The 121,896-nt window shown below is 41.3% G+C and overlaps 4 protein-coding genes and 1 long non-coding RNA gene across 12 annotated transcripts in view; 1 reads left to right on the top strand and 4 right to left on the bottom strand.

The window, feature by feature from the left end:
- LOC120743363 overlaps positions 1-8,787 on the bottom strand; it is an 11,786-nt gene extending 2,999 nt beyond the window's left edge. Inside the window, exon 1 of one of the 2 annotated variants that reach the window (XM_040046994.1) lies at positions 8,679-8,787. In XM_040046994.1, the coding sequence (XP_039902928.1) occupies positions 8,679-8,786 (108 nt within the window). In that variant the 5' untranslated portion in view covers position 8,787. The other variant, XM_040046995.1, reaches the window with a different exon arrangement.
- A 13,851-nt stretch (positions 8,788-22,638) lies between these two features.
- Positions 22,639-28,953, bottom strand: LOC120743374 (olfactomedin-like). Its single transcript, XM_040047003.1, has 5 exons — positions 28,786-28,953; positions 28,516-28,674; positions 26,994-27,206; positions 25,209-25,341; positions 22,639-23,524 (listed from the first exon to the last, which is right to left on the bottom strand). Exons 1-5 carry the CDS (start codon positions 28,819-28,821, stop codon positions 22,677-22,679), a joined length of 1,389 nt encoding a protein of 462 aa, XP_039902937.1. The 5' UTR covers positions 28,822-28,953; the 3' UTR covers positions 22,639-22,676.
- Positions 28,954-48,472: 19,519 nt separating this feature from the next.
- On the top strand, positions 48,473-55,058 carry LOC120743375 (olfactomedin-4-like). The gene is made up of 7 exons (XM_040047004.1): positions 48,473-48,584; positions 48,677-48,799; positions 48,872-49,090; positions 49,710-49,863; positions 50,265-50,492; positions 54,151-54,319; positions 54,577-55,058. The coding sequence occupies exons 1-7, from the start codon at positions 48,531-48,533 to the stop codon at positions 55,028-55,030; spliced, it is 1,401 nt and encodes a 466-aa protein (XP_039902938.1). The 5' UTR covers positions 48,473-48,530; the 3' UTR covers positions 55,031-55,058.
- Positions 55,059-57,491: 2,433 nt separating this feature from the next.
- On the bottom strand, positions 57,492-120,869 carry ndrg4 (NDRG family member 4). 7 transcript variants are annotated; one of them, XM_040046910.1, is made up of 19 exons: positions 120,720-120,869; positions 116,886-116,959; positions 90,896-90,986; positions 88,406-88,564; positions 82,945-82,983; positions 74,007-74,112; positions 71,294-71,414; positions 70,592-70,654; positions 70,094-70,154; positions 69,916-70,002; positions 69,752-69,808; positions 69,084-69,187; positions 68,898-68,954; positions 68,473-68,524; positions 63,342-63,389; positions 62,683-62,718; positions 62,485-62,536; positions 62,262-62,300; positions 57,492-60,926 (listed from the first exon to the last, which is right to left on the bottom strand). In XM_040046910.1, the coding sequence occupies exons 2-19, from the start codon at positions 116,957-116,959 to the stop codon at positions 60,772-60,774; spliced, it is 1,401 nt and encodes a 466-aa protein (XP_039902844.1). In that variant the 5' UTR covers positions 120,720-120,869; the 3' UTR covers positions 57,492-60,771. The 7 variants fall into 7 exon arrangements, with proteins under 7 accessions (XP_039902844.1, XP_039902846.1, XP_039902847.1 ...); XM_040046912.1 differs by lacking the exon at positions 116,886-116,959; XM_040046913.1 differs by lacking the exon at positions 88,406-88,564.
- LOC120743313 lies at positions 91,311-96,532 on the bottom strand. Its single transcript, XR_005698152.1, has 2 exons — positions 95,608-96,532; positions 91,311-95,535 (listed from the first exon to the last, which is right to left on the bottom strand). It is a non-coding gene; the product is annotated as an uncharacterized LOC120743313 (long non-coding RNA).
- Positions 120,870-121,896: the final 1,027 nt, after the last annotated feature.

Below are 121,896 nucleotides of genomic sequence, written 5' to 3' on the forward strand. Positions count from 1 at the left end.
ATTACCTTCTGGCTCTTGGTCCAGAGTTTGAAGTCATCTGGTACATCAGAACCAAGATATGGATCATGGGGCTTGAGGCCTGTGTTACGTTTAGCTCTGGTGTTGCTGTTCACTGACATCTTAAAGGTGTGGTCAGATACCAGAACAGGGGCACAGAGTCCGGTGCTGTTTGGTGGCAGCATGAAATAGACTTTCAGGCCACACGCCCAAGCTGCGCCCTGTACCCAGTATGTACCTGTTGATGAGCCGATGCCATCCCAATCTGGTGCCGCCAGGATCATGGAGCAGTTTCGGTTTTGTCCTAATTTCTTCAGACCCTGGGGCGTACCTGTTTGTCCGGTTGCTCCTGTGAAGTTAAAGCACACTGGGTGTTGTATGTCAGGTGGCAAAACAACTGAGAATGATTTCAGTTTTCTATGGCTGACGTTTATATGCACCCAGTAGGCTTCATTGCAGGTGTAGTTTATATTTGGGTACTGGTGGGTGCAGTTTGTTATGTTGTAGATTAGAGACTTTACACTCTGTGGGACTATATATTGTATAGTGTTGTGGCATGTGTTGCTGTTTTGGTCCTTTATGGATCCACCTATCACCATCACAGGTTTTCCTGGTGTTGAGCAGGTCCCGGTAATGGCTTTGTCATATATGCAGAGTGCTTCAGCCTTGGTTGGGGGTTTTCCATACACTGTGGCATGGAGTGCTGTCGTGGGCATATGTGAGCAGACATAGCAGTTTGCGGCATTGTCTTCTCTGTGCACTCTGTCATGGACATACCGGTACCATGCATTGTTCAGCCACGGGTGGTTGTGTTCTTTGTCTATCTCCTTCAGGTGCGAGTTGTCGTGGGTCCACCTCTTAGGTCGGAGAATAATTGGTACTGTCTTGTGGGTTCCACTGGGCATCAACCAAAAGAGTGCCGTCATCAGGAGGATAGCCATTAGACAGAATATGTAGCACATGAGTAGTTTTCGTTTGATGTCACAAGCGCCCAAGCACAACAGCTTTGGGGCTGGAACTGGTGCTAGCATTGATTCTGAAGCTGGTTCTTCTTCTGGATTTATCAGGTTGTTTTCCTCAGTCATCTTGTTGAGATTTTATTCAGGCGTCCCTGGTGTTATTATTGGTTCTGCTCTTCGGTGGGATAGGTCAGTCTGATCTTCAGGGCGACCAGGCACACCCGAGCTCCCACGTGAGTAGCACTGCCGAGGAAGCACAGGGCGGGAAACCCGTTCAGCCCTGTCCTCCAGCAGGGGTTCACGTAAGAGTCAGGGGAACCGGCGTCTTATTGTGGTGCAAACACTTTCTTCACGTGGGATTGATGAATCCACGAAACTCGTTCGGCTATCTTACACGCTGTGGGTGTGGTAAGTAGCACCTGGAAGGGACCTTCCCACTTTGGAGCACTCCAGTTTTTCCGCTGGAGGACTTTAATCAGAATCCAATCACCGGGGTTCAACCTGCAAGAAACTGAAGAAAAGTCACTCGGCAGTTGATTGCTTAATCTCACTTCTTTATTCTCAAATAGTTTTGTCATCCATTCTGCCATTGTTGTTTCTGCAATAGATTTATTAATTGGCTCACTCATTATGGGGAGTGGAAAATGTCTGCCATGTACGATTTCAAATGGCGTTAGACCACCTGTTCCTTGAGTTATTCTCATCCATAATTTAACCAAGCTTAGACATTCAGGCCAAGGTTTTTTAGTCTCTTCCATACATTTCCTCAACCTTTGTTTAATTGTGCCGTTAGTTCTCTCGACTAATCCTGCACTTTGTGGATGATAAGAACAGTGATGTTTTATGCTGAAGCCTAAAGCTTCAGAAACTTTACTTATTACTTCATTTACAAAATGTGTGCCATTGTCTGATCTTATCAGAGATGGAATACCGTACGTTGGAATAAAATGATTACATAGACATTTTGCTACTGATATTGCATCTGCTTTTTTCACTGGGTATATTTCTGGCCACTTGGAAAATACATCAATTATCACAAGTGCATATTTGGAGGATTGTGATTCATTTAATTCTATGAAATCCATATGGACAGTGTGAAATGGATGCGGTGGTATAGGGAAATGCCCTCGCTTTGGACGTAGATTTCCCTGTGCGTTGTGTCTTTGGCAAATTATACATGTTCTGATAAACTCTTGTGCTGAACTTTCAAAATTTTTTGTATAGAATTGTTTATTAAGAATATTAGTCATCCCTCCTGTTGACACATGAGTTTTCCCATGTGTCACTAAAGCAGCAGTTCTATGCAAAGATTTTGGAAGCACTGGTTTGCCATTACACATCATGAGGTTGTCTTTTAATTCTGCTCCATCTTTCACCCAAGATTTTTGTTCACTCAGCGATGCTGTTTTCTGTGCATCTGCTAGTATTTCTAAAGGTATTAGATCTATGGTTTCTGTTGTTAAAACATCAATTTGTTTTTCTGCAGCTGCTTTTGCTGCTTTGTCAGCAAAGTTATTTCCTCTCGTAATTTCTGTGTCATCCTTTTGATGAGCTGCACATTTGCATAGTGCTAATTCTTTTGGCAACGTTATTACTTCTAATAGCTTTTTTAGAAGGTTTGCATGTTGAACTGTGTTGCCTGAGGAAGTTGTCATTCCTCTGTTATGCCATATTTTAGCGAAATGATGAACTGCTGAATAGACATATTGACTGTCTGTGTAAACATTAACACTTTGACCCTTATACAAAGTACATGCTCTGATGACTGCGGTTAGTTCTGCGCTTTGAGCAGAGTTTGAGGAGCTGAGAGCTTTTGCTTCTATCACTTTATCAACAGTTGTGACCGCATAACCCACACAATTTCTACCGTGAATGTCTTTTGACGCTGAGCCGTCCACAAAAACATTACTGAAACTGCTCTGGGGGGAGCTGTATATATCAGTGCGAGGTTTTGTATCTTCCTCTAATTTTTGAATGCAACAGTGTTGTTCTCCGTCCAGAGAAGTCGGCAAAAGTGTACTTGGGTTTAGCTGGCCACACTTCTCTATTTTTATGTGTGATTGTGTAAGTAGAATCCCCACATAAGAAAGTTGTCTTGCATGCGTGAGGAAAGAGAGGTTCGCTTGGAGCAAAATAGAGGTCACTGCATGTGGGACTTTGATGATCAATTTATGTCCTAGAACAATGTCTGCACATTTTTTAACTGCCTCTGCTGCTGCTGCGCATGCCTGAACACAGGTAGGTAATCCAGCAGCTACAGAGTCAAGTTTGCATGAGTAGAAAGCTAATGGACGTTGTTTTTCTCCAAAAGCTTGAGTTAAGACTGCTTTCATATACCCTCCTGCACCATCAACATGGAGAACGAAAGGTTTTCCATAGTCTGGTAATGCTAAGACGGTACATGTCTGCAGTGCTATTTTCAAATCAACGAAAGCTTTTTCTGCTTCTGGAGTCCATTGTACTTTGTCTTTTAATGCTAGATCTTTACCATAAATGAGGTTCTGTAGTGGTTGAGCTAGTAATGCGTATTCTGGAATCCAGCATCTACAGAAATTGCACAGTCCTAAAAAACTCATCATTTGTTGTTTAGTTACTGGTTTTGGGGCATTTTGGACTGCTATCTTTCTGCTCTCTAACAGCTGCCTGCCTTGTCCTGTCAATTTGTGGCCAAGGTATGTTACTTCCTGGCTCCACAATTGCAGTTTATGCTGTGACACTTTATGGCCTTGCTCTGCGAGATGTTGCAAAACTGTTAATGTGTTTTCTTTGCACTCATCTTTTGTATGGCCTGTGATCAATATATCATCTACATACAACAAGAACTGCCCTGGGGCAGGGAGCGTACAAGATGACATTGATTTTCTCAAAGCCTCTGCATACAGAGTTGGGCTATTCTGGAATCCCTGAGGCAACCTTGTATAAGTATACTTTTGATTGTCAAAGGTGAATCCGAATAACTTCTGTGAGTCAGGGTGCAGAGGTACGGAGAAGAAGGCATTGGACAAGTCTATTACAGAGAACCACCGTTCTTTTGGTGTTACTTGATTTAGAATTGTGTGTGGATTTGCAACCACTGGAGGTATTTGCTCTGTTACCTCATTTATTGCTCTTAGATCATGAACTAAGCGATATTTTCCTGTATTAGCCTTTTTTACTGGAAAAATTGGTGTATTACACGTGGCTTCATTAGTTTTCACGAGAATACCTGCTTTTTGCATCTCTGCTATGACTGGTCTGATACCTTCTTTTGCCTCTGCACTCAAGGGATATTGTGGTTTTACAGGCCTATATGAGGTTGTAGTTTTCACCACTACTGGATCTGCTCCTTTTATTAGGCCTACATCCGTGGGTCCTTGAGACCATAATGTTTGTGGCAGCTTCTCTAGTTCTGGATGTGCTTCAATTGTTAATACTTGTCATTCATCTTGCTCTGTTGTGGCTAAATGTGTGGCTGGTGTGGCTGTCACCGGCCAACACAGCGTTAGCCTCATGCACCCAGTTCTACGGCCTTTTTGCCAGCCCTCACACTCTATTTTGTCATATCTGTCCATTTCTACATTTCTCAGCACTGTGCCTAACTCAGACCAAGGCGTTTGGTCGTTGCGTGCAACAGATACATGAGGGTTGCACATCTTATTTAAGCGCTGCACTGCATCTGTCTGTAACACTGAGCATACTGCATTACCACTCTGTGTCACATACAGGTGTTGTAGGACTAGTTTTTGCGGTCCTAGTCTGTGCACTTGTTGATCATAAATTTTGTCTGGACCTGGGACATATTTATACCACAGGGTGTTGTGATATTTTGCTGGGTCCTGTCTATGTGAGTGCTCAGGTAAGTACATATTAGCTTTGGCCTCTAATGGTTCAAGTTTTGGTAAATCTAAGGTCCAGTAATAATTTGGCTCACCTAAACCTTCACAAACAAAAATGTCTTCAGTTTGGCTCTGACTTTCAGAGAGTAGGAGTCTGGCTTTCATGCCACTTTCTTCAGGAAAAACTCCTATTTTTAATTTTGTTAAAGCATCTCTTCCTAACAAATTTAGTGGACAAGATGGATCATAGATGCACTGATTTTTGCAGGCACGGCCACTATCTCTATGTGACATAAAAAGGGGGTCGGTTAGATGCTGTTTTGTCACATGTCCTGAGGCTGATTTCACGATTAAGGTATCTTTTGAAAAGGTTAAATTTGGGACTTCTACTGTTAGGACAGTTTTACAAGCACCTGTGTCGCAAAGGAATTTTATTGGGACCCCGTTAACGTGCACTATAACGGTGGGCTTTGCTTCTGATCCTAGCAGCAGTTGTTCAATGTTGTAAACTTCCCCTTCACTTGTTTCACTTCCCTTTTCTTGTGCTAGTCATTCATCACGGCGTCTGCGCCTGTCATCTCCACCTTCCTGTTCTTGGCTTACATTTCTACAGTTTCGAGCAAAGTGCCCGATTTTACCACAGTTATAACATCTCATATCTCTTCTATCTCTTCTTTGTCCTGCTTTTTGCTTTCCCCTACTTTGCTTAAAACCTGCTGTGTGTTGCTGTCCTGAGAAGGCTATAAAGCCTGTCTCTGGATCAATCATGAAAACTCCTTCTGTTTTTTCTTTTTGTTTTTGAATTTTGACTGCATGCTCAGCATATTGTAGGGCCTCAGGCAAGGTTCCTGTATTTTGAGTGACCCAGTGTTTGTCTACATGTGCTTTTATCTTGGGCAGTAGACCATTTAGGAAGGCATTTTTAATTGTTGTTGAAAAGCAGACAGTGGATCGGCATCATAATTTAGCCCTGAGTTTTGTCTGAAAACTGGGCGTAGGCGATCCAAATAGTCTGATGCTGTCTCTCCTTCCTTTTGTTTGCACTCTCCTATCTTTCCATAATCTGGCCTTGGGGCTAAAATAACTTCTATTCTGCCATACAAGTCATTAAGCTCCTGTATTAATTGGGGAGTGTCTGGCCCCAACACGTCACCGTTTAGATCATTTCCTGTAAATTGACCTCTAGCTCTAGGAAGACTTAAACCTAATAAATCTTGAAAAACTTGATGCATCTCATGACCATTTAAACCCCACCCCTGACGGATCAATTCCACTGCATCTCGCCACGGCCGGAAGCCTTCTTTAAGGGGTGGCACATCTTTTAGTACATTCTCTCTGTCTTTATGAGACCAGGGTCGGAATGCATAAATTAAAGGCTCACCGTCTACTGGTATGACTCCTTGGGCGTCTGGGGGACCAGTGGGTTGACCGTACCTGGGGTTAGATAAGGCTACCATTGGAAACTGACCTACAATTTCTGTTTTTTTGGAATGACCATGCTTAGTCATAAGATCAAGTTGTTGTCTGGCCTCCGTATAGGGATTTGAAACAAAAGGTTTGTGAGGAGAGCTTACAGGAAGTGCTGACGTAGGGTTAGGTGCAGCTGCTGCAGGCTGTGCAGGCTGAGGAGCATAAGGAGGGGGGTACGGTTTTTCTTCTCCTGCAGTTTTCTGTTTATCTTTAGTTTCCTGCTTTTGGGCACGTTTAGCAATGCGTTTATCGTTTTCTACCATCCACGCCTTGAAAAGGTGCCATTCTGCTAAGCGTTTTGCTTTTTTCTTTTGGCTCTTTTCCTCAAATAGTTCTTTTTGTAAAGCAGCCTTTAAAGCAGTTATTGATTCTTGATTGCATTTGCCTTGCCAGGCTGGGCAATAAATTTTATGTGGATTTCTCCACCTATTTGCACTGACTCTTCCTGCATTTGGACAGTTTTTTTCCAACCATCCTTCATCTGCTGTTAATTTTACTTTAGTTTTAGAGTTACCCATTTTGAACTAATTACGTCAAAACTGTGACACCTTCTTTGGCATGAAAAAGTGAGAATGGGTTTTCAATAACAGCCTTCTACTCTCTCACTAATTGAGAGAGCGGTTATTGATTTTACGTGATGAAGCACAACCCTTTTTTCCACCTTTACCAATACGTGAGTGTACACAGGAAAACAGTTTGAGAAGTGGTTCAACCGCGTATTGGGTCGTAAAAACAACTCACTCCTCTATTTCAACACAAACAAAGCGCGTTTCTATGATTTTTATTGAGATTTTCCGTAGGCCTATTTATTTGTGTAACACCTTCACCTTCAGCCACTCTTCTTGAGTGACCGGAAACCTGTTCCGTTGCAGCCACTCCCAGAGCGACCGGAACTTTTAATAGCGATTTTTCTAGAATTTCGCTCTTGCCTGTCGTCTTCCTAGTCCCGCATGGACACTGAGATCTGTCGGCGTACCTAGGTTTACACACTACTTAAAGGAAAATCTCAATATCAACGTATTTTAGCGCTTGGTGGAATGCAGTGTTTCATATTCACCTCTACTGTGTCGCTGCGTTTTTGGATCCGGTGCTCATCGGGTCCTGGAGCCGTGAAGGCCGAACGCTGACCGGAGATCGAATTCACGTGTCCGGGTTTTTCGTTTTACTGCAGCTTTCTTCCAGCGCAGGCGTCACGACGTCAGGATCCGATGGAGACCATCTGTGGGAAAACTGGACGTTAAAAATAACAGTCAGTTCTCCGGCTCGAAGGACCAATTAAATGTCAGGGGTTGACATTTGTAAAAGCACAGTAAGAGAGAAAATGAGACACTGGCAGACCGACTCAGAGTTTCAAAGACGTGCGCACGGGTGAGAGTCTCTGAGCAGACTAACACCCCGAGCATCGTTTACTCGCTTTATTTATAAGGCAAAATGGGTTACATAGTACTTCCTCTTTCAACTGAAGAGGGGAGAGCTCAGGCATTGTCTTAGCTATCTAACTTCTGCACACAAACTGAAAAACAACGACACAGCAGTATTCATGCTTATCTGACATCGCAGACACTGAAGTAAAGAATGCATGTATATCCTGTCTTTTTCAAACATCTCACACACTTAAGCAAGGAATACATTGTGTTCTTTTCAACAGTAAGCTTTACCGTGTGAAAATATATAAACACTTGATTATAAGGCATGCTTGTTTCTACTTGATTATACTTTAATGATTTAACTAAAATAAAAATTCTCTTAACAGTATCTTACCCAAGGATATTTGGCATGCACACTGGAGGAGCTTGGGACCAAACCGCCAAGCTTCTGATTAGTAGCTGACCTGCTCTACCACCTGAGCTACAGCCACCTCAAAACATCTGTCTAAACCAAATCAGACACAAAATGAGGCAACTAAACACTAATGTTTTTTTGGTTTTTTTTTTTCCCATTTTGATCAAAATTAACCATACGATTTTATCAATTACTTATTAATGTACGACTGATGCTTATATAATTTGTATAAAATATGAAAACGTCTTAGCACTTTTGCCTACCATATGTATAGATATCTTTGCTCATAAAATTGCCAGATTATGGGCATAAAAAGTTCTTAAGCACAGATCTAACCCACCTTGGAGATGGCCACCATGATGTGTCTCATTTTTCTGCCAGCCACCCCACCTTTGCCTCGAAAGAGCTCCATCATGCGTGGAGTGTACAAGTCTAGCTCATAAAAGAATCTAGATAGCAGCGGTACTGTCGATATGCGCAGGAATTAATTGTCAATCTGAAAAACATGAACAATGCACTTATAATATGCACCAGAGGAAGGACATACCAGGAATTATTAGCTGTTTTATCACTATGTTATGTCAATATTAGTGAAGCAAGAAATAACTGGTCAACCATAAACACACTCTAAAAGTTAGACATATAGGACATGCACCTCTTTCTCGGTGAACAGAGCTGGCCATCTGCTTTTAAAATCTGCAATGAAGGGCTGTCCTTGAATAACTTCTTGCCTTCTGTACGAAAAAGTCTTCTGCATTTTCATTGTCACTATGTTGTCATTGTTTCTCTTCTGAACCTCTGAAAGCAGTGCAATTCTCTCTTTTTCCAGGCTGTCAGTGGTTTCTCCTTTTGGATACTGCGGACAGTAATTGACTTCTGCTCTTCTAGGCTTTTTCACATTCAATGCTGCCTTACTTTTGTCTTGGGCCTTGTTCTTTAGTGAATTTACCAACACCTCAGCACAGCCCAGGCCTCTCAGTTTGGTCCGGACATTGGCCATTTTATACTTGAGGCTAATTTTCCAACCATAACAGCCATTAAAGGATCCCTGCTCCTTCAGACAAGGATGCTGTTTGACAAGGGCTTCTGCAACTTCATTCAGGTCATTGTCAGTTGGATAGACTTTAAATTTTATTATTTCTTCAGCCAGCCTTTCTAAAAGGTGGGATTTCAGTTTTGGTGAGGGGGTCAAATGAGTTCCACCAGCAATGAACTCAGCATTGGCCTTTTCAAGTTGCAGTTCAGCCTCATAGCTGAAACGAGGGACTGTGAAGACACTTGGCCACACTGACAGTCTTGTAGACGGTGATGAACCTGACGATGAAACGGGCCTTGTATTGTCTGTGTCTGAAGAGCTTGAAAAGGAATGTGTTGGACTTCGCACTGGTTGACATGTCACTCCATCTTCTGTAAAACTTTGCAACTGCACACTATCCTAGTATACAACCTTTAAAGTTGCTTTATCATTAATTTCAGAGATCGCAGTCAGATTTACAAAATCATTTCCGAAATCAGGATCTTGATATTGAAGACGAAAATCCTGTTGCACTCCAAAATTTGTCTTTATTTCCTGACACAATTCCTCAATGGAGTCTGATATCCCAGCTGGTAAAATTAGTTTCCTGGCATCATCTTCTCCGAGAATGATCCTCAGTCTTATGGGCTGGGCCATCATGTTGACCTGGACAAATATCAAATATTTAAAAAATAAATAAAGATGTACTCATTGACTATTGTGCGAGTGTGTGTAACAAATTCTAATGTCAACGATAATTTGATGATGTCACCTTGGCCTCGAGGAATTTTTTTACTGGAGAAGTGAATAGTGCATTTTCCAGATTTGTCTTGAATTCTTCTAATTAATGACAATTCTTGCATAAGATGCTTAAAAGAAATCTACTCTCAATAAATTAAGTAGCAATTGGTCTGCAAAGTATGATGTATTATTTACTGTGCCAGGTGATATAGGGGGAAAATACTTACAAACATCACTCCTGTTTACCCTGCAATTTAGTGTTTCTCTTCAGAGTAACCAGACGCAGGCCTCCTACTGAATAGGCAGCTAACGGGTAGTCATCGAGTAGTTCCCCATGCTCAATCAGAGACACTTCTGTCGCATGTGACATGTCAAGCTCAAAAGCTCTGAAGTGCTCTCGATACCAAGCAGAGAACTTTTTTACAAAAAAGTATATTCTGCCACATCGAAAGGAGCCAGCTGAGGTGGTTCGGGCATCTGACAAGGATGCCTCCTGGGCACCTCCTGGGTGAGGTGTTCCAGGCATGTCCCACCGGGAGGAGGCCCCGGGGCAGACCCAGGACACGCTGGAGAGATTATATCTCTCGGCTGGCCTGGGAACGCCTTGGTATTCCCCCGGATAAGCTGGAGGAGGTGGCTGGGGAGAGGGAGGTCTGGGCCTCTTTGCTTAGGCTGCTGCCCCCGCGACCCGGCCCCGGACAAAGCGGATGAAGATGGATGGATGGATGGTATATTCTGCCATGCAAAATAAAAATCTGCAGAATTTCTGCAAACTCTGGCAAACCAAATATTTGCCCATGAACAACTATCATTCCTGTGCTGTAGTTCATGCCATTGTATGACACGCTTTTTGTAATATGGACATCAGTTTCATCTGGTAATCTTTGCTTTATAGCTACTGCGATATCACTTTTCAGAACATCAATTGGTACTGATGAGCCAACATTTACCATTAAAGGTGTCTTATGGTCAGAAGAGTGCAAGTCAGAGGCAATCACGAGCTGATGTTTTTTGGCAAGTGTAACAGGTATGTTCTTAAAACAGTTTGTATGGCGAGCAATTTGTTTAAAAAAACTATGTTTCGCCTCAAATCTCATTGTCCATTTGTGGACAAGAGGCCCAAAATGCCGAATCAGAGCAGGGTAGTGCTCCAAATAATGATGTTTAGGGAGAAGACTGTTGTTTGGAAAAAGTTCTTGGTATCTCTGGCGATGTTCACTGATTTTACACTCAAGGTATGAAATCGACTCATCAGACTGGACAGGGGCTACAACAAGCTCCACAATGTCCTTCAGATCCAAAACAATATGCCATGCAGGTTCATCCTCTGGAACAAGTGGACCAATAATTAGAGGCAACAAACGAAGTAGAGACCAATTTTCATGTGCATTTCCACCAATATTTTTTTTTAATGAGAAAGTCTGGGGAATTGCATGAGGCCGGTTGGTTTTATCTGCCCATTTATACTCAAAATTTTGGATCAAGTTGTTAAGTTTTTCTAAGGTGAAATACTTTTTAGAGATTAAAAAAGAAAAACAATGCGCAAGCTCCACTGGTATTATGCCCTCTAGCAGATCATGTGCTACATCTGGAGGGTAGCCTGCAGTGACATGAAAATGGCTCAGATTCTTACTCAAAATACAATCTCGCTTAACTCCACAACAAGCACTTGCTGTTTCTTGTGCATGCTTCAAATGGAATTCATGAAGTTCCGGTGTTCTACGCTCAAAATCACCAGCAGTCACTGACTTTATTTCAGATTTTTTAGCTGTACAGAATCTGCATATGTATTCAGCAGAAAAACTTTCCACAAAACCTGCTAGCCCATGGGCTCCTAGGTTGTCAGCTATGACGCAGCTCACAGTTCCTTTAATACACTCGTTCAACTGACTGATAAACACACCATGTTGCTCCAAAGTTACCAGATCTCTCAAAAGTGGATCAAAGACTTTTTCAAACCCAAATGTCCTCAAATCTTCACTCTTGCAAAGGATTGCCAAATAAATGGATGAAAGGGCTGAATGAGAACCAGGTGGTAAATTGCCCAAGACCCAATATACACCACAAAGCTTGTGCTTTTTCCGTGAGGTCCCAAGAGGATTACAAACCTCAAAATCATCAATATAAAGGTTAATAGAAATTCTCAACTTCTCACCATCTAGAAAGCTATTTCTTTTATAATGCTCCCCATCTCGAAAAGATCTGTAAACCCTCTGATCACCATTCAGATTCTCTCTATTTTCTTGAGCTATTTGTTCTTCAATCACTCTATCCAGCAATTTATTGTGACTCAATATTTCCTGCAATAACTGTAATAAAGGGATGTACTGAAATGACTTCCTTTGGTCTATCGATAAAAAATACTCAACAGGCTCTACAACCCTAAAATTTTGTATGTAGTATAGTTTTCTTTTATAAGGAGTGGCAAGAGGGCCACACTTTCCCAATATTTTAGCCACAGGGTTAGAAACACATACAGAATTTGCAAGCTCTTCAATAACAGCCTGACTAATATGGAGGTTATAGCTCTTAAAAATTTCTGTAATTGTACGTTTTGTCAGAGGTACACTAGCTGAACTCAACAGAAAAACTAACTCCTCTAAGAACTCATCTAATCCTTTTGCTGGAACATGAAATATGTGTTCCAATTTCAACAATATTACTGCTAATTTCCGTTCAATTAGTTCGGGCTGATTTTCAACAGCACTATTATCACATTCTGTCACTGACTCCTTTCAAATTCACCATAGGATACATCTTCAGAACAGCTAGCCCTTACGTTATCAGAGGACTCTATCACTTGAACTGGGTCCACACGTGTAACTACACTGGCTTTAAAATCTTTAAGTGTGTGTGGATGATGCTTCCTCTTTTTGTGTGTATAAAATGTATTGTAAATATTTGTCTTGAAAGGGCAACCAAGAAACACACAACTAACTGTCTCGTTACTTCGCAGATGTGTTCCAATATGGACAAAAAAATCTCTCTCAGAGAAGATGTCACTGCAGTCACATAACTCACATTTAAAAGTTACTGAACTTGAAGCTGTCTGTGTAAACTGAGATGAATGAGCTTTATAGACATGAGTGTTCAGTCCACTCCAAGTCTTAAATGTGCACGGACAATTAACATATATGCACAGATAATGTTGACCTATTCCGTAATGATGATGTAGTTTATAATGTTGAAGTAATTTGTACCTGCTGCTCTCTCTGGTAACACAATGCTTGCACTGCCACATACACGTCACTGATAAAAAATGAAATATGCATTAGAAAACATTAAGGAGATTAAACTTCTGCATCATCCAAAAAAAACCCAAAAAAACATAATAATAATAATAATAATAATAATAATAAGGCAAACATGAACTTACCATGTATTGTTGAGGAGGTGCATAAGAATCTCAGAGCATGGGAATGTGGCTTTATTTTGTGATGTATTTCTGGGGAGAGAAATTAATTAAAACAAAGTTATTACTCTGACAAATTTGTGTTAATATCTACATACTGTGAAATGTGAAGACTGTTATGGTGCGTACACACCGAACGCGATAGACGCGACCAGAGCTTCAGGTTTACATGTAAAGTCAATGGAGGAGCACGATGAAGCGCGACTGGGGGTCCAGCTAAACTTCGGAAGCAGATTTGCATTGAGAAAACGCTTTTCTGCCTACTTCACACGACTGACGCCTTTGAAGCGCGAAGTAAAATACGCACTGCAGTTTGTGTGGTGCATTTTGTGCATTCGCGTTTATCACGTCTACTGCTCGAGCTGGTAAAATCTGCGGGACAGCAGCTCCTCAAACTCGGCAAGGGACACAAGGTGGTACAGCTGAAAGTGGCCGTCATCCAGATGGAGCTTCTGGAGCAAGTGGTGAAACTCACCAAACTGCTCACGCTTGTGGAAGACCTGATGGACCCAGGTACGGTGAGGACGTCCTTTAGGCACTGCTCTGCTCTCCACAGCAAATAGAGAAGGGAGACTCTTTCTTCAAACGCTAGATTGACAGCTGCCATTTTAATAACAAAACGTCTGGCACTACTTCCTCCCAGATCTCTTCTTCATACGCGTGAAAATTGCATATAAACCTCGACCAGTTCATGCTGGACGCGCTTCGAGGTGCAAATGTGCACGCGATCAGCTAGGGGCGTCTATCGCGTTCGGTGTGAACGCACCGTTAATCAGCCTTAATGCAGAGCACCAGAGAAACTATAACCCAAACAATTATCCACCTAAATCATTCTGAATTCAAAATCTAAGTGAATATATTACAAAAGAAGAAAATGCACATGCAATTATTGTGACAGATTTTATCTTACTCCTTGTTATTAACTCCCCTAAACGCTGGTTTAGTTGAATTAAACCTTTCATCAATCCAGTTAATGCGGTTGCCGCGACTAAACTCCACTGACAAAAACAGGAATTTTAGATAGAGCATCATAAAACACTCATAAAATCACCCAAACCATGTCGGTCAGTCTTACCACTACTACCAACAATCACCAACTCCGGTTAAGCAGAAAGTAACCCTTCATTCATGGAGCTATATGCGAAGACATTACGGCTCTATGCGGCTTTCCCGCTCTTCAAAGTTAGCTAACTCCAGAGAAGAAAAACAGTCCTACCAACGCAGATAACCATGAAACAAACCTCATTCAAAGTCGACAGAAACAAAAACAAAAAAACGAACTTACCAAAATAACCTCATCAGTTTTTGCTCTGTTGCAACAATTAGCGACTCCGGTTAAGTTTTTAAAAAAAACATTAAATTCACTGACTTACATTTGAAAAATGTTTGGGTCTACAACCTCCCTGCTATATATATAAATCTCCACACTACACAGGTAAAAAATTTTAACTAATAGTATTTATCTCTCACTCCACTAACCTAAATAAATATATCAAGAAATATTACTTACCTCACTATCAGGTATGCCAAAGAAGTAACTCCACGTGCGCTCGTTAACTTCTCAACGGACCTTTCCGCATCCAGTGGGCGTGGAGCATGCGCAATACATGACGCTATCAGAGCCGTTGGTTTGATGGACCTCATTCTCATTGGATTGCCATGAACGAATTTAACTCATCAAAGTTTTCTTTGATTTATATTCAACAAAAAAGAATGAATCATTTAATGAGCATAAAAATGATTTCTTCATGTGATGTAAACATATTACTACTTTGTTAATCAAACACATGCCCTAGTTGATTTTTTTGAGTGTGTGACATATGATCCTGAAGGTAAGCGCGTCATTGACAAAAGTAAAACAGTATGTCCGATCTGCCATGCAATGCTCAATTACATTGGTGGGAACTAGTGCATTCAAATTCTGGTCTGTTCATTCAAATTCCGTTGTTTTCATTCTAATTCTGTTGTTTTCATTCTAATTATACTCTTTTTATTCAAATTCTATTGTTTGTTTTAGAATTCTGTTGCTTTCATTCAAACTCTGTTCTATACATTCTAATTCCATTGTTTTCATTCAAATTCCGTTGTTTTCGTTCAAATTCCGTTGTTTTCGTTCAAATTCTTTGGTTTTTGATCAAATTCTGTTCTGTTCATCCAAATTCTGTTGTTTTCTTTCAAATTCCTTTGTTTGTTCTCAAATTCTATAGTGTTCATTGAAATTCCGTTGTTTTCATTCAAATACTTTTGTTTTCATTCTAATTCTACTCTTTTTATTCTAATTCTATTGTTTGTTTTAGAATTCTGTTGTTTTCATTCAAACTCTGTTCTGTACATTCTAATTCCGTTCATTTCATTGAGATTCTGTTGTTTTCATTCAAATGCTGTTCTTTTCATTCTAATTTTGTTGTTTTCATTCAAATTCTCTTGTTTGTTTTAATAGCAGCTTGCTAGCAAACTAACTGACAATTACACGTCTTCAAAAAAAAGAAGAAGAAGAAATTCAGCAGCATGGGATATTTTTGGCAAATATGATGTTTTTTGGGGTGCTGAATCCAAAAATGATCTCCATTCCCCTTAATCATTGACATTTTTTAACAGCGTTGAAAAATATCAATATTTTATTACAATTAACTATCCATAATTTTTCTTATAATTGAACATAGGAACAAAAAACTATTCCGTCATGATATATTTATATCCCCTCCCCCTCAATTTCTGGCATTTTCTATCTGTATTTCTCTTCAGTCTCGCTCTTAGAAATATAAAATTAACGTAAGAAATAATTATCGGATCTGGTTTTCAGTTTATAGGGGAAAATGTACGCTTAATTACAGTAAAAACATGATTTTTGCAAGAAAACCTGATGTTTTCAGTGAGTAACAATCTGTAAGAAGCAGTTAAAAATCATATGCAGGTTTTTGGTTGCAGACCTGTGTGAGTTCCAGCCTTTTAACAAGACAGCTTAGTGGAATGCATTTTAATTCTTCACAAACTTTATTAAAGATAACAAGCGGCCAAACTGTGGTTTGTACCGTTGTTATTTAGGGTGACTTTTTAAACTTTTTCCCTTATTTTTAAGTGTCGGTTTGAGTATAGATTTTGTTTAAAAGCCACTTTTATCCTGAGCGCATTCACCTTTCATTACAACGCCCATCTATAACATCTATCAAGTTAGTGTTTTAAAATATGTCAACGAAACGAGTGAAGTGTGACGTGTGCTTTTTGTGCAGTGTATACAATCCAAAATGCTTGAAATCATTGTCCTCCTTTATCCATCAAATATAAACGTTCCCACGTGTTTACGCCAATGTGCCGTTTTATGTGGCATTGCCTTATCTGAGCCAATTAAAATTCCAACCACCTGTCAGCCTGTTGCATGAGCTTTCTAAGGAGTGATGACTCGATAGCCTCGTTTGTCTTATTCCTCACGTTTGTTGTCGATGATTTTCACCGTCAAACATAACTGGACAGAAGGCCTGGTGTTCTGCTGCTTCAGAAACTATTTTTTCTGTGGAACATCAAGGCTGTCATGTAGTATTAATTTGGCTATTCAAAGCAAATAATGTACATGCTTATACAAAATATAAGCCTTTGTATAGTGTGTTATAATTGTGCCTTCCAACAATTGAAAGTGTGTTTATGTGTTGTCTCTTTGGCTGCTATGTTTTAGTGTTATAATAAGACTCACCTTGGAGGAAACAATAACATGTTGTCCTAATATTGTTTTATGTACAGAGAGTAATTAATAAATGTATGTTGAAAAAAGGAAATGATGTCACTCTAACAGTGTAGCCATCAGAAGGCATATAAGCTTTCCTATATAAAACACTTTTTAAAAAAAAGAAGCCTAATACTACTATATTTAAAACGGGTGAAACGTTGTGATGCTCCATGTTTTTTTTAATGTTATTTTTTTTATGTAACTTTAAATTTGATAGAGTTGTAGGTCACAATTTGTACAGCAGGTTCACCAGCATGAGCGCTCACTGCTAAGACACCTGTAGATTTATTGAGGTGAGCTTTTTCCAAATAATTGAAAAGATAAAGGAGGTGGAAATGGTGGAAAGCACAGTGTAGTCCAGTTATATGTTAGACATGAGTAATGGGCTGAATTAAATGGACTGCTTTTCCTGCTTGGTGAAGACTAAGAAAAATGTTGGTGCACTTTTACTGTATCACCTCCAAGTCATTATTGACTGTAACTGGATTATTTAAATGTAACTGAGAAGTAACTTTGACTTTTGTCTTTGGTATTAGGTGAAGGAAGCCACGGCAGCAAGCCAGGTATGTGCTTCCATCCATTCGCTTCCGCTTATCCTTTTCAGGGTCGCGGGGGGCGCTGGAGCCTATCCCAGCTGTCATAGGGTGAGAGGCGGGGTACACCCTGGACAGGTCGCCAGTCTGTCGCAGGGCTAACACACAGGGACTGACAACCTTTTCTTTTTTTAAACATGGCTATGTCACCATAGTAACAGATGACAAACACATCATCTGGTTGGATGGATGTTAGATTCAGAGTTTCTGTTTAAAATAGACTGGAAGCCCCCGTTTTCACTGATTCTTTTATTTACAGCATATTTTAAGTGTGATATAGATTCTCTGCTGTGGGAATACGTTTTAGATACGCCACCTTTTAAGCATCACCTTTCTAAACTCGAGCATTGCAGTGGATTCTTCTGTTTCAGTAGAGCTAGCAAACAATGACAAAGCACTTAGAGACTAAAAGTGAAAGTTGACAGTCTTTACTTGGTTTTTAACATAAACTCATTGCTGCAGCCAGGGTTCCAAAGTGATCCCTCTTGGACTTCCTTTTGGTTTTAGTTATTCTTTCTATTCCTAGTTAGCTAACATAAACTAATGTAGGCAGAACTGTTATCAGCAACCAACCAACCAACCCAGTGACCTCATAGTCTGAAGTCAGCTAAGATAGAAATACACATGCTGTAAAAACTGTAACTTTAAACACTTGTTTTTTATATCGAGCAGTGTTCAATCAGTGATTTTTTTTTCCTTCTTCTTTTTTTTTTTTTTTTTTTTTTTAGAGTAGGCCTCCATAGTGTCAACTAGCCTTAATGTATGTAGTGTTTCAGGTCAGCTTTAACCTTGAACATTGGATATGTATCCAGAAATGTTAACATCTAGAAATGTTATTTCTATCTCAAACAGTATTTGTGTGTCTTCATAGCAGCCTTCTTATACAATAGGTTTGGTTCCATGCAATAAAGTTGTGTCAGCATATGGCAGTAACCCCTGTCTCATTTTAGTTCATTATACTTTTACAGCCTCAGGTCTATAAAAGAAGGGATGCTGTGTAGAATGTAAATCAAAACGGAATTCAATGTTTTTCAAATCTCATAAACCCACATTTTATTAACAGTAAGACATGTAAAACATTTCAATTGCTTAAACTGAGAAATTTTTCCATTTTAAGAAAATTATTGGATCATTTTGAATGTGATGGCAGTACCATGTCTCAGAAAAGTTAGGACAGGGCCTTGTTTCCCACTGTTTATTTATGTCTTTATATGCTGATAGTCAGGTTTATCCTGCTAAACCATTCCAGCCAAATTTCCAGAGAAAACACTATATCAGAGAATTCTACCAGCTGATACAAGCCACGGAAAAACATTTAAAGGACAGACCCTTGGTCATAACACGTGACGACTTTGGTAATGGCTACACTTTATTCTGTTTCAGTCTGGAAGCTGACAAAGGACATTCAGGGAATGTGTCATTAATTAAAACTGGGAACACTACCCCGTACAATGAACCTCTTGTGCTATTCTGTATTTGATTCAGTCATTGAAATATCTAACATGAGACAGGTGCTCTTGGACTATTGAGACAAAAACAGTCATGAACACTATAGAACTATCAGCCGTGATCGGCAGGATTATCAATAAAAACACAAATTTCCTAGGCGTGTTAGCCTACGATCAGCTACCCACTGGACTGCTTCAAAGACTCGCAGCTATGACTATTGTAAACACCCAACCTTCTACAGTGTGAGACAGTGCCATCTTAGGGAGAAATCAACACACATGGGTGTATGTCCTTTGTTGCTGAGATTTATTGATAAAAACAGTACAAAAAAAACCAACCATTTGTACACATATTTACAAATGGCCTGCTGAGTGGTGCATGGAGCATGTTCATTGGTTCATGGACCTCCCTGAACTAATGGCATTTATTGAAATTGTCATCTTGCGGGGGGTTAACAGGGTTCCATCTCTAAATGACTGCTGGTCAGCAAACCTGGGAAACCCACAGATAATTGGAACTATGGCACGAAACCGCTTCTAAGACATCACGCTAAAGCGTAGGTGTTGCATGGTTTTTTGTACTGGTTTTATCGATAAATTTCAGCAACAAAGGACATACACCCATGTGTGTTGATTTCTCCCTAAGATGGCAAACTGAAACACTCCAAGTTGGTGACTTTTGGAGATTTATTTCCCTGGATGATTGAGAATGCATCAAGATGAAACACAAAAGGAAGTGCACAGCTTTTAGCAGCTCCCCCACCCCCTCAATCACACACCCCCACTCCCCTCCCTCCAGAATTCCCAGGTAACAACCTAATATACATATGAATGACTAGCCAATTTAGCTTCCACTTGGCTGAAGCTAAAGCTTAGCTAAAAGCCTACCAGCCAAATGGCTGCTCTCCGGGTTTTATAGGTAGAAAAGCCAAATGGCTGCTCTCTGGGAGTTTAAGTTTAATGGTTGTTCCAAGTTTGCAGCTGCCTAGCTGGATGATGTGGTGATTTACAGTGAATCTTTAGAGGAACACCTGCAGCATCTAAAGGTTGCGATGGCAAAGATCCAGAAGGCTGGTTTGACTCTGAATGTGAGCAAGTGTGCCTGGGCACATGAAAAAGTGAAGTATCTAGGATAGGATCTGGTGTTGGCCAGAGGGGCCGATGGTGCGATATGGCAGCCTCGCTTCTGTCAGTCTGCCCCAGGGCAGCTGTGGCTACAACCGTAGCTTGCCTCTACCAGTGTGTGAATGTGAGAGTGAATGAATAGTGGCATTGTAAAGCGCTTTGGGTGCCTTGAAAAGTGCTATATAAATCCAATCCATTATTATTATTATTATTATTATTATTATTATTATTATTATTACAACTACATCGTTGGCAATGGACAAATAAAGCCACGAGTTGAAAAAGTAAAGGCTATACAAACAATCCCCAGACCCAAAACCAAGAAACAAGTCAGGTCATTTCTGGGCTTGGTTGGTATCGGAGGTTTATTCCCCATTTCTCAACCTTGGCAGCCCCTCTTACGGATCTAACAAGAAAAAACATTTCTAAAGTGATGCAGGGCTTCCAAAATTTCGAAATCCGTGGTAGCCCTTTGGGCAGGCACTCTTCAGTTTTTGGTAGCCCAAAATAAATTTAAGTAGCCCGGATTAAAAAAAAAAAAAAAAAAAAAAAGGACAATTTTTTGATTAATGTTTTGTTTATAGTATTATACATTAAAGTATAATATTGTAAAGGAAACAAAACACCAATCAAAAAATAGTTAAAACACAAATTACAAAAAATCCTGAATTTGAAATTGCCACTGAAATCACAGGTAAGAGGAACCAAGATCTACGACATTTGCTTTTTGAAGTTTGCAAAGACTGCTAAATTTTGCCAATGGTAGTTCACTCTTTGCGACATAGTACGCTGTTCTAAACAGCTTTTTCAGGACTTCTGGTTGTGCTTGGTTTATTTTTAGTATGTTTTTTTGAAATTGGCGTTTGTTCTGGGAAAGATACTGAGGACTGAGCAATAATACATTTCTTGCATTTCTCATGGGTTCTGATGGGGACTTTCTTAAAATTGCTGGTCCCAGTAACAAAGGCGCTTGTCGACTCAGAAACCGAGGGAAACTCACAACACACCCGGCAGAACATTGTTATTTAGCTTGTCATATTCCAGCCACAGAAATTCTTTTGTCCATGAATCCAGAAAAACTGTGCTTTCTTTTTGCCTCATAGTCTGAACCTTTGCATTTTGTGGTAGGCTTTTCTTTGGCTATCCCTTCTTCACCCTGACCAGTCTTATTTGGCTCTGCAGAACTAAAATACCTACATAAATCCATCTGCTTTTACACACGTACTTACATAACGGTCAGCGATTCTCTGCGCAGTTAACCTCTATGACATGCTTAAGCTTGCTGCGGGAGATTTCACTTGTCATGTTTGAATAGTAAGCCAACGATTGATAAGACAATGCCAGAGGAATTGGTGCTCAATTAATCTGTCACTCACCAATTAGTACTGCTGCTCTCTATACACAGTTTGCGCGATCGCAAAGTGAAAGTGAAAGCAAAAAACAAGCGCAAATTCAAACGTGATTTCAAATGTCACATATTGACAGTGGCTCACCGATGCCAATGATATAATTAGCCAGCTACATTTGTGAAAGAATGCAAAAGCATTGACATATATTTTTCCTTCCTATGATAGCCCGACGGGCAGGGCTGAGATGGATTTTTGTAGCCCAACATCCCAGGCTACAGATTTTGCGAGCCCTGAGATGTGGAATGATGACTGTGAACATGCCTTCCAATCTTTAAAGAGACAGATTTCTGAAGCACATTTTTTGCAAAGCCCTGATTTTTCCAAGCCATTTGTTGCACAAGTAGATGCTTCAAATTTTGGACTTGGAGCAGTACTGGCTCAGGGAGTAGCTGGTGAAGAAAAACCTGTGCTTTTCATAAGTAAAAAGCTGTTTGACAGGGAGAAAACATACTCCCTGTCAAACAAAAAAAGAAGGAATTAAGTTGAAATATTATCTAATTGGAAGAGAATTTGTTCCTCAGACAGATTACAGACCGCTGGTATGGATGCACTCCAAGCAACATCAAAATGTGAGGATACTGCGCTGGTGCCTAGCCCTCCAGCCATACCAGTTCACCATCCAGCATTGTCCGGGTAGTGAGTAATGTTGGGAAGCACTAATGTAACAAAGTGTTCCGCAGGTTACCTCCGTAGCGGCCATCTTGTGTTCCCAGTAAAGAGGAGGCCTGCCTCAATTGCAGCTCATTTATAGGCCAGTCTGAATTGAGAAGGCGTGGTCTTTAGAGTACTTAAAGTGGGCAGGAAATGGATTGGGGGCCATTTTGAGAAGTTGCTGTCTGTATGTGCATGATATTGGCAAGAGACAATAAAGTAGTTACTTCAGTTAAGATAGAGTGAAGTCTGATTTTTCCCTCACCACACGTCTCTGCGTAACACAATATATATGGGATTGTGTGTCACAAATAACAACAAAAACATTTTTTGTGTGAAATAAGGCCAGCAAAAGATCAATCTAATGTTTTTGTTACCAAAGACTTTATTGTGATTTCAGCTGATGTTTCCATTCAGTGTTACTAAAGTACATCATGTTAGAAAAAGAATCTTAATAGTCTATATGATATAATTTGCATCATAAATCATTGCTTTTTTTCTTGCTGTATCATATTTCAATAACTGTTTGATCAGAAGATCAGAAGTAGGCCTGGTAGGCCAGCAAGTATCCATCGTTGTACATGTAGATCTGCTTGTTGGTGGGATTGTAGCTCAGACTAGCCACTCCTTTAGCTACCTTCTCCAGTGGTATTGCTAGTGAGTTGTCTTCTTTGCCTGTGGCTGTGTCGAAGGCGTAGAACACCTCCTCCTGGTACTCATTAACATAACGAGTCGCGTACATCACACCGCACACCATGAAAGCGTTGCTCACTGCCTTCTTGAACAGCCTCGTTTCCCACGTCTGTGTCACGTTGAGAGTCTTGGTCTCACCATCCCAAACTAACCGGCTGATCACAAGGTTTCCATGGTTACCCAGAGTGGCATAGAGAGCCCACAGTCCTGTTTCATCTGCCTCTACATCAATATCACTATTGAGCCGGCAATCGTAGTAACAATAGGGGAACTTGTTGTTGAAACCCACACCGGTGCCTGGAAGAGTCACCCGTTTGACCTTGTGGGTCTCCAGGTCGTACCGGCAAACGTCTGCAGAGCGGTAGCAGTTATAGTACAGAGCCTCACCGTACAGCACAGCACTGGGACCCTCAATGGCGTTGCGATGGCTGTACGATGAGGCAAATGTAAAGTCTTTGTGGTTTGTTGAGGCCATGAAATCTTCATAATTTTGGTAAACACGTAGAGTGGTGCCCCAGATGTGGCTATTTGCCAGAGGCTGAACCCAGTAGCTGTATTTCTGGTCCTCGTTCTCCATCTGGGCTTGTTTGCCCCATGAACCAGAGATGTAGCTCTTACCATAAGGACTGAGCTTGGTTGTTACAGGGTCACTGATGCTGGTGATCAGGCCCTTAAGGCAGTATCTGTCCTGGCCTGGAAACAAAGAAATAAGAAGGAATAACAATTCTTTATATAATTTTTCAAGGGATCTTATATCTGTTTTCACTCTTATATGCTTTTCATACAAGTTTCACACAAGACAGATACAAACTTTATAAGATTTATATATATCTTTTCCATATGGGTAACAAAAGCTCAACACTGCGCCTAGCATCCTGGAGCACTTCTGTTGTGTTTTGTACGTGTGTTGGAATTTGTATGTACTTTGTCTCTAGCGGCCACCGTAAATGTATTCACCCCACATAAAATGTCATAAATAAATCATATAATACAAAAAACAACTATTTACATTTCAACTTTTAACTATTTAAATTTTCAGCTTTTTCCTTTTAAACAAATTTAAAGTGAAACAACACAAAACACTGCAAACCACAACACAATTAAATATAAATTAAAATATGAAAACAAAAAGAAGATGCACATTCTCTGTCATATGGACCTTTATGAATAAACTTTCTGAATCCTTTGTCATCCGCAACTGAAAATAGTTGTGGATGATTACTATACCTTTCTAATGTGACGCTGTTGTCCCTGGTTCTCTTTCTCTCTCTTTCTCTCCCGCTCTGTTACTGTGCTACTGCAAGTGTAACTACTGCCCCTCCCCCCTCTGCCCAGGGCAAAGCACAAGTGAAATGGAAAAAAGTGCGAGAGAGAGGGTGAGAGAAAGAAAAAAAAACAAAAAACAAACAAACATTGGGAGCCGGCTTGCGTCGTTTACTTCAAAGAGCTGGTTCTAAGAGCCGTTTCGTTCGCGACCGACACATCACTAATGTCAAACACACATATGAAGAATACATTTTTCTTGACTGATGAAATAAAAGGTTAATAACACTAATGGTTTTCAGTTTTCTCGGCTGCAGCAGTTTCAGTGTCACACACACTGAGAGATTAGAGTAAAACAGCTAAGTAATACTGAGTCACTCCCACAGGTGCAGGTAGACTGTCAAATAGTGGAGACTGTTTAAAACATGAGGATTTATTCCTCAGTTTATGCCTGATATGTTGTCTGGTCTTGCTCCTTTCTGATTCTGAGATAACACTAGCTAATACTAACCAGTTAAACTAACAGCCAAATATCTAAACCATGGCCATAGCTTCTGAGTCGGAGTGGTAAATCCAGTGTGCAAGTTTTAAACCTGCATTCTCTTTAATGACCAGCAGGGGGTGTCTCCTGGTTGCAAAATGACTTGTAGCTACATAGGAACTCTGTGGTTGATAAGTTGGTGATGAGTGTGTGGTTTCAGTCCACATTTAAAACACAATATACAAAACAGAGTTAAGTTTTTATTCAATATGATTCAAAATTGGTGACTGAGCCCATAAACAGTAAAGTGTTAACAGAGGTTGAAATTTAAATAAAGTAGAACACTTTTTGGAGCCACAGCCTTCACGATCTGGTAGCCTTCAGATAGAATCCAGGTTTTTCTGATATTTATATGTACTGCTGTATTTGAGCAGTCACGGTGCTTTCTTACTACAAACCTCATTCAACCATTCACACACATTCAACAAGTGATTTTTTTCTACAGTATTTCCTTTATTGGAGACGATAGCTAATAACAGTATGCTTACAGTTGGCGCACGCGCGCACGCACACACACACACACACACACACACACACACACACACACACACACACACACACACACACACATACCTCTGAAGTCTTTGGGGATTGATTTGCAGGACTCCACATTATTCTTTAGGTAGCGCAGTTTCTCCTTTACAGCCTTGATGTTAATTATGTCAGCAGTTTCTAACCTGGCCACATGGGTCCGCAGTTGAACCACCTGCCACACAGTCAGAAGGTTAGTACATGTGAACACTCATTACATTTCATTTTTAAACAGACTTCAGGGCTCTAGAGTAAAATTTTCAATCGTGCGTCCAATAAAAAATCCTAGGTCGCACCGGTGCAACCAGCTGTTCAAGTAAAAAAAAAAAAAAACTTCTTCCCAACTGTGAAAGTCTCCGTGTGGTCAACAACAGACACACCTCCTATCATGGTCTAAACCAATCTTAGATAGTCAGGGGCAGGACCTCTCTGATTGGCCGTGTGTCCTGTAGTCCTTCGTGTGTACGTTTGAAAGCACAGGCAGATAGAGAGAGATGAGTAGCTTGAATAAAGCGATATATTTAGTTTAATCCTGAATCAACTTTTAAATATAAATGTATTTTGCCAGAATTGGCAGAATCTCAGCTTAAAGCTCACAAAACTATTTCAAAAACCACCAAACAGCAAATGAGAGCATTTGTTTTTTTTTGTTTTTCTGTGTTTTATTCTCAGTTACTTTGACACAAAGGCATCTGCTGTGACGCTTACACCTCCGATGAAGTCTCACAAGTATCAGTACTGATAAATGATCAGAATTATAATATTTCTGACTGAGGCAAATTTGAATCGAATTGAATCTTGTGAATCAGAATCAAATCGAATGGATTATAGAAGTCAGTGAGGATACCCAGCCCTATTGAGTAGCCTAGACCCGACAGAAGTGGATGTAGCTGTGGGTAATGAGAAAAGATGAAAAGAACTATTGATAACTTTTTTGTTAAGTTAAGGCTTGATCCGTCTGAAATTCATAGCCAGTGCTCTGACAAGAAGCAATCAATTTCTGAACACTGAAAAAGCACAGTGTATCTAGAAAACACATTATATGCTGTGATAAATGCACTACCCAAGTGTTTCTTCTCCCCACTGCCTTTCAGCAGCAGGCAGCAACAAACAGGTCATCAGAGGACGTCTGTTAGGATGCCTGGGTCGTTGACCCAGGGTTTTGAGTTTATTATATTATTTATCATTTCTAGTCTTTGGTTTCTTTGTTAGAGTTCTGTCTTATGGTTTATGTCTCTGTGTTCTCTAGTTGCTCTGTCTCCCCTGTCAGCTGTATCCCCTTGTCAAGTTCGCGTCTCTGTGTTCCTGTTTTACTTTGAAAGTCGGTGTCTCATGTAAATGCGTCTGGTTTTGCTTCCTTTGTCTCGTTAGGCCTGATTTGCCCCAGCTGTGTTTTCCTCCTGTTACCCATTCCCTGATTGCTCCCTCTGTGTATTTAAGCCCTGTGTTTCTCTGTGTCTGTGTCGTGATCTACTCTTATCTACCCTCACGCATGCTGTGTGTTTTGGTTTCCTGCCTGTGTTAATGTTTGTCACTTTGAGTTCACGTCTGTCCCTGGAGTCTGCACTTTGGGTCCTTTTCCTGCCTGCACACAGCCGTTCCGTAACAACGTCGATGTGATGATTAAGTTTAACATTGTCTACAATATTGCCAAAGAGTGCCAACGCACTTTAAGCACAAGCACTTTTTCAGTAACTTATCTTGCTTGTAGAAATGTGCTCCAAATAAAGAACTTTGTTTTGACATATATTGTAGCATATTTCTTGTATTACAGATTTGTTTTTGTTTTTTTAATGCGTTGTGTTGCCACTTGCAGTTTCACAATACCTCTTTGGAGAGCTTCTTTGTCTGTGCATTGTTCAGCTGGCTGTGGACAACACCAACGTCTGTCTCCAGCTGGCTGAGCTGCTGGCCCAGAAGGCGCAGAGACAGAGCAGAGTACAGGCCCTGGTGGTGCAGGTACTTGTAAGGCCCCAGCCTGGCTGTCAAGGAGGTAACCTGAGCCTGGATCTGAGGGAGACGCTGGCTGGATGTGTTCACCTTCAAGGAAGGAAGAAACAGAAAACTTCTGTGCCACGTCTTGATAACTGAATGACCAGAAAGACCATGTGAGAGGCTTAACTCAAAAAATTTTGCGCATTCTCATAACTAGCAAAATAAAAATACAATTTGTTTTCACAACATGCCTGGCAGCTTTGGTTCACTTGTTTATTGAGATTAAGGATGGGTCATGTCTGCAGTGGGAGACAAGTGGAGGTTGAAAGTAGGACCCAAGATGCAGGCAGCTTCTGATGTGAGTGAGCTTTATTGATATAGTAGGTGAAACAAACAGGGACGTAACAGGCATGAAGCAAAACCTAAGGATAACCTAAACTGGGAAAAATTAACCAAAGATACCTGAAACAAAGGCGCAGGGAAAGAACACAGACAAACCAGCAACGCACACAAGAAAACACAGGGCTTAAATGCACACAGGGCAATCAGGGAATGGGAGACAGTAGGGAGACACGACTGTGATTAATTGGACATAACGAGACAAGAGAAAGCAAAACCAGAAACAATGAAAAGAGAAACGGACCTTCAAAATAAAACAAGAAACACACAGACAAAACTCTAAACATGCAAACATAATACAGACTGGGGAGACCGAACAGGAGAACACAGAGGACACAAAACATTAGGGATAATCACAAACAACCCAAAATAAACAAAACTGCAGAATATTAATAAACGTAAGCATAAGCACGGAGTCTGCATACTCCGGACCATGACAAGATGTGTACCTTGAAAAGTGTTTAAGAAGTGCTGTTTGTGTTTTATCTTGTTTTAAGTTGCATTTTGAACAACAGAAAAGAAACTGTTAAGCACAACAATGATAAAAACCATTTTCACAGTAATAGTTACTTCATGCAGCAAATTTCAGGGTTAAAACTGAGACCTGGGCTTAACTGACTAACTGCAGTTCCTCTAATAACACTGACAATTAGAAAAAGACTGAACTAGCACGACTTTTCCACTTTGGAAGGGTTGCCAGGAGAAAGCCTCTTCTCTATAAAAATAACATGGCAGAATGGCTTAGATTTACAAAGATGAATCTGAATAAACTACAAGATTCTGTAACATTTTCATTTTAACAGATAATCCACAATACAACAGTTGGAGAAAAACAAACACAGCAACTGAAGGACAGAATAGAGTTGTTTTATTTATTTTTTTTGGTAGTTAGGGTCAGGGTGGAATAGATTGACATTTCCAAGGTGACGTTCATGAAATGTTCCTCTTTACATTCCCACAACAAAAATCTGAAAATCAAGTAGTAACAATGACTCTAAAATAAACAAATTCCTACCTGTTCCGCCAGGCTGTTCAGAGATCCTTCACAGGTATGAACCTGCTGTAACACAGTCTCATACTTCACAACAGGGAAAGACCACACGGTGGAGTTTACCTCACACACACACGAGTCATTCTTCTTCAGGCCGAGCACCCGCTGAGCCTGGCTGTCACTCTGCAGTCACACACAGTAACACTGATGTAATATACAATAGATATTCATAAAGTAGTACACGTTCCAACCTTATGTTCAATTTTTAAGTGGTGGATGTCAGGTACAACTCACTGTGGCTGTGAGCAGCAGCAGAAGCAGCAGCACCATGTTTACAGTTGGAGGAATGAAGCCAGGACTGATACCAGCAACTTTCTGCTTCTCTTTTTGCTAAAACACCAGATCCGAATGAACACACCTACCAAGTTTTGTTTTCGTCACTACTTCAGAGCCTTCAAAACATCTGCACAGATGTGAAACTCTAAAACGGCCACACTCCTGAGTTTCACAACAGCTATGGTCAACTTTTCCATTTCCTCACTTCCTTTATGGAGTATGGTGTTTTTTTGTTTTTTTTGCAATGTTGTCCGCTGATATCTCTATTTAAGAAGTCCTTTATGGCACTTGCCACACAGTTCTCAATAATGCCAGAGGATAGATGGAAAAAACTCAACACCCTAGAGTGAGAGGAGCAAACAAACCCAAACATGTTTTATACTTTAGATTCCTCAATGTAGCCACCTTTACAATGTTATTTTAACCTTCTGAGATCTATGTCATAATTGGAGGTGACCCTAAGCATATGTTTTGGAGTCAGCGATAGTGGGCAGAGAGCACTACTGAATTGAGATAGATGAATTCAGATAGAGTGAAAATATGAATATTATTTTTTATTTTTTTGCCAAGATATGGGAGAACTATTTTGATAAAGAACAAAATTCACGTCTTCTGATTACATAGAGTAGAGAGAGAGATTACATAGAGAGATTACATAGATCAAATCAGTAATGATGACAGCGCAGCCGGTGAGCTTGTGAAAGTTAAGAGGTAGAATTTCGTGTTGTATCTATATGCAGCAGTGTTGGGAAGGTTACTTTTAAAATGTAGTCCACTACAGATTACAGAATACATGCCCAGAAATGTATTTTGTAACGTATTCCGTAACGTATTCTGAATACTTTGGATTACTTAATATATTATCATGCTTTTTACAACTACCTGAATGTAGTATTGCTGTGTGGTTTATTACAATTCTTGAAGGTCCGTGGCTTCGAACCGTAGTAAAGGGACCTCTGGCTAATACGTCAGGTTCCATGTCAGGCTCGTAGCCTAAAAATAGCTTTACTTTGTTGTCTGGATCAACTTTGCTTGTGAAAGACAGAGAGAGGCGTTGAAAGGCTGCTCCAACGGAACTCATTGTTTCACAGGAAAACATGAACACAGTTTACAGTCGAGTCTTTATAGCTTACTTACAACTGGGCTCGTCAGGCTCTCTTCTTGGCCGCAGTGGTTATTATTATATTTACATGCTTCCAGCTCCCATTTCTGGTCGATGACAACTCGTACTTTTCCTTTTTCTCCCTCCTCGCGCTCACAGACACATAACGGGTATGGCAGTCCATTCTCCCTGTGGCACGAACTACACTGCCCATGAGGCTACATTCTTTAGGGCTATGCCTGTAGCATTCTGCCTATTAGCTTAGCACAACAACAACAACAACAAAAAGGCGCTCTCTCACCCAGGAAACACACAGTTGCAGAGAGAGCGTCACTCTTTAATAGGGTTGCCAACCGTCCCTTAAAATACGGAATCGTCCCGTATTTAGAAACAAAAGTACACGTCCCATATTGAGCTAATAAGGGACGCACTTTGTCCCGTAATACAGGGAGAATCACAAAAAGTCTATAAATGTTAATGGGTTTAACGCTTCGTTTGAAAACATAATTCCCAGCCCCTCTCCTGCTCTGTGACCAATGAGCTGACAGCACACTTAGCATGAGTATAACAATTCAGATTACCGCTTATCTAATTGGTCGAGGAAAGGTCGCGTGTGGAGAAGATACCGGAAGACAACAGATGACCAGCATGGCCAACAGAGAGACAAACACCGACACTGCGGCGCGACTCTGGGACGACAGTACACCTTTGAACAACAGTGCTTGTTCCCCTCCTAGAAAGAAAAAAAAAGGTTGCAAAAATACAGGGAGGAATGGGAAAATGAAAACAACTGGCTGGGAAAAGTGCGCGATAACACGTATAAAGCGCACTGCACTGTGTGCCGGCGCACTTTTTCCATTTGCCATGGTGGACTGACTGACGTTAAGCAGCATGCTTCTACTGGTGGGCACACGATGAATATGAGGGGCGTGAAAGAAAGAGGAACCCTTGACCAATTTGTTGTCCACCAGGCCACGGCAGAAGCAGATATGGTATGTAAACATTGTTGTTTTTTTAAACCCTCTGGTTAAGGTTAATATGGGCATGTGCAATGAATATCAGCGCTATGTGGCCAGAAGTTTGATAATATAATTTGTTTTGTGTAATAAACAACTGCAAGGATAGATGATTACAACGAATAGATGACTAATACATAAAAGTAATACATAGATGAATAATGATGATGAGTTATGATGCGTAATCATGGGAACAAGCAGGTTTACAAACGGGAGCAGCTGATTTGCATTAGAAAAGCTGAAATAATACCTCAACTGAAGCCACAAAGCCCGAATAAGTTGACACAGAAGAGACTTCAGTTTCAAGGCAAGGCAGAGATCCTTCCTTCCCACAGTGATTGTGGTCTTCAACAACTCTTTGAAGACTTGATTAGTCTGAGCTGCAACAACACCTAATTTCCCTCTGGGATTAATAAAGTATTACTGAATTGAATATATATAAAGAATACACATTATATTGAAAACATACATATATATGACCATACCCATTTCTTACAAGTTGCATGCGTAATTTATACTTTAAAGTCAGTTGATAAACTACACAAACTACACAGATATACTGTAATATATATATATTTCTATTTTATAGGTGACTGCTGCAGAGGTGACCCATGTCTACCACACTGTAAAGCACGGTTTAAGTTATAACTCAGTTGACTGTGCACTCAAACTGACTGTACGAATGCTGAATGACTCCAGTATTGCCAAAAAGATGTCCTGTGGGAGGACGAAAGCTGAAGCAGTTGTCACAGATGTCCTGTCTCCAAAGGCAATAGAAGAGGTGATCAAAAAATTGAAAAGTGGTGCAACTCCACTCCCATTCTCTCTTCACACTGATGCTTCAAACAAGGGAAATCGGAAGATGTTTCCCTTGGCCTTGCAGTTTTTTACACCAGAGGCTGGAGTTGTCAACAAGATGTTGGATTTTGTTGAAAATCCAGATGAGTCTGCAGAGGGAATAGTAAAAATAATACAAAGCTCTCTTGAAAACGTGGGGCTATCCTTCAGGTTTCTGCATTCAGTGCTGACAATGCAAATGTAAATTATGGCATCCACAACTCAGTCTTCACAAAATTGAAAGAGACCAACAGTGAGATCCTTCGCGGCAACTGCCATGCACATATTGTTCATAACACTGTGAAAAAAGCCCTGGACAAGCTGATGTGGAAAATATTGTCCTGAAGATATACAGCTTCTTTTCCACCTCTGCCAAAAGGAGAGAGTCCCTGAAAGAGTTCTGTGAGTTTTGTGACGTTGAATTCCATGATATCCTGCGCCATGTTGTGATGAGATGGCTGTCATTCAACCCTGCAATCACCCGCCTGCTGCAGAACTGGGACCCGCTGAAGTCATATCTCATCAGCATTGGTGAGGAATGTCCAAGGCGCCTGAAGGAATTGCTGAAGTTGACAGAAGATGCTGCTGGAGTTGAGGGAGAGGCAGACATTGTGGAAGTCTACCTCCTCTTCTGTAATAATGTCATGTGTCTGTTTGAAGAAGTGGTGAAAAAACTGGAGAAGAATGTAACCACGTCTGTTGACCTCTATTCCATCATGGAGTGTTTCCTGAAAAGACTTATTCAGAGAAGAGATGATGGGTTCTACGGGTACCTAACAAGACAAAAGCTCCAGCGTCTCTCGCCATCTGATGCTGATGGTGCCAGGCAGGAGTTTACAGCCTTCCTAGACACTGCCATCAGTTATGTCCGGAAGTGGTTTGACTTTTCAGAAGAAAACTGGCTTTTCCACCTGCAGCCCCTCTCTCTAGCATCTGGGAAGATTTCCTTTGATGACATGGAGAAGATCATTGAACGGCTTCACATGGCTGGCAGGTAAGAAGAAAACATTTGCCAGTGAAATGATAAACCATGTTTTAATAGTATTGATGGTTAAAAATAAACAAATACAATAGATAGATAACATATATAAATAAAACCATAATCATTAACTTTGTTTGGAGTGTATATACACACGCATGCAATCTTTTATACACTATTTTACAAATTCAAGGAGTTCATATACTTAATATAAGGATGGATAAATACATAATAAATAAACTATACTTATTGTATTGTTTAAATGCTATACAACATTATAAACATATACAATACATTTTTTCCATTTATTTACCACTGTAAATGTTCTATGTACCACTTAGGATTTAGGTCAACTTCTCATCTCTATTGGCAGGTTAAACATCTCTATGGATGAGCTTTATGACGAGTGTGTCACTGCAACCAGCCTTCTGAAGCACCTCACCAAAGAACATCAGGAGAAGGAAAAGTGGCAGTCCAAGGGAACAGCAGAGAAGTGGATGGAAATTCTTCAGGCAGCTGACCTCCCCAATATGCAGGCTGTTGTATCCTTTGTACTCAGCATCCCATCTTCCACTGGGTTTGAGGAGAGGATTTTCTCTCTTATGAAGAATAAGTGGACTGATGTGCGGAACAAATGTTCTACTGAATTAATTAGAAGTGAGCTCATTGTCAATCTAAATTATGATATGTCTTGCTCAGAGTTTCACTCTGCAGTACTGAAAGACAAACGACTCCTAACTGCAGCAAGAGCTCAAAAAAAAAATACAAATGCAAAAAGTAGTCTGTTTCCACCTAATGTAGCATTGAGCTTTTGAGTTCATGAGTTTGTTGGGTTTTTTTACTTCAACTTTCAGCTACAGTCGAGGCCTTTGAGGCACAAATGTTGTGTTTACAGGTGTTCCACAGACTTCTTTTGCACTTTTCTAATTGCACTAAATGTGCACTGTTACAAGAATGTTTTTATTTCTATTGTTTTCTATTAATTTATATAATTTTAGGTTAAGCAGGACAGAGTTCTTTGTGTTAATTTTGTCATTTTGCACAAAAAGTGAAGCGTACCAGTCTTTCGTTTAGGAAAAAGACCTATTTTATTGTGTTAATGTTGTCATTTTGTGTTAAAAATAAATGGATAAATGATCATTTGTTTCCCATGTGTTCATATCACAAAGAATATGCATCTACTTAAATCAACTTCAAGTCAAATGGTTAAAAAAAAAATTTCACACTCAAAAAAAGAGCTAAAAAAAATTCACCACACAGGGAAGGGTGAAGACAATTGGGTCGCCCGGCCCTGGCCACGAGGTGTCCCTTATTTTTTTTCCAGGGAGTTGGCAACCCTACTCTGTAACCATGGCAACTGTAACACTGCCGCCTCGAACAACAGAAAATAGCTGTCAAACAAATCCCAAACGGTCCTGACCCACCAACTGGTTCTATACCAGAATTAAACCAGGTCTAAATAAAAAAAGGACTTTATAAGAGACCTTCTGAGTATCACTACAAAGATTACCAACAGTGGTCCTCATACCACAGTTTGATATCAGCAAACACCGAGAACATACATTGATATGACACCACAGCCATGCAATCATTGCAAACACTGATAACATAGCATAAATCGAATTAAATCAGGACTTGATGAGACCTTTTGAGTATCACTAGAAATATTATAAACAGTCATCTCCATACCACAGTTTGCTATCAGTAAACACCGACGGCATTCACTGATAGCATACCACATCCATATTTTCAGTGTATAAACTGATAGTTTAGCACATATTAGCACAGGTATCAATAAAGGACTACCATATTAAACACTTTTGCTAACCGCAGACAGATGGACAGGCGCTCTGCAGGTGGGATTGAGCGCCTGCAGTTGGTGTCTAGGCGGGCAATGCTTGGACCGACACAGGACAGCAGCTCCTCAAACTGGGCAAGGGAAAGAAGATGGTACCGCTGAAAGCGGCCGTCATCCAGACGCAGCTCCTGGAGCAAATGGTGAAGCTCACCAAACTGCTCACGCATCTGGAGGACCTGATGGACCCAGGTACGGTGAGGACGTGCTTTACGCCGCTGCTCTGCTCTCCACAGTAAATAGAAAAAGGAGACTCTCTCTTCAAACGCTAGATCAACAGCTGCCATCTTGCAAACATACCATCTGGCACTACTTCCTCCCACATTTCCGTTTCACGTGCGTGAAAACTGCACATTTTGAAATGCGACCAGTTTGCATTGGACGTGCGTCGAGGTGAGAATGTGCATGCGACCAGCTAGGGACGTCTGGCGCTTTTTGGTCGCCTCTATTGTGTTCAGTGTGAACGCACCATTAGTGTTACAGGACTAGCCTGATGAGTTATCTGGGAAAATACTTGGTTATTTAAGGAAGTGACAAGAACAGGGGGATCAAGTTCTTCAAGTGGTAGGTGAAGGCGTTTTGCGAGTGCTAAATCTATCAAATTTTGCTCAACCCCAGAGTATATGAGGGTGTGAAAGGAGTGAGAAACATGATTGAGGAAATTGATCACCGCCATCTGCCCCCCCAACCTATGGACCACCTTGAACATAAAGCGCTGCCAAGCCAGATACCACCGGGTGATCTGGGCGTTGGCATCCTTCATGCGGTGGAGCCACTGAAGCGGGCATGGTCCAAGCAAAGGGTAAATGAGCACCCCAGGAGGTAATAGCGAAGGGAGTCAACCACCCACCAGATCACCAGGCACTCTTTCTCTACAGTGCTGTACCTCTGCTCCTGTTCTGTCAGCTTCCAGCTGATGTAGAGTATGGGCTAGTCGACCCCCCTTATCTGCTGGAACAAAACGGCCCCAGCGCTCTGTTCGAGGTGTCAGTCTGCAGGACAAAAAGGAGGGAAAAGTTAGGCGTTTGGAGCAGCGTTTTTCCACAGAGATCTTTTTTCACCTGCACAAATGCCTCCTGGCACTACCCTATCCACTGGACCAGAGCTGGAGCACCCTTTTGGGTGAGATCGGTCTAGGGGCTGATCAGGTCCGAAAACCATTTCTTCACGTCAACATGCAAGTAGGGCTGACATTGACCTCAAGTTTGAGATCGCCGCTCTAAAACACCCAGGATGACTTGAACATGGAAGCCAGGTAGCAACAATGACTACCTGAAAGCCAGAATAACAGAACACAGGATTATTAAGAATGGGGAACAGACACTGGTTGCAGTGGGGAAGTTGTGGTAATAAACAGAGTAGTACAAAAAGTCAACACATCCATGAATGCAGATGTGAGAGCAAAGATTTCCCTTTTTGAGTTTAACAAAAGCATCATTTCATCAAGTGTGAAATGTTGCCAGTACGATAAAAAAAAAAAAAAACAGTTTCCTTTGCAGTTTTCAGTTGCAAGAGTTTATCAGAGCAACCCATCTGAGAAATTATAATTTAAAACACCCATATCATATCAATGGAGCCCATATCATTGTTTCTCAATGTGCAATCAGCAGTCGTATCCCAACATTAGCTGTCTGAAGAAGACTGTGAATGTGGCCTTTTTTGGACAGTGAGTCCAACACTTCTCTGCGCAGTACAATGTTGTGTTTGCCCAAACAGCAGAGCAGTGGAGTGCTGCATTAGATCATCATCTATTACAATCACTGATCTAAACACAGCTGACATGGTTGGGATGAGCTAGAGTACAAAGTCAAGGGATAAGTGTGCAATGCTATTAACCTCATAACATCTGTCCAGTCAATAGTGTCCTGTTTAGGGTTAGGTTCACATTTACCTTTTTATGGGGAATTCTTAAATATCTGGCATCACTGAAAGGGAAATTTTTTTTTAACAGGACTGGAACCTATGTTAGCCACATGCTTGTTTGACACATGCCTAAAATGCAACCTCACTCTAAGTGGTTTGCTTGTGATCGAGTGGCTGTTAATACTTAACAACATGGATATCACAAATTTGCTGAAAAAACATTGTGATGATCCTCAAGACTTCTGGGAAAATATTTTGTGGACTGACTGTTTGGCCAAAACACGACAGTGGATTCAGTTGTAGGCTGAAAGCCAGGGGCATCAAAAAGTGAAAGCAAAATCAATAAACACTTGAGTAAGTAAACCATATGCTAAAGGTGAGAGACAAGAAACAGACTATGAATAACAACTCACAATAATTCTATGATCCACTATGAACCATTATGCACTGGACACTTGCACAGCACTACGAGCATAACTAAAAGAATTCTATGACATGCTATGAACAGTACTATGAGATACTTTAGCAGCACTATGAGAGACACAAGATTACAACATAAAACTAGAGCTTTTGAGCTAGAAAGTCACTAAGGGGACACTGAGGGAGTCCTATGAGTGAGCCTTGGGGCTGTCGAGGACAAGGGTTGGGGAACCCAGCACTGGGTAACATCCAGTGTAGGAACCTTGAAGCGCGAGGCAAGGGGTAGTTACGAGGCGGGGATCTAAGAGTCACTCAGAGTCAAAGGGGAAGCAGGAGTTAACAGGGATTCCAGACAGAGATGCAGTGAGAAATTAGCAATTTACAAACAGTCTTACTTATCGCAGGTGGAGGTGAAGCATAGAGATGCAGGTGGCCCAGGTGAGATGTCGGGGAGAAAGTCCACAACACAAGTACTGCTATGACAAAACATTTTGACTACGATAGCCTTCACTAACTGGGGTTAGCAGAGCATTTGGAGAGCAATGATTGTGAGCGTTGGTCTTAAATCCCCGCAGTCTAATCACTCACAGGTGCTGCCAGTGCGAGGAGGTGTGGTGACTCCACCCAGAGGTGGAAGCACTAGGTGTATGTAAGTTTTCCGGCCCCGGTATGATGGCACCTGTGTCATCATACACACAGGTGCCCGTAGTTTCTCTGTGCTGTTTCTTTCAGCTGTTTTGCTTTTCCTATTTGTCACTAATGTGTTGGCTACCTTTATCTTTGATTGCCTGACGCTGTTATCCATCCTATCCTCCATGTTGGGTCAAGATACTTCATCCTGCTGTTGTATTTTCCATCCTCCGCTGCCGACACCAGTGTCTGAATCAGGCGTCATCAGTGGTGCCTTTCTGGGTCCACGCAAATCCAGGAGAAGGAGTGGAAGAGAGCATGTGTCCAGGTGAACCTCAGACTGTTCTGGAAGCAGGGACTAGCTGTGCCCGGTTCTATGAGATGGCGCTACCTTAGGAGTGTTCATCCAGACTCTCCAGTTGTTTGGCCTTCCAACCCTACAGTGAGTGGAATTTACGGGCGTTGCAGATCAAACCCTCAGTTTATATGTCCCCTAAATCAGGCCGCTTCTGTTAATAATATGACTTCTACCTCGCTGAGCATGGCACTTTTTAACACCAGATCAATGACTAATAAAACACAGTGTGATGGTGACTATTCATCCTTCATCGAACTTTGCCCAGGTGGGTACTCCTTCATCAGCCAGCCTCAGACATCCGGTCGAGGAGGAGGTCTCGCTGTGGTGTTTGGAAGCTAGTTTCATTTTTCATCGTTTGAAGTACAGCCAGTTAGAGTTGGAAATAAAGATCTGTTTTACTGTGCTGTAGTGTATCGTTCACCTGGCCTAAAAAGCATGTTTTTAAAGGAGTTATGTCACTTTTTGTCCTCAACCTTGAAGCCGTCCAGACTGGTTATAGTTGGGGATTTTAATATACACAATGACAATGACTCGAACCTCTTTGCCAGAGGTTTCCTTAGCGCCATGGACTCTTTCCATTTTAAACACCAAAGGACACACAATGGACCTTGTTTTTACTTTAGCTTTAAACATTGATTTTATTTCTTCTGAGGACATTTTTATTTCGGACCATCATTTTATTCTTTTTAACTTGTCTTTCCATCTGCCCCTCTCTCCTGTTCATCATGTGATTAGCTCTTGCATCTTAAATTCCTCTACTCTACTTTTCTGATGCTTTTAATTTAGTTTTCCGTCCTTATACCGATGTTCATTTACTAACAAATCTTTTTAAAAATTCTTGTCTTTCTATTTTGGATAATGTTTGTCCTGTCAAGACCAGACTAGTTCCTGTTTCCTCTTTCGGTCACTACCTGATAGGTTTGTAATTTGAACCTATTCGCTGGAACGTTCAAGACAATTTAATTATACAGCAAAAGCAAGACACAAGTAGGCAAAGTTCTTTGTGTTACTCATGCATGAGGGAGAGAACCATGACAAGCGCCGTTCCTTCGCTTGACCCCAGTCTTTCTCGTCCGCTCCCCCATAACATTGTTCTTTTATTGAGCTCACATGAATATACATAGGTTCATTAACATAAGACGTCTACATACACACAAAGAGTACCTTGCCTGTGCGTTGTGTAAGTATGTGTGTGTGTGTGTGTGCGTGTGTGGGGGGGGGTCAAGATGTGACCCTGTGAATACAATACAATACAATACAACTTTATTTGTATAGCACATTTAAAAGACCAGTGGTACACCAAAGTGCTTTACAATAAAAACACGAAAATTAAGACAATAAATAAAAGACTATTAACAAAGTACCACATATGTCATCAGGTTAAGGGCACTAATTATACAACAATAAAAGGGAATATAAGAACAAAGCTACTAATAACAGATATAGCTAAAAGATAAAGTACATAAATAAGAAATTGAACCAAATATAAAACAGGGACGCTAACTAGATGGAAAAGCTATGTTGAATAAATGAGTTTTTAAACGGGATTTAAAAGATAAAACGGAGTCTGACGCGCGGATAGTGATAGGAAGGTTGTTCCACAGATTCGGTGCAACCAGGGCAAAAGCACGGTCACCCCTAGATTAAGTCTAGATCTAGGCTGAGCCAGGAGTAATTGGGCTGAAGACCTGAGGGCTCGCCCAGGGACATATAAACTAAGAAGATCGACAAGATAACGAGGGGCTAAATTATTTATAATTCTAAAAGTGAGCAACAATATTTTAAATTCAAAGCTAGTGCCAGGAATCTAGCAGCCCATCTAAACAAAAGGCTCTTACACTCAAACAGATATACGTGTGTTTGCTATACCATATATCAGCAAGAGAAGATACGACCTCTCCTAGGAGGTGTGTGATCTATGCCAGAACACTCTGTAGAGGAGTGAACGCACCCCTTCTTCATGCTACACAGAGTTGTTACAGACCTCCTAGGATGAGACATTCTTTCAATCTACAAATGATTATATACTTCTAAGCATATATGAGTAAATATTTCTAAGCATAAATGACAATAAACAATACAAATCTAACACTACAGGGAGTGCAGAATTATTAGGCAAGTTGTATTTTTGAGGAATAATTTTATTATTGAACAACAACCATGTTCTCAATGAACCCAAAAAACTCATTAATATCAAAGCTGAATGTTTTTGGAAGTAGTTTTTAGTTTGTTTTTAGTTTTAGCTATTTTAGGGGGATATCTGTGTGTGCAGGTGACTATTACGGTGCATAATTATTAGGCAACTTAACAAAAAACAAATATATACCCATTTCAATTATTTATTTTTACCAGTGAAACCAATATAACATCACCACATTCACAAATACACATTTCTGACATTCAAAAACAAAACAAAAACAAATCAGCGACCAATATAGCCACCTTTCTTTGCAAGGACACTCAAAAGCCTGCCATCCATGGATTCTGTCAGTGTTTTGATCTGTTCACCATCAACATTGCGTGCAGCAGCAACCACAGCCTCCCAGACACTGTTCAGAGAGGTGTACTGTTTTCCCTCCTTGTAAATCTCACATTTGATGATGGACCACAGGTTCTCAATGGGGTTCAGATCAGGTGAACAAGGTGGCCATGTCATTAGTTTTTCTTCTTTTATACCCTTTCTTGCCAGCCACGCTGTGGAGTACTTGGACGCGTGTGATGGAGCATTGTCCTGCATGAAAATCATGTTTTTCTTGAAGGATGCAGACTTCTTCCTGTACCACTGCTTGAAGAAGGTGTCTTCCAGAAACTGGCAGTAGGACTGGGAGTTGAGCTTGACTCCATCCTCGACCCGAAAAGGCCCCACAAGCTCATCTTTGATGATACCAGCCCAAACCAGTACTCCACCTCCACCTTGCTGGCGTCTGAGTCGGACTGGAGCTCTCTGCCCTTTACCAATCCAGCCACGGGCCCATCCATCTGGCCCATCAAGACTCACTCTCATTTCATCAGTCCATAAAACCTTAGAAAAACCAGTCTTGAGATATTTCTTGGCCCAGTCTTGACGTTTCAGCTTGTGTGTCTTGTTCAGTGGTGGTCGTCTTTCAGCCTTTCTTACCTTGGCCATGTCTCTGAGTATTGCACACCTTGTGCTTTTGGGCACTCCAGTGATGTTGCAGCTCTGAAATATGGCCAAACTGGTGGCAAGTGGCATCTTGGCAGCTGCACGCTTGACTTTTCTCAGTTCATGGGCAGTTATTTTGCACCTTGGTTTTTCCACACGCTTCTTGCGACCCTGTTGACTATTTTGAATGAAACGCTTGATTGTTCGATGATCACGCTTCAGAAGCTTTGCAATTTTGAGACTGCTGCATCCCTCTGCAAGATATCTCACTATTTTTGACTTTTCTGAGCCTGTCAAGTCCTTCTTTTGACCCATTTTGCCAAAGGAGAGGACGTTGCCTAATAATTATGCACACCTGATATAAGGTGTTGATGTCATTAGACCACACCCCTTCTCATTACAGAGATGCACATCACCTAATATGCTTAATTGGTAGTAGGCTTTCGAGCCTATACAGCTTGGAGTAAGACAACATGCATGAAGAGGATGATGTGGACAAAATACTCATTTGCCTAATAATTCTGCACTCCCTGTACCCACAGCTCGTGGCCATAGGTGAGGTTAGGGACGTAGATTGACCAGTAAAGTGAGAGCTTCACTTTTACACTCAGCTCTCTCTTCACCACAACGGACTGATACAGAGTCTGCATCACTGCAGCCACAGCACCAATCCATCTGTCGATCTCCTGCTCCCTTCTCCCATCACTCGTGAACAAGACCCCGAGAAAACTTAAACTCATCCACTTCTGACACGGTTGAATTCCTTCTCCAAGTCCAAAAAACACATGTCGACTGGTTGGGCAAACTCCCATGCCCCCTCAAGTACCCTTGAGAGGATAAAGAGCTGGTCCACTGTTCCCCGACCAGGATAAAAAACGGCATTGTTCCTCCTGTATCTGAGGTTCGACTAACAGACGGGCTCTCCTTTCCAGCACCCTGGCATAGACTTTCCCAGGGAGGCTGAGGAGTGTGATCCCCAACCTACAGCTTGCTACCTGTAGGTTAGCAAGCTGTAGCCCCTGGTGAGAGGTGCCCCCCGGCCCCGGAGCAACAGGAGAGCTGTGTCTGAATACTCTTCATTGACTTCAGCTCAGCCTTTAACACAATAATACCAGACATTTTGATCACCAAGTTAGCCAACCTGGGACTCCCACAATTCACCTGCTCTTGGATGAAGGCCTTTTTGGTCAACTGACACCAGCGGGTGAAACTGGGTCCTCACCTCTCTTCCTCTCTTTCCCCCACACTCTCAGCACCGGTTCTCCCCAGGGCTGTGTGTCAATAGAAAATTGTACTTAGTAGTCAGTATAATCTTTTAATAATATAAGTTTACATATGGTAGTGATAGGATGTGCGATCCTTAATAGTCTGCAAAGGCTTTGTGTGCATTCCAGAGAGTTCTGGCATTCACACCCACATCCTGGGAGCATGGGAATGTCAGTTTTAGTCTAAGTGCCTTTTTGACATATAGATGAACTGTTGGATTTTCCAGACCAGCAGGTTTAGGGAAGTCATTTATGGGGTCACACTCTGACACACACACGCACACACACACACACACACACACATACATATACACCTCCACACTCCAATGTAAGGAACAAACACCCACTGATGTATAAATAAAGACCAGGGCAGTCTCAGAGCTGCGAGTCTCTGAGCCCTCACTCTCGTGTGGGCGCTCTGGTGACTGCCCTTGCTAGCAAGAAAACCTGTGTGTTTCTCCTCTCTGATTCTCAGCTGAAGAAGTGTTTTAGTATATATCTCTTAACACTGTGTAATAAGCCCACTACTCTACTCCCTCTACACAGCTGCCTGAAGTTCTGCCCACCCAGAGAATATCATTGTCAAATTTGCTGATGACACAACGGTATTTGGGCTGAACACGGGGGGAAATGAGGCAGCCTAAAGAGATGAGGTCCTGTGCGTCCCCCACGCATCAACGGTGAGTGTGTAGAGCTGTCACGGTTCTGGGTCATTTTGACCCAGCATTTTGAGTTTCTTATATTTTGATAAGATTTTGTATTATGGGTTATGTTCTTAATCTCTTGTTGTGCTTTGTTGATTATTATTATTCTTAGTCTATGTTTCAGTTAAGGGTTTTGTTCTTGTGTTTAGTATAGTTTTAGTCCTGTGTCAAGTCTGCGTCTTCATTTCTTGCTTCCTGTTTTATTGTGAAGGTCCATGTCTCATGTGAGTGTATTCTGTTTTGCTTTCCCTGGCTGTGTCCCAATTAAGAGACTGCACTTTTGAAGTACGCATTTTAAGTGCGGTTACGTCACCGCCACGCGACGACGGCTGTCCCAATTCGAAGTGTACTTCAAATGCATACTCCAAATGCGCCGTTGATTTCCCCAAATATCAAGCGTGGTCCGGTGCACGCTTCGTGGTCCCATATATCCCACAATTCATAGCGCGGCGGTGGGTGTGGAGAATTGTGCCGCAAAATACGGCAGAAGGGAGCGGCCGAAGAGGTTGTTGTTTTTTTTTCCCAAACTTTATTGAAATCATAAAGCGAACAGTCAGTCATTCCAGTTCAGTTTGTACAGTAGACATACAGGGCAAATAAGAGTAACAATATACAGTACAATGAAATAAGAAGGATAAATAAATAAAGGATAAAAAAAGAAAAAAAAAGGGGGGGGGAATGTGACAGACTTCATAACAACTTTGTACTTGAAAGTTGTGACAGCTCATTCGTTAAACATTTCTGAATGAATTTCAATCAATGATAAACCTTTTTTATTGGAAGTTAATTTAAGAGAGTTTAAGTAATATTCAATTTCAATCAAAAACAAATTAAATGATGGGGTTGAGGTTTGAAATTTACATTTATGTATGTGGAATTTCCCTAATAAGATGGAGCGGCCGAAGAGTGAACTGTCAAAAGTACTGAATATGATGTCACTTATTTATGTGCGAATGTTTAATAATTAAAGTCAGTCATATATCCACAAACACAACACGCTGAAAGTCAGTGATATATGTATATGTGTGTGTGTATCATAATAATCTGACAATACATATAATATTGGCCATATTATATTTACATTACCACAGTGAGATGACTTTAGTCTCATGAACAACATTAACTAATTGTTATTTACTAGCTAATCTTAAATGACTGTTCAGCACAGAAATGAAGCCCAACAATCATGTTTTACAGTCCTGTGGTCTCAGCCTCAGATACTCAACTAATCAAAGTGATGTCATGACAAAAATGAATGACCAACAAAACATTTTTCTCCTTCATTTCTGTCAAACAAAGCTGTATGTAACGTGTCTCACGGTTAGTATCATGGTTGCTAGGCAACCTGAACAGCGCGACGAAGCGTATACCGTCCCATTTCACAAGCCTCTCACTTCCGCACTTCTCGTACTTATAGTACGCACCGTACGTAGTACGCGTAGTGCGCGTACTTCAAGCGTGCAGTCTCTTAATTGGGACACAGCCCCTGTCTCTTTAGCCCTAATCCCTCCCAGCTATGTCTCCCTCCTGTTTCCCATTCCCTGATTACGCCTCAGTGTATTTAAGCCCTGTGTTTCTCTGTCTCAGGGTCGCGTCATACCCTCAGATTTGCCTGTATGGTCCAGTTATAGCTTTCACAGTTTGGTTTATGTTTCAGCTTCATGCCAGCAATAAAGCTGAGGTTTTTGAGTTTGCCACTTTGTCTCCACGAGTTCTGCATTTGGGTCCTCATCCCAGCCTGCCCATGCAGAGCCCTGACAAGAGCGAGTGGAATTCTTCAAATTCCTGGGTGTCCACATCTCTGCAGACGTCTCCTGGTCAGTCAACACCACAGTGCTAGTTAAGAAGGCCCACCAGTGGCTACACTTCCTAAGGGTGCTGAGGAAGGAGCAACTAAACACTCCGCTACCTTCTACAGATCCACCATAGAGAGCCTGCTGACCTATACAGTGACAGTGTGGCACACTAGTTGCACGGAGGTGGACATGAAGAGACTGCAGAGGGTGGTAAACACAGCACAAAGAATCATCGGATGCCCCCTGCCCTCCTTGTCTGCCATCTATAATTCCAGTTGTCTCAGCAGGGCCAGAAACATCCTAAAGGACGTTATCCACCCCGGCTACCACTTTTTTAACCTTCAGATCCATATGGGCCAGAAAAAACAGACTCAGGGATAGCTCCTTCCCCAAACTCAACATACTCAACTAAACTTGCACAAAAGTAATTTGAACTGATATATCTGCACTGACCACTGCACCACTAGACATAAATTACCCCTACTGTTTGTGCTCATTCTGATGCTCCTTGGACTCTAGCATAACTTAATCCCTTAACCCTTGGATGCACAACCTACCAATACCTACACTCTTCCACGAGTGGGGTCAAAAATGACCCCAAATAAAATCAATGCATTTTGCTATAAACTCGGTTGTTATTCTTCAAAATCTTTAAAACAAAGAGTTGTAATATTTTCATATTTGAGGTATTCCTCATAAAACATGTTTGTGACATGTGGCCCTTTGCGTTTTTTTTTTTTTTTTTTTCATTAATTTTAAGAAATTGGAGTTTTTGTATCACTTCTATCACTTTTGTATGCTTGCTCGGCATATACTGCAGAAGCTGGGTCTTCCCTCTGAAAGGCACAAGTTGTTCATCCACTGTAACACAATCACTGGGCATGAATTTCTGCCTGCAGTTGACCAGGAACAGGTCCCATATGTAGCGGAAAGCTGCCACGTGGTTTGTTTTCAATCGGTAGGCTCTGGTCCTCTTGTCATCAAAGTGCAAGACGGGCAAAAAAAAAAAAAAAAAAAAGTGCAAGACGGGCGAATATCTTCAAATCTTTGAATTGACATAGTGGCCTTGAACAATGGGTTATGCAGAGGACTCCCAAAAAGCACACCGACTGGTAGATCCCAGTTCTTCTCACTTCCTGCAAGAATGGTCAATCAAATGAAGGCCAGCTTATGTTTGATTACATTTTTCCACTCTTTCCCCTGTCTGTGGCTACTCTTCGTGCCTCCATGTTTGTGCATGTCAGCACCTCTTCTATTATATTAACAGACATGAACATCTTCCATACATCTATTGGGGAGACAGTACTAAACCCAGGTGCAAGCCCTGGCTGACTAATTCAGAATATTGTGGCTAGACCAGTAAGAGTGGCTCATTCTGTTGGACTCAATATCCATTTCCTCTTCAGAGGACTCATCAGAGGACTCCTCTGTGTCTGACTGGCCTTGTTCAGTGGGGGGGACAATAGTCTGGGTCCTCTATATCTGAGATGTCCGATGTCCGAGTCAATGCCTCCGATGGGCTCTTCATCCCATCCATCCTGGATCATTTGTAGGGCAAGGTCCACAGGGATCCTAGCTGGCCTCATAGCAGCCATGTTACTTTAGATATTTAAAAAAAAAAAAACATCAGAAAGTACAATGTTTGAAATGCACAGAAAACTATAAACAGGGCTGCACATAAATGGTCCGCAGGTGCGCATTCGCTGTCAAAATAAAAGACACGCACCAGATAAGAAGTTGGAATGCTCGTTTGCGTACATAACATGTTCTGGAGCAGGACAGACATTTGTTCAGAACTTTTAAAGATGTTGAAGAAGCAAGCTCTGTAAGCAATTACTTTGGTGTTCCTCCACCGCAAAAGAAGCGCATATTCTCAGAATTTCTGGGAATACTTTTTTTTTGACAGCCAATGCGCACCTGCAGACCACTTATGTGCAGCCCTGGCTATAAATCATATATGTTACTGTGTAAAAATTAATTCCTGATCCTTTAGAAGTGTAAGTGGGACAGTCAGAGTTGCTAAGAATGAAAGTTTCATAGAAGATCACATAGGAACTGCTTGGGATCATTTTTGACCCCACTTGTGGAAGAGTGGAGTAGCGATACAAAAACAGCATTTTCTTTAAACTAATGAAAAAATAAATAAAAATGCAAATGGGCTCATGTTACAAACATATTTTATGAGGAATACCTGGAATATGAATATATTACAACTTTTCATTTTAAAGATTTCGAAGAAAAACAACCCGTGGGGTCATTTTTGACCCCACGGGTTGTGTGCATCTAAGGGTTAAAACTTTCCCCCTATGACCTTGTTTTCTGCTTAGCATCACCTAGAGATTTACATCGCTGATAAGCAGAAGGAGTCTCGCTATCTGTTTAACGTCTTCCACAAACTTACAATGCCCCCTGTGTGTGCATATATATGTGATAAGGCCCATTTGTGGTGGGCATGCTCCTTCCTCACAGGATTTCCCAACAACAAGAGTTAGTGTCATGGTTGGAGTCATCACCAACAATCGCTTGGACCTCACAAGGTTTGATGTTTCACTCGGTCTAAATGTGCTAATGTATTTAAAAGGCAAAGTAGTACATAAGTCCAATCCAGTGCTATGTGATATTTTTGGCTTTTGAGAATTTTTCTTTCAGGTCTTAAAAAAAAGGCTGCTGAGCTTTCTTGACCAGCTGTGTGGTGTTCAGTGTCCAGGTGAGGTCCTCAGTGATGTGGACGCCCAGGTATCTAAAGCTGTTCACCCCCTCCACTTCAAGCTGCCAGATAAACAGCGGCTGGTGAGGTGTCCTCTTCTTTCTCGTGTCCACTATCATCTCTTTTGTCTTATCAGTGTTGAAGGTGAAGTTGTTGTCCTCACACCATGACACCAGACCGGCCACCTCTGTCCTATAAGCTGCTTCGTCCCCTCCAGTGATGCGACCAATCACTGTAGTGTCATCTGCGAATTTCAGCATGGTGTTATCGCTGTTGGAGGCAACACAATCATGGGTGCACAGGGTGTAGAGGATGGCACTGAGGATACAACTCTGCGGAATGCCAGCGTTAGTAAAAATGCTGTCTGAAGTCCTGTTGCCGATCCTGACGGACTGGGGCCTGCCAGCCAAAAAAGCCCTGTAGGTAGTCATATAGGGTGGGGTATAGGCTGAGTGTTGCCAACTTGTGAGTGAGTTTGTGTGGGATGACAGTATTGAAGGCGGAGCAGTAATCTATGTGGAATACATAAATTGAAATGTATGCAAAGTCTGTAAGACCAAGTACAACAGATAAGAGTTTATTTTGAAGTCAACATCTTCTAGTTTCTGAAAATATGCTTGTTCAGCATGTAGCTCAAATGCAACCCAACCCTAGCAGTACTCCTAAGTGGCTGGCTGATAGCCTGGTGGATGCTGAAGTTAAAAGATCTGGTGCTAACATTTTGGTGCTTGGGGAATATGAGTAAGAAATGTTTGGTGGATGACAGACCTTTTCCAAAAAGTCATTTTTGTGCTTCTCCAAACAAAGGGTTTGTTCTCCTCATCAGTAATGGAGCAGCAGGACCCCCATCTGTCACTCGTTCAATTTTTCCTCATCAGGTAGAAAATTTCATGTGTTGCTGCAATCCCAACCACAAGAGAGGAAGTGAAACTCAACACACGCTCACAGTAGAGCTTAATGGGAGTGTACACAAGTTAGCTGCTGCAGTCGCACACATGCCAAAATCACACTAAGACACTTTCATGCAGTTCTGCCGAGCGATCCAACATGAAGCTGTATGTGATTGTTCCACTGTGTGTGCTGTTTACCATCACCCAGCAGGTAAGAAAACACAGAAGACATTGTGATATTTTAATTAAATTAACTGATTTTTATTAACTGATATTTGCTTTGTTTAACATTTTAAATTTCAGATATCTTTGTCTGAGAATTGTGTCTGTGAATTTGCACAATCTGAGAAAAGTTTCCCTCATGACAAACTGGAAAGAGTTCAAGGTGCTGCCTTAGACTGCAACAGCAACCTTATGCCACAGAAGGTATGTGTGTGTGTGTGCGTGTATGTGTGTGCATTCATGCTAAGTACTTTATAGCCACTGCTCTGCCTGCAGATTATAGAGCTGGAGAGTTTGCTCCTTGGTTTGGATCGCCGTCTGCCTGTACTGGAGAAGGATGTATCGATGCTGGAGAAAGAAGATGATGGAGAGCTCTACGGCGTTCTCAGCCTCTACGTCATAGAGAACGAAATGATTGAGATCAAGCAGCTGATTGATAAGCTCAACAGCACCAGCCTGGAACAGGAGCGTGTTACTGCTACGACAACTCAGCAGGTAAATTCACAAACAGATGAGGCATTATATTAAGAACTTGCTTTTCAAGTCTCGATTGTGTTTTAACGTTTTAATGTACAATGCTTTTTTCACTTGATCTCTGAAGTCTTGGTACTTGGCAGACAAAGAAAATGGTCACTCTGACTTACACACATCTAAAATAATTTACATTCCCATTAGAACCTTTTCAAAATGAGTTACTGAAATTGATGTTTTTGAAGCTACTGAATTCTATAAATTCTGCAATATAGTCTGCTTAGTCACAGTACTGCTACGACTTGGCCTTCTCACTGTATGTGCCGAGCCTGGCAGCCTTCTCAAAAAGTAGTCTGCTTCTCTAATTCACAGACTGCTCAGTGGTTGCTCTTGTTTTCCTCAAAGACTGCTCTCAATTAAAGGCTCAACACAAAACATTGTTTCTACCTGTAGAATAAATGCTTTGTCTAATTTTTATCTATAGTAAGTTCTTCAGTCAGGCATAAACCCAGCCTTACTTAATGCACCATTTTTATGTGTCAGTTTGTATTTTGAGTAAATGCTCATTCAAAACTCTTACCATATTTTACGTGCAAATAAAATGAGATTTTGATCTGAGATCTGTGATGTCTGCTGATGTCAGCTTCAGGACCTGAGAGAAGAGATGCAGGAGCTAGAGACATTTGACACAATGCAAGTGGTGAAAAGACAACAAGCCAACCAACGCCTGAAGAGGGACCTGCAACAATGCCAGAGTGGACTTCATCCCTACCGCCAACCCACTGCGCCTCCAAATGGTAATCCCCAAAAGCTTCCTTTATGCAGCTCAAAGAGATTTGACCGTAAAATATCATTTGCATATCTCCACACCTGCACAGATACTCAACATTAATTTGGCAGATATCAAAAAGCATGCTATTTAAGCTGCTTTAGCATGTCCACATTTCTGCAAGCCACTTTGCAACCTGCTTCCAGCACAGAGCTTTCTTCCATGCTGTATGTGGATTAATCATTGCCATGTCGGTTGACAATGATGCCTGCTGTGTTCTGGACTGGAGTTTTGCTGCTGCTCTCCCCTCCTCTCCAGTCTTATCTTGACTATAACCCTGCTGAATAAACTACTAATGCCATATTTGGGAAGAAATCGGCCATGCAAATTAACACTCTCGCTTCGTTTCCTTTAACATTTTATCCTCAGGTAATTGTCCCTATGGTCAGTTTCTGAATATAAGTGAACCGAGGGTCTACACAGCAGGAGAGTATCCTGGTTCATACAAGTATGGCGCCTGGGGTCGGGATCCCAAACCAGAAGCCGGGAAGGAGAGTTGGTATTGGCGGGTAATACTGACTTCCAGCAACAGATATGCCCACTACGTCCGTTTCTATTCCACCTTGAGCTCTCTCATCATTGGGGTGAGCGTCCCTGGTAAGAACCTGTCCTTTTGTAATATTTTTTGTGGCATACTGGGGAACATTTAAGTGTAAACTATTTACAGTACCGAAGGCAAGGTGCAGACTGACTTTCTTCTGATAAAAAATGTAAGCTAGAATAAAGACTTCTGCTAGTCACACTACAGAGTCAGTTCCCAAAATTGTGGAAATGTAAGTTGTTTCACAAAAGGCACAAAAGCAGAACTGGCTCTATAACAACATCACATTCCTCTGTTTCTACTGCCAGTCTAAAAGTAACTTATAGATAGTGACTCCAGTAAACTCCTATTTTTTGCACAGCATGAGTCATGCAAAATCTTCCGATACTTTCAAAATCCAGCTATCTTCCTGACAATCTCAGCACCAAAGGTTCACCCTGAAGGTGTAACTAATTTTAAAGAAAATTCAGTCAATCCTTTAACTTTTTAAAAAGCTAGGCACTGCTGGTTTTAGCAACATTGAGTCAGACGGGAATACACTTCAAATTTGTGTATTGGGACTGCAACATTCTGTGCTTCACGGAGACATGGCTGACCCCCACCGTGCCGGACCAGGCCGTAACTCCGTCGGATTCATTCTTTGTGCTCCGCGCGGACAGAACGGCAGAGTCGAACAAAACCAAAGGTGGAGGAGTGTGTTTCATGATAAACAGAAAGTGGTGTGATGCCAGGAGCATTTCTACTCTCTCCAGCGGCTGCTCGCCACATCTGGAGTTCCTGAGCATTAAGTGCCGCCCTTTCTATCTGCCCCGTGAGTTCACCTCAGTCATCGCCACGGCGGTCTACATCCCACCCCAAGCGGACACAGGTATGGCTTTGTCCGAATTACATGATGTGCTGAGCTCGCTTCAAAACAAGGACCCGGGCGCAGCCCTCATTGTAGCAGGAGACTTTAACAAAGCGAACCTCAGACAAGTCATGCCAAACTTTTACCAGCATGTCTCGTGTCCAACGAGAGGGGATCGGATTTTGGATCACTGCTATACGCCATACAAGCAGGGCTACAAAGCTGTCTCACACCCGGCTTTTGGGAAGTCTGACCACAACGCCATCTTCCTCATTCCCCAGTATAAACAAAGCATACGGAGGGAAGACGTGACCAAGAGGGAGGTAAAACGGTGGACTGCCCAATCAGAAGCTACGCTACAGGACGCACTCAACGACGTAGACTGGGACATGTTCAGAGCATGCGCAGTCGACATCAACGAGTTTACGGAAGTAGCAGTATGCTTCGTCAATATGCTAACGGAGGAGATTATCCCCACTGCGAGAGTCACCACATTCCCAAACCAGAAACCGTGGATGGACAGATCGATCCGCACTGCAGTAAACGCCAGGACCGCCTCCTACAACGCGGGTCTCGCCACTGGCGATATGAGCGCCTACAAAGCGGCCTCATACGGCGTGCGGCGCGCGGTGAGAGATGCCAAACGCAGGTACCGGGAACGTGTGGAGTCCCGCTTCCACCAGGGCGACACACGGAGTATGTGGCACGGACTACGCACCATTACGGACTACAAAGCCAGGGACACTGCGCCGATCAACGCCGACTCTGCATTCACCAACGAGCTGAATCGGTTCTACGCCCGTTTCGAGGTTAGCCAGGCGGCTAATGCTATCTACCGCCTGACTACCGAGGACAGTGACGTCATCAGCGAGAGCCCGGTGACCAGCATCGCGGAGCATGACGTCCGAGCGGCACTGAGGAGAGTGAACACAAGGAAAGCGGCGGGGCCAGACGGCATCACCGGCCGTCTGCTGCGCTGCTGTGCTGACCAGCTAGCAGGTGTGTTCACTTACATCTTCAACGAGTCCCTGGCGAAGTCTGTGGTCCCCACATGCTTCAAAAGATCCACCATCATCCCTGTGCCCAAGAACAGCAAACCCTCATCCCTGAACGATTACCGGCCAGTTGCACTGACCTCGGTAGTAATGAAGGTGTTTGAGAGGCTGCTGAAGAACATCATCTCCTCCTCCATCCCAGACACCACAGATCCGCTGCAGTTCGCCTACAGATCCAACAGATCCACAGAGGATGCCATCGCCCACGTCCTACACACCACTCTCAGCCACGTGGACAAGAAACAGGGTAACTATGTGCGAATGCTGTTTGTTGATTACAGTTCAGCGTTTAACACAATAGTGCCCTGCAGACTGTTCACAAAGCTGAGAGATCTGGGACTTAACAGCCGTCTGTGTGCATGGGTGTTGGACTTCCTCACTGGCAGAACTCAGGTGGTGAGGGTGGGCAGGTGCTTCTCCAACAGCATCACCATCAACACAGGAGCACCTCAGGGATGTGTCCTCTCGCCACTGCTCTACTCCCTCTACACTTCAGACTGTGTGGCCACCCATGGCTCCAACACCATTGTGAAGTTTGCTGACGACACAGTGGTGTTGGGTGCCATCTCCAACAACGATGAGGCGGCCTACATGGATGAAGTGAAGAATCTGGCATCGTGGTGCCAGGACAACCACCTCCAGCTGAACGTCAGCAAGACCAAGGAGCTGGTGGTGGACTTCAGAAGGGGTCAGCACAGAGACTACAAGCCCATCATCATCAATGGAGCTCCAGTGGAGAGGGTGCAGTCCTTCAAGTATCTTGGTGTCCACATCTCCTCAGACCTGACATGGTCTGCCCACATTCAGGTCCAGACCAAAAAGGCTAGGCAGCGCCTGTATCACCTACGACAACTGAGGAAGTTCAGGGTCTCTCCAAAGATCCTCAGGATTTTCTATACAGGCGCTGTGGAGAGCATCCTCACACAGAACATGACATCGTGGTTTGGGAACAGCTGTGTGAAGGACCAAAAAGCTCTCCAGAGAGTGATCCGTACAGCAGAACGCTGCTGCAGGATTGCTCTCCCCCCGCTTCAGGACACCTACACCAGGAGATGCCGGACTAGAGCAGCGCAGATACTGAAGGACCCGTCCCATCCTGGCAAACAAACTGTTCCAACTTCTGCAATCTGGTAGAAGGTTCCGCATCTTCCGGGCAAGGACAGAGAGACTCAAGAGGAACTTCTATCCCCAAGCCATCCGTGCCCTAAACACACACACCCGCCCTCTCACATCATCTATAATTGACTGAGACAGGACTCTTCCAGACACTAAACCAAGGCACAATGTACATTTCAAATTCCTTTAATTTTAAATATGTTTATATTGTCTCCTGTAAAATAGTCAGATGTCTATTCATATTAATATACAGAATTCACCTGCTTGCTGCTACTACTGCACATTCACCCAGTGTATATACTATATGTCTGTATATATATATATATTTATATATATAATGTTCTTCCTCTACACCCCCCCCCCCCCCCCCCCAATTTTTGCACATGTCGAGGAGCGTGTCAGCCTACATTTCACTGTGTTATACTTGTATAACTATGCATGTGACAAATAAAGAACCTTGAACCTTGAACCTTGAACCTTGTTGAAGGCTAATTTCAGCAGAGGATTGACACGCAAGAGAATGTTTGTGATCCTGAAAATAAATTAAACAATAATCAAAGACCAATGAAAAGATGTACCCACCAAAAAAGGCACAATTATTTTTTTGTGGATAATAGAAAAACAGTATTATAAAATGTAATAGGTTTTGTTTTTTAATCAGGCTTGTCAGTTATTATCTCTTTCTTCCTTTATCAGGCAACGTCCAGATCAATCCCTCGAATCCAACTACCAACACCATCCAAGGTCCAAATAATGTTCTGTATGGAGGCGCTTTGTACTACAACTGTTACAACAAGGATGCTGTTTGTTGTTTCAACCTCACTTCCAAAATTGTTACCACCTTACATCTACCCAAAGGAACCAGGTTGAGTCACTTAACTCTGTTTTTAAAAATGGTTATTTTGTAATAAAGATAATAAATACAGTTTTTATTTTTATAACAAGAATAGCAAATACTCTTTTTACTCATATTTTACTCAGTATAAATATTAGTTTTGCAAACACTCTCATGGGAAATATATTCTTTTAAAAAGGAGAAACCATAAAGTACAGGTCTTTAAGAGATAAGCAAACATGACATTTTTTGGTGTAAAACATTCGTTTCTGTCCTCTGTTAATCAGGTACAATGCAAAGGGTAACTTCTGCAACCTTGAGGAATGCTACCAATGCACTGACCTGGACCTGGCAACAGATGAGTCTGGCATCTGGGTGGTCTACACCACCACCCAGGACTTTGGCAACTTGGTTCTGTCCAAGGTGGAAGAGGGTGAACCACCAAAGCTCGGACAAACCTGGCACACTTCAGTCTACAAGCAGGCAGTGACCAACACCTTCATGGCCTGCGGCGTCCTCTACGCCACACGTTACGTCAACCAAGAGGTCGAGGAGATCTTTTACTCCTTCAACCCCGTGACGGGACAGGAGAGGTTCAACGTTGGCATCTTCATGAAGAAGTTGGCTCCTAACATTCAAGCCCTGAACTACAGCCCTGTGGACCAGATGCTTCATGCCTACTGTGACTCCTACATGGTCTCTTACAAGGTGCAGTTTGAGTTACTGGATAATCAGTCCTGAAGCTAAATACTGACTCCAGTAATACTTACTAAAGAATAAAAGCAAGCATTGAATTTCTGAAAAATGACACATACTATAAACAATATGCATTATCAATTTATATACTAAACCAATTTACTGTTGTCTCTTTCTTTTTTACTGTTTTCCTTCAATAAATTAAAATCATACACTTCTGGTGTGTTTTTATTCAGTGTTATATTCAGGCTATGTTTCAAAAGTCAACATGGAGCTACTGGTATAAATTTAGATCAAGTAATTGTATAGGAAGTGTAGAATTTAACTGACATCAGCTTTACAAAAAGGGTAAAGAGCAACTCAGATGTAAAGAGAGATGTGGACAGCTCTGGAAAGCTTGAGCAAATCCACGTCATTGGTATATTATACGACTCCATCAGGAAGTCAGTTCAACTGTCAAACACATCTCACTTCTGAAAATTAGAAATATTTAAAGACCACAAGGTATGGTATTTCCACAATATTATAAAAAGATGCAGACAAGGCCTCAGTGCTGGGTATTGCCTTCTGTACCAGAAATGACTTCTGATATTTTGCCTAATAGTTCCCTCATCTCCAACATCAGTTGGCTGAAACATGTTGACCCTTCTTCTCTCCACCTTCAAAATGTTTGATTTACAAGTTTACAAACTACAAGTTTCTGTTAGATTTGTATTGTTGATTGTCATTTATGCTTAGAAATATCTACTCATATATGCTTAGAGTGTTATAATCAATGTCATGTTGGTAGAGGTTTGATCCTTAATAGTCTGCAAAGGCTTTGTGTACATTCCAGAGTGTTCTGGCATTCACACCTACATCCTGAGAGCATGGGAGAGGTCGTACCTTCTCTTATTGTTTTATGGTAGGATAAACGTAGCTATATCAGTTTTAGGCTAAGTGCCTTTTGTTTAGATGGACCGCTAGACTCCTGGCACAAGCTTTGGGGAGTCTTCACAGGGTCACATCTTGACCCCCCCCACACACACACACACACATGCTTACACAACGCACAGGCAAGGTACTCTTTGTGTGTATGTAGACGTCATATGTTAATGAACCTATGTATATTCATGTGAGCTCAATAAAAGGAGTGCTATGGGGAACCTGGCTGAGAGTCTGACGGAGGTCAAGTGGGTGGAACGACACTTGGCTCCAGGCAGGTCTCCCTCATGCATGAGTAACACAAAGAACTTTGCCTACTTGGTGTTCAATGCTTTTGCTGTGTAGTTAAATTGTCTCGTTCCAGCGGTGGGACTGTGCTAGACAGACCCAACAGTTTCCAAATGTATGTTCCCATTACTCAGGTGTACAGTACATAGACTGCTAGCCAAAGCTAGCTTGCGCACAGAGAGCAAGCTTGTATAAGAACAGGCCTCAAACCACACTTTACCCCTGTGGCCTCTGGCATCATAAACGCAACATTGCGCGCTGGTTATGAAGAGAACCTTGAATAACAACAATGCTATTGTTGAACTGTTTCTAAGAGGGTCTGGCATTTACTCGTCCAACTATTTTGGAAGGAAATCATTTCAGTGAGCTCCTCAATATTAACCACATTTTTGGTGTCTAAGGGCGTCTCTCTATTAGGCTTCCCATGCACCCAAAACGTGACAGAAAACACCTGAGTCGTCAAATTCTGACGTAAAGTCTTTATTTCTCACTTGTTACTTGATCAGTACATTGACAGAGACAGTTTACTTTGTATATGTATTTATATAATATATTTAAACTTTACAGTACACATCTGGATGACAACGAAGTCGGTAAGAGTCCTACTGTTGTGAATAGAAACAAGCTCAGAGGGAAGACTCCCACAATATGAAACGATCCAAATGAGAAAAAAGAACTTATTGCTTAATACAAATTGGTCATAATGGCAGTAAGAAGAGAAATAGTGTTAGCACATGGACCAATAAAATACCAAGAAGAGGTTACACCCTATTGTTGTCTTTAAAAAAAATCTCCAAGAGAAGAGGAAAAGAAATACATTTTCTCACAATACGGTAATGTTAGAGTGCTCGGTTGGGGTAACCCGCTCTATAAATAAGAAGTATCTACAAGTGCAAGGAGGACCAAGGTCTATACAAACTGATCCAGCGCTAGCTTACAGGACCTGTGGACTTTCACAATTCAACTTCACTATTTAAAGACCTCGAAGAGGAAGGAGCAGATAGGAGATGGGTTTTCATGTACATGGTTAAATGTCAAAGATAAAAGAAATGGAAAACATAGTGAGGATGAGGTGTGGGTTGACAATACTGTACAGCACTTCAAAAAGGGACAAGATACATTCAGGAGCCCCCCCAGGCAGTTTGAGTCATGTAGGAGGATGGCAGAAAATAGCTTAGTGAACAGAAGAAACAGTGAAAATGATCACAAAATCTGCTACATGCAACCTTGAGTTTTTGTGAAGTTGGCCGATGAGGTTCTATAAGAACGTCTTTGATCTGATCCCTGTTTTCTGCGTTTTGAGACCATTACTGAATATTTCAAGCAATTCAACAATCTCTCCAGCTTAAACGAATTCACATTCTTTTCCTTTAACATTCATTCAGCCATGTTTCAGGTCAGAATCTCTCTCTGTGTTTTGGTAATGATCTTTTCCCTTCCTCTTTACACAAATATAGCATTTTCTCATTTTCATTCCCAGCCTGTTGCTTTTTAGGGCCCCCTGGTGCTCACAACTATGACTAAAACACTACCGACATCTTAAAAAGTGACTTCAGCTGATAGCCCTTTAGGGTGCAGCTGGGTTTGCCTGTGAGAGCCGGGGCACCTTGTGATTTTTTTTTTTTGTTTTATTTTATTTATTTTTTTTAGAGGGAGGGGTTTTGTTTTTTGTTTTTTTTAAGTGGCTGGGGGTTACCCTACATTCCGAGCTTGGAGCCCAAATGGCGCCAAAAAAGCCCCGCCCCTTACAGGCTGCCTCAGGGAAGTGCACACCTCAGCAATTGGTAGCTACGCCCCTTTTGACAGGGGACCAAAGGGTTTTCCTGTAAAACTGAAAGCAGACGAAGGTGACTATGGTACATGAATACTGTACATTAATGAGCTAAAATCCAAGGGAGCCCATCCCTGATCACTATTAAGGTGATCCAGGATTACAGCAGATTGCAGCACACAGTTGCACTAGTCTAAAACTACACATATATACTCACTATGTTGCACTACACCAGTGAGATCGTGGCTTCACGGCACATCAAAACACCCACTAACCACGTAGCAATGGATTCCATCTTGCATGTGAATTTTGTGTATTCCTTTTTTTCCATTACAAAAACCAGCCCACGCAGCTTTCACTTCAGTAGATGTGCGAAAATGTGTGTGTGTGTGTGTTTGTGTGGGTGGGTAGCTTTGGTATATCCACAAAGAGGGGCTGGATGCTGTAACAGAAGGCAAGTTTCTGTGACGTCGACTCAGAAACGAGAGGTTGTTGGGCTGGCCTGGTCCTGCCTCAGCTCCCCTCCCTGGTCAAGTTTGGTTTGAGTCAGGCTGTGATTGTCATCTTAAGAGACCACAAAGAGCTGCCTATGGCGAGAACCACATCCATGCACTACAGCTGCAGGCTAATGAAGGTGTTTGCATCCATGGCTCTATTTAACTAGCCACATGTAAGGTGCTAATGAAGAATGCCCTAATACTAGAAACTAATTACATACTAGAATGCCCTAAGATTACTTTCACATTGACATGCATATACATGTTAATAAATACTTCTTCTATTCTAGTATTATGCAGTGGATTGTCTGAGAAATGTGAGATGACACGCGGCTTAAAGCTGCACTCTGGTGTATTACGCTAATTTAGCTCCAAGCGAAATTTTGGAGCTGATGCATTGTAACATCATGTTCCTGTGCCGGCCCTGCTCATGATGGGAGTGTAAAAGGGCTTTCTGTGAATAAACGATTTTTTAAATGCAATTGAAATTTAAATTCTAGCTTTCTGACAAGTTCCTCGTTAACACAAACAGGTTAATCTGCACTTCAAGCTCATATAGCTACATTAATATTCCTCACTTTGCAAACTATATATAAGTATTTTGCTCGTATGGGTGCATTTTCCACCGTCTTTATTAAGCATTTACATGTTTTGCAGTGTAAGATATTAATAGTTTCAGGCTCACTTGATTTCACAGAAGGTGTTTTTCAAGTGCTTCATAACAACTTTGCTGCTACATTGGCTACGTTGGATTTGATGTTTTTAAATAATTTTTGGCTCATTTGATACCAAACAGCTCCAGATTGTCTTCTCACGCAAAATCAAGATGACTCAAAGATGTTAATGTAAATATTATTGTGGCAAAAAGAAGAAGGTAAAGCAGATAAACTGATAAAGCTCCCTGGTGGTGTAGTGGCTTGGTTTTGGTGCGCTTGTGACTGGCGGCCCGCGTGTAATTTCCTGTTTTGAGGTAATGAGCCTCAGAATATGTCTCAGATACTACACATGCAGAAGCACAGACAGCCTGAAAAATAGCTTATTATTTCAAAGTTTGAGCTGTTATAAACCTGGACTATTAATATTTTAATGTAAATGCATCAATGGAGATAAGTCGAAGCATATACTGACAATATCACACTGTTTCAATCTAGTTATAGTTCACCCATTTGAAATAAGGTCTTACCAAGTGCAGCTTTAAAGCAGCGTTGTGAGCTCTAACTATGCTTACAAATCCTCTCTAGCGCTACAGGTGCACTCGGCTACGACATGCTGTGTTCTGCCGTCTGCCTAATTCTGGACACCCCCCCCCGCATGATTCTCAAACTTCACAGAGAGAGATGCTCACAATCTGTCACATAAAAACAGAAAACACCCCATAAAAGTACTGTTCTCATACCAAAGCGTAACATTTTACGCTAGGTGACAAATCGTCAACATATTACGTTTTCGGGCACCCAACACGTTCCTACATGACGACATTGGAAAACTGAGGACCTATGACAACCGTTTGGACTCAATCTACACATGTTTACTCTTCTCCTTCAAATCGCTTGGGAAAACACTATTTAACGTCATTAAAGTGGTGGTTAAGCTTAGGAACAAGGTTATGGTTAGGGTTAGGGAGAAGGTTAGGTTTAGGGCTGGAATACAGGGCTGGAACGTCTATTACCGCGGGACCGTCATTCCACTGGATTTCTGCCATAACCCAGCGCGTACCATAAGAACGCGGAAGGTCACCTTTCGCGTTCCTCAGGAACGCCGCGGGACGTGACAAAACGTCGGGATGTTACGCCTCGGGAGTGAGAACGGTCTGGCTCTCATTGCTATGTCCTGCACTTTTACCAGCTCGTATCAGATTTCATCACTAGCTCTTTACAGCATATTTCTGTATGGACTGTTGACAGAATTACTGTTTTGTGTGTTTGGGGGGTGGGAGGTTAGAAAGGGTGCACGCAAAGAATGAGGCCACACTCAGCAAACACAAGAATGACACTTCAAGAGTAAATGCTAAATCATTGAGTGGTGGGAGAAAGGAAATTGAGGTGGATATTTAAATGTGTTTAGGGTGTTAAAGTAGCGTTACATATGGAATTTTACAGTGGAGGAGGGAAGAAAATGGCAGACACAGGGATACGGAGGACGTAGATGAAGACAAAGAGAGCTGTCTTCAAATATTACTATCCCTCTCCATCAAGCCTGACTACCTCTCTCACACCTTCAATTCCACCTCTTGTTTGCACAGCCCGCCTCATTGTTTCTCTCTCCATCCCTCTACTTCCTCCCTCCCTCTTTCTTCCTGTGGTTTCTCAGCAGGACACCTCCATGGTATGGGTGACTGCGCCGACTCCCTCAGTGCTGTCCGAGTGGGTGCAGGCTCGTGAGCGGGATCCCTCCACGGAGCCGCCGCTGGTCAGGGAAGCCGTCCTGGAGCGAGCTAGGCGGGTCATACTGGCTGAGGGCACTGGGAGAAATTTCAACATGTCAAATTTCTTACATTTTTGAAAAAATAAATAAAAAAGTGCAATCAGTAGATGTTGGGGGGATGTAGGGAGCACATGCTAATGTGGATAACTGAAGAATATGTTTCTTCATAGCAGGTGAGAAAAGGCAGCTGACTGGCTCATACAACAGTCATGAATTGTTAGGCTTGTTAATTAAAGCTGTTAATGTGTCTACCTGGAGACACATTGGCAGCACCATGTACTCAGTCTGTGATATAATAAGCTCAGTTGTTCTCATGGGAACAGATTATGATTAGTGTGGAACTGGGTTTGTTTAGTCATTATTAAATGACTGTACTGAAGAAAGATAACAAGTTGAGCAAAGACAGTTTTGGATTTCCTTAGAGTAATCAGGATTAAGTTAACCTGTATTCACACTTCACTGACTTATTATGGCTTCTTCAGGAAGGTGAAACAACCCAGAAAAGCATCCCTGACAGGTTTAACACCACACACGTTAGCCTACAGTTTTTCACTTACACAGTCAGTAGACAAAGACCAACATCAGGAGCCTGTTTTCAGCCAATTTGCACGTTAAAGTTTAATATTTCTTCTTTGATCTCCATTATTACCTGAGTATTTTGTTTTGCTTCCCACTGAAAATAAAACTAAAATTTGCTGATAGGAAAAATGAGCAAAAATCCATAATTTGTAATAAATTGGAATGCAAAGGTAACCCTGGGATATTTGAATATCAAAGCTGAGTTTTAAATAAGGTCAGAAAATCATGGCTATTTGCAGAAAAACACTCAAAGCTCTGGACTTAAAATTCTCCTATCAGGTAAGCTATGCTTTTTAAAATCTTCTAAACAAAGTTCAGTTCATTTCATTCCATCTTTCTGTGATACAAGGGAAAAATAAATTTTTAACCAGTGTAACTAAAAACAACTTGTTTTTGTCAACAGTTTATTTAAGTTTTTTAAAGACATGGTGAATTATTGTTAACTTAGTCTGAAAGTCTTTGCTCAAAGCTAGCTGAACGCCATGCAAAGAGCAGGACTGGAGATGCAATGGTAAAGGAATGGGGGGAGTGGAAGTAAGGGCAGTATATTTTTCCATTGGAGGAAAAATTATATTTGATAAAACAAAGATGGGGGGTTAATGTCCTTAGGATAAAAGAAACTCCAAAAATGAGAGCAAAAGTAAAAAAAAATAACCATAATAATAATAATAATAATAATTGCAGCCCAAAATATTATATTCACAACCAAATGAAATTCAAAAGAAATTCTAAAATGCCACAGTCATTGAATAGGGCAATAACAGGTCAGAGGTGAACGGGGAGGAGGAAGTACCTGGCCCTCCACTCAACCTCCGATCCTTCACATTAGCGACTGAAAGAACGGGGCAAGGAAGACAGAGGGCAAGATTAATATTGGTCATAACCCTCTGCATAAAATACATCATAGCACACTCACTCGACACTACAAAAATACACCTGAAAGTAAATTTTAAAAATAAAACAAAAAACACTGAATCCCACTCTGTCTCACTAACTATGGCGGTTTGGAGACTTACTGTAGCCCATCCCCTGCAGGAAATACTTGAAGGCTTCTGTCAGTTTGCCGGGCTGGAAAAAAACACATCAGAGTTTTTATTCCACTCAATTCTGAGCAAACAGTGTCTTAAATGTGGATGGTGAGTTCGTGCTCTGTGGTGTTTTTATTTGTTTGTGTAGCAGCATCTTCATGATGCAAAGTGGTTTGTTTGTGTTACCTGTGTGAGCTGGGGCAGTCCACCAGAGTCAGCCATCTGCCACGGGAGGAGACAGCAGCCATCAGCCAACTAGCATATGATCAATCAACCATCTCTGTCTGCTATCTGTGGTGACTGACAGCTCTTCTTCTGTCAGTCCTTCCCCATGGAATATGACAGATCTATCTATCTATCTATCTATCTATCTATCTATCTATCTATCTGTTTGGTGTCTTTGGTGGTCTATCATCAAGGTAAACAATGTCTATGTTATTATTTTTTTCTTATTTTTTTCTTGTATTTTCTTCTTTATGAAACATTCTGTCAGAATATATCGACCCAAGTATTTCTAAAGCTATTACCAGTATTTCTTGTTTGTGAATATGTTCAGAAATGTGTTCAGATTTATTATTCAACTTCTACACACTGAATTACTTCCAATGTAGAGTAATTAAGAAATAGCTATTTAGGATGTTTACCAAAATTAAACAAATTTCTTTGAACAACACAACACTAAAGTAAAAAAGGTCAAAATAGCTTTTTATAAAATTACTCAAAACTGAAACAAGTTGTTTTATTGCTGATGATCACACGTCTACTTTTCCTTTGTGTGTCTGACTTTAAAATGTTGCTTCAGTGAATCTACAGCAGTAGTAGGTTAAACGAGGGCAAACGTTTACCTTCAGGAAGGTGGTGTTGGTCGGGTCCAGTTTGGAGTTACACTCGACCTTAAAGACAAAACAGCAGGTTGAGCTGACTAAGCCAGATCAGATGCGACAACAAGAACAATCACGTCTTTTTGCATGCTTTCTGATGACTTCATCAGGCAACATAACATAAATGTCCACACATTTACAGATAACATTCAAGTACAATCACATTTATTTAGATACAGGGAAATTCAGAGTGTTTTACTAAAAACGTAATAACACACAAAATATATATTGTTGAAAGGCGTTCCTTTACTCTCAGGCAAAATAAGTGAGCTACTGTTTTTATAGTAGTGGTTTGCATGGCCTCACTGGTTACGTCAAAAATTGTTGCAACAATACAGAGCCGGGGGCCAAAAGTCACACTAGCAAGATTGGTGACACCATGATCAGTATGTTTCCCAAACTATGTAATTTTCTGCACACATACCAAATACAGTAACACTTTAAAGAGATTAACAAGATAACACAAGACAACACAAGATAACACTGGCTTCTTAGAGTTAACTCTTTCCCCCATAAAGTTGACATTGGATGACCTCCACTGTACCTTTATGATGAGTTTTGAAACCTCAGTATAAATCAATAAAAACATGGTTTGATGACCATTAGAACAGATTCTGGATTTTTCCTGTATAGGTAAGCTGTATAGGCAGAGCTCACCCTCTTCTGACTGAGCAAATGTGACGGATTGTCATGGTCCTGGGTCGGTGACTTTTTGTACTTTTACTTTTGATAGTTTTATGTATTATGACTGTTGTGTTTTAGTTTCCCAGGGTTTAGTTTGTGCTCCCTCTGTTTGGTGTCATCCCTGCCTGTGTATTCCCTCTAGTGTAGTCAGGTCTCTGTGTTTAGCCCAAGTCTCTGAGTCTGTGTCTTTGTGTGTGTGTTTTTCCTGTTTTACTTTGAAGGTCCGTGTCTGATCTCAGTATGTTCAGTTTACGTTTCCCCTGTCCCGTCATGTCTGATTACTCCCAGCTGTGCCCGCCTTCTGTGTCTCATTCCCTCGTTATCCTTCTCTGTATTTAAACCTGTCTGCCTCTGTTAGTTGCTGGTTTGTCTGCGTGTCTTCCTCTGTCGTCGCTGGTTGTCTCTCCATCAGAATCAGAATCAGAATCAGAATCAGAAAGGGTTTTATTGCCAAATGTTGAGCGGGTTTACAACATTAGGAAATTGCTGCGGTGCTTCAGTGCAAACATACTGTTATAAATTAAGCTTAAATAGACATGAAAATAAAAATGAGAATAAGAATTAAAAGTGCTAAGTAGATAGATAGATATATACATGATATATACATGAGTGCAGGTGGTGATCGGTGCCAAACATGGAATGATGCAGTGAACACAGCGTAGGGTCATGTGTTAGTGGTGGGAACAGTCATACGGTTATTGTTCATGTGTCCAACAGCAGAGGGGAAGAAACTGTTCTTATGGCGAGAGGTTCTGGTGCGAATGGACCGGAGCCTCCTGCCTGAGGGGAGCAGGTCAAACAGACTGTGTCCAGGGTGAGAAGGGTCAGCTGTGATCCGAGCTGCACGCCCCAGTGTCCTGGAGGTGTACAGGTCCTGCAGAGATGGGAGTCTGCAGCCAATCACCTTCTCAGCAGAGCCCACAACACGCTGCAGTCTCTGTTTGTCCCTGATAGTGGCTCCAGCGTACCACACGGTGATGGAGGAGGTGAGGATGGACTCGATGATTGCGGTGTAGAACTGCATCATCGTCCGTGTTGGCAGGTTGAATTTCTTCAGCTGCCTCAGGAAGTACATCCTCTGCTGGGCTTTCTTAATGACGGAGGTGATGGTGGGCTCCCACTTCAGGTCCTGAGTGATGGTGGTACCCAGGAAGCGGAATGAGTCCACAGAGGTGATGGGGGTGTCAGTCAGGATGATGGGGGGGAGTGGGGCTGTGTGCTTCCTGAAGTCCACAATAATCTCCACTGTCTTCTGGGCATTCAGCACCAGGTTGTTGTGGCTGCACCAGGACACCAGACGTTCAACCTCCCTCCTGTAGGCAGACTCATCCCCGTCAGAGATGAGTCCAATAACGGTGGTGTCATCTGCAAACTTGATTAGCTTGACAGACTGGTGGGTGGAGGTGCAGCAGTTGGTATACAGGGAGAAGAGCAGGGGAGAAAGAACACAGCCCTGAGGGGAGCCGGTGCTGATGGTCCGGGAGTCCGAGACATTCTTTCCCAGCCTCACATGCTGTTTCCTGTCCGTCAGGAAGTCAGTGATCCATGTCTCCTGCATCCCCATGTGTCTCTAGGTTTCAGGTTTGTTTTCTATGCTTAGTTTTCCCAGTTTAGGTTTTACTCAGTTCTGTTTTTCGCCACCCTCGCCTTTGTTTGAGCACGCTCCGTTAATAAAGCTTCCTCACCTCAGTTGTGCTGCATCTTGGGTCCTTTAATAATTCCATACGGCTCGCCTCGCGAACCGTGACACAGATATTACGAAACTTACCCCTAATCCAAAGGGAAAAGAGTTAAACTTTTCATCTCTTACGAGGGTACATGTCATGTACCATTTAACCAGTTATGCCTAATATACTGCATATGCTGCAGAGACTTCCATACGGGTTTTACTGTGTCACTTTTAGCTTGGATTATATTTTTTAATTCCTCAGATCTGTTTGGCTATATTGCTTGGTTTTCTTTTTGGGGCTCTGCTGTTGTTCATGTCCATGTGATTGGCCATATTGTGCCAAACCTTACATATGAACACACTCAAAGGTTGATTGGGGAAATGTGAGCTGACAGTGAGTCCATAACTAACATCCACCGTTGGCCCTATCTTAATGAAGATGTTCTAATTCTATTGATTTTAGACTTCAGTGCAAGAATCAAGTCTAAGATCTAAAAATGCAAATTGCAGTGAGCAAGCAACAGCTATAAAGCCAAATGAAACTGCTTGCTATAATTAAAAAAGACACGACACACCTTAAACTACTAACCCATATAGAGTGCTGGCGTGCTTTCAACACACACTGAAACACTTGCTATAGATGGAAAACTTTCAATTCCAAGATAAACAGTGTCAGGACTTTATCAGAGACGGTGAATGTATAGTCCATATATGGAGACGACCCAGATACTGCAGTGTGCTGCAGAGATGACTCACTCCAGCAGGATAAGATTCATCCGCAGTGTGTGCACACACAGATGTGCACAGAAACACAAACAATGCCTAACTGCTCACATGTGGACATGCAAAAGCACATTCAGGGCATCACACAGAAACCAACGAGAACATGCTTTTGCTCTCTGCTGCATTTAATCTTTAATCCTTTACACAGATTCCAAAAATACATTTTTGGTAATCTTGACAAAATAAACACGTATAACTGTGAGATGAATGCACATCTGCACTTTTTTGAATAAAATAAGAATTTTTCTTAATTTTTTTAGACAAGCTTCATCTGCTGATACAAAACTGCATATCAATTACAAATTATTTGCATAGCTACAACAAAACAGTTGCAAATTAGTTGCAGGAAATGCAAAGGTGACTCTTATAAATATGCATCTCTCCATATTCCACTCACTCTGCATCAACAGAATAGAATGGAATAGAAATAGCCTTTATTGCCTTTGTTGCAAAATTGCCAGGCAGATGGAGCATGCAAATTAGTAAGTAAAGGGAAATATGTATAAGAATATGTACAAAATGTGCCGTATATTTATGCTTAAAAAAAGGAAGAAAGAAAAGCGTCAAGTAAGTGGAGCATACTCAGCAGCCTCAGCTGGTCATATCAGCAGATATGAAATATTAATATGACCTCCATCTGTCACATCCAATAAATTAACCTCTGTTCACATCTCTCACTTCCTCGCTTCCCTTCCCTCCATCCCTGCTTCCATCTCTCCATCCTTCTATCTTTTCAAGAGGTTTTATAACAACAACATCACTCTCCCTGCATCTCGTTCTCCATCTCACAGAGGATGGAGTGATTTGATATCAATTTGAACAGGCGGCAGATTAACTGGTGCAGAAGCACACATATCTGGGCCACTTCAGACAGCCCCAGAGCGAGAGCGAGGCCATCTGGCCTCTGGAGAACACGTACACAAATAGACACACACACCTATAGTACACCTATAGTAATGCAGACAGGCAGGGGAGAAGGAGGCTTGTAGAGATGTCTCTGCTGGCTGACCTGTTTCTTTATTCATGACTGAGCACAGAGTGAGAACAAAATACTGAACAGAGTGAGAACAGGTGGAGGAAGAAGGAGGGGAGGGTCTGCTGGTAAGCTAATTTTTATTTACTCTGACAAACTGAGTCAGCTCTGTGGGGAATTTATAGAAGCAACATAAAGACGAAAAGAAACTGATGAAGCACGGCTACTACATGACGAGACAAAAAGGTCACAGACTAATTCCAAGTCCCCTCAAAATAGTCATACAAGCCTAAGTGATCCCACTCTGCACATTTTATCAAAGATAAGTTCATCAAGTGAGAAATGTTTAAAACCTGCAGAGACTTATCCACTGAATCTTCAGCTTTAATGAGCGTTTAGGGGTTTCAGCTACTTATTCAGCTGTTATTAAAGTGCTTTAATGGTAACAGAGTAGAGGTTCTGCTACTAATGGTTTAAGGCCATTTGGGGTGTGACCAATATAAAACCTGTGCGGGATCATGTTTGGTACCTAAACAGGGAGAGTGTATTTTTTTGTTAAATACCCCGATGAATGCATTGGTCAAGCATTACAATTGTTTTTATGGCGCTTTAGTGCATTCATGGTGTCCTTATTGGTGGCAACACACCTTAAATTTCCCTTTACACTTGATTCCCTACATCAGACAGACACAGTTAGTGATTAACACGTGAGCATTTAGCAACTAAAGAACCAGATCTTTCTCTAAGGAGCTGGTGGAGACCAAAAGCGAAGCTAAAAGAGCGTAAACTAGACTAATGTTTGTCACATTGCCAGAAACATTGGTCGGAATAAATGTAAAGTTTTGATGTTTTGCAAGTAGGAAAGAGAAGATTTTGATCAGTGTAGCTATCCAAGTAATGAATATAAAATATGAATCCAACTGAAAGATTTTTTGTTTGTCTTAACTGGCTTTAGACAAACAGAAAGAAAAAGAACAATGACTCACCACTCCTTCCTCTGCAGGCGCATTGTCTCCAACAACCAACATCACAGGACACCTAGAGGCCATCAGTATTCTTTGTGAACATCTTAAAAATTTTAAGCATTGACATGATTTTGCTAATTATCACTTACAGCACACGTAACTCTCTCAGATTAAATATATGTCTGTTGTTCTGCTGTCGGGTCCAGACTACATGTTTGAAGATGCCTTTTACAAGAGAATCTTTTACATTATATTATCTAATCTTTTATAGCTGTTTATAATATCATGTGACTGTATTTACTCAACACAAGAAACTCATTATTCTAACAGCTGGTCAGCTGATTCCAGTGGTGTGTCAGTCTGTCCAAAATTAACAAAAATAAAAGCTTTAATCTCCACTAAACCTTAGATAACACTGTGCTGTGATGGCACATCTGAAGACTTACTTCAGGGTCTTGGCGTTAAGCACTGTCCCACTGCGGTTCATCTCCAAGTCCCTCCGACTGAAAGGGGCAAGACAAGATAGACGAGTTTAAAAAAAAAACGCTGCGTGTTTATGTTTGTTGTTACGTTTATTATTCATATTACATATATTTATATGACTTAAAAATACACTCAGTTTGAGCTTCCACCTGTTGTACATGTTCCAGAAAAGCTGCAGGTTGAAGTGGTTGATGTTGTTGTTGATCTGCTGCCTGTAGCTCTGCACCAGCTCTGTGTTGCTCACCAGCTCCTCCTGCACAGAAATACAGCTGTGGTCAGTAGTACTCGCAGTTATACAAGAATAAATAATCAGTCGAATTGGATGATGACAAAATTACTTTATTAAAATTGTATTTTTTTTTATTTTTGTGCTGCTCTGTGAGGTTTAGCCCCCACTGAACTGGTGCTGAATGCAAACCCTAACCGTACCTGTACCTTTGGTAATCCGAATACTTGATGTTTGTTTTCATTGTTTTGATGAAATTGTTCCCCAAAGTTTTGTCAATCAGGGAACAAAGAAAACCATAATTGCTTCTTAGAATGAGGAACCTGTTATTAAACTTCAAAGAGTTACAGTAAACATATTTTCTTCCTGTTTTCCCGTCATGCTTGAACAATAACTGTAACTGTAATTTTTTTGGACAATTACAATGTTTTTTCCCTGCCATAAACAGTTTTTGAAGAGAGCAAAAATCTCATATTCTAATGGGGTTTGGATTAGGGTTAGGGTTCTATGGTTTTCACCTGCAATGACTTTGACCTCAGAAACTTAAGCACACTGGAAATTAAACAACATTATGTTTAAAGGTGAGTTTACCTGGCTGAAAAGATGTGGCAGCACCGTATCCGGCGGAGTGCTGGTCAGACCTGACAGCTAAGGGAAACAGAGAGTTATCACAATGAGAAATATAAAAGGCATACGTAGGCTGATAAATGTGAAAATGGATGGATTAGTGGATGGACACAGTATAGGTGAGGTACCTTGGTAGCAGCCCAGTCAATCCATCCCTTGCCATTGGGGTCGATGTTGAGCAGAACCAAACCCTCTACCAGCTCAGGGAAGATCAGCTGAGCGTAAAAGACAATAGAATATTTTTGCACACCTAAATGGAAATGCTATTGTTGTTTCATAAATAACAATGAATAACTTTTGACTTACAGCAAATTTGGCCAGAATATAAGCTCCAGCTCCAACACCGATTCCAACGATGCTCTTGAATCTAAACAAGATCAACGATCCATCAAGACAAATGTTTGCCAGACAAATAAGGATGCAATGGTTTAAATAATTCATATGTGTGGATACCACAAGTATTGCTGCAGTGCCTACATGATAGAAAACTACTGTAGGACACACAGATGGGAAATTTATACGTGCAAAGAACAAGTGTTCTATATCTCAGACATGAAAGGTACTGTAGGCTCAGACTAAAATTATATCCAGCTGGCAACATCTGATATTTTCTAGTCCTATAAATAAATTTTCTACAGCTGTCATTAAATGAACTGAAAATGCATGACACTCGTTTTCATGTGAGGTGATTTTGTGTAGAACACAAATGGGAGCAGAAACATTTTTCTCTGATTTTGAACAATTTAACATGAAAATACAAGAAAAATACAGAATTTTTGTAAATTCAAAGCACAGAGCACCCACCCAAAGTGCTCCACAACAGTGGGCAACATGCCAGCCAGCTGGTCCATGGTGGGGTACTGGTACCTATGGAGAGAAAGTAATGACTCATTTCACTCGAAACAATTTAAAAAGCTATCAGATTCAGAACTCAGATGAGTTATTCCCAACATTTTTCTTTCAAATGTCAACCACCCGTTATGCTGTGTAAATGGGCGCTGTTTAAAGTGAAAGTAATTATATAGAGTTCTATGTGCAGGATCTGGACGGTTCAGTGACGTCTTTGTTCCCCTCAGTTAATAGTTCTAGATAATGGCACTATCTGCACTCATGTTTAAACAGATTATGCACTATCATTGATGACCATTGATGAATGAAATTACCCTTTTTGTCTTTCTGTTTGTTGTGATTCCTATTAAGGAAACTGCTTAATAGGAATCAGAAGTTTGAATAATAATAATTTTTGGACTGACCAGCTCATAATAAGACTTTTCAAATGTAAAACCATTACACCCCCATAAATAAATACAATAAAACTAGATAATAAAATTATTCTATAGTATAATCAATAAAGGGAATATCACAATTCAAGACATTAATTCAATTAATGATTTAAGGCATAAAAACCTATAAAACTTCTCAGTTTGTAAATGACTCCACTAAACACGAGATAATTAATCAGGGAAGAATAAATAATTCTCCATTCATTAGATGTGTTTTTTGTACCCTTGTGGGAACTGTGATGCTCCAGTCTGCTGTCCCGGCGCATCGACGTGGCACACCACAAAATGCTTGGTGATCTCCTGCATGTCTTCATTACTGAAGAAAGTGTTGAAGCACAGCTTGTCTGTAGGAGAGTGAGGAAATAAGCAGAGGTAGCACGGGGTGAGAGGACGGAGGGCTGGGAGCAGAGGAACGTGATCACATTGAATGTGCACCACACTCTGAGAGGATCTTGAAGGTGGCCATCTGTGCAGCTCATCCTCTGCCAGCAAGGAAAGGCAAAGTCTCCTTCTAGCAAATCTGACACACAGCTTTTATTCACCTTTGTTTCTAACTGAACTGATGAATTTCTTTATTTTAATGTGGTTTTTACACTTTACAAAATGGTCTGAAAATGATCTTCAAATGTCACTGATGCTTGGTGATGAGAAAACAGTGAGAATAGCCAAGGGCTGCATGGAGATGCTGCATATGCGGTAGTGGGACATTCATTGCACAAAAAAGAGAGGATCCATATTCTTTTCTTGGAAGGAATGTCTGATTTATTTCCAGGGTCACGGAGGATTTCCCTCACCGTAGAGCTCTATTTCCTGAACCACCACAGAGAACATTAAATTCTGAAATAGCTTCATGTATAAAAGATGTCAGTTCTCTTATGCCCTCCTCCCACCAGCTCTGCAGTTGGCCTATTTTCTGCTCATGTGTGTCAGACTCAGTCAAGCCATGCAGCAACATTGTTTCCTCCTTGGGCTCTGCCTGAGCAATGCTAATTAAACGGACCAATTAACAAGGCAACTAGGCTAGAGATGAAAATCAGGGGAGGGGAGCTGGACGCTCTGACTTTGCCGCAGTGCCGGCTTGCGGGCAATAATACGAATGCTACGTGACCACTGACGTGAGAAGTTTCTCATCACCAACACGCTGAATCACCGCTCAGCTCTTTCACATTATACTCCTACTGACTCCGTGACCTACTTTCTCCCTCTGTACTTTCTTTATCTGCCTCTCGTTCTTCCTCTCCTTTTATTTCCCATGCCCTGCATCCTGTACAATTAGATGCACACTTTGTTTTCTTTCCTAACAATTTCTACTCCGTGACCTGATTTCTACTTCTTAAATGAGCCCTTCTCTCCCTCGGCCTCTCTCTCTTTTTGCTGCACTCCTAATCTCTTTATCTTTATTTCACTTTCTATTTTTTCCCAGCCCCCTCCTGTTCTCTTGTTCTCTCTTGATCTGTGTTTTTAATAGAGGGAACTGGCAGATTGCTGTGCCATCTGCTGATTGGGAGTCATTTTAATGGAACAATAAGCCCCCCACCAATTTTTCTTTATGCTTTCTATTTTTTACTGTGACTCCTTTCATCCCTCGCTCTTGCTCCATCCTATGTGATTGTGTGCTGCAGTCAACTGATTTAGTGACTAGCTGTGAATACTAATAGCCCCGTGGTTCTGCTGCAGCAGCAGAACATTTTTCTATATGCATAATAATATGTATTTGTGTGTACTTTTTTTCTGGAGTGAGTGGATTTACGCAGGTTTTTTTCACCACCTGAGACAGACTGATGCAGAAAAATGTAGTCAGATATTTGCAGTCATACATATATCACCTCCGCTTCCTCTCATACCATCCTAATTCACCCCACCCTCCTTATCCCACCTCCACCCATCAAAGCAGCACCGCAGTGCCGCTGGCCCCGCCTCGCCTCCCTCTGCAGGATGTCCATGTTTTTCTGACCTACATTTCATCGATGCCTCTCAGCATCTCAATTTAAGACAAATGCTTTGGTTTTTTTCATTGTTTTTATTTTTACCCCACCTATGTATATGCCTCATTAAATTAAATTAAGTGCAGCAGTGCCTTTGCTCAATGATGGGAGTGTCATGACAGCATCCAGCTCTTGGTGCATGGAATGAAAATCAAGTCGCGATGATGTGTTATCTAATGATGACAAGATATTTTCTTGTCAAAGATAATTAATCTTGTCAAGCACCAAATGCACACAGCTTTTTAAGTAATTTAATGGTTTTGATTTGTCTCTGTGAGATGATGAAGTCTTTGCTGTGCTAGTTTTAGAGGAAACCTTTATGTTGGTGATTGGAAACGACTGAAGGAGCTTTGAATGAGTCCCTCTTCAAATTAATCCTTAATTATGTTGTACTGGACTCTGGTGCAGTGACTCAGTGCATCGTCTGTCAGAAACACAGAGACACTTTCATGTTCATGCCAAGTTTCTTCTGATTGGCTGGTTCTTGTAAACAGCAGGTTTGAACATTAGTTGTGGGCTTCTCCTGTGTTCATGGCGAGAGCTGACATCATGGAGAGCCAAGACTATAAAGCATGATTCACAAATATTTGACCATGGTTACGATGACCGTCCACCACTGAAATAGTATACATGCCCCAAACTGCTGACTCTAAGTCATTGATTACAACGTAAAATGTTCATTTCATGTAATCTGGTCAAAAGACATTTTCTTGAATGGGACACATTCAGTTTATATCAAGCTGATTTCTTTAACAATTTTTTTTAAAGAAATTAATTAATAAAAATCTAATCCAATACACGTGCTTCTTTTAAATGTGACTCAGGCTGAAAAAGTGTGTGTTTGTGTGTGTACGTGTGTGTGAGCGTGCAAAGTAAAGGTAGAAAGCCAATTATCACCTTTGATAAGTGCAGAAACAGGAGCATCTGTTAAGACACCAACACAATACTCACGGTTCAGTCCCACATCGTGGTAGGTGAGGATAGCGGGCTTGTTTCCCTTGGGCGCCCCTCGGATCACCACATGCAGCATCCCATAAGGGGTCTCAACATCATGTTCCTGTGAAATACACAAAAACAGACATTTACCTGGTGGTTCGCACATAGTCGCCAAACAACTCCTTCGAGGGTGAACAGATGTCCTCATTAATCCGTTATCGCAAGAGTTTCCCTTTGTGCGCCAGCACACATTAAACACTCATAATTTCACCTGCTTTTTGTTGAACTTGCTCTTTTCTCATTAACAGCCAGTTCACACTACGCTCCTCATTAATCTTCCATGACAGAGGCAAGTGCAGTGATAATTAGTGGATAATCCTACAGATGATCTATTGGGCGTTAATTTACTTAGAAGGTCGTGTTTTAAATAATTCAACAGTCAGTGGCTTTCAAGGTCTAGAGTCCAGACTCTGATGGAATATTTTAAAAAGCAGGAATATGAAATATGAAAACAATTTCAGTATCAGTGGCTAACTACTGTTTAGAAATTGCAAAAACAACTAAAATAATTCAGCTGCAAATTGTGTGGAGACTTTCAGTAAAAGTCATGACAGCCTTTGGACTGACTGACAAACTGTCATCCAGTCTTACACCAGTGGGAGACACCATGTGTGGTTCTTGTGAGTTTGAGGCTCCAACTCTGAAAACAGCTCAACGGTCTCTAAACTGGAAGCTGTCACTTCTGATGAGGGTTAAGCTAATCTTCATAACCTTTGTATACCTTTGGTAACACTTTAAAATAAAACCACTGCTAATACAGAAACAGAAACTGATGCTTAAAAAGAGTAAATGCTGATATTTTTTTCTATATGTTTATTTTATTTTGGCAGAAAACAATGTTTAAAAAATAAACTGTCAAACTCTCTGTTTCACATTCAGAATAAGAAACATGACAGATGAATATTAGCGATCCATATCTGTGATTTGGGCTGATCTATGTTAGCTTTATTGTTTGCATTTATATTTTTGTTGGAATGTTGATATGTTTACCTCGAGGGAAAAATAATATGTCATATAAATAAACGTCTTGAGCCGATGCTGATGTATATCTGCGCATCCCGACTTACATCGAAATAATGCAGAATCTACTAGAGATGCTCTTTTATTATTGTTGTTATTAATAATAAACAATAATCGTTATTTGTATGCAAAAAGACTCGCACGAATGCTTAGTATAAAATCCTTGGCAATTTAAAAGCTCCAAATATGCAAATATGGAAAAAAAAATCATATTTCAGAGAATATGAGTCCTGTGTTTTTTACCGATATGACATCATCAAATAACTTATGTGTGCAAATGTGTCGAGTTATGACCCACATTTTGTCAGCATCTGCTGACCACAAAAAGCCAAACTCAAAATGGAGGAAGGAAATATGAGAAACCATCAACTGCGCAACTGACACACACACACACACACACACACACACACACACACACACAGCAGAGTGATGCTTTGGGATTATTATGCCAGACTCAGGCGGTAAACTGCACTGAAGCCTTTATTGATGCTGCTCCCACTCTGGTCTATATTTTCCACTCTGAAGCAAACACACGCTGACAGGCTGTCATTATTGTCCTCCCCTCAGCATCCATTCACACCTTAAACTGTTCAGATGCAGAGAAACAACTGCCTTAAATTCTCTGTCAGCCTGCTGCTGCCAATCTGCAGCATCTCCGACGCCCTGCCTGCTTCTTCTAAAATAACACACAATCATTGTGGAGTTATTTAAATAACTCCCAAATGACTCACAGCGCAGAAATACAGCAGTGCCACGGATGCAGCCAAGTGACAAAATTCCACATAATCCTCTCTTCTAGCAGCAAATAGTCATGCAGCCAACAGCTAGGAGTTAATCCGGCCAGATTATCTCTCTATTATTTCAGCGTTAACATCAGTGTTATCTGCAATCAGCATTCTAATTTGAGGCAGTTACTGCATCAGAGGCTTTGTTTGCAGTCTGTTGTAGTGACATTACACAGACACATGAGCTCCTCAGATAATTGCGATATCTTTAAGAGAGAATCCAAGCTTCCAACAATAACCGTCTGTGCAGCAACATGACAAAAGCGAATTATGTTATTTCGTTTGTATTACAAAACTAGGTGAACAGAAAGAGAAGGCTACCTAGCCTGACCTGTCTCCCCAATGTGATGTTTGTGTATTGTATGTACGGTCGGCAAGGTCTGTCATCTCGGTTGTGGGCAAAAGACCTGCAACTGACAAATAAAGGCTATCTCATCTCATCATCTCATCCCAAGTATGCACCAACCTTACTCGTCTGCTTCAAGGTTGCATAAATGACACTGCAGAAGGATTAACACTTGCCCCACACGCCCTCGTCTGCAGAGGTATGCGCATCAGAGCATTGCACAGAATCTGTGTTAGTGCGCTTAAGTGTGTCAGTGGGCCAGAGTCAGAGCAGCCCATCAACTGACACTGACGCTGCAGTTTCAGCTGAATACAAAACAGCAGCACACAGCAGTACACAGAAAACATGCTGCTTTTATCTCCTGCAGTAACACCTGCGCTCTATATGATTCAGAATAAACAGAAGCATCACAAAATGAACTGGCAAAGAGCAGGAAAAGCAGTGTTTGTGGTGTTGATGACACTCAGGATTGGTCCTGATCAGTCACTCACCCCGTCCCAACACTCAGGCATGGCTCCCTCTCAAGTCTACGCTCAGCTGATGAAGAAGAAGAGGAGGGTGCAGACAGGCAAGCGAGCAGCCAGACCTCTCCTGTGTTACGGGACTAGGTCCTGGTAAGGGTGGTCTGCAGGACGAAGGGTTGGCTAGTGGATGCTGCAGAGTCTTTGTCTGCTTTGCTGCGCTCCCAGCCACGCTCTTAAACAAGGAGCTGGAGCCGCCCTCCCCACTCCCACTCTCTCTCTCTGACATTCTGCAGGCACCCGAGGCAGGCCGGAGACGATTGGCTCACCGTGCTGCCTCCCCTCCCCTGGATTGGTCCGCTGGCCTGTCAGTCTTCTGTGGCTCTCGCATCAGCACCACTGCTGTACTTTTGATCTTGTTTTGCTTTGCTGTTTTTCTCAGCAACCAGTTACCTTTGAGCCTTTTCCTCTTCATGAATTATAGAAAACGTTTTGTTAAAAGCCTTTACTGTGTGCCAGACTGGACATGGCATTTAATGTGGTAATGAGATTGATTATTATGCAGTTAAAGGATATCATAAAAAGCCAAAAGGAGAAAACTGAGCTTTTGACTCACAGAGATTACTTGTACCTGATTGAGCTGAGTATAGCTGAGTATGTGAGACTTTGCTCATGTTTAATCTGAGCTTCAGACACCAACCTTTGGGGCAAGCAACAAGCAAAACTCAGTGTATGTTTGCATTCCTGGAAGTTAAGTACCAGCGAGGAGCATTTAACTAGACAGAGGTTTACAGCAAAGGAGTCACGTGGGCCAAAGAATGAGTGGTGAGTGAGCCACATGAAGCCAAAGAGGTCAGACATTTAGGTACTGACAGGTATTGAACTGGTAAAGACAATGTACACAGAGTACAGCGAGCAATCAGTGGCAACACCTCAGCGTGTGTTGCAGATGATATACATCAGCAGGATAAAGTAGCATAGCACAAAAAAGCAACATGATGGGAATAGATAAGAAAATTAAAGTATCCCAAGGGAGGGTGCCACATACAAAGCTTGCTTAACATCTAAAAGACTGTAAGACGTCCTCACTCAAAGCTGGCAGCAAAAAGTAAGTTTTCCCTCCACCTTCATTTCTCTGGTCAACAACAACATTTTTCTGTGGGGGTCAAGCAAGACTCGCCATCACTATCAGACACCGTGCAGCTACAGTAGGAGAAATATTTATTTAATGCCCTGCTGAATTTGTAAGCTTGCTCACCACTAAGAAATAAAGAGACTCTGATTTTCGTGGTCATTGCATTTTGCTATAGAAAATCTGTGGAGGCAGCTGAAGCTTCAAGTTGGCAAGCGGCAGCCAAGGAACGAGACGTGTGCGGACCTGGTGGCTGCTGTGCTCGCCAACAAGGGTTTCTTCACCAAGTACTAAGTCATGTTTTCCTTGGGGATCAAATACTCATTTAATTGTAAACAAATCAGTTTATAGCTTTTATTTGATGTGCTTTTCTGGAGTTTTGGTTGATATTCTATCTCTGCCAATTAAATTGAAACTACAATAAAAAATTATTTGTAAGTGAGCAAATTTACAAATTCAGCAGAGAACAAAATAATTGTTTTCCTCACTTTATGATGGGGCATACAGCTGGGACACGGTGATGATCTGAGGGCAGAGACATAGGCCTGGGTTGTTTTTAAGCACAATAAATTAAGGTACACTGAGTTTAAACTCAATGCACAACAGTATTGATACTGTAATCGTGTGCTTGTGTATCATAAAACTCAGCTACAATAATACAGCCATCTGCCCAGCATGGTGTGGCAGATTTGGGTCATGGACAAAGACTCTGAGGGTGTCCTGTGCTGTCTGGCCCTGGGACACTGTCAGCAGAATATTTGGATCCTGCGAGCTGCAGTTTTAGGTCTCTGTGGATGAAGTGTGGTGTCCTGCTGTGAGAGCTTGCCGGAGCTCAGAGTAGCTTTTGTCATAGATGGAATCGTGCATGCTCAGCAACATTGCTGAAGTACGTGTGGTACGTGTTGAAGTCACATCCACATGAATGTCAGTACCTGATGTTTCCCTGCAGGGTATTGCTCTGTAACAGGATAGTTGGTGTTATCAGTCTTCATCTTTAATGAATAATACTGTGTACAGTTGCTGTATTTCTCCATTTTGAGGGAAGCATGCTAAGGTGGAGAGAGCGAGGGATACGTGCATGTTCTCATGGCTGGGATGGTGTCTGAGTGACTATCGAGCTGGCTGCAGGCCCTCCCCCTCTTCTCTCTGCGCTCTCATTTAGCAGCTCTGCATTTAGTCCTGTCTCTCAGTTCTCCCTCTTTCCTCTCCCTTTCTGCCTTCCTTTCTTTCCCACTCTATCCCCCTTTCCTGTTGAGAGAGCGCTCGACATGCTGACTTAGTAACTGTAAACACCACTCTTTGCTTTCCCATCCTTTCTCTTTTACTTTGTCCCCCCTTTCCCTTCCCGCTGGAGATTAACTCTCTCCCTGCTGAGTCTGCATCATGCTGTCTGCGTTAAACATACAGTCTCTGCCATCAAGCTTTCGAGGAGCAGCGATGGGAAAATCAACGTAGAAACGGCTTCAAATGCAGGAATGAAATACAATATGTTGCTCATTAAATGTCAAACATTTTTATCTCAGCAGCAATTCGTAGGCCCACGCAGGCACAACTATTCTGATTCCTCCCGTCTTTTTTCAGGTCATAATTTAAATTTGGTGCTGATCTATAATCATCTGAATGTCTATGAGCATTTCTACCAAAAATTTCGCAATAAACTGACGTTTTCACATCATGTGATGAATGTAAATTTTAACCCAGTCAGTTCTTATACGCCTATATTAGGTCTACATTCAATCAGTCTGCCAGCTTTAGAGGAAAAGAAAAATATTTTTTTTAATACAAAACATATAAATCATGATGTTTTTGTACACTTACTTTTAGTACCTCGACCTAACCAAAGAGTGAGTGAACATGAAAAAAGCCTCAAAGGGAACAGAAAGAAAATGTTACCAACTGGGATTAAACCTCAGTCCTCTGGAAGAAAATGTTCCTTTTACCAACAGCTAGAAGAATTTTTATGATGCAATCTTTTATTTGTAAAGAGAACAACAGCTTATTCACAGCCCGATAGACCAAAATAACGTTTTGAAATTTCCGTCCCTTTAATACGAGCAGCTTTACTGTGTGACTACAGACGCAGTGTCCACTGTCAGTTTGTGTGCAAAAATAAAAATGGCACATTGTGATTTCACAGCAGCCTACGCACTGTAATTGTTTCTTGGACAAAAAGGAGTAGATGCCCGCTGATATTTTGTTTACTATTAAAACCATAATCTGCATTTGTACATAAATTACAGTCATTTAAATCCCAGTGACTCTTCCCTACAATTCTAAAGTCTGCTTTTGGCACATTTCAGGAATCTCTCATCCAGCAAAGCTTTGTTCGATACTCTGATCAAACCAACTGCACATTTTCACAAATTCAGCTGAGATTTTTTTAGCTCGTCGTCCATCTCCAAACACCTTACGATCGTAAAATTTGAACTGTTGATGAAGAGATGGTGTTTATTTATGGCTGTAGATTCCTGGGTTACAGCTGATCACTGGTTATATTAAAATACAGTAGCTCAAACAGCTGCAAAACCTATTTCCCCAGCACGGAGATGCTGAATTCTATAAGGCAAAGCCACAAATATGTGTCTCTGAGTCTTCTATCAAAAGTTACAGCTAACTCTAAGGATTCAGTAATACTAGCTGTACCTCTTCACATGTTCACTCTGAAACTGGAGAAACAGAGTTCAAATGTTTGCTGCGTATAAACAGAATGAAGCAACATTATTTTATTTCACTCGGATATTAGATGCTTTAAACTGTTTTGGGCATTTGCAGTGAAGGGATAGTGGATATATTGGAGAGTGAATACAGAGCTGCCAGGCAGGAGGAAAAGAGGAAGATGACAGATAAGATTGATAAATGTAGTGAGAAGCAGAGGGTTGGTGAGACAGTCCTGTCCCCTAAAGGGAGCAGCACAAAGAACAAGAAGAGGCGTAAGAAGTTCTGAACATCTGTATATTTTGTCTTTTGTGAAACCGTGCACAGTTATCGCTTGAGAAAAAAAGATCTCACTGCGACAGCCTGTTTAAATAAAGGTTTTAAGCTCCTTTTACTCAGGGAATAATTAACTAAGCTTATTTAAAACAACATGTGTATTAGCAGTGTTTCTGCAGTCAGAGCTGTGGATGTGAAAGACTTGGGGTTTTGTAATTAGAGTCAGCCCATCAGCTGCCACTATGTGCCTCCATTACATTAATGACCGCTGTAATTAAACAATATAATGCAGATCGTTTGCATTATGCAAACAAATCGCAAAGGGATGCAAAACTACTACAAAAAAACCCACAAAAAGACACCCAACAACAGCACAAAAGCAGCCATAAAACGACTTTAAACAGTTAAGTCGTGAACCCACAAGGATCCAACCAGACCACAAAAACACTAAACCACAAAACGAGATGCCAAAGAACCTCAACAAGTTTTTCTGGCCCACATCTACTGCGTGTAGTGGGTCGAGGCCTTTCCTGGCTCGCTCTACTTCGGGGCTTTCCTTTTGATCTTAGATGCTGAATTCTGTCACTCATATTTTTGTTGAAGTCAAACTGTTTTATAACAAACTGTAAAGTCCTTTAAAAACCAGAATTAAAAAAATCATTTTCATCTTTACAGCACACACATGTTCATACAGTCCAGTATCAATGCTGATGTTTTAAAAATAATGACGTACTTTGTGTCACCACTAGAAAGCTGTGTGAGAGCTCCTTTATCAGTTGAGCAATCAAGATGGATCATGGAGGAAGTAGTAAAAACTTTCCCTACCCTACCCATCATACACAGACTTTCACAGAAATCGCACATCACGTGGAAAAGAATGACTTTTATAAGTGAGGCAGAAACCTTTAAAATGCAGCGTTATCATCTGAAGCATCAGGTGGAAGTGTAAAGCAGACGTGTTCTGTGAAACGTCTGACGCTCAGCACACGTTTGATTAAAATAAACCAGCAGAGGTGAAGTGTGAAGCTCCACTCAAGGCTTATCCACCAGATTATGTAACAGTTCATGAAGGTTTATTCAGGTGTTATTAGCTAATTAGCTGGGTCAAGTTAAAAATCATGGCCCAGCAACTCATAGTCAAGTTGATGACAAAGTCGTTTTTGCTGTGAAAAGCCCTCGTTGTGAGTTTGTTTTATTGATTTATTGTTGGCTCTGTTGTAATTCTAGCTTTTGCTTCCCTCCTGTGTTTTAATGTGTATTCTCTGAGTCTCAATGGGACTACATGTATAAATAAAAGTTTAATTAAATGTTCCGGGAATGATAATACTTCAAATGTGATGCAGGTCATAAAATGTGCAAATTTAGATAACAGCAGTTATTCTATATGTTGCAAATAAAAGACATTTGTTTACTTGATGTTTGTGACACTGTGATGCCTCTTTATGGTCAGCTCTGTGTTCTATGTACCAAGTAGCCAAAATGTAACTTATATATTCAAGGCCACATTTTAAGAGCTAAACTACTCAGCTAAACCAAGTCAGCACCAATGACACAAATATTTAAGAGCAAAGGTTGCACAAGGAAGCAGGCTGAGTTGAAGGAGGATAAGATATTCTTTGCTGATCCCCATATGGAAACTCATTTACTGAATTAGGAGCAATTAGCAGCCATCACAAGGTGTCAGGGGACCAACTCCAACCTGCAAGCCTTGGTCCAGGGAGAATTAATCAGTGCCAGTATAAAGAGAACACACACAGAAGGGTCCCACTCTGGCCTGCATTCAAACCTAGTGCTAACTACTGAGCTATTGCACTGGCCATAAGGACAGAGAGGGTTAGCTTGAAAAGTTTTACAAGCAGCAGTGTGTTTGAGTGTGGATTTACAGTACTTAGCAGGATTAGGAGAAAAAAATCAGTCCAAGCAAGAAGCACACTACATCGCCAGATGTAGCTTCTAAGTAGTTCCAATACTGCTCAATATACATTTGATTTTTTTCAATATTTAGCAATATATTGGTGCCAGTGTCCAGAAGGCACTTCCATACTTCATTGTCATCTCCCTCTTGAAGGGATCATTTGATTCAGGCAGGCATCACTGTTTACCCAAGTAAGCTGACACAAAGTAATAACAAAGAAAGATGAAAAGGCCACAAAACACGTGATAAAAAAGGTAACGGAGAGAGAAAGTCGAGCTTCCTCTCTCACACATCTACTCATACCTTCCAGTCACCTGGTGGCATCAGCTGTTCACAGCTATCCTGCAGAGAGAGACAAGCAGACATAACAGACAGAGAGAGAGAGAAAGAATTAAAACTGGAAGAAGAAGTAGTCTGAAGTCACACACAGAAATATTCCTCACACATGCACTGTTGGAACTGAAGAGCAGCACAGACTGTGCACTGTAGGTCCAAACCACAGACACACAACAACACAGTTTCCCAGAGGCGCGTCAGCAGTACAGCACACAAAATGCACTGTACTGTCTGTGACTTTTACAGTCATTATGGTAATTTCTGTGACTCTAAATATACATGTGTTTTTACACAACAGTCCGAATGGATTCAACAGAGGGCAAGACAGCCTGAAGCTGCAAATCAGCACAGTGTTTAACTCCTCTCTGCAGTCACCTGTTTCTGCATTCATCTGGTTATTGCTTAATAACTTCTTGATAGATAGAATTATTATATCATTAAAACTGTATGCGGAAATAACTGAATTAATCTTCAAGAACTGTGTAAAATTACAGAACCGGATAAAACCACAGCTTTGATTTCGTGGTTATCGTGCTTCTTCTTTATGAATGTACCACTTTGGATGCCCAATTTGATATTTTACATACAACTTAAATGTTTCTTATTGAGAAAGAAAAAGGGAAACAATAAACTGAAGACGCCTGCGTCCACACACACAGGACAGTGCTGCAGAGAGCAGTAAAAATCTGCAAAATCTGAAATGCAGGCTTTCTTTCCAGCACTGACTATTTTTCATTTTGATTCCTGAGCCACAGTATAGTTGATACAATGCAATACTAGATAAATACTGATAAAAAAGTGTTCTTACTTTACATCTAGTTAATAGTTTGCAGTCTATCAAACGTCTGTGTGTGCGGTTAGTGCTGTAATGTGCATTCCCATTCAACAAAGATGATTTATTAAAGCGCATGTGGGAAACTGGGAACAAATCCGCAGTAAGAAAAGAAAAAGTGATGGAGAATGGTGATTTTTTTTTTAAAAAAGAAGTAAACAGCCAGATCCCCTTGACAGGAGCCACTTCAGCAGCGTGTGCAGCTGTAACGCTGAGGTAAATGATCGAGGCATAAAAATAACACTTTTGTCGTCTGGCCTCAGCGGTGAAATGAGTCACGTCCTCTGGGCCAGTCTGACACCTTCACTGCCAAAAATAAAAAAAATCAAATCAAATTCAGAGACTGATTGATGACAAGCTGGTTTGAGTCAACGTGACAGCTGTGACAGTCAAAGCGTTCCAGCTCTGCCAGACAAATTATTAATCAGACAGTCGATATTTTTTAATCTTGCACGAGGGGCTCACTTTTTAGGGAACCTGGTCTCGACTGACAGTTGAAAGGATGGGCTCACCTTTTCTAAAGTCTTAAAACAACGCTCACACGTGTACTGAGACACGGTTTGAGATTTCAATCAAGTGACTCTCATCCAGAGTAAAATTTCATTTAAAAAAGTACTTGCTGCTGAAGTTATGCTAACACATGTACAGGTTTAAGTCAGCAATACAAAATATTAAGCAGAATATAATATTAATATCCATTAAAAAAATCATCCCAGGATATGATGCTACTTTTTAAAAAAAACAAACACTTTTGATATTAAAGTGATATTTTTTATATTCCTGATGGCAACAAGTTAAAATGACATTTCAAGCTCAAAAAATGGCGAGTATCATAAAACATACTGTTAATAGTATGTTAATTAACATTATGTTAATGGTAGAAAACTTTAAAATGCTATTATGATGGTATACAAACTAATTAAATTAAGTAAATATGTCCATAAAAACAGACATTATTTTTTGATATTACAGTGAAACCACCATTTTAATGGACAACCCAACAACTACTGATCCTGCTCCATAAAAGTAACATAAGAAAATCGATCTTTTTGGTGTTTCTTGGGGTCTGGGCCATAGAGGCAGCAACCTAAGCAGAGATTGTCCCACCCTCAGCCCTCAGCATGTGTTAGGTCTGCCCCGGGATCTCCTCCCATCCCTAAACACCTCACCAAGGAAGCATCCAGGTGGGGTCCTAGTCATGTCTGACCTACCTCCAGTGGCAGCGTCCAATCTAGAGACATACATATTAACTGGAAAGCACGCTATATCAGAAAGGGAATACCTATTTAAATGTACATTTTTAGCCATTTATTAAGGAATTTTTACATTTTTAAATTTCATAATGATGTAATTAGTATCACACACGTGCACAGTTTTAAATACAGGCAGACACTTGATTTATGTCCCACAGTATCCCACAGTTCATCACGTTTCGGTGCTCAGCTAAACTGATGTTTGTTTTAAGACATAAATAAACACAGTGAGCCCATCGTTTGAGAGCAGATGTATTTATAAAAAGTTTTTTTCTTTTCTGTCATAAATAAATGCATCCTAAGGTGTAATAAAATAACACATGATTAGGAGTAACATTGAAAAGGATTTTGTTGCCATTTGTCATGACAACGGTGACTTCACCCATCCTAACCTGTGTTATTTTGGAATGTATCACTTATTCTTGCTCTGCTGCTTTTGGAAAGCTTAAAGCAGAGCAGGAACATCTGGAAATCCGGTAAAAAAAAAAAAAAAGTGAGTGCATGCACATGAGGTTAGACACCAATCAGAACATCACACAGATGGTCTTCACACTGCTTCGTTGTTAAACATGCACAGTTTGAGTCTTAGGTCGTGAGTTTATATGAGGGATTCTGGAAACATTTCTGAAAGAAAATATGACAACATTAAAAATGGAATCTGCACATATGCATAGTCAAAAGGAAAAGTGCTGGAATAAGGGATGATAGAAGTTTAAGTAATTAGCAATGAATACTGAAAAAAAGGAAAGGAGTGGCACTCAGAGTCAGATCAGGGACACACCTAAAAAGAAAGAAAGATGTCACTAAAAACAGCAGGAGCTGAAGCTGCCCAGCAGAACAGAATGAGCTAACTGTGTGGTTGTTAGAGAAGGTGAAGGTGTGAGGGTGACACAGAAACGTAAAGGGCAACTTCAGTCCCCGCAGATTTCATGCATTGTTCTCAGATGGAAAATGTTAGCGATGATAGTACGGTGGTCGGACCAGCAGGTGGCACTCTTCTCTTTCTTATTACTCCCATCCCCAGCAGAGTAGGGGGTGTGCTGCATCTCAGTTCAGGGAAAAGGAAGATCACAAACACACTGCTCATGGAAACCAATAGGGATGAACTCTTAGAGATGGTGTAAGGCTTCCTGTACTGCAGGTGATCCCCACAGACTGTGTACTCTGTAAGGCTGCATAGTGACGCTGTTGTGGAGATGTTGTGGTTCTTTGCCGGCATCTCTGACTCGCTGTCAGTAGCTGGTTTAGTGAATGTTTGCCTTAATTTTTAGGGGTTTTCTTTTCTTCCCCGCCAGATATTTTTGTTGAAATGCAGGACTACGTATAATTAATCAGGTAGAGAAAGATCTGAGGAATGATGTGATAAAGTCTGATCTTAGAACGGAGAGGGGAAACAATGTTGTCATTGAGGCAACAAGTATAAAGCAGCATAAATAATACTCTACAAGATAGTAGGCCTAGTCACAGGTTTGTGTGTTGCAATGCTGCTCAAGTGGTTTTATAGATTATATATAAGAGTAAGATATGGGGATTTTATTGTGAAAGTATTTGACGTATAAAGGAAAATATGCACTGCAAACCAAACATGTTTCTTCTGCAGCTGTTAACACATTTAAAATATTTAACATTTAAGAATAAAACACTGAAAAATAAAATTGGAAGTCTAAAAAATTACATTTGATCAGAGTTAAAGGCTAATTTGCTAAGCTGTGGTAGTTTCCAGGTCGGTTGTTTTTTTGACACATTTTTTACTTTTTTCTTGTAATATGATTATATTGATATATGATATAATATTTTTATGTGATATAACAAACTACGTATGGTAACAAAGCTTCAGATTTATTGTTTATTCATTTGGTGAAAGAGAAAAAACTGATGCTCGGTCATTGGACCTAGTTTTTGTTTGTTTATAGAGTTTGACTCTGAATCTGACAAGAAGTTTACAATGTGTCACTACAACTGTCATGCTAGCTACTGTCATGCTAATACTGATACTAAATGCTACATTCTTCTATAGTGACAATGACAATTTGCTGATGACACCCATTTATATCTCTCTTTCAAACCTGATTCCTCCCTCCCACCTTCTTCCCTTACAGAATGTCTATCCGAGTTAAAATCCTGGTTTAGCTCTAATTTTCTAAAGCTCAATGAGGATAAAACTGAGATCCTCCTTATTGGCACCAAATCCAACCTTTTGAAGGCGAACCATTTCTCACTCACCATCGATAACTCCACAGTTTTCCCTTCTCCTCAGGTTAAGAGCCTTGGTGTCATCCTAGACAGTACACTTTCTTATAAATCACACATCAATAACCTCACCCGTTCTGCCTACTTCCATCTAAGTAACATTAACAGATTGCTTCCTTCTCTTTCCACCCAGTCTACGTCCATTCTTGTCCACAGTCTCGTTACCTCCTGTATTGACTACTGCAATTCTCTTTTGCATGGTCTCCCCCAAAAATCCCTCCATAAGCTTCAACTGGTTCAGAACTCTGCTGCTCGCATTATCACCAGAACCCCTCCTACCAGCACATCACCTGTTCTTCAGGAGCGTCACTGGCTCCCTGTGAAATTCCGGATAATTTTCAAACTTCTTCTGCTCACCTTCAAGGCCATTCATAACCTCGCTCCTCCTTACCTTTCTGACCTGTTCACCACCACCTGTTCTGCCCGTTCACTTTGTTCTTCTTCTTCTATCCAGTTTACTGTACCTTCCTTCCGCCTCACCACCATGGGAAGCAGAGCTTTCAGCTGCTCTGCTCCCAGGCTGTGGAACTCTCTGCCCCCAGAAATAAGAAACATTGGTTCTCTCCCCCAGTTTAAATCCCAACTCAAAACTCATCTGTTCAAATCTGCATATTCACTGTGAATCCACTGTTTGTTCATTTTATCTTGTGCTTTTGTTTTATTGTTCTTATTCTGCCATTGTTTTACTAAGTGTTTTATCCTATTGTAAAGTGTCCTTGGGTGACTTGAAAGGCGCTCATAAATAAAATTTATTATTATTATTATTATTATTATTATAATTTAACACAATTTATGTTTTAAAAAAATATCATAACCATAATTACCGGTGCCAAAAATGGCAAATATCTTTACATAAACCTTTACTTGTGTTGAGATTTTTGAATTTAAAACTAAATATTGTGAACAATTTACTGATCTTATTACTTAAGTGAGATTTTCTACACAGGAACTGTTTTTTTGTTATTTTTACCATAATTGCTCCCGACTTTGTCATCCACCTTAGAATATTAAACATCTACTTTAGTGTCTAGTCTAGTGTGTGTTTGAATCAGTGTACTAGTGATCAGATGTTTCTACTTGTTATGGTAGTTACCGGGAGGACCCCGCTGGTCCGACGGCGGGTCTGGCGGAGCCAGTGCCGTGCGAAGACATGCCAGCGGTGAGTGGAGCGACTGGGGGGAGGGGGGTTGTTAAGAGGCGCGGGGGCGGTGGGGCCCTGGAGCCCCCCTGATGCCTCCTCTCCTTTATCCTGCTGTGTTGTGAAACAAGCATAACAAGGTGGTTACTGGGAAACATCTGGGGAAGACATAGCAGCAACATACAGTCAACATGAAAACATGCTAATCATTCATGGTTTATTTCTAATACGCTTAGAAATGAGCTCCAGGGGTGTCAAACATCAAACATAAGGTTCACAGGCCTGATCTAAATTCATATACGCTGCATGTTTTTGTCCCTCGATGGGTAAAAACTGTAAACCTTAAAGTGAATGTGCGGAAAAAATCCCACAACTCTGACTATCTATGTGTTTTGGACATTTTCAGAAGGATCTTTTACTTCTCTACTAAGACCGAGTTTATTAATATTAATTACTTTAAATCAAATTAGAATGAACCGGCATTTATATTGTGACTTACCAACAAAGCACCACTGGGCTGTAAATCAGGCCAGTGAAAAATAATGAGTTTGACACGCCTGCTCAAAGCCTTTAAATGTCCAAGGAAGGAGATTTCTTGCGTAACTTAATTGCTTTGTTTCTGTTCCAGTGTCATCACAAAAGGTCAGGCTGAAGATCTGTGGCCTTCCTTTTACTGAGGAACAAGTTGTGGGCAGAGACCTGCTGGAGTAGACTGTCCACATGCAACTCAAAACCAGGACCATGCTGGATTCATATCACAAGGGAAGCTTCAGAGTGGAAAAGTGTGTCTCAGCTTTTAGACATACTAGATGTCATGTTAGAATGAATTATTATTACAGGTTATATGATATAATAAGACATAAGTAACATTTTGTGTGATGTCCTTTTAGCCTTAGTACCCCTAAAATCTAAACTAATTCAAATTTCAAGCACTAGTAAGTTAGTGTACAAAAATCTTTTATTTGTTATGAGGCTTTTACTGTGAAACAACAGCTGTTGTTGTTTTTTCCTTGGCTTGTAGTTATTCATGTTGCAGCAATATTATATTATGCTGAGAAAAAGAAAGCATAATGCTGCCACCACCGCGCTTCACTATAGGGACGTATTAGTTAGAGAACCTTCTAAGTTTTTTCTACCATTTAAATGCACCACTGTTAGTTTATTTCTAGTTTTAAAAGCTGAGACACATGAAAATCTTACAGTTTCTGTTTCGCTGGATTTTAGGACGTCTCCGCTGTCCCCATATGAACTGAATGCAGCATTAGTCCGACATGCCTTACGACGAGTTTACCAGTGTTTGGTTCCAGAAGGTAATCACTCAGTAACCGCTCTTAAAGGTCACTAACATGCTACTGCAAACACCGGAGCAACAGACTTTGAAAGAGCTGGGGGGGATAAAAGTGCGAGTGTGTCTGGGGTGAAGTGCTCTTCGACTGAACGATAACTTGAGTCGTGCAGACACGTAGCTTGATCGGTGGCTCAGTTATTTACAAGCAGAGAGTCGTAATGAGCAGGGCTAACAACCTTTAGCTGATCAATGGCAGAATTAGTCGTTCATATTGATGCGTGGCATGTTGTGCTCCTTCAAATAAGCTACTGAGACAAAAAAGACCTACTCTATATACTGGATGTCTTATTTCTGACGCACTGGTAAAGTGAGTCACGCCTAATGTGGTTTTATTTGCCGCCTCTCTGATTCCTCCAGCACAAATAAGAGGCCTGTCTGAAGCACAGGACTTGTTCACATGTATTTATGCTTGTTTTCGTGTTCTTCTGGGTTTGATTGATGTTGTTGCCAATTTTTTTCTATGATGATCACAACAGCTTTGTCACAATTGCCCAATCAGGGTGCGCAATCAATTTTCTTTCTCTGAACTTGCCCTGCTGTATTGGCTCAAGCATCCTTCATCTCTTTTCTTTCTTCTCCATTAACACAAAGTCACTTCACCAGGAAATTGCTCATATCTGGCCTCTTCAAGTAACTTTTTCATTTGGTATTATCTATACCATTTTTATCATTACTGCAATGAGAGGCATTCAAGCGCCCCTGACTCAGCCACAACTTGTACCTGTTGCTTATTTAATGGATAAGTGGACTGGAATAAGTGGCTCTTATGTAACCACCTACTGCCTATTCGCTGTTTTTCACTCTATGTCCTGCACCGCTCCCTCTCTCTCTCTTACCCTCCTCTTAAATGAGCTTTCATCTTCTCACAGTGCTGCTATCAAAGAGTCATGGTTGGATGGAGTTCATTAATTTCCTCCTCCACTGGTAAACAAGCTCATTGTCTAATTATAAGTCATCACAGCTAATGAGCACAAACATCTCCGTTATAATATGCCAAGAGTTTCTGAGGATGTCGTCCTGCGCACGCTAATCAGCTACAAGACAGGAAGGTTAATGGCAACAAAGAGAACGCACGGTAAATAAACAGGTCGACTAACCATGTCTGAGTCCACTCCTCTCTGCTCCGGCAGCAGGGGCTTCTCCTCCGTGAACTGCTGCTCCTTCATCCCCGCCATCCTGGACAGCAACCTGCAATCACCATGGCAACACGCAGAAAAAGACACATCTAAGGTTACGCTCGCATTTCATCACACAGAGCACGCTGTGGAGCTGACCTTAAAACAACAGTTAAAATAAAACAATCATTCGCATCTCTGTGAGAAGACGGCAGCGGTGACGTCCTTCACCGGATGATTTCAGAAATCTGGGAGGAATCGGATCGCTGATTAAATGTTTCTGCTGACCTGGAATAACCAGAGCTGCTCACAGATGAGGAGCTGATTGGAAACAGAGACGGAATCATGATGCAAAACAGCTTTGCTACAAACCTGCTGCCATCCTTTGAAAAAATTAACAGCAATGAAAAATGTATTTATATCACTTTTTGGAAACATAGAGACAAAATTTACATATACAGTGGGGGAGAGAATCTAGAGCACAGTAATGACCAGAATTTTAAAAAGCCTGGGAGAAATGTCTAAGAGCAAATCCCCCACAGTGAGTCAGTCGATCCACTGGAGGCATTTATGACATTTGTAGATGCATATTTTTGCCTTCTCTTTTTGTGATATTGGTTGTAACAAAAGGGTAAAACATGGCAGTTTTATCCAAAAATTAATTCAAGAGCACAATTAAACAAAAAATGACTCCATGAATGCATTTCATGTTAAACCTGAGCCCTAAATTTAAAGTGATGCTTTTTCTTAAACATCAATGTACACTTCTGTAAATGCTTGTTGGTAGCTTTTAGAGCATGTTTCATAGACTAGCTTCTGGCTTCGAAAGCACAATATACTAGCAACCAAAATGCTAATGTTAAAGCTTCTTGTTCAAAATCCGTGAGTGATGTTGCTATGATTACGCCCACTTTTTATATAAAAAAAAAAAACATGCTGTATTTAAACGCTACTGTAAACATGTAAATACTAGAAAATGTTGCAGCAGCCAACCACATGCCAACTGGTCTCTAACAAGTTAGTTAGCAGGTATGATAGCGCTCCATGCTCTTGTTCAAATATGGCTAATGCTTGCTCCAAAAACATGGCTGTAGCCAAAATACTAACACTGAGGCTTAAAATGCACACACTATAAAATATGGGCTAAAGCACAGACACTATGTCCATCTTTTACATAGTGTGTGGTTCTGCACAATTCTAGACTCTGTATGTCAGTCCCCGAGGAGTAAACCAAAGTGGAGAGGAATAAAGAGGAAAAGTATGATCATCACTGTAATGATCATACTTTGCAAAGTAACAAAAACGCATTCACAATTGGAGTGGACATAGATGCTTACTGACCGCGATTCCTCTTTTAAAAGTGGAGCTTGGGAGTGCACACGCTGCAAGAAAAACGGGGCTACGTGAAGGTCCGATCAAGCAGGCTTATTGTGCTTTACAACACGGCCACAGCACGTAGTTACACACAAGGAAGCCAACAGACACTGACACATGAACACACCCTGCGAGTGGGCTCAGCCAGCATCAGAAGATTAACAGTGCTAGATGTTGACATCAGTCCACCAACAGTGAAACACAGAGGAGCATGCCCACGCTCAAAGGGCTCAGGGCTAATTTAGCTGATACTGCAGGCCTCAGCACTGGCAGGCTTTGTTGCATTTATTTTACATTAAATAGCACTATCAAGACAAACTGAGGAGATGCAATGCCCTTCACTGGTAACCATCAGCCCAAATCAGCTGCATGCACGGCTGACAGAATTGTGTTACAGTTTGATTTCAAAAAGTACTTCACTCTATACACTTTAAGGACTTTCTCTGCCTCACATTTATGGCCAGTTTCATCACCAATTAGGCTAACATGCACATCTTTGGACTGCAGTAGAAAGCCAGAGCACCCGGAGGAAGCCCACGCAGGCAAAGAGCAAAAAAGGAAAGGCCCCAGCCAGGATTTGATCACTGTAATTACATTGCCACTGTGTTGCTGTCTGTAAATGCTAACCACTTTCAGGCTTTGGTGAAGCATGTATGGATTCTGTAGGTGACCCTACAAAGCTGCAGGTATGGTCACCAGCTAACTGCCTTGTCAAACCAACTCCTAATATTTTCAGTAATAGATGTGCAGCAGGTGTTATTTGACATTTTCCTTTTCAAATTTTCTCAAATTTCAGTTACATGAATCGATTAAATATCAAAGCAATAGATACTGAAAATATAACATAAAACCAAAACTATATGAAATATCCAAAATGTTTAATGAGATTTGGATAAATCCCCTTCAGCACCACCCTGACCGTGACATCATCATCTCTGCATCTGATCCCTTCTGTCTCATTTTTCGTTCTCTCCAGCCTCTTTTGTCCTCTACTGCAGCCTCTCTCCTCTCTCTGGCAGTCATGCAGCATAATCTCTGCGTTTTATCCAACACCCTTAAAGAGACAAAGCCCAGATGCCACTTACCCTTGCTCCTGGACGCTGATGAAGTGTGTGTTTGTGTGGGTGTGTGTGACCTTACAATGTCAGAACTACTACTTAACATGGAAAGAATCTTCCACCCTAGGAAACAAAACACATCATCGCAGCAGCGTTTTTTAAGCAAAGCTTCACCAGTCAAAACAAATATATGACTTGCTCTGTCTGTGCTAGTGGCAGTGACAGAAGGTGACTTTCTGAGCACAGAGTAGACTGCAGCCTTTGTGTCTGGTGCTCAACTAAATTCTCCAGAGCTGAATGCCTACGTCAGTTTACTGAGTCTGTCACTTAGTGCTGGGCATGTGTTTCATGGCACAGAATATATAGAAAGTCACTGGGACCTAAAAACTTCATGTATAGAATCACAAGTTAATTTTTTTTTAATGTTTTAAAAACAAGAATTAAGAATGTATGTTGTGGTTTTGGATGTCTAACACAGTATTTTGTGTGCTGAACTTCTAAGTCCTGCTGATTGCTGGTTTATATTTTTGGTATTCCTTCTTTCAGTTTACCCTTCCTCCCTTCTGTCACCCTTCCATTGTAAAAGTCTCGATCAGTGATTTCCCCAGTTTACTTATTTCCTGTTTTTTTTTGGTAAGCCCTTTCTTGTATGTTTGGTATTTAGTTTTACCTTCCCTGTCTAGTTTTCCTGATTAGTTACAGCTGTGTTCCCTGGTGTTTCTGTGTGGAGAGAGCACCTTTTTGTTGTTGCTCCCTGGCTAACTTGCGGGAAGCAAGACCAAAGGACACCTCTGTCTCCTCCTTGTCTGAGCTCGCCACATTGATTTCAGAAGTGGGATAGCTCACCCTCGCCGGAATGGAGAGAGACATTCAGAGGCTGGAGCAAGCCGTCGAGGAGAGCATTCACTGCTTGCGGAGCTGGCGATTGAAGAGAGAGGAAGCGACTGGCCATGTAAGTCCCCGACAGGTCCCGACGGCACGAGCGCAGCGTGGCAGCGGCCTGTCGCGACAGACGCTAGGACAATGGTTCATGGGCTGCCTCTGTCGACCGACACGCCGAGCCCCCGACAGCCAGCAGTAATGCCTACAACGCCAGCTAAGGTACCGAAATACAACGGGCTAACCCCACTGGAGCCCTACCTCTCACAAGTCCGGCTAGCAGCGAGGCATAGTGGCTGGAGCGACAAAGAGGCTGCTACGCACCTAGCGCTAGCATTGGAAGGAGATGCACTGCAGGTACTCCTTGACCTACCCCCGGCAGAGCAGCATGAGCTCCAGGCCCTCACCATGGCATCAAGAGGCGATTTGGGCAGCGGCACTCCACTGATCAGAGCAGGGAGCATCTGACCATCCGGCCGGGGGAGAGCCTGGGCACCTTTGCAGTGGATGTTTTGCTGTATGCTCGTCGTGGCTACCCGGATTTCCCAGCAGCAGCCCGTGAGGAGCTTAGCCTGCATGCTTTTCTGCGAGGACTCTTTCCAGAGTGACTGCGCCAACACGTCCGCCTGGCCATGCCTCGAACTCGGGCGTCCCCATCGACGGACCGACCGTTGCTACCGGTGCGATGAGCCTGGCCATGTGGCACGCGACTGCCTGGCGCCCGCCCCGAAGACCAGAACTATGCGGCCTCAGGGAAACAAGAGGGGGAGCGGTGTAGCGAGGGGACCACCGCTCCAGCTTCCTGCCCCCCTCCAAGAACAATGCACGGTGGTGGGCCGAGTCGGGCATATCAAGGGACTCTACCTGAGCTGCTGTGTTGAGGACCAGCCCTGCCGGGCTCCGGTGGATACGGGGTCTACTATTTCCCTAATACGACCTGGGGTGCTCCCTGGGACGTCCGGGCCACTTGTGATGGGTTGGTCACCCACCGACACCCAGCTGATGACGGTGACAGGGGAGAGGACTGACATGCGGGGGAAGAAACCATTGCGGATCCGAGTGAAGGATCTGGAGCTGGTGCATGACTTCTGGCTTGCTGACATCCAAGACCAGTGCATCATCAGCCTTGATCTACTGACCCGCTGGGGGGCCTGTGTTGACACCGTGAAGCTGGCTATCACTCTTGGTACAGAGACTCTGGCCCTCCAGTGCGGCCAAAAGCAGGGAACGGAGGGGACCACAGACAGACAAGCCGGGCTTCAGGCAGCTGCCACTCAACAGACTTCGGATGCCGGTGGCTCTGGACCATCTCTACTCGCCTCAGCCCCAGCCTCTAGGCCAGACAAACCTCCCTCGACCGAGACAACCCAAGCTGTTGATGACCTGTGGCAGCGCAGCAGCGTAGGTCTCACCGTTGACCAGTGCCAGCGGTTGAGGTGCCTCCTGGACGAGAATGTGGACATCATCGCCGCTAGTGACAAAGACTGCAGGCAGACGCGGCTGGTTCAGCACACCATCGACACCGGCTCTGCTCAACCCATCCGTCTGCGCCCACACCGGCTGCCCCTCTCGAAACGACAGGAGAACCGGGCCCAGGAGGCACTGGGCGTGGCTACTGCTCAGGCCACAGCCAGCCGAGGGGGATGGCTCCCGTTGACCACGCAGCAGCTGAAGCGGGAGCAGGAGGCTGACGCAACGTTGGTTCAGGTGGGGGCCTGGCTGGAGGCGGCACAATGGCCAGGTTGGACGGGGGTGTCGGGACAGGGGCTCGAAGTGAAGGTCTACCACTGCCAGTACAACAATGTGGAGACCCACGACGGCCTCCTAGAAAAGAGCCTGCGACACCAGGTGCCAAGGGGAAGCTTTCATGCCTGGCGACAAGGTTTGGGTGTGCTGCCCGGTTCGCAAGAGAGGAGTGCCCCCCAGGCTGTGCAGTCACTGGCAAGGACCGGCGGAGGTCGTGGAGCGGCTAACAGAACTGGTGTACCGTATCTGCATACCGGGCCCGGGGCGCATGGTAATGTTGCACCAGGACAGACACCGTACCGACCGCCCGCTCCAGCAGCCGCCGGGGCAGGGGATGTTGGTGGCACTCCATGTTCTGATGGGGTCCCCTGCTGGTCGAGATCGCCTTTGTGTTGGGTAATGGGGTTGTCGGGGACGACTGACCCCTTAGGTGTGGGCTATGTAGTGGGTCAGGGGTGTTTGGCGTTTGACAGCTATGTTCTGTTGTTCCAGGCGGCAGCGTTATGTTGCTATGGTTACAGGTGACGCTCTCTCTCTGCGACTGTGTGTTTCTGGGTGGAGAGAGCGCCTTTTTGTTGTTGTTGTGTTTTCTGTTGAATGCTAAATAACGGCTGTGCTCCCTGGCTAACTTGCGGGAAGCAAGACCAAATGACACCTCTGTCTCCTCCTTGTCTGAGCTCGCCGCAATATGTTGATTCATGGTTTTCTTCTGTTTTTGTTCTACCGCCTGTTATAAAAAGACAGGCCAGGAAAATCTCCTTCATGTTTTTCGGTGTTTTTTGGTCCGTTACTTTGACACTGTGATGCTTACGCCTTTGATAAAGTCTCACAATTGTCACCTTTCTTTTTCTAGATATAAAAATATGGATATGTACTGATAAATGATGAGAATTATAATATTTCTGACTGTCTGAGGCAAAATTTCCCCGATTCAAATCAAATCGATCAAATCGAGGTCTTGTGAATTGTAATCGAACTGATTCTAGAAATCAGTGAGGACACCCAGCCCTAGTCTACTGGACCTCTGTAAACACTTTGCTATCGAGTTTATGGTGTCATTCAGTCATTTCAGGTCATATTGAATAAAATTTTAAGTCAATTTAACAACTCTTGGTCATATGTGTGAGTGTGTGATGTGATCATTGGCTAATGACTGGTGATTAACACTTAAATGATTAAAGTTGTTACCAAATGAGCGTGCAGTTTTACAGCCAGAACAACAAAATAGCAACGCCCACGAATACTAAACTCAATTTTTGCCTTTTACTGTTTAATTTATCTTAAATATATTTAAGATATCTGTTAATTTTAAACAGTAAGCTTTTTATATTAACTATAAAAAAACAAATGTATTTAATTTTACAGTACTGTATGGAATTTCTTATGTATAAAAGTTGCTACACTTAGGATTTTTACAACATTCAGCACTAACATCACTGTTAGAGTCTGTTACAATACAGTACAGGTTAAACAGATTTAATGGGACGCTGAGTCAAATATTAATTTTAACTGGTTGTTTCAAAAGAGCTTTCCAAACAGAGTGTGTGAAATCCAACATGTGGTGACGTTTTCTAGTTTTTGTGTGCTCACAAACTATGAAACGTTCACGTTACTTAATTTTAACTCTGAGAAAATTAACATGAATTTTGTTTGATTTACCAAATTCAAATATTTGAACTTAATGAACTATTAATAAATTGACACTACACAAGTGAATGAAATTTAACTGACAAATTTATGACCTGTTCATAAAACTTAATCAAAATACGTTAAGCAAACCTTTCATTTTTAGATGGAGATATGGTGGCATGATGAAATTACCTTCATTCTACAGATTAATTTTACTGCGATTTCTATGGACTTGGTTTGACCTTCAATAAATAATTGTTTCATTTGATATCTTCCTGAATAAGAGTCTTTCTTTGGGGTCCTGTCTTCACCAAATATGATATAGCATAGTAACGTGCAGCCACAAGACACAGACATGTTTGGAAGGTTTTGCACCATATTTTCTAGTCTTTGGCATGGAAGGAAGTTGGTTTGGAAACATATTTGGCGATGCTTCATCTCCTGCCTTGAGTTTGTGTGGGAGCCCCATCAAAAACCTGTCATACAGTGCCCCCCCTGCCATGGCTCTGAAGAGAGAGGAATACGCTGCTGCACATCAGCCTTTTAAAGTCAGAATTCTTGTTTCAGTCTTTTGCAAAAACATCTAATATTACTAGAAAACAAAAATGTGCTAGCCACCTCAGTCACTTTGTTCTCACCATAGCAAAGATGCTATCAGGTCAAAACTTGATAGAGAAACAAATATCACTGTATAGAGACGAGCCATATACATTTTATTATAGTTTAATTAATTTTGAACTATGTAGTTTTATTGTTTTGGACTCTTTTTTCCTAATGTAGGTGTACTCAGACCACCAGCATTCAAAGGGGTTTAAATAGAAAGCTCAAATATAAGTTAATTAGTAAAAGGCTGAAATTTTTAAAAAATCACAATGGAAAAAGATTTAACATGAATCTCAAACTGAAAGCAGGTGTAGATAATAAACTCATGATCCACGACTGCACTAACAGTGGACACCTTAACAATGTGATAGTCCCGCATTGAAACTACAATATCACTAAGGCAGACTACAAAATGTGCAGCATAGTTCACCCCAATGTTTTCTTTAGTTTAGATCAATAAAAACAAAACCAGCAGTAAAAAAATATCACTTCATTATAAAGTTTGGAATTGAGAATAAAACATATAGCCTATAGTTTTTTTCAAGAAATGAGTGACAAAGACAGTGATTGTATCTGCTAAAACCAGTAAGATGCTAAGGTGCTGTATTCTGAGCTAGCTAGACGTGACAGAGTGTCTCTTTAGGCTGTAGGACACGGCATCCAATTTCAGCTTTTAGAAGGGTCAGGGCACAGGACAGTTTTTCACTTGCCCTCAGTCCAACTAATATGAGTTAAAGAGGAAGACAAGGACAAATCAGAATGAGGTTATTTTCCACTGTGCCACAGGACTGTCAGTTGAAGTTAAACTTTTGGATCATAGCTACACTCGTTGCGTACTGGAGGAAAGTCTTTTGTAACCTAGCATTAGCAAGTGCTTGAGAGGAACACTTTGAAAATGAGGTCATTAGTGCTTCAAGGCAAAAGAATAAAACGCCCCTTAGTGGACACAGACCCAGACTCTTCTTTGTTTCGTTAGCTTGGGCTTTAATAGCAATATCAAAGAGTTTATGCTCATTAAAGTTACATGTTGCTTGGTGTTATTAGCGCTGAGGAAAGAAAACAGAAGAAGAATCTCTGACTACTTGTCTTCACATTAAAAACTGAGTTCTTTTAAAACAACATTCACACAACCGTCAGTCAAGCCTTCTTCCAGACCACATGTCTGTTTACCTCTTTCCTCCCTGTTTCCTTCCCCTCCTGTCTAGTTTATTAAATGGCTGAATGTGACCTTTCTGGAGCCACTGGAACAGAGCCATGAGGGGCATTAATATGAGAACAGAGACCAGACAACAACACCTCCCTTCGTCCTGCTTCCTCACTGAATAGCTGCCTGTCTTCCTTTTTCCTCCGTAATCACTTTGCCTCATTATCACCATTTCATCTTCATCATCCTTCATCTTTATAGAAAAGCAACACTTAGTTTTCCAGTTTGTTACTAAGAAGAACTAAGAAGAAATATGTCAAAATGGGTTTGAGCTATATGCAGTTAATACAATAATGGTGGCATATTTGTCACTATGAATAGCAGAATTAGACAAAAACTGTAATCGTAGCGATAGTTATTTTTCATCAATGCTGCACTTCAGAGGTACTTAAGCTGTCTTGCTGATAAAATGTCAGAGCTCATAGTATAACAAACACTGACCATGACCGAGGTGTTTTTGTTTATATAAATTGTGAAGTGAAGTTAAAAAACCATGAAAATTGTTTTGCTGTAAAGGGTGTGATTAAAGCAAAGGCCCATAGAAACAGAAACTGTTTAAATTTAGCTAATCTCCCCCTTTAACGCTTTCTTTTTAGATTGCTCACTGGAAACCCCTGTATGACCACTCAATAACATCAAACTATTCTGGATGTTTTGAAAGCTGTTAAAACTATTCAGCTGTTTCTACATTTCAGGGTCTCTTTTTTCAAAGGAATCCAGTATTTTTTACGCCTTTTTTGTCCGTTTCATATGAAGGCTTTTGTTTGCCTGTTGAAAAGCGTAATCTCAGTAGTTATATGATACCCAATTAATTGTCGTGTAGTGGGCTTTGCATTTGAACATAAACACTAACAGAAAGATCACGTTTGTCCTCATAGGACCGGGATTTGTGCCACCATGGACTGTAGTCTTGGACTAATGTAATAATGTGACCCCAGGGAACATGCTTTTTTTGCCGTGCTAGAATACAGTGGGGCAAAAAAGTATTTAGTCAGCCACCGATTGTGCAAGTTCCCCCACTTAAAATGATGACAGAGGTCAGTAATTTGCACCAGAGGTACACTTCAACTGTGAGAGACAGAATGTGAGAAAAAAAATCCATGAATCCACATGGTAAGATTTGTAAAGAATTTATTTGTAAATCAGGGTGGAAAATAAGTATTTGGTCACCTCAAACAAGGAAAATCTCTGGCTCTCACAGACCTGTAACGTCTTCTGTAAGAAGCTTTTCTGTCCCCCACTCGTTACCTGTATGAATGGCACCTGTTTGAACTCATCATCTGTATAAAAGACACCTGTCCACAGCCTCAAACAGTCAGACTCCAAACTCCGCCATGGCCAAGACCAAAGAGCTTTCGAAGGACACCAGGAAAAGTATTGTAGACCTGCACCAGACTGGGAAGAGTGAATCTACAATAGGCAAGCAGCTTGGTGTGAAAAAATCAACTGTGGGAGCAATCATCAGAAAATGGAAGACATACAAGACCACTGATAATCTCCCTCGATCTGGGGCTCCACGCAAGATCTCATCCCGTGGGGTCAAAATGATCATGAGAACGGTGAGCAAAGATCCCAGAACCACACGGGGGGACCTGGTGAATGACCTGCAGAGAGCTGGGACCAAAGTAACAAAGGTCACCATCAGTAACACACTACAACGGCAGGGAATCAAATCCCGCAGTGCCAGACGTGTTCCGCTGCTGAAGCCAGTGCATGTCCAGGCCCGTCTGAAGTTTGCCAGAGAGCACATGGATGATACAGCAGAGGATTGGGAGAATGTCATGTGGTCAGATGAAACCAAAGTAGAACTTTTTGGTATAAACTCAACTCGTCGTGTTTGGAGGAAGAAGAATACTGAGTTGCATCCCAAGAACACCATACCTACTGTGAAGCATGGGGGTGGAAACATCATGTTATGGGGCTGTTTTTCTGCCAAGGGGACAGGACGACTGATCCGTGTTAAGGACAGAATGAATGGGGCCATGTATCGTGAGATTTTGAGCCAAAACCTCCTTCCATCAGTGAGAACTTTGAAGATGAAACGAGGCTGGGTCTTCCAACATGACAATGATCCAAAACACAACCGCCCGGGCAACAAAGGAGTGGCTCCGTAAGAAGCATTTGAAAGTCCTGGAGTGGCCTAGCCAGTCTCCAGACCTCAACCCCATAGAAAATCTGTGGCGGGAGTTGAAAGTCCGTGTTGCTCGGCGACAGCCCCAAACATCACTGCTCTCGAGAAGATCTGCATGGAGGAATGGGCCAAAATACCAGCTACTGTGTGTGAAACCTGGTAAAGACCTATAGTAAACGTTTGACCTCTGTTATTGCCAACAAAGGTTATGTTACAAAGTATTGAGTTGTATTTTTGTTATTGACCAAATACTTATTTTCCACCTGATTTACGAATAAATTCTTTACAAATCCTACCATGTGGATTCATGGATTTTTTTTTTCACATTCTGTCTCTCACAGTTGAAGTGTACCTCTGGTGCAAATTACTGACCTCTGTCATCATTTTAAGTGGGGGAACTTGCACAATCGGTGGCTGACTAAATACTTTTTTGCCCCACTGTAAATACTAGAATAAAGTGCAATTGCACATCCACTACAGTAGGTGGCAGGGTTTTTTGCACCGAGCATGTGCACACACACAGCACACAGCAGGATGTGTGTTTTCAAAATGTTTTCTTCTTCCTAATGGGGACGTAAGAGAAAATAATTGAGAAGCACTGCTGTAGTTTGTTTATATTTTTAATTGGTAATTATGCAACAGTTTAGCCATGTTATGGAGTAACATGGAAACAATGTATCATTAAGTAAATAACCAGTAATATGTAATAGATTACTTTATGTTACCTTCATATTAAAGTAACAAAGGAAGTGACTGGTTAAGCTGAGAGATTGCACTTAGTCACAGAAGATAGCAGAGCTGCTTGGATGTGACACAGATACTGCAGCTCAACGTAATCTAAGAATAAAACTATAAATTCTTATGTCAACTGGGAATGCACTTTTGTGGGTCTTCAGACTCCAACACAGTCTGGTGGAGATCAACTCGTATCGCACAGAATGTGTGAGCTGTCTAATGTCTGAACAGACAAACCCTAATACAGAGACACGAACGTCACTGACCAATAATCCAGTGAAAATGACAACTTTACCCACACTATGCACATGTTTAGAGTATCTGTGAGCTCTGAGCCTTAAAGATGTAACGGATAAAAATAAATCTTCAAGGATTAGCACTTTATCCTGATTTCACCTCAATAAATCCTTGGAATGAATTTCTCATTCCCTGCCTCCAGGGTCATCATAATATATTTGAGATATAAGGATAGCATATAGTTCATTATCCAAAATATTTCTGTTTGCTGGGCTCTGATTGAAAAATCTATATTATTTTCTCAAGTAGCTAAAGTCACTCTTTATTTTGAGATTACTGGTGCCCCTTTTTTAAATAATATCATCATTAAGTTGATATTAGGCATTCAAAGTAGGTGTGAGCAAGTGTCACTCACCATCTTCACTCTTTCATCTAAATATGGTTACTATTGATTTGAAAATGTCAAGATGGTAAAAACTTAGCTTAAAAATGTATCATTATGGAGATTCAAATTCAAGTTTAACTGGACCCAGATTACAGAGAAGAAGAAAAAACTAAAGCCAGTCATATAAGGCTCATTAAGGTTAGTTCTTAGCTTTGGTTAAAGCTAATTTTATATTTTTGGCCCACTGATAATTGAAAAATAAAATCTTACAGGGGGAAAATAACTGCAACAAATAGTGTAGCTTCTTAGCAGAGTATCGTCTACTCTTTCAGACGTTTCCAGAAATGCAGAGTTTATTGATTTTAGTTGCATTTAAATTAATGTAACGTATGTATTTGAAATAACTTGTTAAACAATCTCTTTCATTCAAGTAGACTAAAAACATAAAGAGGAATCCCTTTTTCAGATGTGTTAGCTCAACTTAAAAAGAGTTAAACATTGTGGACTTTTAAACTTTGAATATTTAGTTTTAGTTAACAGTTTGTTGTGGGTCTGAGTATAAATGTGATGTTCCCAGCACTGGCTGCAGCTGTCTGTGTGGTGTTCTTTACTGGTACTTTGTCTCTGCATATTTTTGTTTCTCTGAATTTAGGATTTGTCACAGTTGTTTGACAGTTTTCTGTCTCTTAGTTTTTCGTCCATTCTTCTAAACAGACTTGACACATTAGTTCTCTTCTTGCCCCTCTTGCATATGTCTGTGTTTGAACCCCTGCCCCATCTCTTTAACCTTTTTTCTTTCTTTCACGCCGTTGTCTCATCCCCTCGTCTCTGCCTTTTTCCAGGCTCTTTCTCACCAGCTCTATTATTCACTTTGTCGTGCTTATGTAAGACAGCTGGTTGTGAAATCAATTACCGTTGCATTACATCGGCTATATTTGTCCTTGTGACGCCATTGCTACTAGTGGAAAGATACCATTATCGTCTCCTATGAAGTCTGTGTGGTGTGTAACTGTGGATCATCTGTAGATGATTTTTAAATTTCTATTGAGAAGGTGTTTTCCATTAGATGTGTGTAGGATTTGGTGTCGACATTGCCCCAAGAAATGTTTTCTAAGATAGTTTAGGACACAGTTGGACGTAACCCATAAGCAAGTTATTAGGTCAGCATATTTCCTCTGCAACGTGGAAGCTTTAGGATCTTCTAGAATGAATTATTAGGTTATTAAAAATGTACCTGAGCTTTTGTAAAACACTGTTAGGTCCTTATATTAACAACAATTTCTCAAATGTCATGCGAAAGAGCCAGGGTTATTAATCTTTCTCATCATATATTCTTTGAGCTCATTTTGTGGTTGAATGTCTTTGTGCTACTTTAGTATATCTTTTTTTTTTTCTTTGCTTGCTTTGCGTCTCCGTAGATATTTTGTGTATGTGTCGTTGCTTTGGCCCTCTTTGTGAATGTCGTGCATCTCTTTGCGGTTGTTTTGGCGTTGATCAGGGTCTGTTCTTGTTTTAATCTCTGTTCTCGTAAGTTCGAGTCTCTTTGTGTTTTTGTGTCTTGGTGTTGTAGTTGCGCCACTTTTGTCTTTTGTATTATTTCTTATTGCTGCTGTTTTGTGTCTTCACAGAGAACCTCTACCCGATTAATAATTATCACTGTAGTTGGTACAGGTTTTCTACTACGCAATAAATTCCTGTTTCCCCACCCCTCGTGTATCTGCTGAGTTCTCCTTCAGCAGTGTGAAGGATCTGGTAAACAGCACTGTCGGCAAAGCTACTGAGATGACCAGTGAGGCATGTGGATATCACAGTCAACTTGCCACAGAGGAGGGCCTAACTTCAAAGCCTCTCTTCATCCTCTTAACTAACTGTGGTCAGGCAGCCAAAGTGTCAGTGGGTGAGAAGTTATTTACAGATCTGTTTTCAGTGTCCCTTTCACTGAGGAATGCTGCCCAGAAAACAGCAACAAAAAAAGAGCTTTTTTTCCTTCAGTGAGCTTTTCGAGTTTGGGGAGAAACAGTCAGTCTCTACAGCAGTTTCTTGAGAACAAAATGGACCTGTCCTCTTTTCTTTTCTCTGCCTCTGATGCTTCTGTTTCTCTCTTTAGCTCTGCCTAGGAATGGTTGCCATGACAACCAAGCTCAGTCCCACCAGGCATGGCTCACCTTTTTCGCTTTTAAACATTTATTTTCTTATTTTAATGAATCTAAACTAGCAAATTTGCACATTTTCTAAGTTTTAAATGTTTACTGCTTTGATGAAAGCTTCGTCTTTGTTCTTTTGACTTCTCTTTTTTTTTTCTTTATATTTGTTTGTTTACTTCACCTCACTGCTTTATTAATCAATCGCAGAGCTGAATTAGAACTCGAACCTGAAGTAGTGTAGTCATCAATCTAGAAAGAGGAAACAGGAACAAAATATACTAAAGTTCAAAGGTGAAAGTGAAACTTTTTTTGTACAAAATCTGGTCTGTGCAAAAATATTCGGTGGGATTATGGTCGGGTGTTTTCTATAGAAAATATGTGCTGGAAGGGAAAACCTGCTTTACATGATGATAATACCCACAAAACAACACGAAACAGTGAGTGAAAAGCTGGAAGACTTCAGTTAAAAACTGGTATCATTTTACATTATACAGGTGTGACAGGAAACTGTCACTTTCCTTGCAATCTGCACATGACTTCACGAGTAAAGTTACACATATTTGTCTCTATTATTTCAGGGTTGTACTTTATAATCAAAAGCACTGTTGTTGTGATTTGGTATGATATAAATAAAACTGACTTGAATTAAACATTACTGACAGAACGATTCCCAGGAAGGCAAATAGTGGCACGAATTCCATTATTGTATTAACTCTATTATCACTCTCACTCCTAGCCCTGCTTTAAAATTACACATAATGCCCTCTTTTGTTCTTCATTCACGAGGACCTCTTGCCAAATTACACATCTCAGTGTCGCACCATGGTAACCCTTTCTCACACTGCTTCCTTGTCCCTGCTCATTTGTGTAGGGTTATGAAACCATTTGTATCACTTTGGATTGTTACTGTTTCTGTTCAGGTGAACTCAGGGCAGATTAGAGAACTAGTGGAGGGATTTTAATAAGTCTTTATAAAAAAAGATGTTCTATGAATTATAGGAAATATTGGTGCACATCAGAAGTACGCACACAGTACACATGCAATGCTGTGTGCTGCTGTAGCTTTATGCTCTGATGGGGTTTTTTGCTTCTTTTTACCTCTACAACATTTCCTCGAGGCGAAGGCCTCCATTGTAATTAAAATGTGTTGTTAATCCATAATCCAAATACAGGCTACAATGATTTATTGCAACACCTTTTAGTACAAATTTGCATTACACAAAGTACAGCATTTCCCTGATATATTGTATATGAATTAACTTTGTTAATTTTCAAAGATTCTGAATTATTTTTGCTCTCTTGATAACTTTTATTTCTTTTGCCTGTCATATCATTTCCTAAGTCTGGGTTAGACGTCAGTGGTAATAGTGGTTTTTCAACTTGGAGAAAACTGTCTGCATTGATACACTAATATAATGTAGGTAAAAGACAGAAAATAGGTGCGATAAAAACTACATGAACAGAAAACCAGGAGTCAATCTTGGCTGTTGATATTTATAGAAAGTGATCAGAGAACATAACAATAAAACCCTTGTGAATCTCATCTGAATGAGGCCTGAGGCAGCTAAAAACTCAGTTAGTTCAAGTTTGTCAGGTACTGGACATTTTGCTGCTACAGTTGGAACAAACCGTCATGAGAGTAAAGCTACACACGGATTTCCTGTATCTGTGTTAGTTATGCGACTCTGAGGGGAAGGTTGGAAACCGTGTCGCAGGTCCAGTCATTCAGTGACAGTGGAGCACTTTAAGTGGATGCAGTTACAGTATAGAGGCTAAGAGTGACGCTTCCTGTCAGGAAATCAATTGCACTGCCATGTGGAGGGGAACCATCTGATCTGACGGACACTCGCTCAATCGATGCTTGGAAAGTGGGACAGCACAGGACAGCAGAGGGACAAATATGACGACATAGTGTCACAAAAACCATGTTTAAATGTTTACAAGGCCAACATAAACCAGCAGAAGCCCCTTTAATAAAAAGCACTGAGGCAGAAACACTGGTGTGATGTGCAAGTGTCACATTATATGTACTCCCCGCCTTGTAGTGCTATAGTTTGCTCAACGTGCCCTAAAGGCTTTTCGGTCACTGATTCCAACACTTTGAGCAAAAGTGCTGAGGCTCAGCTTCCTCTCCTGCACGCAGGATACAAGGTTACCGACTCTGCTCGAGTGTATTAATTAGACATATGGCTGCCACACTGCCCACCAAAGGATATGGATGTGGGTCTCTAACCCTTCTCCTTTTTCACTGTGATCACACACATCTATCTATAGATAGGCAGATAGATATAGGAGGAAAAAATTTAAATAGTTTGAAGAAAAAATGTTTGCTAATAAATGAGGACGCTCAGTCACAAAGGTGGAAGTCAGGGATGAAATGTGTCCAAAAGGAGCTCTGCTGTGATTCTGTAACTGCCAACAAGAATCCTCACAGAACTGATGTTCCGCTTCCTGTCTAGCCTCAATATGAGCACACTGAGCTTCACATAACTAGCTGCTGCATTTTGACTCTGCCAAATATCCCATTCTTGCGAAAGAAATATCTCTAGGACTCCCGAAGGACTTCGATTGGCACAAACTTTCACTTAGACTCAAGGATGAATTTATTCACTTTTAGATCTGTAAAACTTCAAATTTATGAATTTATTTACATTTGACAAGTATCTCTGGAATTAATGATGAACTGAATAGACTTTAGCTTCCTTGCTCTCAAATACTAAGCTTCAGTTTAACTTTGATGCCTTAAATTTAAACCATGTCAGCCAAGGTTTAAATTAGGGTTTCGTGGCATATTTAGACTTTTTGAGGATATAAGTCACAGGGTGTTACTGAACATTGCTGGTTAGCCATTTATGCTTGAATTTAATGAAATTCTCTGGATTTTCATCTGTTTTATATTCTATACTGAACATTTTAAAAGCAATGAGGACTGAAAAGCACAGGAGATTTTGTTAGCAGTGCTAAAAACGAGGCTTTGTGGTCGATTTTTGCAGAAAAAAGTTAGGAGAAAAATTTTTTTTATATGTCAGTAGATTAATTTGCAGTTCAGTTTGTTAAAATGTTAAAATTAAAACATTAAAAAGCATTTTAAAGCCTGATATAAAACAGGCTTGTGTACACTTTTGCATGGCACTGTACCAGAACTAGCTATCAGGAGCCTGTGGGAGCATCGCTAATGGCAGCCTGCTTAAGAAGAAAAAGATGGTATAGCTGTGTTTCAGTCCTGATACAAAACAAGTTGTTTTAAGCTTAGAATCAATAAAAGTCTCGTTCCTGGTGTTCTGCTTTAAGTCACCTTCACTGAGCTTTGCTCCACCGGATCTTGCATCCCTTGTTCTTCAGTGAATGTGAGCATTAGTACACTGTCGACTGCTTCACTACCTGATTCCAAAAACCTCTCTGGGGCAGATTAACTGGTATGTCATTTATCAAAATGCTTAAACATGTCTCAGATTTTGAAATAAAGCCACTTAAAATGTTAAACAGCAGCACAGCCCAGTCCCCGAACAGCCATCTATCTCGTCCTGTATCTGCTGCCTTGTTTCATCCCTTGTTCACTTGATCTTGTCTTTTTTATGATATTGAGCTAAGTAGATGCAATTCCTAAAGGAGCTTCCAGCAGATGTTAATCCTGGCTGACACAACCCAGCATTCACTCCTACAACTCACACCATCTCTTTCATCTCCATTACCTACGCTGTTGACTTGTGGGTGGAGAAACACACCTTCACATGCATGTTCTTCCTTTTTAATGCAAAGAAAAAAAATCTCAACATTTCTTAAAACTGTTTTTAACTCACAATTAGTAACAGAGCTATTTCCACTATTTGAAATGAGACCTTTAAATATTTATAGGTGCTGAATGTCTGGAGATGGCTGAGAAGCTACCTCAGAGCCAAGCTATCAATGTAGGAGTGGAAGATTAAATATTAAATATCAGCTATCGGCTCCAGACAAACACACAGCGGCACTTTCTGTTCTGGCAGAAAAAGTTTCCTCGTCAGAGAAATCAGATGAAAGCTTTGTGTCTGCAAAAAATGCTTCACTCTGGAGACAGAAAAGGAGCTTAGAGACAATAAGTAAAGTGCATTCATACTCAGGATATTCAGAACGTAATGTGACCTGAATCAGACAGGGTGAATTTAAAATGGAAAACCAGCATAGAGGATGTAAGGAGGGTCCGGTCGCACAGTGGTGAGCTCACACGTTTGACAGCACATTCGCTCAGAGCTCTATTTTCACCTCATCTCTCAGCGGGAACGTCAGAGTCAGGGTGTGACAGGGTCATGCTCCTGAGAGCTGGACTTACCGCAGCAGTGAAAAGATAACGCTTACATTAGTTTAGATTTGCAAAGAGGATGAAACACTCCGGTTATTGGCAGGTTTCTGAAGACAAATTTAAGCGTCTTTAAAGTATCTTCAGCTCGCACCAGACCAAATCGAGACCAATTTAACTTCGTGTTGTATTTTTCCCCCTGGTGAATGTCTCAGTACATTTGCATGGGCAACTCGAGCTGCACTGTGTCATGCTTCACTCTTTTCAGGTCATGCACTGAACTCAGCCTCCTACTTTGGTGACCACGTCCCTGTGACATGTCTGCGCTGTTGCTGCCCTGCTGTTTCAACTCCTCCAGCAATCACCATTCAGGATGTTTACCCATTAATTCTCAGTTTCTATTTGCAGGAAGTGATGAGATTCACAGCCTGGGAAGGAGAATGAGCTTTATCTCTGATTCATCTCAATCTAAGAGCTGACATTATTATTCATCAGTTGAGGGATGCTAGACTTTGACTTTGTCTGCATGCCATCATTTTTACGCATAACTTAAGTAAATGCCACACTGATGTACATTCTGATATGTGATCCCAGCTTTGAAGGAGTTTCTTGGGTGGATGAGGAGCTGGCACTGCCTGAAGTGTGATCAGTGATTAAAGTGAAACCCACTTGAGTCCCACAGCACATACAGTTATTCACCTCATTAATTCCCCCTTAATGGAACCGACGACATGTTCAGAGGCACTGTACCGGGTCCTCCTTAGCTTTTCCTTCCAGCAGTTTTGGCTGAGTAAACATTTTGTTTTTGATCATCACCTTGTTTCACACACACAGGGGTGTGTTCACAGCTGCAACTTTACTCAGCAAGTTTGCAGAAAGTTGAATAAGATAACTTGAACTGATGTCGAACAGCTGCAATAAAAAAAAAAGCTGAGGCAACACATACGGCTGCCTGTAGCTGTTATTCTCCACCACTGTGTAAAATCATGACCTAAATAATAACATTATACTGCTACAAGTTTTAAACAAAGACTCCCAAAGGGACAACAGCCCAAGGGCGAGCAGCTCTTCACACTGAACCAAAACTCGTAGGTGTTGAATACTAAAGTCTTACAGCTCTTCTCAGTGTTTGCTGATTTTGCTGTTTTCATGTCTTTGCAAAGTCAGAGGCTGAGGAGAACATGCATGAAGGACTGTTTTTTTATATAAATAAAATTGAATTGAATTGAATTGAAAAGGAAAAACATAAAACATCAGTAGAACATCTGTGAACTTCCTAGTTTTAATGATTTGTCCTATGGTTTATAATTTCCTTCTCTGTTCACCTGGACGTGGCATTTTCAGTGGGAGGAATATTTGGTCTGAGACTGAAGAAGTCACTTTGTATTTCTCCCAATAAAAATGCTACAGTGTGATGAAGGAAGCTTTCTGGGATTTTCATACCGGGATGACTCAGCATGCATCGAGACAAGAGTTTTCTGTGTAACTGCTGAGCCACATTGCGGAGCGAGACCCTCTGCAGGCTATGGAAACATTTCCCCAGACAGTGATGCATTGCTTTCTTTACCTGCAAACTTTGATGGACACTGATGATGGGACACTGCCTCAGGAGTTTTACGTGAATGCACAGCGGCAGGTGTTCACGGTGAATGAGGAATAAAGGCCCCGGGCTGTTTTTCATTGTGTTCTTTCGGTGTTGGATAAAAAAAATCCTCTCCTTTTCCAGCGTGACAATTCCCCCAAACAGAAAGGTTCTAGGACTTGTAAAATGCTGCCAGAGTTGTTTGTGTAACTTATATGAAGAGACTGACGTGATTCAAGGTTTTCACTGAGTGTGGCTCTGCATCGTTTGCTCTTCTGGGGCTTCTTCTACAAAATATTTCCTTCACATTGCAAGCGTCTCATCCTCCTCGCAGTTATGTCATGATGCTGCAGAACTGAACTTTTAGAACCTGCCAACAGCCCAGCACTATCATCATCCACTGTATTTCAGTCACCGACATTCACACGTCATGACTTGAATTTATTTGGCTCATGCTGAATGGCACAGTTGGATCGTCCGGCAGCGGCGCTGAAAAATGCAACCAAATGTCCCTTCTAGTGATTGTGTTTCTATGGTCCGCCCACGGCGCTGTAGGACGAGCGCCAGCAGGACAGACGGGCAGACAGCGTGTGGTCACCAGCAGTACACTGATGGGGGAGGGGAGCGGTCGGTGGAGTCTTTCCTGAACCGAACGGAGAACCAGACGTCAAGAAGCGAAGCCCAGTGACCCACGGTGAAGGGATGAATGGTTTCCTGAGCAAGCCGCAGTCACTTCCTCCACAGACGCATGGGTTTAATGCCACTACCACTGCAAGACAGGCCATAACCCACAACCCCAACAGCAGTGATTGGCCCTGCATTTTATACCTCACTGAGACTGGAGGTGTTACACCAAACAGGCATTGAGATGGAAATTTTGAGCTAAATTGTCAATATTTGTCACATTTAAATCTATTTAATGTTCAGATTTTTAGATCATTTTAGAGTTACATAAACATAAAAGTCTTAGAAGTGTTGTACTTGCCTATTATTTAAAGACTTGGGTAACACTAACAATTTAATGGGCTGCATTTATATAGCGCTTTTCGAGACCCTCAAAGTGCTTTACAATTCCACTATTCACTCTCACATACTGGTGGAGGCAGCTACAGTTGTAGCCACAGCTGCCCTGGGGCAGACTGACATGGCAGGCTGCCATACTGCGCCATCAGCCCCTCTGGCCATCACCAGTAGGCGAAGTGTCTTGCCCAAGAACGCAATGACCGAGACTGTCCAAGCTGGAGCTCGAACCAGCAACCTTCCGGTTACAAGACGAACTGCCAACTCTTTAAGCCACAATCGCCCTAATACACGTGTTGTTGTGTGGACTTAATGTGCTCTGATGTGTCGTCATTTGTCTGTGTTGTGTCGATTTGTTGCTCATTAAGCTGACCGGTCCTGCTTTAGACTGAGTGTAGAACCATGCGCCCACTGATACTGGAATAAATACACTGCTCAAAAAAATTAAAGGAATACTTTTTAGTCAGGCTACAGCATCAAGTCAGTGAAGCCTCTGAGGTATTGATCCTATCAGTTACATAACAGAGAGGGTTGTTAATCATGTTCAGCTGTTTTGATCTTAAATTAAATAAAAACAGGTGAACTAGAGGGGCAGCAATGAGACAACCAGCAAAAACATGAAATTTACAGGTGGAGGCCACTAACATGTTTACCTCCTCATCTTGTCTGACTGTTGTTTCACTGGTCTTGTATTTAGTTAGGGCAGGGGTGTCCAATTAGTTCATTACCAGGCCTCTGGAGAACTTCAAGACATGTTGAGCCATTTAAATCAGCTGTGTTGGATCAAGGACACATCTAAAACTTGCAGAACACCGGCCCTCGAGGCCTGGTAATGAACTAATCATTTGATTCAGGTCTGTTGACCCAGGGTGAGATCTAAAACCTGCAGGACACCAGCCCTTTAGGCCTGGACTTGGACACCTCTGGGTTAGGGTATACAAACTACCTGTGCAACAGGTAGTCCACTCTTCCAGGATGCCACATCAAAACTTTCCACTGCCAGAAGGTTTGCTCTGTCACCCAGCAGAGTTTCGAGCGCACAGAGGAGATTCCTGTAGACAGTCCACAGAGGGACGCACAGGCCCCTAGAGGCCAGGTAGATATCAAGATGAAATCACTGGACCCAGTGTCAGACCCTACGCTGGCACAGAGGGTGCTGAGTTACTCTGGGTGCATGACAATCCCAGCCTCATGTTGCCAGAGTATGAGGCAGCTCCTGGAGGATGAAGGAACTGATACCACTGACCTCCCCCCACGCTCGCCTGACCTAAAGCCAGTTGAACACCAGTGGGACATTATTGTTCAGTCCATCTTTTGATCCAATCATTCCAGGTTGCACCTGAAAGTGTTCAGGAGCTCAGTGATGCTCTGGTCCAGATTCACTTTTTTGAGCAGTGTGCATGGAGATATGTAGAGAGATAGAGACTGTCCAAATAAAAGAGAATGCACAGAAATGTAGAAATATATTTAAACAATGCATTTCTCATATTTTTAATGACAAAAAGGTTGCATATTCAATAATATATTTCTACATTCACGTTTTCGTTCTGTAACATTGTAGCGTTAATAACTGAAGACTGAATTGTCCTCTTGTTGCTGCTTGACAGCCATTTGAGGGAAATATGAGGAGGTGCAAGAGAAACACGCCACATGTTTTATTTTTAGCTTGATGGATTATTTTCCTGATATGTCAGGATACTATTTTCATTCTAGACAAATAACCCAACACTTAACGCTTAATCAGTAATCAAGAAATGATCACATCGCTATTTCCGTACTTCTCCTGCTGCTTTTCTGATGAGAGGTGTGTCCAGTTTTCTACTGATTTACATCTGAACCTGAGGGCAAAGTCATGTTTCTGCATATTATATGAAGCTGTTGCTTGTGCTGTGCCAGCCTCCATTTTTAATATATGCCCTCCATTAGTGACCACAGAGTAGCTGGCATTCAATAACCAGTATGTAAGCAGCAGCATTGTCTTATCGATCGGATCATTTTTGCTCTAATACACCATGAACATTCTGTTTTATACTGCAGCGTAAAACCCACAAATTTTGCTCTTTACAAAAGATGACTTACAGTCAGGAGGAAAAGTGAGTAAACCCCAGAGTGATGTTGCTTTGGTATCAAATGTTTCAAACTTGTCACAGTAACTGCTTGCCTCCAAGAAGAAATCCTTCTAGAAGCAAATCTCAGCTCCTAGGCTCTATTTTGAAGGATCTCTTCGAGTATTTGGGCAGTGATTACAAATAAAATAAATGACAATTATTTTAATTCATTTCAAAGGAACATAAAGACTACATGCATAGAATCACCAGACAAATCTGTTTGCTGACTTTGTCTCAAAATGGCATTAAAAAGGCACATTTTTCCTTTGGAACAACATGTTTGCTGTTACAGAGTTCTGCCATAGATTTTAATTCATGGTGCATTGAGAGGCATGTCTGTCTAATTTAATGTCTCTGGTGTTTCTTCTTGTGTGACATTAAAGGTCACACAGTAGGAATTCTTCCTTTCTTTGGTAAATAAAACATGCTCAGCCAGCTCACAGTCGTCACTTTTGCTTCTTTAAAAAACTCTTTTTTTTCTTGGGTTTGCTCTCATGCTGGAATATTCCTCTGCTGCCAAGCTTCTGGACACTGGGATTCATCTTCTCAGCCAGTTTTTCAATATAGCCACAGGCACTTTTGATACGTCTATAAATGGTTAGCACCATTTCCAGCAATGCAGCCTCATATTATCACTCTTACACTCCATGAAAAGCACTAGTCAGTGCCTCCTCCTGCACTTCTCGGAATCAGCTGATTTTTTTTTTTTTTTTGTATAATACTTCTTGTATATTTAATAAATTCAACTGAAAATTGTACCGTTCTATAAATATTTTCCAGAAATACATGGGAAATTAGATACTTTACGAACATGCTTGAGCCCTCTTAACATCTTAAGTACAGGACATGCATCAAATTTTCAGGGCTTAAAAGATGTGATCGCTGCTGAAAACGTATTCTATACATCTGCTGTTTTTCCATTCATTTTTAGTCCACCAGTGTTCATCCGTATGTATTTTTGAGCTAATAAAATCTATTAATGAGAAGTATATTTCGATGAGATACATTAGCTAATTTAATGATTGTAGCTCTTGAATAAAAAATATCAGCAAAATAGATTAAAAAAAAGATAAATCACAACATTTACTCATTTTATTCTGATTGTTATGTTGAAAAAGTGCTATTATTGTTCCTACAAGTGTACTTCATTCAAGTCCACAGGTTTCTAGCTGTATGTAGATGTACTTACTTTCACTGTATGAAGCTTCTCCTTGTACTATATTCTCAATAAAAGGTTTTTCAGTTGTTCACAAGACAGAATACTCAACTAATCCTGCAGTTACCGTGAGGTGATACAGCTTTGAATCATTTGACATTAAAGGGATATTCCTTAGAAGCATACTCGGTTTTGTTTGCAAACTATATTTTGATCACACGGTGAAGCTCTGCAACAAAGAGGCATTAATATGCATGCAGAGATGTGTGGAACATGCAGTTCCATCAACAATGAGTCAGTCACACAGGATAGTCAGCACCAAGGCTGGCATTTCAAAATTAATGGGTGACAGCAAAACATAACACACACACCGAGGGGAAAAAACAAAACAATGTGTGCGATGACGGGGCATGCTGATATGCTTTAGTAACATTAGCAGTTTGGAGAAAGATTCATCTCCAGTCAGGCCTCATAGACTCCAACATGGAACTGAAACTTTACAGAAATATGAATGTGCAAAGGATTGTTGTGTGAACCAACAAAACTGACGGGAGTATTTAAACACATTAAACTGAATCAGTTAGGCCCAAACACAAGACAAAAGTGACCAGGCTAGGATCAGCTGTGCAAGCAAATTTCAGCTGATGTTATGAAAGGTGAAATCCAGCATCTTGTGTGTTTGTTTGTTTGTTTTTTCACCACATTTTTGGGATTGTGTATTTATTTAGAGCCAAGATTCCTTATCAAGCATCAAAATAAATAAATGTTAATAGTGTGACGTACAACCCAAGTTTTTTAAAAGTTGCTAATCTGTTAAACTACAATCCTTAAACAACAGCATCCTTTAAGAAGTTCATAACTATTAGTGCATTCCTGCGTACATCTCTGTACTAATTTATGATTCTTTATTTATAATTTATGATATAATCCAAATATCAAGCCTACATATAAGAACTAGGATACAATAATATGGGATGTAAAACAGTATGGGAATTCAGTGGTAAGATAACAAATAATGGTATATATGAAATCATTCACTGTCATTTAAAACAGTAGTATTAGCATCCTGTAAGCACGAGCTTAGCAAAAGCCCAGCTACAGGTTGAATTTAAACTGTTCAGGTGTTTTCTGTACAGTCAGAATTAAATAGAGTGATGCATTTAAAAATATGCATATTAAAGCGATGAAGAGTCTGAAGGATGAGCAAACTGCACACGCTGGAAGAGGCTCATACCACGCGGTGTGTCACCTGGATGAGGTTTTTGCCAACGGTTGTAGAGAGAATTTTCAATTCAAGAGTCTGGCGTTATTCCCGGCCTAATTCCTAGTATCTGTTCCAGTATCTGTTGTGTGGTTTTTTTCTTCTTAAAAAAAAAAAAGTTAAAAAAAATAAAATAAAATAAAAATATATATATATATATATATATATGTATATATATATATATATGGCAGATGGACTGCTCCTGTCAAATGCATGTTTGTTTAACAACAGAATTATGATTTTTGATTGGATTTATGGGCATTTGCTGGCTGCTGCAGAATGAATGCTTGAAACACTGGTCTGACTGATTGACAGAATGGGGCGAATGGACAGAGAATGCCATAGATGTATATCCACTCGGGTTGGATAAAGGAGAGACCTATGTGGTACAGTATGGTAGGTTATGTAGGTAGGTAGGTACAGTGGCTTTACGATCCTACGTACATGGTCTGCAGGAGGCTTTGTGGAACCGTGCAGCCAGCCTTGGGAGGGAAGTTCCAAAACAATCCAGGCCCCATCTAGCAGCAGGTATAAAAATACAAGAGACAAGAACTACTGTACTAGCGTTGGTGCATTGCAGGTGCAAAGGCAATAATAAAATTCACAGGTTATAAGAGGAAAGGTCATGCAGCAAAGCTACAGAGAACAGACAGAAGGAATAATAAGACAGGCGACAGAGGTCAATAAGAAAATGGTCATAAAAAATTAGGGAGAAAAATGTAAAGGTTAAATGATAGAAAAGGACTTTTCTGTTATTAGGTGAGTGATATTTAATTAGTAAGATTTTCAAATCAATAAAAAAGCCATGGGGTTTCTAATAATACATCAACTGACTTTTACTGGCCTCTAATAGTGGCCAGAAAGACATGCAACAACCCTTTATAATTTATATAAATATAGTTTCCAGGAGACACAAGGATGCTACTGGGTTAGAGCAAAGATCCAACACAAATGTCTAGCAAAGGGGAAATGTATCAGCATGCAAAACACGGTAATAACAGTTTTGCTTTTGCAGTGGCTCGCTCTCAGTGCCAGCCTCATTGTCTAGCTATTGAAAATGCCACTGGGGGGAGGAAGATGGGGGCTGTGGAGTGGTGCAAAGAACCCAAAGAGCAAGAAGAGTTGTTTCCAAACAGAAGGAACAAGAAAGCGAGCAATGAAAGCTTCACATACCCGACATCTCTTCTAAGGCATAGTTTTGTTACCCCCATCTGAAATTTAGGTTAATCTTGCTGTTTTGTACAAGGAAATGTCTTAACAGAATAAAAGTGTGTGGCCAACTTGAGAGCTGATGTGACTGCTAAGCACCTCACAGTCAGCTTAAGTTCTGCTCAGAGGTTAAAGTTGGGGAGTTAGCCATTTAGCATTCCTTACTAAATAGTTAAATGTTCTAGAAGCATAATTTCAACAGTACAGTATGTTTTTCATGTGTTTGTCTTGTATTTTAGAGAGGAGATCACCACGTAACCACACTGTCAAATCTCAAAACATGTAGCCTCTGACTTCAGCACTCTATTTCTAAGCTGTAGTGCCTCTTCACCTCACTGTGCAATACCTTTTGTGCAATACTTTTGTTAATAGTCAACGGTGCAATAGACTCCATACTTGAAATGTGCAATTCACTTGTATTTTTATTTTTATTCCTATTTATTCTATTTATCCCCTTCGTATATTTTATTTATATATGTCTCTGTATTTATATATGTGTGTGTGTGTGTATATATATATAATATTCTGTAACTGTAACTTCTGTCTGTGCTGTGCTTTTGGAAACCGAATTTCCCAGAGGAACCCACCCGAGGGATTAATAAAGTTTTATCTTATCTTATCTTATCTTATTTCTTATCTGTTAATTGAAAGTAATAAAGTAATCCCCATCCAAAAGTCAAACTTTTCTCTTTGCTTTGTTTCAAGCAATTTACTTGTGACCAAAGTAAAGTGATTTGAACTAGTCAGAGCTTTATGAAGATCAACTTGTGGCTAAAAGGTCTTTAAGGTGTGAAAACTCTTGAAGTTTATGCTGACAATAGCAAAAATATCACCAGTGCTATCCATCAGCCTCCCAGTAGATGCACGTTTGAAATAAATTGGAAAATTCTACGTGAGATCTTTTCCTTTTTAGGGTTTTCATAAGATTGTTAGAAAACTTCACCTCCTACCTTGATTGTGAATTCAAGGTGAAGAAATTGAAAAGATTAAAAGCGTCATGTGACTGCAATGTCCATTTTTTATCTGACTTCTATCTATTTATCATATATTATATATATTTATATATATATAGTTTATAAAGGATTTTTCCCATTTAGCATGTAATTAAAAAATAACATCAACAACACTAAGTCTAACCCTGGATGGGCTGGTCAGTGTTAAGTCCTTAATGATTCATATCTGTGCTTTATGCATGTGCAATTGTATGTTTGCTATGCAGATGTCGTGAACTGTCAGAACTGTGCTAATTACATTTAGCTTCCTAAGCAGCGGCTGCTTGCTAGCTTTTAAAGCTCCTCTGACTTGGGGCTTGGTATTGGGACTTTCCTACTACTTCATATGCTTTGTTGATCTGACAGGTTGTCTTAAATTTTTCATCTGCACAGATGCGTGGCTGTGAAATTTCCCAATACCTTTGATTTTCATGAAGTCCACAAGATGTAAAGTCAGAGCTTGAACTTGTGATTAGAACCAGCAGGTGAAACATGGAAGCAGGATCGCTCGTATCTTATTGCCATTTTGGACACGTAGTAACCCTTATTGTGCTTTTTATAGGGGATAGTGACCTTTTTACTTTGAGTTGTAGTGCAATACATAGTGAGTTGGATGTAGGGAGCAGTAAAATTGCGGATAATTATGAGCTGTTAATCGGCGCATAGTAGCAGGAGGTGACATGATTTATAAGAAAAACCCAAAACTGCATCTCTTCCACTGGAAATTAAGCAAGATTTTATCTCATGTTGTTCATACTTGTAGAAAATTCTGGAATAATGTGATAAATCTATATCCCCAAAAATCCCCTCTGGCCAAATATGGACTAACTGGATTGGCGATAAGGTGTGAGCTAGCATTGCTGTGTGGCTCGTGATGAACAAGAGCAGGAGCGTATTGCTCTTTGTAAATCTATTTATAAACTGCGAGCTGAGAAACAGACCCGCTCCCGAAGGGGAGGCCAGCTCGGCTTCAGCGGCTGTTTCGTGTTCTCAAGAAGCAGCAGGAAGAATACGAGTCAATAAGTTTTGTAGTAGCTTGAAATCTGAACATAGCAAAAGATGCACTGCAAGAAAATGATAAGGGAAGTGCATTTGCTGATCTGATAGAGAAATTATGTAAGAGGTGCAAATAAAAATGAGACATCAACACTGTTGCTTTTTCAAGGATATGAAAAATGCACTTTAATCTGTTCATCTGTTCATTCTGCTGCTGGTGTGACGCTACAAACCTTACCGAGTGCTGCTAAAATCTGCATATACATTAATGTTGTCTTATATGGTTCTTTAGTTTTTAAATGCGATCACCCAGCCACTTTATTTTGACCACGATGCCCCGATGCTTGATGGTTCTAATCTGTCTGGTCCTGCCAAGACCACTGAGACAAATGCAGGCACTTTCAGGGCACCACTAACACAAGCCTGCACCAGATTCAATCAACTTTTATGACTTCCACCTACTGTCGATTCATCATCCAGCTGACTCAGTCTCCTTCAAATCCAGCATTGTTTTCTTTAGCACGCATCGCTCCCTCCCCTGCCATTGCCAAAGTCAGACACATCAGAATGAGACGATTATTAAAACCATCAAGACTTTTTTAAACTACAACTTTATAATCCAACTGTAAACCAGGGAAATACAATATAAATGCAAAGGCTTTGGGTTTAATACAATAATAATCCCGTCTGGTTTTCTAAATGTCGCACTTTTGTTCCTGTGGGGTCAATAAATTCAACCTCTTGACATCCTGTTCTCACCAATGCAGAGGCTGGAAACAGGGGTGTGTATATGTGTGTGTGTGTGTGTGTGTCTGTGAGAGAGAGAGAGAGGAAAAGTAAAAAGCACAAAGCTCCAGCAGCAGCATTCACATACACCGTGCCAAAATTCCTGTCCTCATTTTAACATCCTCCTCCTCTAGTCCTCAAACACAAAGCAGGCTCACTGCATCCGAGCTCAAAGCTGAGGGTAGAGTCAAAACACGAAGCTTCTCAAAGAGTTCACCTGCAAATGACTGTTTGCCACTTAGGTAGAAACTGTTGAATCAATATCACAATCCAGGCAGACAAAGCTTTACAGTACCTGTGGTGTTGTTCAGAGCTTCTGTGGCCGCAAAGTCTGGTGTAGCTGTGTTTTCTGTGTCCGTCCCTCAGGCTGCTACAGACTGGCTGAGTGTACGTCTCAGAGTGTTTGTGCGTGAATGTGTGTGTCTTCCTGTGATCGCACTAGAAATGAGAGAGAAAGAGCTCTCTCTCTCTCCCTCCCTCTATCTCCCTCCCCTTCCTGATGATAAACACAGAGCACGTGGCTTCACCAATGATGCAGCACGCTGACAATCACAGCACCGAGAAGCGAGGAGAGAAGTGAAGGATGAAGGAGAAAGACGCTGGTAAAAATATAACAAAGTGAGTCTGGTTAGAAGGAGAGCGTGGGAACGATCTTGTTCATCATACGAAAAATCCAGAAATCCGTTTTTTTCCTCGCCAGTTTCAACAACTAGTCATCTGATCTGCTTCAAACTCACCAGGTGTGTTGCAGGACACACGAGTAGGTGCACTGCAGAGTCGGAGGTCATAAGGATGACTATAGTGCCTGCTCTACTGTGTCTGTGTGCAGGGGGAGGGGCATATATAAACACAAGCGTGTTTGAATGACATTCATTGACATTAAGTTTAAATAAGTGCCAAACATTATTCTAACTGCAAATCTCAGCCTCGTGAAGATAAAGCTGTAAAGTCTTTACTCAACACGATCTGTTTCCTGGCTTTAATGTTCTGTGATTAATGATTTCATTCACTCATGTTGTTTTGATTAGTGGTTCTCGAGAGAACTACTAAGAGTCTGTAAATGTGTAATTGTTTTGTTTTTGTTTGCCTACATGTGACACATGTGTAAGTTGTACCTATAAAACGAGCCAGGCTCTGCACCGGTGCCGTTCTGCAGCCCTGAGCTGGCAAGCTTTGAATTTACTCGTGATTTTGAAACCAAGCAACGAAAATACATCCGTCCAAATCTGAAAGAACGTATCCTTTTCTGAACGCCCAATTCTGACACGGCTCTCAGACGTCTTCACGCCCACAGACACACACAAACGCACACACACTCAACCCAACAGCCCACAGGCAAACAGAAGAGCTATTTTGTCTGGGTAAAGCAAGCGTCAGAGGAGCTTACCATGTTTGGGCAACTGGGGCATGAAGTGATAGGGGCACTGATAGCGGCATCATCCATGTGTCTCTGGCAGAGCACTGACTTCAGC

Source organism: Simochromis diagramma, unplaced genomic scaffold, assembly GCF_900408965.1.
Source record: "Simochromis diagramma unplaced genomic scaffold, fSimDia1.1 OVJJ01000106.1, whole genome shotgun sequence".
Lineage (NCBI taxonomy): Eukaryota > Metazoa > Chordata > Actinopteri > Cichliformes > Cichlidae > Simochromis > Simochromis diagramma.

Coding starts and splice junctions, on each gene's coding strand:
- LOC120743374 (XM_040047003.1), bottom strand. CDS start 28,821: ATGGTGCTGCTGCTTCTGCTGCTGCTCACAGCCACA. Junction 28,675..28,785: donor TGCTGCTGCTCACAGCCACA/GTGAGTTGTACC, acceptor GTGTGACTGCAG/AGTGACAGCCAGGCTCAGCG. Junction 25,342..26,993: donor CAAAGAAGCTCTCCAAAGAG/GTATTGTGAAAC, acceptor ACTGTGTGGCAG/GTGGTTCAACTGCGGACCCA.
- LOC120743375 (XM_040047004.1), top strand. CDS start 48,531: ATGAAGCTGTATGTGATTGTTCCACTGTGTGTGCTGTTTACCATCACC. Junction 49,864..50,264: donor ACCCACTGCGCCTCCAAATG/GTAATCCCCAAA, acceptor TTTTATCCTCAG/GTAATTGTCCCTATGGTCAG. Junction 50,493..54,150: donor CATTGGGGTGAGCGTCCCTG/GTAAGAACCTGT, acceptor TTCCTTTATCAG/GCAACGTCCAGATCAATCCC.
- ndrg4 (XM_040046910.1), bottom strand. CDS start 116,959: ATGGGGCCTGGATTGTTTTGGAACTTCCCTCCCAAGGCTGGCTGCACG. Junction 90,987..116,885: donor CAAAGCCTCCTGCAGACCAT/GTACGTAGGATC, acceptor TGGTGATTGCAG/GTTGCTGTCCAGGATGGCGG. Junction 70,155..70,591: donor ACTGTTGTGGAGCACTTTGG/GTGGGTGCTCTG, acceptor GATCTTGTTTAG/ATTCAAGAGCATCGTTGGAA.